Source organism: Acipenser ruthenus, chromosome 28 (assembly GCF_902713425.1).
Source record: "Acipenser ruthenus chromosome 28, fAciRut3.2 maternal haplotype, whole genome shotgun sequence".
NCBI lineage: Eukaryota > Metazoa > Chordata > Actinopteri > Acipenseriformes > Acipenseridae > Acipenser > Acipenser ruthenus.
The window spans coordinates 373,033-495,184 of record NC_081216.1 but is presented as its reverse complement, the minus strand read 5'-3'; the positions used below and the strand labels follow the sequence as shown (position 1 = coordinate 495,184).

Below are 122,152 nucleotides of genomic sequence, written 5' to 3'. Positions count from 1 at the left end.
GTATAACAGGAGCATGCCTAATCAATTACCGTCCTGGCAGGCAGGTTTTAAAACTGAAACAAAATTTTGGGATTGTAAACAAACGGAATACAATATGCTTTTCGATCAAGTAGGTATGGAGTAAAACAGACACCTTAGGAATTCTACTAAAACTGAAGGTGATTGTAGAATAATCTAGCTTAGTTCACGGTACAGTGTGCTGGGGTATTGTTAAAGGGAGAACAACAATCTATTCAAAGTGAAATCTAGTGCTGTTCATAGCCATTTGCTCCTCCTTGGGGGTGTTAATTATTCCGCCCGTCATTGGAACCATTCTTTGACCCGAATGCTTAACGTTTGGAGAGATAAGAGCACCGTGCCAAAGAGCAAACAGGAGAAAGCAGGAGAAACAGAGTGAACCAGCTAGCTACAGGATCCACAGTAAAGCAGGAATCGCGACATTGGGATAAGGCCTACATTAGAATTGCCTTGGACTTGTCTTCTTCAGTGGGCAGGTGTCTCAGGTAAGCAATTTCTAGCTTTTCAATACTCTACTAGAAACTGTGTGACTGTTTAGCCATACAATCCCACTTGTTCAGCAGTAAAGCTTGTGCCACAAGTGCAATCCAATGCAAATGGTTCATCAATTAATAGATGCTGTAATATGCTATAGTACTGTACTGTATAGTGATGGTGTAGAGCCATCACTATACAGTACAAACAGCTTAGAGGCTGGAGTACAGTCGGAGGATAGAGTTACATTATGAGGACTAGAGAGTTGCTTTTTTAATGCCATCTACACACGATGCTATAATATTCCATGTATCTCAGACCTATCTTATATTCTGAGATACTTGCTTGCTCACTGATGGTCAGCAGCAGTGTGGAGTAGTGGTTAGGGCTCTGGACTCTTAACCGGAGAGTCGTGGGTTCAATCCCAGGTGGGGGACACTGCTGTTGTACCCTTCAGCAAGGTACTTTATCTAGATTGCTCCAGCAAAAACCCAACTCTATAAATGGATAATTGTATGTAAAAATAATGTGATATCTTGTAACAATTGTAAGTCGCTCTGGATAAGGGAGTCGGCTAAGAAATAAATAATAGTTGAAAGTCTTTCAAATCAACTGCATGTGGAAACATAGGATAGTACACTAAAGCCAGACTGTATCACCCATAACTTCACATCTATAAATAATAAGTCCAGCAGACAGAAGTACCTTGACGAAGGTGGCACTAGCAGACTTGCAGTTTTTTTTTTTCTTATGGTACTATTGTAATTGTTTTCCCTCCACTTCCTTGTTAAGTGCTGACGAAAATGGACACCTACAGTATACGCTGTTTGGAGACTTCTGATATTCCAGTCGAAATGAAGTTTAAAGGCATTGCCTTGCTTTCTCACGGCAGGCTGCTAGTTGCTTGGCAAAGTGTCGATCCTGACGATGTCATTGTGTTTGAAGCAGGTGCCCCAGGAGTTTTGACTGCTGCACTACAATAATGGCAGACCAGACATTAGGAGTGCTTCAGTAAGTACAGACTATTCCCTTTATTACAGCTTGAGTTTATATATATATATATATATATATATATATATATATATATATATATATATATATATATATATATATATAATCAATACTATGACAATAAGCTGACATCACAATAATTAGAGTTACACCATTCTAAATTGTAAACTCTCATGAAATTCTATTCCATTTGATGTTAATCTTTATCATGAGATTCTATTCCACATGCTCCAGTAAGTCATGAGTGGAAGGAATTGAAAATTGCTGTGTTTTCCAGGATAATCGCCCCCCTGTTTTCTTTCGGTATCCTGCTGTTCTGCTGCTCTGCACTGTGGAGGACTTGTAGCAGAATGCGATCCATTCAAAGAGACAACGTCGACCCAGGGGCCCCCTACATCATCCATGTGCCATACCTGAACGTCAACACCAGCCCACAATTCCAGACAACACCAGACACTAGGAGCCCACCACCTTACAGTGAGGTGAGGAGATAGGACACTGTGGGCTTTATTGTACATGTGGAAGAAAACAAAAAAAAAAATCCACTGCAGTTCTATATCGCTAATCCACTGCAGTTCTATAGCAGTGCTAGTTATTCCAAATCCATTGTGTTGCCGTTGCTGGTAATGCTGTGGTCTGCGAAGCTTTCTCCAGGACAAAACACAGATAATGCCGATGGCAATTTCCAGTCCAACATCATCTAACTCATTTTTCTGCCTCCTATTATTTCTAGGTTACACTGAAGCCACATCTATTCCCTTTCCCAGAAGACACTCCACCACCTTACAGCACCATTGACCTTCCCCCCACCTTAAACGTGGAGCACTGAGCCTCAGTGCAGCAATAGCCAGGCACTTGAACTGTTACCTCAAGCCTCCTGCTTGGAATTGCGCATTATGATCATTCCTTATGGCTCTGTGGGCAAAACAGTGTGTACGGTAATGAAGCAGCATTGTCACAATTACAGCAATTACTTTTATTGATAAAAACCAAGACTTGAGGAACATGAATCAACTCTTTATGGGGTTAAGACCGACTGGAGAAGTTGGGACAATGTGGTTGAGTGACTTTCTATAGTGAGAATATTGTGTAAAAATCACAAATTTACTTGCAATGAAACTGCAAAGGCACAATGAAGTGATGTTAGAAACAATGATCAAGGGACCCATTTCCTCCTCCTGATCCGCAAGTGTCAAAATCAAGCAGGTTAAACAGAACACTAAGCAAATAATAGACGCTCATATTCTATTAATGTGAAGATTGCCATGTGCCAGTCGAAATTCAGAGTTTTACAATCATGTTGTATAGGTTATTTATGTGAATTTAGATGTATAACATTTTTCTTAAACAGTTGTATAACCAAAAGTAATCTTTATATTGCATTTGTTGCGTTGTGTTTTTACGTTTTCATGGATGTCAGTTTGAGTTTATCCAAACTTTTCTGAGGGAGTAAAACCAAACAAATCAAGTTATCTGCGGTGGACAGTAGGTGCGATATTTAATAAATATATTGCTTTGACATGGATAACTTGGGATGCAATCAAAGGTCAAATAAATGGTGCTTTTCCTGTCTAAAATGAAGGGTGTTCTGTAACACTTTAATCTCTGTAAACTTTGTCCTCAGTGTTCATGGGCAGGGAAAGACGTCAGTCACAATGCAACCCATAAACAATAACTGATAAAACCTAAGGCGTGTTTTGACTCACAGATTAAAGTCCTTGACGTGAAGCACTATGATCAGTGGGATCGGGATTCATAAATAGGAGAACCACTCTCTCCCCTTGCCAGTTTATTACAGGATTTACAGCCTGTTCCTCTGGCTAATGATTCCAAGCGCACGATACAGACCTGGCTTCCCGCCTTGTGAAGGAAAAGCTGAACTGCATCTTAAAATAAACTCAGCAGTGAAAGGAGCTCAAGTCAAACGCACATCAGTTCAGGTTATTTGCAATAACAAGTTACTGCTTAATGGAACACGTAGTTACAAAATGAAATGCGTAGTTACAAAGTAACTGTTTTAGAGGCTGGCCTTTAAGTACTCTTGGCTGATGGTTTGACAAATGTACGTGATCATCATCTGGGCACAATTTGCTAGCATATAATAGCTCATTAGATAACAGATAATTCTACTGTGTTGAATTAACTGGTAAAATCCTAGAACACTACCTCCTGATCTTAGTGTGGTCCAGTGGTTAAAGAAAAGGGCTTGTAACCAGAAGGTCCCCGATTCAAATCCCGGCTCAGCCACTGACTTATTGTGTGACCCTGAGCAAGTCGCTTAACCTCCTCGTGCTCCGTCTTTCGGGTGAGACGTAATTGTAAGTGACTCTGCAGCTGATGCATAGTTCACACACCCGAGTCTCTGTAAGTCGCCTTGGATAAAGGCGTCGCTAAATAAACAAATAATAATAATAATAATAATCTTAACTGAGACATCAAAAAAACACCTCTTCAAATCTATGACACAAAGGCATCACTTGAGTTGCATGGTTTGTTCCAGATAAATTACACCCCTCAACACACACACACACCTGTTTTACACAATAAAAACAACATTTTTAAAAAGGAATTTGTACAAAATTTGTGAAAAGCAGCTGGGGGGGATTCAGTATCCAGCCACCAGGGGGCAGTGTTTTTTTATTCTAATGGTTACAGGTACTGCAATGGTTCCACAAGTCAAAGTGATAATGGCACATTTTTAACTCACAGAAACAGTCAAAGGCAGTTTTTTGGACAATAGATGCATTGGCCTAATACAATATTGTAGCCATAGTGGCTTTCAGCCTAAAATTATTTTAAATATTGTACTGCTGTCCTTTTTTTACACTGCCACACTGCCTTCCATAGTCAAGCTGCATAAGCTGTTTTCTATGTGCAGGACAAATGCATTCAAGTGAAGTGGCATTGAAGAGATAAAAGGCCATAACTGCTGTGCCGCTTGTGACATTGCTTCCAGTATTTACCGGAATGACGAGTTCAACAGACTAAAAGCAAAATGGAAACACGACCTCTCGTATTTACAGTAAATACAGTAGAAGGTAAAATATGGACACCGCCACTGTGATCTGAGCTATACAATATAAATGATCTTGTTCTATGAGAGAACGCTCGCTGTGGAAAGCAAAACCTGTAACAGTTCATCCACATCTTACGGTGGTGCGACATTCACAGCCACCGAACGCCTCTCCGTTTCTCAGTTAGAGCGTGGACGATCTTGAAGCCCCCTGCTGTCGACAAGGCCTCTGCTTGAACCAGCCCCCACCCAGGCTGCCTTAGAACACCCAGCTGACAGGGACCCACTGAGGCTCTGTGCTGAGCCGCTCCAGCGCCCCCTGCAGGCTGCGGAAGGAGCTCTCCAGGTTGTCGTTGACAATGGTCAGGTCGAAGTAGTGGCCGTAGGCCCGCTGGACTCTGCCGCTCTCGTCCACGGTCCCCTTCAGTTCGGCTTCCTGTCGGGGGACAAAACCTGAAGCTCAGTCCTGTCTCTGGACATTGTATTAAAACCATTGAAGTTTCAGATGAGCGGAGAGAGCTGAATGCTCAGTTTTAACAGGCTTCTTGTGATACCTTTCATGTGCAGTTTAAGGCTTCGGTTTACAATGAACAAGTCATTGTGACAGGAGGATGACCACCTTGGGTTATTTGAAGGTCATTTTTACAATGGTGTTGAACATTTCTTAAGCCTGGTGTTAGTGGCACTTTCGGAATCTCAGTAAAAAGAAACTGCAGACAGTGTCATGCTGTTCCTCGGGCGGGGCTTAGCCTATCACTATGTGCCTCGGGCGGGGCAGCCCATCACACGGTGCTTCGAGCGGGGCTTAGCCTATCACACTGTGCCTCGGGCGGGGCTTAGCCCATCACACTGTGCCTCGGGCGGGGCTTAGCCCATCACACTGTGCCTCGGGCGGGGCAGCCCATCACACGGTGCTTCGAGCGGGGCTTAGCCTATCACACTGTGCCTCGGGCGGGGATTAGCCCATCACACTGTGCCTCGGGCGGGGCTTAGCCCATCACACTGTGCCTCGGGCGGGGCTTAGCCCATCACACTGTGCCTCGGGCGGGGCTTAGCCCATCACACTGTGCCTCGGGCGGGGCTTAGCCTATCACACTGTGCCTCGGGCGGGGCTTAGCCCATCACACTGTGCCTCGGGCGGGGCTTAGCCCATCACACTGTGCCTCGGGCGGGGCTTAGCCCATCACACTGTGCCTCGGGCGGGGCTTAGCCCATCACACTGTGCCTCGGGCGGGGCTTAGCCCATCACACTGTGCCTCGGGCGGGGCTTAGCCTATCACACTGTGCCTCGGGCGGGGCTTAGCCCATCACACTGTGCCTCGGGCGGGGCTTAGCCCATCACACTGTGCCTCGGGCAGGGCTTAGCCTATCACACTGTGCCTCGGGCGGGGCTTAGCCTATCACACTGTGCCTCGGGCGGGGCTTACCGTCAGCTGCTTGGTCACCACGCCGGCCTTGATGGCTGCCTTGTTCATGGCACGGAGAACTTCAAAATCTGGAGCCTGAATGAAAACCACGTAGGGCAGGAATTCGGACGTTCGGAGCACTTTCAGAGCCTAGCGGAGAAGATTCAGGGCTTACAATTTGAACACGACCTGTGCTTAAAGCTTAACTTTAGCATTTTGGTTGACACCAAGGAAAAAATAAATTGAAAAGAAAAAATACCCACAGGGGGGCGCTGTTGAATCCTTTTATGCACCTATCACGTGATACTACTGAATGATAAAGAGATTGCTTTGCAGCTTCTTGTCAATTGACCATTAATTGGCTCATTGTGTTCCCCGTGGGTTTACCATGTGTGCTCTGCAAAGGGCTAGATAACAGGTACAATGCTAAGTATAAAGTATTAAGCCCACGTGTCTGGGACGGTGGCGCTCCTGACCTGGGGGTTGACGTCCAGGGTGCAGATCTTGCCTGCTTCGATCACCTCGTGGATGGAGTCAATCTTGGTGCCGTAGAGATTCCCGTCGTACTCTCCGTGCTCGAGGTAGCGACCACTCTTGATGTCCTGCTCCATCGCGCTGCGAGAGGCAAACAAGTACATCTGCCCGTCCGTCTCGTCATCCTTCACCCTCCGAGACGTGTCTGCAGGGCAATGAGAAACATGCTCAGCAAACCCCGAGACGAGCGGCATGTTATCAAAGCGGTTATGCTAGTCTAGCCTACTTTTTTATATTGTAAGAAAACAATAGCAGGTCTTTGTAGAAATACAGACTGGAGCTAACCACCCAGTCAAATGAGATGTTTCATTTGAAGCCTCCATAACACTTAATCATTTGAGGTACAACTGTAAGAAGCAAGACAAACCTGGCAGTTGTCTATATACTGCAGCGTGCAAATGTATTGCAAAACCCCATTGCTTCTGTTTTGACTTGCTGGGCACTGTGACATTGTCAATATAGGCAAATTAGTGATGATCTAATTTAACTGATGACTTTAATAGCCCACACATGCAATTCATTTAAAACAGTAGATAGCAAGTGGCATGTACTGTAAACCTTGTCAATGGTGTGCTATTGTATCTCTCTTACACGTATTAAAAAAATCTTCCTTGCTCAAACTTTAAATCTATATATAGCGGCAAACTCATTCTACTCGGCACAAAGCCCAATATCAATGTAGTAATCGTTGCAATCTGTAACCCGCTCAGTGTTACTCACAGGGGACGGTGGTACCGTATCGCCCCGGGTTCGACACCAAAAGCTTATTCTTCACGCTGCGCCGCCCCACCCCCTGCGCTCCGATCAGGACCACAGTCTTCCTCTGGAACGGAGGCATCTTGGCCACCTCTTCATAGATCAGCAGCTCATGGCGGTCGAACTCTGAGACGAGAGGAGGGGGGAGGGGGAAGGGGTGGGGAGACAGAGTATAGAATAGCACAGCTTTATCAAAACGCGGTTCTGAAGATCGAACATTTTTTTACAACAAATGTTAGTGCGCAGTTTTATTAAACTGGATCCGTGTTAATGGTTTTAGATTTCATAGTTAAAAGACAGGGGCTTGTTTGTTACCAGGAGGTTCCAGGTTAAATCCTGACTCGCTGTGTGTGACCCTGAGCAAGTCACTTCACCTCCTTGCGTTCCGTCCTTCAGACGAGACGTAAAACAAACGAGGTCCTATTGGAAGTGACTGCAGCAGCAGTTGTGATGCATAGTTCACGTCCTAGTCTCTATAAGTCACTTTGGATAAAAGTGTCTGCTAAATGACTAATTATTATTATTATTATTATTATTATTATTATTATTATTATTATTAATAATAATAATAATAATAATAATAATAATAATAACAACATAGCCTAAAGTAGCCCAAATCTACAGAACTGAAGTTAGGCCACCCTGACCTTGTTTAAAAACCTGGTACAAGAATGTGAGCTAAAGAATGACCGTACCAAGTTCCATCACATTCGGATGACAGGTTCTCAAGGTACAGACAAGATTCAAAGGTGTGCCCCGCATACTCTGTGTGTGTGTGTGTGTGTGTACATGCAACTGTGCATCCCAGGGGTGGGTAAACCATACTCTACCTGCATTCTTTGTCGTGAGGTACATCATCTTTTTCCTCTTTTTGCCGCTTATTCCTCCACACAGCGCACCTGACGAAACAAACAAAACACACTTTGAAACAACCCCATCACAAATAAAAAAAATTAAAAAAAATCAATTGCAGTACTAATCAAGTGCACTAGATGGTGCTATTACTTCATAGCAACTTTGTTGAGAAGGCAAATAATCCAGTACGAGAGGAGAATGACGAAATGTTCTGCAGTTAAATTAGCATTACGACAGCCGGACACATTCTCTAACCCCTGTACCCTGTAGAACTAACGGTGCATACAAAAGTGATTGAGTGTCAGCCCAATTTAATCAATTCTGAGGTCCATGGTAAACCTGAACTGCTCCCCCTGGGGAGGCTGTATTCCTGGTTGGATAAGGAAGAGGATCTGTGATTACTACCTGCTGTAGCTGCCAGCTCGAAGTCTCTCTTCACAAATGCTTTTCTCTTTTCTTCCAGTAGCTGGCTGGGGATGAGGCCGGCACTCCCTCCTTCAACATGGCACGCCTTTACAGGAAGAAAACAGACCAGGTTTACTGACAAGAGAACAGGCTTCACAAATGCATGACCCAGAAGATGTAGTGCAGTCAAGTCCTACTTCATTTGATATGTCTAATAGGACATTTTGCTGTCACAAAATAGACTGTAGTTCCCACCTGCCACCAGTTGGGGTCCTCCTGGTTGACAATCTGCAGGATATCGCCGCTGTTGAACTTCAGTCCCGCCTCCTTACAGGGGATCAGGTTGTCTAGGGCGGGGTCATAGTCGAAGTGGCACTTCACAAACACCTGGGGGGCGGGCAGAAAGACTCTCATAGCAAAGGAGATGCTTCTTCTCCATGTTCTACATCCCGTTACTGTTCTTATAGAAATCCACCATTGTAAAATTACATAGTATACCATGGATTAGCAGGTAATATAATATTAAAATAAAATATTGGTTGAAAATGCCATTTACTATTAATAAGGATACTTGTTTCACACAGGTTGCCCAAAGACTGGAGGGACAAGGGGACTGAACCAAAACTGCTTAGAGCAGGCTTGAAGCTGCGTACATGCTTGTATATGAAGGTAGGTTTGTGTGTGTGTGTAAGCTCCTGCTGACTATGTCTGCTACTGACAAACACACTGAGAATGCCAGTAGCCATGACAACCAGCTCTGCGCATCACACACCGATTAAAACAAAGCATGGGCAGTCCATGCTCACCATCTCAACAACAGAAGGGCCTCTGGGCTCAGCTCATTTTAATTAATTCATTTCTTCATTTACTTCAGTGGCAAGGGGAGCTGGTGATTTGAAGGACTTCCTTACTAGATAAGGACCCGGCTCTTCCCCGTATACCAACTTCAGTCTGGGTTTAGAACATCAGAATGTAGGTGGTAAAGCTGTCTGCAAGATACATTCCTCTGTGTTGCAAGAAGCCAGTACATTCCCTTACTGCCGGAGGCTCCCTCTCCTCTGAGCAACAGTACCGTTGCAGTAGTCATTTTTTTGTTTTACCTAAACACATTTAGAGAATAATGCTAAAATTGGGGGTCTGTGAAAGCTCAGGTGTACGTTTTAAGAATTTGAAGTTGTACGCATTTAAACTACTTTTCCTGACCAGACCAGGCTATGGCCAAACGTTTTGCATCCCCTTATGGAAAGGTGCTGTCAGCCTTGTGAGTGGGTACCTGGCGTGGGGGGTGAGGTTCCTGGTAGCTGGGCAGCACCTTGAGCACCACGCTACCACTGGCCTCCTTCAGCATCTCCTGCAGCACCTTCGGGTCGTCGCTCACCTCCTTCCCGTTCACCTCCTTGATGATGTCACCCACGTGGAGCAGGGCCTGCTGGTCGACCATTCCTCCGTGCAGGATCCGGGCGATCACCAGCTCGCTGCTCTCCACGCGGAACGTCACCCCCTGGAAGCACAGACAGGGGGCGCTGTTACAACCTGGATATGACTTGACTGCGTCTGCAATTCTATGGAAATATTCAAGAGCAATCTAGAACACAAAAAAATACTGAAGGGACTAAACATTCCAAGAATGGGCTGGACTGTGGTTTAACAGTTCACAACTGGCAGAGAATGTCCTTACCAGGTGCTCCCCGGCGACTTTGCGAATGCCCACCATGCGCACCGCGTCGGGGGAGGCGGGCTGGTTGTTGAGGGCTGCGTCCATGAAGGCACAGGGGCTGGCGGGCGGGGTCTCGAAGCTTTTAGAGGCCACAGAGTCGTGCGTTTCCAAGAGCGACTGTCAATTAAAGAATATGGACCAGAGGCATAACAATACACTGAGATTACCACATGATAGGAGACCAAACAGACCTTACATCAACCCTAAACTGATTTATTGTAGGCTATCTATCAATCAATCGCATGTATGCACCATTTAAGAACCATTAGCTTGACTACCAGTACCGACACAGTGATTTTTGATCATGTAAATAAATAAATAAAAGCAAAGGTTTCTGCTGGTGCCCTCGTCAGTGTAATTGCTAAGGCACTAGCAGTTTGTCAGCCTGTACCGCTCTGTGATGAGCCACAGCTGGATATTAAAAGGAGTGATGGCTGCAGTAAGCAGAGCTATGGCCAAACGTTTTGCATCACTTAGAATCGAAGGACTCATTTAACATCATGTAATCAAAGAAACTACAAAATGATATTGCAAAAAAATTCTACTGGAAGCCGTACTAGTAGTACAGTATTATTTCATGTTAGATTTAGAAATGTCACATTTTTTCATTTTTGTCAGTTTTTCGTTACAGTACTGTATATGGGAAAACTACAAAGCGGTGTGCAATTCAATACGTTCACGTAACATTATTCCGCAGGTTCCATTCGACTGAATGAAGCAAAACTGTGTTCGTTCTATTGGGTGATGCCGAGCTTGTAGTGTAAATGAATGGGTGGTTTGGAGCAGCCGTACCTGGAAGTGCGGTTCCTTCAGGATGTGTGCCAGCTCCCGGGCGGAGGTGTTCCTCTCCAGCAGTGGGGAGATGTCCTGCAGGATCTCCTGGACCAGCTCCAGATTGTTCTCTCGCACCGCTGCTTCCAGCTTCTTCTCCTCCAGCTTCTCATGGGCCTGAGGGCCAGGAAAACAAAAACTCAACAAATCCAACAAAGAGACGCTGTAAATGAAACATCAAGAGGCATGCAAGTCTTCCGTTTGTACACCAAGCTTAAACACGGTTACCAGCATCCTTACTGCCACAGCCAGGGTGCAAACATGCCCAAGAGTATACATACTATGCATTTATCATAGTTTACCCTGGTTTGCCAGTTTATTAATATGCTTTACCATATCTATTCTAGACAGTGCTTCAGTATGCTTTCTTATACTTTGCTATGCTATTGCTGTGGTAAATGTTTCTGAGAGTATTTAGGCATTGCTAGCAGTATCAATTATACAAATCATTCAATTCTATTTTAAGGAAAGTTACATATTACATACAGTATGTTATTAGCATCAATGATTCACAATTTTATTTCTGGAGGCCAGCTTTTAAACCTCTCAGCCGAGTCCAAAATATTACTATGTATTAATAATAAGGAATTCCAGGGCAAATGCTTTATATATATACTTAGAAAGGTACTGGGGGTCACATCGGACCAAAGTGATATGAGTTTATATGAGCCTGGTGGTTAAAACTGTAATCACAAAACCATTACACTCAAGAGTAGCCCACGACTGATCTTTCAAAGAACAGACTTACAGCACGATTTTCAAAAGAACGAGGTTGCAAAGAGGTTTATTCACTTCTTGACCCTTTCAAAATATAAATCAAGTGATGCGGTTACATTAATCAGGCTGTAAAAATCATTTTGTTACCTCGTTTTTGCTCCTCTTGAAAATCATATTTGTGTCATCTTTGACAACTGATTTCTATAGCGTCTGTTATGAACAAAGCATACGCAAGACATTGTGCAATAATCCCGGAGTCTGAAGCTCCTTCAAATAACAAGCTGCATGCACACAAACTGAATACAGCTGTCTCTCTCTATCCTCTCGCCCCAGGTTTGCTAATGTGTTTGAGCTCAGGTCCCTACGTTACACGCGTCTGACAGAAATGCTGCCCTTTCGAACGCGCTCTGGTCTGAACTCAAACCCAGTCCGACCCGCTGCGAAGTGTACCTGCGTCGGAGATCTTACTGTTGGGCTCTCCATGATCCCCTTGAGGAAGATGAGGTCCAGGTCATTGGCTCCCAGGGTGTCGCTCAGGGTGTCCATAGCTGGGGAGGCAAAAGAACAACAGCCAGCTTTACTGGCGGATCTCAAAACAGGCTAATGTTCACACTGCACCAGCATTGCTACTGTTGGCCATTACTGTACATCCATGGCTAAGGAATATACAGACATGTGTATATTAAGTATAGGCACTGACACACTATTTTCCAATATGCATGATCAATGCCTGTATTAGTGTCCATTGTGATCAGACACTATATTATATGTATGAAAGGTGGACAACAAGGACACTGCATTCACTGCAATGTCGGATATCTGCAGTGTGCAATCACTTGACACTTCACCCGATGCCTGCATAGCATTAGGGTGAGGGGGTTAGGCACCATTTCAATATCTCTGAAAATCCCTTAAATGTTCCGAGCTGTGTGATATGAGCGCTGCCTACCAGAATCTGAACGTGCAGATGCGACAGGCATCTCTGAATCCGACCACAGCTGAAAATCCTTGAGTTTCACCCACAGCGCCTGACTGTGGACAAAAGGGACAGGTTATCAGGAACAATGCTTTTCCATTCGTTTGTATTTTCCGCTGGAGACTTCAAGTTCCCTGAACGCTTCCGTCTGCCGCTAGATCTGTCCGGACCCCCCGAAGCCTCACACTGCCCTCCTCTATTAGTTATGCTTCTTGTGCTTTATTTAAGGTGGCTATCTGATGCTAAGAATATTCACACAAGCATGTAAAACGATGGTGTGGCCTTTGGGCAGGATGACATAAACAAATGTATTAATTTTATCAAAAGCTCCATCTGGCCAAGAAAATTTTAGTTAATGAATTGGTTAATCTGTGCTTGTTAAGGGTAACTAGAGACCAGGAATTTTCCCACAGTCCCCAATTTGATTTAACCTTTAATGCTGTAATTACAACAGGTAACCACCAGTGGCGCTGTTTGCTTAAAATCTACATCTGTTGTACTTGTAAGGAGTGTACCCTTATAATTATGATTTTTTTTTATTTTATTGAATTTATTTTTATTTTTTTTAAACAGTGACTCAGTTTGGAAGCGTCACTGCTGTGCGGGCAACACTGAAGGAGGAAAAAGACAGGAGAAGGGAGGGATGAGAACGAGAAAGAAAACTGAATCACGTAACGCTGTGAAAGCATAATCAGCCGTAATCATTTCAAACTCATTTTCAAAGGCTGGTGATCAGAAGAGATCGGAAACCTTAACAAGATGGGGTATTAGTCTGAAAGGGGTGGAGCCAGGATAATTATTCACAACCCTGGCAAGACAGAGCTCCTTCTACTGCCAGAGGGATGATGCACGCGGATTCTCCTTTGAGCAATGCCGTCTGCTCCAGATGCACTGTATCAAGGGGGCCCAGTAAAGTGGTGTCGACAGAGAGCTGCTGTCTGAACTACAGGTGCTATGACTAGTCAGGCACAGGCAACAAGCTCTGATAAAACCTTCAAACACATAATAGAGTACAGATGACCTCTAAGGGCTTATACACTACGCAGTCAATAACGTGACTCGGTGGCCCTACACTGTATCTCACAATGCATAACTGGTGTATCGAGTATACAGGACGAACGTTCCATATGGGTCCATGACTGTATGTGTTTGCTAGTTAGAGGTTGGGCAGTTAAATAAGAAAAGGGATTACTGTACCTTTAAATGCAGTACAAAGCCCCCCCCCCCTCCGCAAAAAACTACAAGCCTGAATTATTATTCCAACCAAGTTTGCGGTAAAGGTCAAAAAGCCCCTGATTAATTACCCCCCTTCCTCTCGTTCCTGAAGAGAAAATAATTACAGCATCAAAAGGTAAAGGGGATTTGGATTCATTTATTCTTCCTTAAATCTGGTGCTGCCTTGCCCTTTTAAAATCATCACCTTTCATTTTCCAGAGTGTGATTAAATAAGAATGGTTTGAATTGCCTTGATCTGCAACGGTTATGTAAAACAAAGTGCATTGGTTATACAGCCATAACGATATCAGATCATGAACTTTAGAACAAATACTTTGACAAATTAAGTCAACGGGAGCCCTCGAGGCCCCCCCCCCCCCACCAAAAAAAATAAAATAAAATACAATTCTTAGAATCCTAGATGTTCTGTTCATTTTGTATCCATAGAAACCAGCTTTGAGTTCCAAGGCAATTCCTTATAATTATGGACCTCTACAACTGGGTTCCTGTATTGACCTGTTCAATGTTACATACATACATACATACATACATACATACATACATACAATAATAGATGGGCTTCAGTTAGTTTTTTTTTCCGAATAGCTCAGGATGCAAATATAGCCTCCATCCATATATAATATACTTCTTGTCCTAGATGAAATAACTAGAATTTCTCAACTATAGATTCTCATGACAAACAAACAGGTATTAATCCCCAGCCACTCCAGGAGGCACGGTAACCTAGGCAACCTGTACAATAGTTTTCTGAACAATATCACTATGGTGATTTGCAAACTAAATGTAGCCCTGTGAATTCATTATCTGTGACCTTGTAGGCGGTGCAGTGGATTCGGTTTAGCTTGGCTTTAAGAAGACAATCCACAAATCTGCACAAAAATGCACAAAACTCTAATCCCAACCCTAACCCTAACCCCATCTGCATTACCCGAGTCACACACACACACAAAACCCATTCCTAACCCTAACCCCATCTGCATTATCTGAGTCTCACACACACACACACAAAACCCATCCCATCCCATCCCCATTGCCTGAGTCAGTCACACACACACACAAAACCCTAATCCCATCCCTGACCCTAACCCCATCTGCATTATCTGAGTCACACCCTAACCCTAATCCCATCCCTAACCCTAACCCCATCTGCATTATCTGAGTCACACCCTAACCCTAATCCCATCCCTAACCCTAACCCCCCACACACACATACACCCACACTCACACCCACACACTCACACCCACACAAGCCACTGTTCTTGTTTGTAAAAAGACCCAGGCATTACAGTCCATCACAGTCATAGGAAACACTACTAAAGCAATCCTCCCTACTTGCTGTATCTAATAAACACAGAAGAGATTCTTGCAATTACATTTATGCACCATGCAGTGTGTAATTTTAAATAGTTAACATTACTCATATTGTCAGGTATTGTGCGCACCAACTATCGCCCTAACATAGGAGAAGTGGTTGCTTTTTACAGTACCTTACCGACAAAACCCCAAAGTCGTAGCGTAATAATTAGTCTCCCTCAATCAGCAAGCTTCTGTTTACATCACACACAGCCTGTAGCGTATCTGTTGCAAATAAAAATGATACCGTGACACACTGCGGCTTAAACCAAAAGTCTAATTAAAATACAGCTTGTAATATAAAGCATAAGCCTGATATTTGGAATATAAATGAAACCGATATTTATTCATTTTATTTTTGCTGAAATTAATCCCAATATTGAACGCAGTATGTATTGCTGTAGCCTATGTATTTTATCACAAATCAGTACAGTGAAATTTAAAATGAAACCGCTTCCAATGAACCACACATCCTTTCTTCTGCTGTGCTGTGGAAATACAATTTGAATTTAAGTGTACACTAACCTGATTTAGATGAAGTCTTCTCTGTGGTAGCTGTTTTTTTTTTTGGTTTGATTTTTTTGTAAAACGGGTTTTATGTCCAGTTGTTATATGCTAGCTAGTATTCTAGAATTGGTTTTACCGCAGCCGTAATGTCAATGTATTATTACTGCTCTTAAAAGGGAAACAAACTACCTCCCTACCACAATCACAGTGGACCCCACTGACGATGAGAATAACACGTGTTTGTGTGCTTAGTCGTGGGTTGCGCTTTAAGGGATATTAACTTGCGTTGAATACAAAAAAATGTGTCCGTCCCGTGCCAATATGTCAATCAGACAGAATTAAAAAAAAAAGTTGTTCTTTACAGAAGAAAAAATAAAAGTATTTAAATTGTATTAAATCCATTATAGTGAATATAAAATTTTAAAAAGCATGGCCTTCTGGCGGTTTAATGCGAGATGGATTTAAACAGAGAGTATATGAACGATTGATTACAAGACAAACCCCAGACTTCGGTATTTGGTATTCCTATTCGGACTGCTCTAGGTCTTGTATATTGCTCTGGGGCTATTGCTACGAAGCAGGAAGCCACTAGCTTGAAATCCGTTTATACTGACTGTAATCTAAGTTGTGCCTTCCATGCAGTGTCCTTATGATGTCGAAATATTACTGCGCTCCCCTCACCTCCCATACCCTTGTAAACGCAATGGACCATCTCAAAAGGGGATTTTGAATTGGGCGATTGGATTTAAAGCCTTTGCTGCCCTCTTGTGGTGAAAAAAGGAACATCATCAATAGGAACAAACATTATTTTTGCATCGTGGTTCAGCGTTAGTCATACAGTGTATATCGATTAACCGTTAAAAGGCTACTTGATTTATTCTCTACAGTTTGATATTATTATTATTATTATTATTATTATTTGTTTATTTCGCAGACGCCTTTATCCAAGGCGACTTACAGAGACTAGGGTGTGTGAACTATGCATCAGCTGCAGAGTCACTTACAATTACGTCTCACCCGAAAGACGGAGCACAAGGAGGTTAAGTGACTTGCTCAGGGTCACACAATGAGTCAGTGGCTGAGGTGGGATTTGAACCGGGGACCTCCTGGTTACAAGCCCCTTTCTTTAACCACTAGACCACACAGCCTCCTTCTTACTGACATTCCTATCAAATGGCTTGTATTAGATCGACATTCAGATATGCTATACAGTTTAATTATTCTTATTTATGTAAAAGAAACGTCTTCTCATTAAAGGTGTACAATGTTTTCCAGCATTGCTACATGGCTGCAGTTTTCGTGTCAATTATTCTCTTTGTAATGGGATTCTAATGAAATACCAGCACACCGCTTCTGCTGTGAGTCAGGCACAAGAGCATGAGTGATGGGCTAGTTCCATTGTTCTGTGGGACAGGTGGTCAAAATTAATGACCCGCTTCAGTTCAATGACTCACTCGGTCTGATGTTACAGTGATTTTAATGCACACGCAATCTTCAATCGACAATCCGTGGGAAAAAACAGCGTTCATAGAGCACCCAGCTATGTGCCATAGAGCTACGCGCAGTTCAAATAGGAAGAAGTGGAAAATGAATGTTAGTGTGCCAGTCTAGTAAGAGAACAGTGATATTTTGCAACAGATTAAATGTGTTAGTATCTAACATATCTTATTGTTATTTGTTTATTTAGCAGACGCCTTTATCCAAGGCGACTTACAGAGACTAGGGTGTGTGAACTATGCATCAGCTGCAGAGTCACTTACAATTACGTCTCACCCGAAAGACGGAGCACAAGGAGGTGAAGTGACTTGCTCAGGGTCACACAATGAGTCAGTGGCTGAGGTGGGATTTGAACCGGGGACCTCTTGGTTACAAGCCCGTTTCTTTAACCACTGGACCACACAGCCTCCATCTCTTCATCCCAGTTGTCTCCCAACTGTCTTGATTCATACTTTTATTTCGTTTTTTTTTTTTGCTCTGAATGTGTGTATGTTTTTTTCAGGTCACTAGCTTTACCTCCTAATTTTTGCTTGACTGTTTTTGAAGTTATTGATGTTTCTTGGTAAAGCAACCAAATGCAATGCCTGTATATTTATGAAGAATCGGGTGAGATAGTGTGCTCCTGGAATCAACTACCCACTTTTGGTTAAGTTATGCCTTACAAAGGTTTAGCACAGTATTTCTGCAGTTTTTCCCATGCTTTCCCCATGGTTATACTATGTATTTATCATAGTTTACCCTGGTTTGCCATGTTTATTAATATGCTTCACCATACCGCTTTATAATGCTTACCTGTGCTTTATTACACTTTGCTGTGCCAAAATACAAACATGCTATTGTTGTTTTGTCATTATAATTCAGTTTTGTTGATACCATTGCTATGTTAGAATATGGAAATGCTATCATTGGTATATGGCTCATCCAATTATAGCTGTCCATCATCCGTTACATTTTAATCTCATTTAAGCATTTTTACAATACATACAAAAAGAATACACTTTCAGATATAGTGCGTTAGTTTGACATTTGTTTTTATTGTTTTTTTAATTTTTTTAAATGTCTTATTCATTAATAAATTATATACAATTTGTCTTTGTGTAGGTAGAAGCATGGTCGAAGAGGGACAGAGAGTGAGGGAGAGAAGGAGAGGAGAGGGAGAGATGGCATTCAGCCAATGGTTGGGCAGGAGGAGCTGGCGTTAACGCCACTTCCAGTATCAGCCATGACAACGCGACGGGCACAAAGATGGGGTGGGGGCGGCGTTAGCAGCAGGGTAGGGAGACGGGATCGTCACCACACATAGGAGTCATCATATCTGAAAGTGAAGAGATATATACATTCCAGAAGTTCACCATAATGCTGCAGTGTCATATACCAGATTATTTTCTCATGCATTTCTCATACTTGTGTTTTGTCATATTTCTTTCCACTTTGTTTTTACCATACTGATGTTCACCGCGCTCTCCCTGTAAACAGGATGGTATACCGCAGTGTAGAAATTCATTAATGATAGATGAGCCGTCTCACCTTGATCGGGCGTTGGTCTCTGAGTTGTCACCAAAGAGCAGCTCTGCGGTCAGGGAGTCTGGCTTGGAGCGCTTGCCATACCTGCGGGTACAGCAGAAGGGGTAAACTCACCAGACCATGCAAGAGAAATACACGACCTTAAGTCAGATACAAAATACAGCGTGATTACCTCCTCTGTTCCATAAACCTTTCCTAGCAACACACAATCCCGGGGTCTCTAAGAAACTATATCGACCAATTCTCCGTGCTTTCACATGAGCGATCAATGAAGTGCGCCATTCTCAAAATGGCCATTGAGTAAGATAATCTCTCACTGTGGTCATAAAAGGGAAGAGAAGACAGCAGGGAGGTATTAATGCACTTTTAGGTTTGGATTCATTCTCGGTTCCTGCTGTGGATGTTCATTAATCAAGCCCAAATGCACCCGGATCTCTTCCTGATATGTTGATTTTTGTTGCTATAAAACACATCTACCCTCCGGGAAAGTGCGAAATCTCCACGTGTGGTCTTTACGCACTGAAGTCTGAAAAGTAACATCCGCTAACAAGGTTCTTTATTGAGAAATTGGCTCGAACTGTCGCTAAGCTATATCACTTTGGCTTGGTTATCACCTCAGTGCGTTGTGTTAGCTCTGCACGCTTGTCGTTGTGTTTGTAAGCGCGGGTTTATAGACGGGTATATTAAATGCCAGTAATGCAGCCCGGTGGCCGAGAGCTTCAATAACAATCAGATTACAATTAAGCACAGCGCAGGGTTTAGTTGTGACCGCGTAGAGGCTTTAAGACAATGTAGTCCTATTGCTATTGTGTTTGAATGCACAGCTGCGTAACAGGGAGCATCGATGCTAGTGCAGGGCTGCAGTGCGATGGGGTTTGCTAACATCAGACGCGTTTAGTGAACTCGTGGGCTTGGGTTCTGCAAGGGTTGCTTATGCGCTTGATCTTTTCTAACGTTTGCCATGTTCCAGTGGCATCTGAGTGATTGTTTCATTTCCATATCCAGTGTCCTGTAATCGATGACCGGCAAATTATAGCTTGAGCGCCATCGGCTGTTTGCGAGGCGGGGAGCTCGCGGTTCCTATTAATAATATTTCCTGCGGAAGATGAAAAAGGCAATAAAAATGCAAAGTGCTATTTGTGCCAGTTATTATTATTATTATTATTATTTCTTTCTTTCTTAGCAGACGCCCTTATCCAGGGCGACTTACAGTCGTAAACAAAAATACATTTCAGTTTGTTCGCAAGAACTCAGAAACGATGCTAGGAAACTATAATAATAATAATAATAATAATAATAATAATAATAATAATAATAATAATAATAATAATAATAATAATAATGAAGAGCCCGAGCTTGTTCCATCGTGTTTTTTTTTTTAGTCTTCCATGTGTCTGAGGAAGAAGAAGATTGTGGGTTTAAATGTGATCTCATATTCCTAGTGATACAGGACACGCCCCTTCAGCGCCTTGTCCTTTCCATTTCTGTTTGGCAAACAGGCACATCCTTGCAGCACATCGTTTCAATTCCCAAGCTTCCCAGAAATAGCCGCACGAGAGCCATAATGTTTGCTCTCACCAACATCTGCTTGCTCTGCACGAGTCAAGTGACTAGCTTTCGTTTTTAGACCTATTCTTTCTTTATTTTTTTTAACACGGGCACATAAATAGCCCACATCAAACTGTATTTAAAACTTACGCGGCGGGAGACGTTTAAGGTAAATGAGTAGCCCGATTTTACAGAATACAGAAACGTACAGCAGGAGCAGGTGGCCGCGCTTTGCATGGTTTCCTTTTCGGCACGCTGCGCTCACCTCTGCCTCGTGATGAGGTTGATGTAGTGTCTGAGCGCGGTGTAATATTTGGCCACGTCCTCCGCCGGGGCGTCATCCCCGGGGTGTTCTGGCTTCGGAGGGGCGGCATCGACAAAGGTTCCCAAGCACACCAACACGCACAGGATCAGCGCCAGCATTGCAGTCCAGGGCCGCAGGCAGGATGCCATCTGAGAAAGGGGACGCGAAAAACCGTTCATTGGGTTAGGCAGGTCGAACTTTACCGTCACTGCAGAATATTATTATTATTATTGCTTTAGTATCTATCTCTAACACTATATATATATATATATATATATATATATATATATATATATATATATATATATATATATATATATATATGTGTGTGTGTGTGTGTGTGTGTGTGTGTGTGTGGTGTGTGTGCGCGCGTGTTTTCCTGGCTGAGCGTGACATTTAAATGTCAAAAATAAATTGCATTTTTAAGTTTGCAGTCGGCATCAATATCACATTCTACAATAAGAAAGACAAAAACAATGTATAAATGAGGCATTTTCTGAGCAGACTAAATCTTATTGAGAACCGGGTTAGTATCAACACTATACAAATAAATAAACGCATTAAGCGCCCTAAAAGTTTAAATGTGCTTTATATATATATATATATATAAACATTTGGTAGTAAAAAAAAGAACTGTTCTTGTATTTTGGGGAAATATGTTTTTAAGGGTTCAATATAAAACTTTTGTTTAAAAATAAATAGAAGTTGGATTTTTCTTTGTATCAGTCCTTCACTTGATCGTCTCAAGGGGTTATTCTAAATAGAACACGAATACAAAGAAATACAGTTACATAACTGCACGATTCTCATTTATATAACCATAAAACGAATGTTGTATTGTTTAATTGATTTAAGATGGAAAGTAGAAAGATGATATTGCTCGAAATGAGTAAGTTGTTTGAAGAAATATTTGTGTTTGACGTAAGTGAAGATATATAGTCTGAAGAATATTTGGTTAGTTGGTTTTAAAGAGAGGCTCTTGTTAGAGTTTTACTTATAATCCAAATACGGAACACCCTACGTGGTTAATAAACAAGAACACACACGAGCACACACGCACGTTTCACAGCTCGGCTGATTCTTCAGTTTATCTGACTAGACTCCAGGCATTGCAAGCTTCAGACGACGCTTTGAAGTAATTTTTTTATTTTTTTTAAATATAGCCTATATAAACTTTCCCTTTCTATGAATGTAAAGACAATTAAACAAAAAACAAAAATGTTATTCATCAGTATAAACTCAGCCAAAGGAAAGACAAGATAAAGTTATCGTTTTTGGAAAAACTAAACCTAAACTTTTAATACATTATAAAGTCCAAATTAAAAAGGTATCGTCGGTTTCAGGTATTATATATATATATATATATATATATAATATATATATATATATATATATATATATATATATATATATATATATATATATATATGAACCATTTCGAGGAAGATTAGATAATGCAAATTAACCCAACGTAAATTAGCCTAGACCCGTTTAGTATTGCACAGTTCTCAACTATGATTAGGCACATGCTACCTGTCTTTGATGGGTATTGTGTGTAACACCACGTCGTGTCACGCAGTCAATACCATTACATTACAATGTGATTATTGCTACTCATTTACCATTTTGATGCCACTCTGTCGTTTACTATCCTATTCTGTACGCGACATAGATGGTGGTCTTTTTCTATAACTTATAAAATGTCATTGTTTTATTTCGGCATCTTGCATATACTGCAGCTGTAAAAGCAACACACATTTGGAGAACAATTTAATGATGCACCTGAGACTGTAGCATGCTGTTGACATTCTTGTTGTGTAAAGCTTTCAAAAGTTTTATAAAATGAGATTTTTGTTTATTATCCACGTTTTTGTATGCTCCGTGATTTTTGGGAAATATATACATATGTAATAATAAATAAATAAATAAATAAATAAATAAAACACCTGTCAGATTACGTTAGAAATGAACCTCTGAAAACGGCAGTGTGATAGTAGACTATATGAAACAACAGCAACAACAGAAGATTTAAAACTGCTTTGTAAAAACACGTATTTGAAGCATCGTTGTCTAATTTCTGTGTCAATGTATACATCAGTAGGTTATTAGAATTTACGAAAATACTTATCTTACATTTACCAAGTGGTTCTCCGGACGCTACACAGGCTATGTCGGAGGGTAGGTTGGGGCTGCTGTTGCGAAGCGTGTGCTGAAGTCCCTTGTCGATAAACAGGTACGCTGCGGAGTCTGTGCCGGACTATGTGCTACCCAGGCGGTTATATACCTGCCTGCTGTCTCAAGAAAACTGCAGCCGGGCGAGGGGAGGGCGAGACAGGACCCCTCCCCTCTCGTGAATCATTCAACTCAACTCATCGCCTGGTCATGAGAATATTATACTGAACTAACAAGCGCTGTCCTCGCTGTACAAACATCCCATGGGGGAATATGGGAGGGGGGTCGGGTTAATAGGATTCCTACAAGCTAGTGACAACCCCCCCCCCCCCCCCACACACAACCACTGTGGCACTTCTGACGTGTATTGTATTCATCGGATACTTCATGTATGCACGTAATGTACAGGTCTAGTCTATTTGTATTTCCCAATTGCTTTCCTGCGTATTTCCACGCAATTGCGATAATGCCTCGCAAGTTCTTCTACAGTAATGGTCACAAAAAGTTTCTTTGAAAAATCGGTAAAATGTGATTACCTCTACAGTTGATTTGTTTTTTTTAATGATTGCAAGTGATGATTGCACAGATAACTCGCTCCTGCACTTACCTCCTGGGACGCCCGATCTGACCAGAAAATAGTCGATTCAATGGGACGTTATCAAGGAAAAATCATCCCATAGGAATGGACCGGTAGGGACCTACTAGCTTCCCAACAGGCAGAGTGACGGTCCGGATCAAGCGCTTTAATGGACGTCGGATACAGTAGCCGCTAGAGGGCGCTAAACAAACTGTGTTTAAATAACAGTAACAGTTTAATAGTAACACGGTTAGGTTTAGGGGTAGAGATTAGGTTTAGGGGTAAGAGGCTACTTGGTACCCACTGGCCCATTCCTATGGGATGATTTTCCTTGATAACGTCCCATTGAATCGACTGATTCTAATCAGATCGGGTGCCTGGACGTCTTTATAAAGGATCTGTTTGAAGCTTCTATGGTAAATAAATACACACCGTGCTGATTGTGAAATATGATAATCCATTTGCCTCCAACAACTAATGGTCTGAAATAAGAAGTTATGAGAAATACATGCTGCACGTATTAACCTGATTACTCTGTAAAAGTAAGAGGATGGATTTTAATACTGTGCTATACATGGGTCTAGATCCAGTACACAAAAACTACACTGTACGATTTATCTTATAATTGAACATGCCAAGTTATATAAATACATCTCACATAATAATAATAATAATAATAATAATAATAATAATAATAATAATAATAATAATAATAATATAAAAAGGAAATGGAATTGTAAGAAAAAAAGAAAAATGAAAAAAGGTCAACATTCAGAAGAAAATGCCCATTACATTTTTCCATTTCCCAAATCGTAATTAAAAAAACCGAGGCCCATTTATTTATTTCTTAGCAGACGCCCTTATCCAGGGCGACTTACAATTGTTAAAAGATATCATATTATTTTTTATATACAATTACCCATTTATACAGTTGAGTTTTTACTGGAGCAATCTAGGTAAAGTACCTTACTCAAGGGTAGAGCAGCTGCGTTCCCCACCTGGGATTGAACCCACGACCCTCCGGTCAAGAGTCCAGAGCCCTAACCACTACTCCACACTGCTGCTATTCAGAAGTATATTGAGCGTACTCGACTTGACAATTACATAATCATTAAACCCTGAATTAATCTTGTCTGTTTTACAGCGATCATTGGGGTATGCATGCTCACATTGTATTTTTTTTTCAATCTTTACAGCCGCATTCTTTTTTATTAACAGTACATCAAGTACTGTGTTTTATTGATGTAATACGCGAGATCGGCGCTTGTCAACATGGGATTGTGGATGCTGATCGGAAGTTTAATCCTAGTCTTGTAAAACTCCATTGTCAATTTTTTTCCTGCCGAATTTCTAGTTGATTAATTTTTTTTTTTTGCAATTTATAGCGTATACAGTTACTGCTATAGCTCCATTAAAATATAGAAACAGGGAAATTAAAATGGTTCCATTCAATTGTAGTCGATCAAAGAAATAAAAAGGTTTTTAAAAAGGAAAGAAAGGGCATACCATTATTTTAGCTAAACACGTGCAATATATATATTTTTTGTAAATGTTATCTGTGATATAATATACATTTAAAAACGTTTTTTTTTTTTTTTTTTTTAAACATTTTGTTTCACCGCTTTTCTTGGGAACTGTTTATTTTTTTAATTTGGGGGTTGAATTTAAATATTTTTTTCTGGTAGTTTTAACGAGTCCAGTGTGCTTTTACTAAATACTGGTGCACATTTTCTCTTTTACATTTCCATTTCTATAACAAAATAAACTACAGGCGCTACTGTTACCATGTGCTGCAATTCCCCATGGATTCCACTAGTGGGCGCACCGTTAGCATTTTATCAGCATCAGGTCCAAACATCTTTATCGATAAAAATTCTGTAGCCAGATAAGTCCAGATAGGAAAGATTTTTGACATATATTCCCTATTTTAATTACAAACCATATCATGTTTTTCAAATACACTAGTCAATGCTAATGATAAGCATATATGTCAATTTAATGCAACAATATGCATTATCATAGGATACTGGAATGCATTTAATTACGTTTATTTTCTTACATTAATTAATTAATGGGTCCGAACCCAGCCAACTGAATATCTGTGTTATTAAATCAATAACTGATTGAATGATTGAAACTTACCTTGAAGGAAGCAGATCAAGCAATGCATTTCTAAGAAGCATGCAATAACTCGCTCCCCAATAAACAGATCCCTCTTATTTTCCAACAGGCGTTGATGGTCCTTCTTGACAAGCACAATCAAATCAAACAGGGCGATGTGGGAGAAGTGTAATATGCATAGTTCATGTTCGGGTCACACTCTCATAAGCATCTCTTGACCCATATGGTCTGTACAGGATAATGCTTATGCGTGCTGACTAGATATAAAACTCATATGCTTGTGTATGGTTATATAAACTGTGAACATTTTCTCTTACGGAAATAAGTCAATTTTGTTCTTCTATTCATGTGATTTTATTTATTTTTTCTTCTAAATAGCTTTAAATGTAAAAACAGACCATTCTGAAACTGGAGTCTTTGTCCAAACTTACACTAACAGGCTAGCTGTTCTAGCAGCGCCTGTTCTTGACAGTGAGAGATCCTCTTTAGGACAACTAAAGGCTCTAAAGACTGCTGCACCATACAAATACCAAGGGATTCCTTGGTACAAAAAGGATATTGCTGCTCTAGAAAGAGTGCTAAGAAGAGCGACCAGAATTATTCCGGGTTTTAAAGGCATGTCATATGCAGACAGGCTCAAAGAATTGAATCTGTCTTGAGTCTTGAACAAAGAAGACTATGCAGCGATCTGATTCAAGCATTCAGAATTCTAAAAGGTGTTGACAATGTCGACCCAAGGGACTTTTTTGACCTGAAAAAAAGAAACAAGGACCAGGGGTCACAAATGGAGATTAGATAAAGGGGCATTCACAACAGAAAATAGGAGGCACTTTTATTTACACAGAGAATTGTGAGGGTCTGGAACCAACTCCAACGAGCAAGATGGGCTGAATGGCCTCCTCTCGTTTGTAAACTTTCTTATGTTCTAAGCAATGATCAGCACTTTTAAACCCCCCCCTCCACTCCCCCCCCCATATCAATGAAATGAAATGATCAGCAGTTATAATAGAGCTGTCAACCACACAGATGGTCTGTCTTGTAAATGGGGGTAAAGAAATGATAATTCATATATACAGTCAATAACTCAATGGAATGGATATTGGAGCCCACACTTGCCTTGCTATCTGTTTTCGACAGCTTTGTGTGGAAATTGACTGAAGGCAATCTTAACTGTGGTATTTTTTTACACTGCAGTCAATCGGTTTGGTTTATCTTCCTGAATATTGGTCAAATGGTTTTGTATGAAAAACAAAGGGAAGTGTTTATACAAATTAAAGCTAAAACATTAGAATACTGAAACTATACCTCTCCCTGTATCGCACATTTTTCAAGACCATTGATTTCTTGGAGAATGCTGTCATCCACCACGAAGGTACTAACTCAGCATTCTCGGTTCCTTCCTCCCCGTGGAGTACTTCAGGTAATGCCTGCGCTGGGGTATTGACAGAATGACGTCAGTTTCGTCCTTGACCCCAGCTGTATTGTAAATGAGAAAGAACAGGAAAACCCCCAGACTGGTTAGCTGACAATCATAATGGGGTGTTGACAGAGAACGTGGCAGATGTCAATGGACAGGAGTCTGATACGTCACGGATACCCGCGGGCGACTCGACACCTGCTGCCTGCCCCTCCTCGCCAGCCCACCAGTGAGCACAAAACAAAAAACCTCGAGCACAAAGACCTCTTTCTATATGCCATAACCTTGCTTTATTAAGCTCTCTCTCTCATTTCACTACCTGTGCTTTCTCACACTATAAGCTACTGCGTTATTATAATGCAGCAGGTTTTCATACTGGTAATCTTCTGAGAGTAAAATGTACTGGGAATTTGACTTTGGCTAAAGCAGAGTTGCTATAGGTTTAAAATGATCGGAGAGATAAGGCACGTGCAGACATGTATGGAATGAAACAATTAACCAGGGTAACCTTGTAAAAGAGGGTGGTTAGCGGTTGGTTGCACTTGGATGGGGTAACAGTGGAATAGCAACTTTCTGTTACTAAATTAGAATGATAATAAAAACAGACTAGTCACGCATGTCCTGAGCTCAGGCTACACGGCTTGCAATCCTTGTTCGGTACAGTTTTCCAATACAGGGTGTGTTTGACAAGTGATAAGATGTGCCACTGTATTAATTATGCACCTTTGTGTACAGTCAACACCTGCAACCATTGAATTATCTTCACTAGCCAGGAGAGTTCCTTATTGTTACTTTTTGGGACCTTCTGCAAACTAAAAGTTAATATCAGGATTTTTACATGTGGGGATGACATTTGTTATAGGCAAGGGAAGAGGTGAATAGAGCAATGCTGATCATGTGAACTCAAAGCAAGACTTGTAGGGGCTCACGTAATATATTGGCATGGAATTGCATCAGTGTGGATTGATGGGTACATTGATAGGAAAAATAGCAGGGCCGTGAGGTACTGTGTGCTTATTATCTACAGCTGTTTGGTATCACCCTCTGCATAGAATTAACTAATTTTGCTTCATAAAGTCGAATTAAAACCTGCTGAATAATGTTACGTTAGCATATTGAATTCCATACCGCAATGGGATGTTTCTATATATATATATATATATATATATATATATATATATATATATATATATATATATATATATATATATATATAATGTGTGTGTGTCTCAATCCTAAAATTCGAGGTGATGCAAAACTTTTGGCCAGAGCTGTAGATGCGAAGGTCACACGTATACATTTGTTTTATTCGGAGTCCTCATATCACATAAAGGAAGCTCCCATTAAGCATCTACATGCCCGCAGTATTGATTCTCACAGGAGCAAAGGAAGAGAGCAAACATCAGTGCCCATCATCCGTGTCCGATGTATTGACAAAGAGAGCTCTAATGGCTCCAAACGTTTACCTACGTAGCGCCATGGAGCGCCGGCCGCCATATCCTGCAAAACTAGGTCGCTAAAAAGCCAGGAAGAAAAAAGGTTAGCAAAACACCTGGCTGTCATTTCTATTGCTGCTGCCGGAAATAGAGAAGGGGAGCGATTGAAGATTGTGCAGACCAAGAGGAGCCAGACTGGCAGGATTTTGACAAAGAAATAAATATCCAAGGAAAGAGAATAATAGCGTGCTTTAGTTTAAGCGACACTGCTTTTATTAACTGCTAATATAAGATAGTTCAAATTGTGTTTCTAGTTATAGCATTCGATCAGTTACAAACGTGCCTCTAAATCAGATTTGAAAGACTGGACCGACTTGGATTTCCAATGGAACCGTTTAATTTCCTTTTTTTAAATTAGTTTTTAAGCAAACCATTAATAGAAAGTGCACACGACTTGCAAAGCGGCACTAAAAACAGTCATTTTAGAAATACAATCGCAGATTTCTTAAATGTCTTTGAAGAATCACATTATACATCATACATGCATTTTCTTTCCCTACTCCCTTTTTGTGCCTATAATAAAGTAGGTTTTTCTGAGCATTAGAAATGTCAGGGTCCCCAGTGCAGCGGCTCCCTGTGTTGCTCAACCTTTTCATCTGCCTACACCTGACACTTTGGTGGTTATTAGCCACTCAACCCTGATAGGGTCACGCTTTAAACATGAGAGTAAATTGCCCTCTCTGCTTTTTTTCTGTAATATCAGTGACAGCATTGTTAAGATCCTATTTTAAATAAAAAAGGAGCAGCAGATAGAAGTAAAGGAATAAGGATGTCGTCTCGCCTCCAATTATAGAAGGAGCAACTATGAAAGGCTACACTGGCAGTGACTTCTTAATCTTCTGAATTACAAACCAAAACGCCTAGAGTCTTTTTTTTCCCTTTAAGCTAAATAATTGTACAGAATTATCCATTATATTTAATAAATAAATAAATAAATAAAGTATGTGTCAAGTTCATAACAAGCCATCCTCAAATGAGACTTCTGCTAGTCTAAGTCAACATTGCTTAAAAAATCCAATACACCTTTGTTATTGAATTCCAAATTAATACTCTTTTTAAAGCTTTTTAACCTCACTGTTTTTCCCTCAAGGGAGAAAATTAGACATAAACAGCTCATAAATTTAACTTACAACTTTTAAGTTTTTTTTAAACTAATTTGGTAAAATGAGGATATGTTCTAAACGCAAAAACAATGGATCAAATTACACTTTCTTAAATATTAGTCCCCTTTGTACGAGAGTAGCCTTTTTATTACCCTTTTTACACCCCACCCTTACACCTCACTAAATATCTTTGTATCTCTAATTGTCAGCCCACTTTAAATACGAGCAAAACCTTGGAATGAGTAGTTCATCACTCGAGAATGCTCCAAACACACTGTCACCCATTCACTATTGATGACTGGGTGACCCACATGCTTTATTCTATCCCCACATAATGCATTTCTGTTAAGTTGCTCGCCCTTATAACAAACAGAGTGTTCTACGGAAATACCTTTTATGATGCACTTCGATTCCAGTTATAAAACCGCTATATATATATAGATAGATATATATATATATATATATATATATATATATATATATATATATATATATATATATATATATATATATATATATATATATATATATATATATATATATATATATATACTTTTTTGGAAATGTTCAGCATATAACATACTGTAGGTAGCATCAAAAGCATAAACGACACAATCTGGTCAATATTAGTTTAGTTTACAATAAATGTAATAGTTTACAATAACGTTATCTGCTGTACAACGCTGAATGAAGAACAGGCGCCGCCCAAACCAGACCTCGCTTGAGCCAGCGTCTTTAGTTAAAAAAAAAAAACCCCATTCACGGCTCTTTAGTTTTTATTGACTCCCCTTTGGTTTCCTGCTGATCGTGGCGCGTTGTGCATTATGATGTGGAAATAATCCAATGCCATCACGGTTATCTCAATGACATGTCCACGGCTCATGTTCTCAATAGGTTTTCCAGCTATCTTTATTTGTTCGGCTTGCAGTGTTTGGCTTTGACATCTGATAAAGGGATTAGTGCAAGACTGCCTATTGCCATAAAAAAGTACATCAAATCCCTCAACAACCGCATCACACACACACAGTCGAGTTCAACAGTTTGGAAACAGCCAATGACTTCCAGCAAGACTAGGGCTGAGGATTCTATTGCCCGTGTTTCCTCACTCAGACCCCGTTACTTGCTAAATACCCCGGTACCTCTGAATAGATAATCGTCTGCTCTTTAAAAATATGCTCAATATTTTAAATGAGCAAGACATCTCACAAGTAGAATAGTCCCCTGAAACGTTCTCCCTTTTCCAGGAAAGGAGCACAGCTGGGGATGGGGAGTTTGTTGCCATATCACAGACTGGGATCTGAAGAACATTTATGCAATCCTTGGGGCTTGCTATCTGGTATTTAAGTCATACTCACTCAAAGCTCAGTGTGACTGATGCTCAAATCAATCGCAATTTAAAAGACCAGTAGTCTGCAAGCACCTTTCACACCTGAGCAATAAGATAGACAAACTCGTTTACTCAGGGTCAGACAGACATCGATTTAGCTGGCTGTTCAAACAAAATATCTCTTGTTAGAAGATCGTTTCAGAAGCCAATAGAGCCATTGCATGACCAAAAACAGCCCTAAAAGGATGCGGCCGACCAATTTTCAAATTCCATTTTAATTTGAATTACAGTATTAATAAATATTCGGTTTATGACTCATTATAACAGCGAGGAACGCAATAAAGTTAATTAAAAAAAAAATCTATAAAGCTAGTCTGCCCGTCTTCACGCCACATAAACTTCATAACAATCGAGACAATGGTTTTTCATTCTCCAACCTCAATTCCTGTTCAAGAAAAGCAATCAATGTTTCATTTTTCCAAATGTGGCCGCAAATTTGTGTATTCTGAAGCAAAGGCACATTTTTTCAGCAAGTAATAAAATAATTCTCAAAACTAGCAAGAAACGACTTAGATCAACCCAATAACGCTTGTCTGGTTATGTCATTATTTTGTTGGCAATAACCCTATTTCTGCATTATAATACTCTCTCTCTCTCTCTCTCTCTCTCTCTCTCTCTCTCTCTCTCTCTCTCTCTCTCTCTCTCTCTCTCTCTCTCTCTCTCTCTCTCTCTCTCTCTCTCTCTCTCTATGTTCCTATGAGATAAAATCTGATTTATTAGTAAGAGTCGGGTCTATTCTTTTTTTATGACCCACAAAGCACCGTATATGTCATTTCAATAGTCTCCTGGGCTGCCAGACAACAGCTACAGCCAAGTGGGCAGGAAAATTTTAGAGATTTTAGCTTAACAACTTTAAAAAAAACCAAAAATCTCAAAAGCTGTGACATCGCAAAGCTGGAAGCATGACGCTTCCAAACTAATAAAGTTTTGTCCCCGGGATGCAATTACAGCTATTTGTCTCTGGAACAAACCAGATGTGCTATTCGATGAACCCCCCCGTGGGCAGAAGGGTCAGTCAACGCTGCCCAGATGAGCTCTCGGTACAGCAATCTCTCATTGTCACTTTGGGTCTGTTCACTCACTAGCAAAGGATTGCCCTGCTTCAGTGGTGCTGACACCTTCAGCTGTTCACTTCTGTCTGTCAGATCTTTGCGTTGTGTGCTTCTGTATGAATACAATCAGTAAACTTACCCCGATCACTCCTGTGAGCTCAATGCAATACAATACCGTACACATAGGCCTAGATCTACACATTGCTTTCCATCATCTCAAAGTGTTCACAGATGCAGCAACCTCTACCTATATTTTCAGCAAGCCTAAATCTGTAAACGAGTGTTGCTATAGCCCGTCACGGAAGCACAATTACCACATGTTTGCAAAGCAGCCCTATTTTATTATTTATTATTATTTATGTCTTTCTTAGCAGATGTCCTTATCCAGGGCGACTTACAATTGTTACAAGATATCACATTATTTTTACATACAATTTTTTTTACACATTATTTTTTACATACAATTACCCATTTATACAGTTGGGTTTTTACTGGAGCAATCTAGGTAAAGTACCTCACTCAAGGGTACAGCAGCAGTGTCCCTCACCTGGGATTGAACCCACGACCCTCCGGTCAAGAGTCAAGTGTCCAGAGCCCTAACCACAACTCCACACTGCTGCCCTATTTTCCCCACAGTAGGTATATCTGCCAGTGCACCAGCAGAGCACAGTAAATAAACCAGGGAAGAATTCTATCACCCGTAGCCTGTATTTTATTATTCAATATCCATTTTCCCTTTCAATGAACAAAATAAATGCATGGTAAATTTCATCAAACCCCTCTGCCTTTCTTCTACTGCCTGCCATTTATTAGCGACAGATTTCATCTTTATTACCAAAAGCTCTTTGCCTTGCTAATTGAGTTTTTCTTTTTTCATGGCTTTCCGCTGCAATCTTATGGCTTTCCATTGTATCTTAAAAAATGGACTGGAGATTCCCTTTAACCTGAAAAATACATAGATATGCTTATATATATATATATATATATATATATATATATATATATATATATATATATATATATATATATATATATATAATGTTTTATGTTTAAATATATATGTTTTAATAATAATAATAATAATAATAATAATAATAATAATAATAATAATAATAATAATAATAATAATAATAATAATAATAATAATAAAAACTATTGCTTGGGGCTTTGGACTTCATTGAAACAGGAGTTGCTGTCTTAATTTCTCCTTCGATGGGATTTCTCACTAGAGGAGACTATATAAAAGAATGCAATGGCATCACTACTGCAACAATTTATCCTGTCCGGGGAAATCTAACGACAGACTGCATAATTTTAACAAGATTAGACAGAAACACACACACTCACAGCTGCCCGGCCAAGCCTGCAGGCTGTGAATGATATAGGAGCTGCAGTACATTTCACACACTAGGCTTGCCTCCTGTCACCTGCGGTGGTTTTTCAGGCAGTTCGAAATTGTCACAATGAAGGATCCATCTCATTCTTGACAAGAGCTGGAATACCCTTTACAACGGCATGGAGTTTGCCTGCTAAATTACAAAGTTGGTGCTCCCTGTTTGGCATACAAAGCACTTGATAGCCGTACTCCCCCGGTTAGGCAAGTTGGATTGCTGGACTCATTTCCAGGACTGTGACATTGCAGGTCTAGGGTTTCAGCCTACTGAGTTACATTGATGTTTTTGCATTGAACTACTTGTGCGGTATTGGCATTTCCTATTGCCTACCCTTGAACAAGACCTCACTGTAGTTCCTCACAAGCACAGACATTAGGTACTCAAGTATAGAAAAGCACATCCATACAGAAACAGCACAACATTGCGATGAAAAATACCAAGACGACAAGAAAATGGTTTGTTACAAGCAGAATGCATGACTGCAGGACCACCTTATATTCAAAAATACAACTCTGTGCATACTTCCAGTCACGGGTTCAAATATATTTTATCTAACAGTTAGAAAAATAGTTCCATATCTAGGCTTCACGTTTCTCAGCTCGACGCTGCGTAGGCTAGCAGTGATTGTTTCAACGTTACAGTTAAATTAAAATAAATGGACAGTTAAATTAGGATGTCACAAATTGCTTCCAGGCAGAGAGGTTCAGCCTCTACCGGGCTTACTGCTCATCAGTCAAAACCTATTGAAGATGAAACGATTCCATAATGTATTCATTGAATCATAATGACTTCATCAAACAATATGTGCCAGTAAGATAGGAATATATGCATGACCCATACATAACCAACAACAGCGTGATTGTACAGGGCTTGAAGGCGCTTCTCATTAGTCCACGCCAGGGAAATGCAGTACGGGGTTCCAGTGGGTCTGTTTCAAAACGAATAGTTGAAAATAGCAAGAAGAGCCTTTGGAGAGTCCGTCAGACGGGCGTCTCGTGAGAACCTTGCTCTGTACATCACAACAGTGATGAAAATAAGACTCCCGTTGCATAGATACTGGACTTGAGCTTTGGATAAACACATTTGTCTCATAAAGGTAAAAGTAAATATTGGGCGTCTTACATCCCATCCCCTCACGTGGTTCCTGAAACACCACAATATTAGTCTAAACCCTTGTTTGAATTCAAGTCCAGTGTTCAGTCCTGGGCTCTAACCAGCAGGCTGCATGGCACTCAGCGTCTGACTCTGACTGCAGTCTCCAAGAACTTCTCCGTCATCCTCGGCAGAAATGACTCCAGGAAATGGAAGAAATCCTGGAGCAAATTGCTGCCGTCAACGACTTCAGCGTGGAGCGTGAACTCCAGGGCTGCCCCCCGACACCTTGGCCTCTTTCTCCTGCTCCGCAATGGCCCCTGTGACTTTGGACTCCAGCTCAATGTTGCCACCATCAGGCCTGGAGGAATCCTCCTCCATCTCAAGAAAGCTATCCTCACTCTCCTCTCTTCCCAGCCCACACCTTATACTAAAGGGTGCATTGCCAGCCAACAGCTTCCTGCGGGTGGGCAGGGTCCAGCCTCTGTTTCTTCAAGCTGAAATTTAATTTGGGCACATAGTGCTTACCAGACAGTATTGTGTACTGTGGTGGAGACATATATATATACACATATTGATTAAATGCATCATCATATATATTAATTAGATTGATTAAATGCATCATCAGTGAATCACTTATCCGTTTAATATTAATTTTAACTATTACTAATTAAAATAAAATAGTCTTTTCACAGGCCTATTACAGAAACAAGCAGAAGTGGAAGGGTTTGGCTCCACCTGCTGGCAATTGTGAATATCTACCTGGAAAGACAGAACCTACCTTTACTAATAAACTGAGGTGTTGGACAAGCAAAACACAGAAGCAGGTTACATTTACCACACGCTTGTATGCTAATTTTAACTGGCAACTACATTCTATCTGACTTGGATAGAGGTGGCCTACGTCAAACTATGTCAAAGATGCTGCGTACAGATCTTCCGATGCCCTCTGTCGCTGTAATTGTCTCAGCCTCTGTCTTACATACACAGCACAAATTAGAGCAGCCATGTTTCTCAAAGTTCAAAGAGGTAAATGTCTGTGGTCCTTCTGTCCTAAGCTAAATTAAATCTCCCTCCTTTCTTCATGTGTTCATCTGTTCTTTGCACTCGACTAGAAACGCGGCTTCAGTTCCGAGACCATGAGGAGAAAATAGGGCCTGACCCTCTGGTTATGCAGCACCAGAGGGCGCTAGAGCTTTAAAAATTATTATTTTTTAAATTGTTATTATTTTATTTTAAAAAAAGCTGTATGTGTACAATCTGCCATGAAACGAGACATAAACACGTAGTTTGACAGTAATCAGCGCGGCAAACATATAAATAAATAAATAAATAAATAAATAAATAAATAATAATAATAATAATAATAATAATAATAATAATAATAATAATAATAATAATAATAATAATAATAAATCTACCCATTGTAGCTGCTCTTGCAATAACTAATCAAATAACCTTATTGCATTGCCATTATAGTGGCACTGCCTGTCGATTATTTGGTGAAGCTGCGCCGTGTTTGACACACGTCAGGGCGGTGAAACTCAAGGCTTGGCAGGGGAAGAAGCGTTTTAATTGGTCCCCTGGCGAGCCTGAGTGAAGGAGAGCGCTAATTGACAACAACTTAAACCACACTGTAGCGCACATGTAAAAACACTCCTCTGTAGCTTGTTACTACCAGGATCAAATTCCTTGCAGATCGATTCCAAAGCTATTTGACCAACTAACAGATTAACTGAAGCGAAGTGGGCTTGCTTGAACAGCTACGCCTCAAATGGATCGTGCGCCCAGTAAAGTATTCCACTATGGATCGTGCGCCCAATGTTTTCCGCTATGAAACTGAGCTTGGAGCTTGACGGAGACGTTTTTCATTCACTTACAACCATGCTAAAATGGAAAGAATACATAATAGTTAAAAAGATTTAAAGAAAAGACATCTATAGATAGACAGAGAGATGACAGTCCAACCAATGACAGTCAAACGAGACGAGTGGAGCACAATCTTCAAACAAACAAACAAAAAATGAAGTTGGCTTTTTTATATTTTCTTTCTTTATTTATTTATTTTAGTAACAAAAAAAAAAAATATTTTAAATAAATAAATAAATAAATAAATAAATAAAAGCAAGCGCACTGCTATCAATGTAAAGAAGAGACGTCGCGTTATCTGTTTCCCGAGCAGGGCGTTGTTCACTCTGGCATAAAAACAGCACCGAGTTGCCATGGAAACTGTCTCTCGTTCCCTGCGCTGCTCCCTGATGTTAAGAGTCCGTGTGTGGCGGGGCAGCCTCGCACGCAGTCTCTTATTTTTGGGCGTTACAGCATTACCCTCAGGTCTGCAAAGAGAATAACAAGACATTTATTGACACGGATACTTTTACCGAAAAGTAAGTCAATGATTGTTTGTTAGTTACTTAGTGTGTCCCACTGTCCACTATAGTTCAACCTGGTAAAAATAATGAAAGGTCAAATCAGAATTACTAAGAAGTACAATCAGCGAACTCACGCTTCGATTTTATTTACAGCGGCGTAATCAAACAACGAGAAACACCTGCCATAGCACTATCAATCCAAGGTGTTTAAATTGTTGCAGAGGGATACATGAATAAATTATCTCGACCTAAAAAAAGAGCCACCTGCAACACATGTGGCACTGAGGTCTACCCAGAGAGAAGTTTGGAAGCTGTGTACACCACCATAAAAATAAATAAATAAATAAATAAATAAATAAATAAATAAATAAAACCTGCCTGCCTTCCGTGGCTTCAACTTCATTCTCTTTCAAACAATTTGCAATGACGTGCGCTGATCCCCTCTATGTTTGACGAGACCCTTTAAAAAGCTGCGTGCTGCTGGAAGCACGTGTACCACGTCTCACGTCTCACGTTTCGTTCTGCACAGGCAAAGGGATCTGCACGGAGGTACTTGGTATGCCAGCCGACCGGGGAAACCATGGCAACAAGCAAGCACAGACTGCGAAGCCGTTTATACATTCCATCTTCACACATCCAGCTTCAACATTTTCACTTCTTTCGTCTTCTATTTAAAGCACAGGCGCTGCATTAGCGAGGCTAACAGATTCACTAATAAACGGCAGCTGTTTTAATTCAATACTGTACTGTAATTCCATAAATCTTGAGTCCTTTGACGATGCGCAAGAGTTGAATAAATGAAACCCATTATACCACCATATTAGAATATATTTGACGGATCTATGGATAAGAAACGACTACAGATGATTAGATGAACAATTTGGCTGAAGGATGGTCAAAATGTAATTTTTTGGGGGGTTTAACATTATTGTTCGTATAGCGTGGATCCTTAAATCTACTGAGCTAATGTTACAGCTGACAGTAACAAATGCAGTAAAGAGGTTACTGGGAAATGCCTTGATAAAAGTGTATCGCATTATGCAGCAGTAAAAGCATGGTAAAGTGAAGTTCGGCACTGTAAAGCTAGTCAATCTAATTAGTAAGGAATTATTTCACCTGCTATTCAGTGTGTGTTACGACCAGTGAATTATTAAAGAACCACTCCAAAGCACACGAACATTAAAAAAAAAGAGTAACCTCAAATAGTTTTATTTTACTAAAACAAAAAAAATGAGTACAGTCATTAAAACAAACAAACAAACAAACAAACAAACGATATATATATATATATATATATATATATATATATATATATATATATATATATATATATATATATATATATATATGAAGACTAAACCATAACACTGCAAATATTAACGCAAAATCAATGCTGTTGCATTTGACGGTCTCTAAATAAGGAGATTTTAGCATGTAAACATAGCTTTGTATTTTTTAAATATTATTATTATGTATTTTAATGCATACAATGATTTGCAAAATCTTGGGTGTGTGTGTGTGTGTCACTCATTGTGGCAAGTTGCTGGTTTTTCATACTAAGGAAGCACAGAAGTGCCAAACGTGGCTCTTAGTTAAAAAGGGACAAAGGCTTTGAAATAGTTTCCGGCACCGAAAAAACTGTGCAGGAAGGCGGCCAGACCTTTAATCGCCACCCGGGGAGCTCGCATCTCAAGGTGTGGATTATAGTTCCCCCTTAGGTTATTCAATGGTTGGGTGTTCTATTTTTAGCATGTGGCCGGGGTCACGTGACGGGGGGGGAATGGCGTCACGAATGTTGTTGTTGGTGGAGGAGCTACAAAGATGGAGGAGAGAGAACTGTGACGGTAAAATAATAATAGAAAAATAATTATATATATATACACTATATGTATATATACTAGAACTTATTAAAAAAAAAACTGTTACACAATCGGTTATCGACCACGGTGAGCGAGAGGACTGACTGCGTGTATCAGGTAAGTAGCAGGTTTAATTTGCTTTTTTCTTGTGTTTGTTTAAATCGGTAGACTGTAGGCTTTGCTGTATATATATATATATATATATATATATATATATATATATATATATATATATATATGAACAGTAGTGGGAAGCGCTGTGATTAAATATCAGGGGGTTGTCTACGTCAGTCACTCGGTTATACGGTTGCCAGTTGATATCATTGTAACATCATTTGCTTTTGTATCGGTAAGTGTAAGAAGTAGGCGGTGGTGTACAGTCATCCGTCACATCGTTTTTGCTAAATTCTAGCAAAATATTTCATCAGTACAGTAAGAAACATTTCATGAATGCAGCAGAGTAGAAATCGAAAGGATATCTGCTTTCAAGGTAATTGCAAGACATGTACTTTCGTTAACTGAGAGTAACTGTTTTTCGTGTGCCGGTAGGTGACACATTACTATAGAAGTAGCAGGGTTTTGAGTCATTATATATATTATTTGGTACTATTTGTAGATTTCCTTTTTTTTTTTTTGCTTTGTGTAAACTGGACCCGGCTAACCAGCATACCGTGTGTGTACTAAAGAGAAAATGGGATTTATAAATACACCGTACGCTATCTACACTAGTTAAGTATAAGGGCGTCTGCTAAGAAATACAAAAATAATTAGCTATTTCGTTTCGTACGTTTTGGATAATAGGTAAACCACCTTAACCGAAGATGTAAATTCAATTCCATGTGTTTATTTGATACTGTAGTTTGAGCTTTGTTTTGCGGAAGCTGTTGTTTATATGTTAGTGTTATTTACTTGGAGTTTGTTAGTGTGCACTGTTTGATGCTAGTGGAGACGTCCAAGCAGAGAAGCATTATCTGTGTGCAGAATATTCCAGTAGGGTGATAATTAATTAATGTACAGCTAAACACATCACTAACCAAAAAGTGGGATTCATTGTGCCTGACTTGTAATGTCTAGTGCTTTTCTTTGCAGTAGTTTGGTTTTCCGTTTACTTTAAGGACATAACGTTTCTTTAAAATGGCAATCTTCTGACACTAAGCATAGTATACCAAAAAAAAAAGAAAAAAAATTCACAGAACATACACAGAAAGTCTTAATTTTTAAAGTGTGTGTGTTTTGGATTAAACAAAAGCAAATGCATTGTCCTGAGTGGAATTTGAACCCCTGACTCCAGAGGTGACAAACATGAGAAGCTATTGAATCAGAAATGCTGTAGCCTGCTGTGGGGATCCCTCTGCAACTTGAGGCAACGCTGAGTTGTTACAGGTACTGCCAATCAGAGGATTGCTGCTTATCTCTGTGGAGTCCACACAAATCCAGGAAGCTGTTTCTTCAGTTGTTTCACTTTTGAATAGCTTTTGGTGAAGTGACTTTTACACTTTGTGTGTTCTCAATGGGTGCTATATCAATTGTAACAGGGTTTCGGTCAGTGTTGAGCTGTGGTCCAAATGGGTAAAGTTTCAGGTGTGTCTTGTTAAAGTTTTGCACAGTAGTGCTATATGTGTTCAGTGGGGACTGATTATCACTTGCCAGGATGCCATATGACAGGCTGTAAGCTATTTGTTGTAGTATTTTAATAATTGTCAACATGCATGAATGCAGTAGGCAGGATTGGATAGAAAAAAAAAATTCTGATTGTCCCAAGAAATCACTGCTTGGAGGGAAATAAGACCCTCATCCACTGCATAGCAATTTGATACATTCCTGGTTTTACTAAGAGTTTAATCAGACACACCTCAGCTTGTTATGTATACCCTGGGGCTGATCAAGCTCATATCAAAACCTGGAATAAGGGACTCTGCTGTGCAATAGAGCTGTGTTTCCATCCCTGCACGGCTGTCCGCAAACAGAAAGTGTCTAATTACTTCCATGGTGTGCTAGAACCAAAGGATTAAATTTTTGCATGGGAATTTATACTTTGCAAAATGTAGACTGACCACCAGAAGCTTCCACAAGTTCTCATACCTGGCAAAACAATGCTATCTTTTTTTCCCCACAGTGAATCAATGGCTAGATTGTTTGGTGTCTATTTATTATATTTAAAATGCTATTCTTTCATGTCCATTTAAAGTTCATTGCTGATGACTATTTTTACCAAGAACTATCTCGTGTTTTAACTTTTGTCTTTGTCATGCTGCTATAAAATGACTTTGAACATTGGGAGCCCTGGATCACTTGCAACAAGGTCTCGGTCAATGGTTGCAGCAAGCTTCTTAACCCATTTATAACCTCTTTCCTATACAGGGAAGGGTTTGAGCATTTTGAATCTGCCCTTGCATGTCCTTGGGATAATGCACCCAAAGTCCTGTCCTGAATATAGAAAACCTTTTTAAATACCCTGGTACGCTAAACTCCAAAGTGTAGTTGTGATCCCTCTCTACTGTAGTTCCTTGATCAAGACTTTGTCTGTGTTGCTTCCTTTGTGCTACTGATGTGCAGTGATATTGACAATCAATTTATTCCAGGAAATGGGATAACTCTAATTTGACAGGTTGATGTAATGCAGGAATCGCACCCTGAGTCACACCCAGACCCATAGTAAAAAATACCCGGATTTAGATTGGTTGCAAGTTCCCTGCTTTTGGTCCCATGGGGTTCCCATTCCCCAGAGGGGAGGAAATCCCGCCTCAGAAATTGTTCTTGCACAGGACATATCTAAACAGAAGGAATCACTGACGTGCAGTTGTTTCTCATTAAAAGAAAACAGTATACAACAGGCCCCAATTCAACAGCATTTTTAATTGGTGCATTAGGCAAAGTCTGGTTAACACTGGAAACTGAAGACCTCCTTATTTATCCACTGAGCAAGGATGGAAAAAGCAAACTTGCTTCTCCAGCTCTGGAGGGGACCCTCCTTTCATCAGGTCAGTCTCCTGAAACCTGCCGTCTGTGTGTTTGCAATTTTTACAAACCTAACTCGTTTCACTTAGGCCTCCAGAGGTTAAAGGCTAGTGCATTAATCCACTGTGCTGCCTAGACCACATGAGAGGACTTATGAATTCAGTCCGACAACATGCTGCTTAACATTGAGACTTATGAAGGAGCTTCTGTATACAGTAGGCACACTGTGCGGCAGTATCAAATAGGATGTTGGAGTCATAATGTGTGTGTGTTTTTTTTAGCTTCTGTAGGTCATTTTTCATCCTAAACGCCTCCTTGTTTTTGATTTTACTTCAGTTTTTAAACTTGATTTATACAGGTGGTGATATAGGCTGTTGAAGGCACCTCCTAAGAAGCCTGATTTACTGTACAAGGACTCCTGTTGCATGCTGTAGCAGTTTCACTCATTCCAGATTTTCATACAAGCTGGATTAGCCACGGTGTACAGGTAACAAGCTCAGGTGTGTCTTATTAAACTCATAGATAAACCAGGAATAGATAAAACTGCTGTGCTATGAGGGTCTTATTTCAGTCTCTGAAATACATCCCCCAAATGGTGTTATCTACCTAGACTAGGACTCACCTGGATTTTAGTATAGGTTAAATTCTTCCAGGTAAAAGAAGCATAATGCCTATAGCAAGGATTGTCCCCAGTACTTTGTAATTAATGCCTTGTGTTCGTTTCAAAATACACAATCATATTATTTAAAGAAAATAACACAAACACGTGCCCAGGTTCATGAATAAAAATAAGAATTGTCCGAGTTTAATTCAATTTTCCGTTTTACTTAACAGAACGCCGGGTTCCCTGTGAATGTATCTTTGAAGGCATGGGGCAATATGGAGAGGAGCTCTAGCCTTTGCTTTAGGTACCCCGAAATGAGCATTGAGCACTGTAGCAGACACTGGCTATATTACTGTTGGGTGTTGTTAGAAATTGGGGAAACAGCTTTCACAGTATGCTTTAGGATCAGCGGGGACTCATGTGAAAGGGCTGGTAGGCTAAGAATAGACTTTCCTCATGCTGCACAGTAGGACCCTGGTGACAATGCTGCAATTTAACTCCAGCCTTGGAGAGCTTTGCAGCAGATTTCTTGACCGGTTTTATTTTTTATTTTTTATTTTTTTTAAGTGCCATAAAGGAACCCTTGAGTGTTCCATGCTTGTTGTTGTGCATCATGAGAACTCTATTAGGAAACACACAAGGGATCCAACGGTCAATACCCTTTTAGCTGGATTAGAGGCAAGAGCATGAAATATTCATTGTGATTACAGGGCCCCAGTTCTGTTACTAAAAGCACAGCATTGGGTGAGAACCAGACAAACTCCTTTAGCTACAACCAGTAAGCAGGTACTACAGTGTGTGCTTGGGTGAGGTTTCTATGTTTGCGGAAAATTTGACGAGGCAAGCAAAAGTATATATTACCCCTGGACTATTGCGGTTACAGTATCAGTCATAATAGTGGAGGCACATAGAAACTCTGTTGCACAGATACTTCTCCTGTGCCGATGCTTCTAGTCCTTAATCACTGTGGCAGGGAGGCATGCACAGGATGCTGTGACATGCTTGTTTTCTTCTTGTTGCAGTGAGACTTGCCTGCGCTCGCGCAGGAAGGAATGTCTGAGGTGGTAGACCCCCTATAGTGTCCCACTCGTCAGCACGATTGACTGAATCTCGCACGCTCACACCTCGCCACCCTGTCAAGGTCTGCCATAACTTTTTGGGATCTACAACTGCTCGCCGCTTCATCCATGAGCTCCCAAAATCATCCAGGTAAGGATCAAAGGGGTTTTAGTTGATGCACAAATGTAGTGTAACAGATTATGAGTATGTACAAAAAAAAAAGCAGAATCCTTATTGAGAAAGGGCATAGAAGACACATTTATGGAATAATGCTGTAAACAAACACTAAGGATCAAAGATTATAAATTAAATGCATAATTCAACACTGCATCTTTAAATCTGAGCTGTCCTGCCCATTGTCATCACTGCCTCGTACCTAGGCTTTGGTGTTTGCCCATTTCCTCCCAACAAGTAGCATTGAAGAAAACTGATTTCTAAAATAATCTTATCCGTCCTCATTAGCAGATGTTTGATAGCGGAAGGCGGCACTTTGTTTTGTTTAAGGTGAGTGAAGGGAAAAGGCAGCCTTTTTCTTTTTTATCACAGAAATAGACCAAACACGTAGCTTCTTTAAAGTGTGGCTTCATCACACACCAGAAGAGCTCTGTGCACAGGGAGTAGAATAACAGTGATTAATATGGTGAGGAAGTAAAACCCAGTTGTTACATTGAGCCTGGGCCATCTCTCTCTCTCTCTCGCTCTCTCTCTCTCTCTCTCTCTCTCGCTCGCTCGCTCTCTTGCTCGCTCTCCACACACAATTGAATGTGTTTATTATTAGGTTTGGCGATGACCACAAAGACCTTTCTCCTTTGCTGACGTCTTTTAATGTCACTGGGTACCGTGGCAACCCTGAGATTCAGTCAACGCTTGCGTCATCAGACAGTTGTCATAGAAAAAATTGTTTACATCAGTGTTTAATTTTAGGGGCAGGGGTGGGGGGCTGGGCACATGAGGTTTTTCTGAGAGATTATCTTCCCATGTGTCTCAGTTGCAGTGTGATATGGAATCACCTACCATAATTCTTGCTGTACTTGAATTGTTTTTTAATTATAATTTGAGGTAGTGTTGTGAGAGAGGCTTCTACCCCCCTACCGCATTTTCTTGTAGCATACCTGTTACTTGCTGCATACTAATATTTCCATGCCTGCACATCTCCAGGATTGAAAGTCAGCTTTGTGCTTTAACTTGGTATCCTTACTGGCTCGTATACACAGGTCAGTATGGCCAGCGTTATTGTGGGAACAGAAATAACAGCCTGACTTAATGGCATCTCATACCGTCCCTCTTTCTGCTGCTATACTTTGTCTCCCCGTCTAGTTTCAATGCTCAACAGCTCTTAACCCTACAAGACTATTGTCCCCCGTCCCCCTTTTCAGCACTTCTGTCATTTAAATCGTCTGATGCTGAAAGGATTATTTTTTTTTACGTGATTCTGTAGAATATACCTGCTTGCAGAAACTGCGACACCTGCTCGCAGAGGCTCTCTGTCCCAATGATTGTGCTGCAGAGGAGAGATGGGTGCTGCTGCAGAAACAGTGCAAGCACCTTGAGACTCACACTGCATGCAGAACACTGCTGTTCCCCCCCCACCCCCGCGCAACCGGAGAGAGACTTGATAGAACTGGAATCCGCACAGGCAAACACAGCAAGCTAGATGACTTGTAAAAATTGACCCAAGCAGATGCAACAACATACACTATGCAGTGAATCTACCATGATTTTGTGCAGCCAGCCGCTGTATGTATAGGTTAGTTAATTTAGATTTCAGACGCCGTACCTGTGTGGTTGGATTAACCTCCCCTCCACGCCTCCAGAAGTAAAAGTATTGGTGCATTAGCCCAGTTCACAACCCATTTAACTTGCAGGAGGGTTGATGGGTCAGTGTGTTTCTCTATACAATGCATATGCATTCACAGCTGTAGCATGGTCAGGAACAAACTGTACAAGTTGATTTAAGTGAATGTGATTGCGGCGACACAACAGCCATAAATGGTATATTCAATTGATCAGCCTTTCAATTTGCCACTGCTTGGATCAATAAAATAGACACCGAGTTCTGTATGTACAGCAAAATTAATTAGTTCTATAAGGGTAATGCAAAACTTTTGGACATAGCTGTACAGTGAAAATTAGGCAGGGGGAGCCAGAGAACTTGACTGGACACAAGGGAGACCAGCATAGAATGGCTTTGTGATCTGTGCCTGTGAACAGCAATCTTACTATGCAATTTGTGTATTTGGCAGCGCAGTGTAATTCCCAGAGCTAATTGTTACAGCAGTCAGCTCCAACCTTTAACCCTTCAATGACGGCACCAAGATTGCTTTTTGTTATGGATTTTTTTTCTTTTTTTTTTTTTATCCAACCCTCTTTACTTTAAGATGCAGCTTTGTAGTATTCACTGTTTTAGACCTACTATATACTCGGTTCAAGAAACTCATTTTTAACAATCACAAACAAACAGTACATTTCACAATTACCAGCAACAGCCATTTAATGTCTGTGCTGTGTGGAGTGGTGAGGAGAAAAAAATATAATTGGACATTTCAAATTGGGGGGAAAATAAATAAAAATAATTGGTCACTCTAAATTAAAAATAAGTGATATAAATTTGGCTGGTGGTGACATTATTTAATTCAGGCATAAATAACTAAAGACAACCTGGACATTGTTATTCTTATGTTTGTTTGTTTGTTTCTTTTAATCAGCTACACATCAAAAACAAAACATTCAAAATAATACCGAAACGTTTTATCAATGGGCAATCATCTTGGTGAACTGCGTTCGATGTTATTCGCATCACGCAGGCAGCGGATACCACTCGTTGTTATTAATACACCCCAACGCTGTGAGAAACCCTAAAAGGAATGACGTTGTTCAAACTCAGGAGAGTTCAGGTAGTAGAATGTTTAGCAAGCAAGAAAGAAATGCTCAAAGTACAGCTGTGCTGTGGGGTATTAAAACAGAAAGTGCTGCACATGGAGAGTGTGTGTTACAGCAGTACATCCATTAAGTCTAATGCATGTGCCACCTACTGTAGAACTGGGAACTGACGTCTGGGAGGTTGCTCAGTACTGTGTTGGGGTTAGTCCAGAATGACCTGGGCTGGCAATGGCCTTTAATTAAGAGAAATGGCATCCTTTTATATCCATAGGTGATGGATGAGAGCCTGGATTATTTATAAAAATAAAAATAAATCACTTGTTATCAGTCAGGGCATAAAATTGCTATTGGGGTTGAGCTGAGCATGAGTCACTTCTGCGTTCTATTTCTGGAAAGTGAAATTGTATGTGCCCTGCTTGCTTGCGTGTCTGTGTGTTTGTGTGTGGGTGGACCTAGTCTAGTGCTCAAGCTGAAATTCTTGAAGGTCTCTCTTTGATAGGGAAGAATGTAAACACTTGCCAATGCAAAAATCTATTTCAGGAGCGGTGCACAGTGTGTCTGTTTTGTCCCCTAGAAGTATAATAAAATTCTGAAATAAAATTATATTCAGGCATAAAATTCATTTTCCTTACTGCGTTATCTTTATTGTATGGTATATGGAAAACCTGCCAAACCGTTTATAATGAATTGCAGTTCATTTCAAGGAACCAACAGCGTTGCGTAAGTGTACATTCACTAAAGGGGGAATGAAGTTTCGGGAATAAGGGTAGTGAAGATAATGCATGGCTTGCACACAAGCGACAATTCGTAGGTATTTAAGAAAACTCTTCACACATACTTGAACAGAACCCATTCTGAGGTGAGGATAGAACATGGACGAAGCTGTTACTGTAAACAGTAGCTTGCTGTACTAGCTGTTGTTGCTAGGTGTGGGCAGGAGTGAACGTTTCCACCTTTGAGTTAAATCCGCGGCGCGTAAGCCTTCTCTCTGTCTCTCACTCCTGTTCGCTCTCCTGAAGCAGTGCTGGTATTTATAGAACGTGATCATCTGTTGTTGTTACAGTAGGTTCCCTAGAAGAGCAGGCAAAGTTACTGTCTCAGAAACCATAAAAAAAGTATTTTATAGGACAACCCATCCCCATTTTTTAGACTACACTAGGTACAGGTGTCTGTTTTTAGCTAGTGAAAAGTGTATTGACTCCACGACATGCTGAACTATTCTAGATATTCCCTGACACTATTTTTTTATTCCTGGGTAATTCCATAGTTTCTTTCTGAGAACCTTTGTTGGCTTACTGGTTTGTCTGCGTTTCCTGTTGATACTGTAGTCGCTGTCCCTGGCATGCTACTGTGTTTAAGATGCACTGGGAAAACTTGTAGAGTTGATATCTTCAACACACATTTAGAAGGGGACCGCTTTCTAAAATGTGTAGAAGCTATTTCTGAAACCTTAGAGTGCTGCAACAAAAATCGTCTCAAAACGGGCAAGATGTGGCAGCGGCTGGCTCGATTTCCTGGCGTGGAACAGACAGTTCCAAAGGGACTTGTATTCCTTCTTGTGGCCGAGTCCTTGACATTAGCTGGAAGAGTTCAGCCAGGCAAAACAAGCCCTGGCCTCTCACCCGATCTCCTGGGGCTATAAATACATCCACCCCACGTCAACAACAAAACTACATCCACCTATAAATAACTATAAGTAACGGATATGAAAGAGAACCTCCTCAGAAACAAAGGTAGAAAAGTAACAAATAAGTTGCGATTTACCTTTTTTTTTTTTTTTTTTTTTTGCACTCTGAGTGTTCCATAGTTGCACAGAATGTACTGACTTTAACCAGCATTCCTACATAGTGCTTCATTGTAGGAAACTAAAGAGCTTGACAACCTCAGTACTGTATTGCACTATTTTTATGCTATGCTTTCACAAGAGATGCTTGAAGGCGCTATCCTAAGAATCGTACATCTAGGTTCTTCCAAAACATTTTTAAGCTGTTCATGTTAGTAATACAAAACCCTAAATCCTGGTTGTAACGCAACCAGTTGAACATTCGTGAAAGGTTTAGTCCCTAAGCCTTTAAAATCCATGCACCTTTAATTAGCTTCAGCACAGTTTTCACGAGCCCTCTTAACTTAGCTGCAAACCAACATGGAGATGTTTCTGAGCCCCATGATGCTCTTTGTGATTAAACCCTGTCCCTCTCCCTGGCAAGGAAAGCAGGATGGCACAGCATGTTTTAGTTGGATTTTGAACTGAAAAAAGAGACTTTAGGGACAGTAAAGAGTGCCGCTTTTCAGAAACAACGGCCAAACTAAACTACAGTATTGAGGTTCTCCCTCCGGTCCATGTAGGAAAACTCCCAGCTCTCTGTGAAAAAAAAAAATATGGATGACGTCTGTCTCCTGGGCTGTTATCCAGAACCTTTTCAAAGGTTTAAAAACTTTTTTGAAAAGGTGCTGAAGCAAATACTGCACTTTATCTCCTTTCCCTTTTTCTTTCGTGGAGCAGATCTCTCTGTTAAGCAGGGACCTAAGACTGGTGCCATTATAATATCACTGGCCCCCCAATTATCAGATTATGCTGACAGGCTCCTAATGCCCCGGATAAGATTTCCTCTCCTTTTGTCTCACTAACTTCAATGTTATTTGTAGTATTGCTCATACAGATTAACGTCTGCCTCAATTACATCACACTGGTCACTCTGAATAGCACTGGGGTAATGAATGCTGATCCAAAGCTTTGCAGGCATGCATACCAATGTATTATTTTGGGGATGTCTTCGCTAACCCTTGTCAGACACTTAATTGATTTGGGGAAGTAATTCCCTTTTTAGCAATGGGGATAGGTGAAAACAATGCAGGAAATAAATTAGCATGGACAGTCTGTGACTATTAAAGGGGTGCTGTGGAGTTCCTTCATTCAATTTCCATATAAATAGTGTTGGATCGTTCTACCTCGGTTCCTATTAGCCCATCTCTTGATCAGTAACACCTGTCTGAAAAATCTGCAGTGTAACTCTTTGACGATCCATCTTCTGTCACACTATGGGGGGCTGCTGGGATGGGAGTGGAGAAGGGGGGGGGGGGGGGGGTGGTGGGAACAGTGCAGTATTACAAGTGCCGTCCTTGAAGAATTGCTTACACTAAACCCACATTAAAGAAATTGAATGGAATGAATTTTGTTTCATCTTTTCTTATTCACAAGGGAAATATTTTAAGTAAAGGTCAAGGGTGGTTTTTTTTCTTTCTGTTTTTAGATCTCTAAAACGCAGCTATACTGAGTTTTTCATTGATAACTGAGCCTCAACTGCTGGTTCCCAGTGGATGACAGACTCACAGAGTTACCTTTTTAATTTGGCATCTGTACCCAACATCTCCCGGCACCCAGTCCTTCACTTTTAACTGCTAATGATCTTGTTTTTTTGTGATCACATTGTAAAGTATCACATTTCAGAATATCTCATTACAGATAAGAGCAGTTATAAAGGACAATAAAATCAGTAGCAAAAATATCAAATTCAAATAAGAGCAAAAGATAGAGACTACAGTAAATAAATACATGTAAGAGTGGGTTCGACTAAGAGCAGTTAACTTTTATATTTAAAATATTTACTTTTACGAGTCCAGTATGAGCACATAGTAAGTACTATGGATGGATGAGATACAAGTGGCAAACCTTGATATGATGGCGTAATGCACACAGATCTTGTCCTTTATTTTCTTAAATATGGAAAGTACTAATAATTATAAATGATTTATTATATAATATTTTCTTACCTGCCAGTGCAAACATGATCTCATTTATTTTGTATGCTACACTGTACTCAAACATTCAGAAGTCTGCCTTTTACGTGATCCAGTTCAATATATATACATAGACAAGTGATATAGAGAGAGAAGGGTGAGGGAGACTTGTATGAACCCCTTGTATTGTAAGAGCTTGTCTTTTCTTGAGCTCTGCTGGGGGGAAAAGCAACAGCCTTTTCAGTGCATTTGAGTGCCTCTTGCTCCTCTCTGGCTCACAGACGGTTAAACCACTGTAGCGGCTGTGGGAATGGCTCTGTTGATTGGTCCCTGGTGCTTGCATGAGCAATACCCCCCCCCAGCGTGTAGTGCACTATTTATAGCTGGCCCCTCCTCTCTTGCAATTGCAATGCTATTTCCAGCTGCTTAGACTTGCAGAGCCCCAGTCTGTTTGTAAACTCACCAGCCTCTGTGCCCTACAGTACAGCAGATACACGGTGTACAAAACAGGGGGGGGGGAGGGGGGAGTCAGCTTCCTGTTGGTTTTCGTTTTCCTTTTTTATTTAGTTTTTCTTTTTCCTCTGTTTGGATTATGTTGGTGCTGCTAATAACCAGCTGTTGCTCTGAATTTTAAAACACCTCAGCAATGCCTAAACCTTGAGTGGTTCCTTCTACAAGCAACTACCAGTCCCTGTACCGAGTGACTCGTTGCATGGATGCAGGCTCAACTCTCCCATTTCCTTTGCTGGTTTTACCTTTTTAAATTTATTTTTTTGTTGTTGTTGTTGTTGAAATAAGCAGGTGAAGGAAGTTGGTAGTGCTGACAATATATTATGGCATTAAGAATAGTTTTGGTGTGGATATCCAAACTTTTTCCATCTGACAATGAACTTGTCTTTGAATGTAAACCTCTGGAAGCAACTTTGTCTTCAGATTAGTTCAGTGGACAAATAGTATTGTGTTTCTTTGCCAATTTTAGGGGGGGATGCTGCTTTTAAAGTTACAAGACTGTTTGTAATACTGCCCCTCTCCACCCTCCTTTCCTGCCGTCAACAAACTACAGCAACACTTGTGTTTTAAAGGACTTTGTCACATGCTTTCTTTCTGTTGTAATGATACTTTGGATTAGTTGTAGTTAAACATCAACAAAGCAGTTTCATTTTCCTTTTTTTTTTTTTTTTTTTTGTTAAAAAATTCATATACTGCGCTGGAGCCCGGTTTGTGCTCTCATCCAGAAAAAAAGGCCAGCTCTTAGCTGAGCTTGCTGATCTATTTTTATTTATTTATTTATTTTTAAATCTCTCCTGAACCTTGGATCAATTTGGCATGCTTTTGAACCCCAAAGTGCCGGGGCTGTCCGCAATGCTGCAGACTATATACGAGACCGAATCCTGTTTTTCTTCAGACAGCGTGAGCAGACGAGAGCAGCTGGCCAGAAACCGGATTCACGCCATCCCCACTTCTGGTGAGTAGCGGTAGCTCTTCTGATCAGGGGCCCTGCCTTGCCTTGGTGCTGCAGAACTTTATTTACCAGAGATCCATCAGGCCACAATACTAGAGGCAATTGAGCAGACTGTTGTTTTATTTATTTATTTATTTTAACTGTAACGAGACAGATTGCTGTCCCCAGGACTGCCGTTCACTCAGGTGCCACCTGAGCTTTTAGTGGCCATTAGGTCATTTCCCCGTAGCTAGTGTTGCTAGATCAGCATCATTTATCTGACTTTTACTTTGTATGCACTTTTAGGTATGTACTATGCGTAGCATCGCTGCTTGCAGATTTCAACATTTACAACAAGGTTCCATAGAGCATTGTGTCTGTCGAGTATACAGGATTCTCTTTTGTAGAATGGTATCTGGTATGAAATTCACAATTCTGTCTCTTTAGGGTCATAGCATCTTCATTTGCCAGGTAAAGAATGCAGTGGAGTGTGCTTCGTAAAGGCTCGTTTCTGAAGCTAATTTGTTAAGGCAGGTCAAGCGTGTGTGCTGTTCTTAAAGGAGTTAGGGTGAGAGGCGGGGGACTTTTTGCTGGGGCCCTAGACCACCACAAAGAACATCATGAACCTCAGCTGGAAAATTATGAAAGTGTCTCTGCTATTTCCCTCCCCACGTTATCTTACTGTGCGGATTCAGAAAAGAGCAGAATCTGCATAATTCAAAGACTTTAAAATAGAGCATTAAAAATGTATTTGTTATTTTTGGAAGTCCTTGGCACTAAAGTCCTACTTTTTTGTTTTTTCTTAAGTGTAGGGAAAGCAGGAACACTGGCAGTGTGATCTTCCCTGCTAGCAAGCATTATTTCCCTTCATACCTTTGTTGTGGTTGCAGAAAGACCTTGGACCATGTTCTGTGCAATTTTCTTCATTGACACAATTCAGGCTGTATTTAAAAAAAAAAAAAAAAAAAAAAAAAAAGTGAGAAGCCCAGAATTTATTTGATATGGTCTCAGTAAACGGTCTATAATGACGTCAAAGAAAAAAACATCACCCAGTGTTTTGGAAAGGCTTTTGTTACTTAACAGAAGAAACCAAAAAAGTAACCCTATAAGCCCTCCACTTTCTTTTTCTAGTTTGTCTGATATGGCTCGGGTGCAACTTAGTTCAAAGTACAACCTAAAATGGTTCAAGCTGTAACACTGAACCCAGTACCTACAGTTTATTTTTAACTTCTGTCCTTACCTAAGCAAAGTACAACACACGGTATGCTGTGCGTTTCTGATGCCTGTTTGATGTTCTACTTCAGAAAGTAGCTTTTGAGAATGGCAGTCCAGTCCTCATGTTCATCATCAACAGGAATTGCAGGAATGGTAATTCTTGTGGGCCTTTGGGGGTGGGTGGGGGTGCAGGCATAACAAAAACAAACAGAAAAGCACGCAGGCATATTTTTTGTTTGGGGGGGATGTAGCTATCAGCCTCGGGCCTTGACAAAATGTACCAAAATGATCACGGGCAGGGAACATTCATGGGGTTTATTTATCTGACAGGTTGTTTTTTTTTAGAAAACATTCTGCCCTGAAAATAGACTTCTCTCCTCCTGCCTGCTAGTACTGCGTCTCTATCTGTTTCTGAGTTCATGCAATCTGTGTGGCTCCTGTTTATTTCACTCTTGGAGACCCTCCTGTGAGGGGACAAAAATGATCAGATGCTGTATTGATATATGGCGGGTGTACATTAGGGCAGGTTTGACAATTGGGAATACCTTAAACTGTAAGGTCAGAACATTAAGGAGAACACTGTATAAAAGAATCTCTACAGGCGGTGGACAAAACATTGGTTACACTGATCTGTGCTGTAGAACACACTGTTCTGTGTCTGGGGGTGTTGCTGTCAAGACTGACTTGGTATGCAGATCAAATCCTTGGCATGTTTTCTGTAACCTGTGAATTGCGGTTGCCATATATCGTGAATGGACCTGGCTACAGATTTCCACCCACTGCTGTTTTGATGCCCGTCTTCTCACTTTGCATGTCCCTTTTTCTATGTTGCAATCCACTGTGTAACTAGGACAGAAATACATGGTATCATTGATGTTACATATGTGGTTCATTGACGTACTAGTTTAAGCTGTTGAATCAGCGTCACTAAAGCCAGCAGTGTGGAGTAGCGGTTAGGGCTCTGGACTCTTGACCGGAAGGTTGTGGGTTCAATCCCAGGTGGGGGGACACTGCTGCTCTACCCTTGAGCAAGGTACTTTGCCTAGATTGCTCCAGTAAAAACCCAACTGTATAAATGGGTAATTGTGTGTAAAAAATAATGTGATATCTTGTAACAATTGTAAGTCGCCCTGGATAAGGGCGTCTGCTAAGAAATAAATAATAAAGGTTTACGACCACATTTAAGTTAAACTTGGAAGACACATGCAGTTCATGTCTGATATGGCATGGCAGCTTCCTCTATGGGGATTGTTATTCTTATGTATTTGTCAAGTAAAATAAATAAATGAAACTATTTAAATGATGTGTCAGATACAGTCTGCAGAAAGTGTTTTTCTTTTTTTATTCCTGTAAAATATTCTTGTTGTCCGTAGCCAATGTCCCTTTTAAATTTCTTAAATATATTTTTTGAAAGCTTCCAAAAAAAATGATGTTACTGTTTATTAGAAAAATTACGTGTTTAAAAAAAAATAAATTACAAATGCTAAATACGTGTTTAACAGTAAATGCAGAAGCATCGATATTAAGAAAACAAACAAACAAACAAAAAAATCCTTGTTAAAAATGATGGGCTGCATAGGAGGCCTGCCATGCGATTTGAGAGTGAAGATTCTGGTATTTACAAAGCGTGTTGAGGGTTTGTCAATCCAATGTTTCCCGTGCAAAGACTTTTTAAAATGAATAGATATTTTGAATCATCCAGTGCTGGCAATGTAGCCTGTTGATGCCTTTTTATTAAGATATTCGGATTAAGTAAGATATTAATTAAGGTCTTCGTTTGGAAAAGAGATGTTTGCAAGATCTCTGTTCGTGCAAACAGAGCCTGCACCCTTCATGCATGAGGAAATGAGATCGTATCAGTGCTAGAAAGCCAATGGTTGGTTACATGCGATATGTAAATAGTTATTACCTGGACCACCATTTACTATTATTAGCAACATCAGAGGTTGTGTAGTGGTGGCTGATGAGTGTTTTCCATTACATCTCTTCATTTATGTTTAGAAAACAAATAGTTGATACCGTGTAGGCGGTCATGCGTTCATACATCCCACTTAGCATTTTTTCCATTTATCTGAAAAACCTTATTTAGGTTTTATATATTTAAAAAACAAAAAAAACATTATTTAAAGTATTAGTTATTGAGAATATGAAATTCTGCTGGATCGGGGGGGGGGGGGGTCTGTACTTTTGTCCACCTGTTTGTCACACTTATATTTGTGGAGGTCTCTGTCTGTCTGATCTTGGGCCCCCAGTGGAAATGCATACTAATACTGTAAATAAATATCTGTTCTGTTTGTTATCTGAATAACTGTTCTGTTATTCAGATAACAAACTACTGCTCTAAAAGAATTTCCTGAGCTACTCAAGGGAGGATAACTACCGCAGTGCACAGACAGATGGAGAGTGGAAAGCCAAGGTGGGATACCTCTGGGGCAGTTTCCAAGCTGGAGGGGAGTATCCCATTCATTTTCCTTGACAGTGCAAAAGCGAAGCCATGGTGTTTTTCATCCCTAGGTTCTCATTAAAAACAGGGGAAGCCTCAATCTCGGAGCGACGGCTGTGTGTTGTCACAACGTTTGGCACCTTTGTGGGAACGTGGCAAGATGAAAACATGTCATCTCCCAGGAGAAGGCAGGGAATGAAATACAAAAACCACAGATGACTTTCTTAATGTTTTCTTTCTTCTCTGGAAGCCTGTTTGTACACCCAAGGAAAGAAAGGGTGGGAGGGACAGAAAACTAGAATTTGAGAATGTTTTAAGTGCAAAGGGCAACTTAGAGACCTAGTAATCCACGTACATCTCATGGCATTTTAATTCTGTTTGCCTTTCCAAGGATAAGGTTATTGTGATGATGATAAAAAAAAAAATTAAAAAAAATCTGTGTATAAATTTACAGTATTCTTTTTTATTATTTTGTACCATCTTGGCTTCATAGTTGAGTCTAATTTCATATGTAAATTCAATTTTGTTTTCGTTACTTACAATATGACAATGTGCCTTCATAAAATAAAAATGTGTGCATGCCAAATCAATATCTATATACTGGGAACAAACTCTCTCGGGGTTCATTTTTCAGCCTCCCTCTGTCGAAGATGCTTGTTTAGTTTTTAGAACTTTTGAACGCAACCCCAAAGGAGTTATGTCTGTCAAAGCATAGAAATGCCTGCAACTCCTAAATCATTCTGCTGTCTCCAGCATCTCTTTTATTAAGCCAGCAAAACTTGAACTCCTTTAGAAAGTGTTCCAGATCTCATAAGCAATCACCATTGCAGTGTTATTGCAGTCATGGTGGTCAACTTCTATATACTGGATATTTTACTGTTTTTAAATAGAAGTAGTAACAACTGTTGTTCTGGGTCAGTGATTTAGCAATCAACCGCACTGTGAAATACCTGCTGAGGATTGTGGATAATTTTGAGGATTTCTTTTCCTTTCTTCCTTCCTTCCATGAGTATGCCATGATAGCCCAGGCTTCACAATCAAATGTTTCTGCTTCTTACAAGCAACCCTCTGTCTGCCTCCTACCTACTTTTCATTGTTCTTGCACAGGAAGAGATCAGGTACCAGGAAGTAGCAGCAACTTCTAAATCTATAGGCTTTGTCTTTTGAAATATCCAGAAATCAATCTTCAACATCAGCTTTTTTACTATTGAGATCCAGCTGAATTAACCTATTGACTATATAAGCATCATTTTGTCCATGGCATCCCATGAGTTATACTTTCCGGCTTATCTGATGACCAACTTGGAAACAGTAAAATATCTTTTTAACACAAGCTTTTTTATTGTCCCGGCCACACTATCGTACTTTGTGCTACTTGGTGAAGGACAGCACAAATTCTTTCACAGATCCAGATAATGAGGAATCTAGTGACTTGGTATAACATGCCGTCCTTGCTGATACCACTCTGTTCGTTCTGGGAAGGTCAGCCACATCTTTTTAATTACATTTTCTTGTGTTTTCATTTCTCCTTGTTGTCGCGTTTTGTCTCTAATAGTAAAAGGCGGAGGAGGTAGCTATGTGAGCTCAGATACGGATCTCCTGATTTTGCGATTCACGTGCCAGAACCGAAACAAAACTAGACTGAGCTAGCTGCTGCAACTTGATCGGGGTTGTCTTTTGAAATATCTGCGTATTTCATATTGAAGTACAAAATACAAGAAAACCACAAAAAGATCTTCCAACAGAAGAGAATTGTGAGCTGCTGTATTGCAAATAAAGGGTAAGAGAATTGATTTAAAAACTTTTCTTTTTGCGCTCATTAAATATACTTTCAGGCTAATAACTATTATTGGCCTGTCCTGTCGTTGGCATAGCATGCCTTAGGGGTCTTTTTGCATCAACGTCACAAACGCAGAGAGTCCTGCATGCAAAGAAGGATGGCAACGAATTCCACTTCTGACCATGTGGGTGTGTCGGAGTCTGTCTTATGCTTGTCCCACTAGTGTATCATTGATGACAGCATGGGAGACTGGGAGAATGCTGATGTTGTTAAACTGGAAGTAGTGATGTGTGTGTTTGTGTGTTTGTGTGAACTGCAGCCTTGATACTGCACTTCACTTCAAAAGTCCCTTCATTTCAAAAGCACTTCATTTCAAAAGTCCCTATTGATAGTAATGCTGGAAATGTACATTGAATGTAAGGTATGCTGGCCTGCAGGTTTGAATACATGGGTCTGTAGTGTTGAAACAGTTGCTATGCCCAATATTAATTTTACACCTGATCTCGCAAACATTGATATTTTTGCTGGCCTGCAGGATGCGGCATTGTCGCTGGGAACACCCTCTGAACATCTTAATGGCTGGTTAGTAAAGTGTATTTGTTTGCCACAGCAGCGGTGCAAATGTAATTCATTATAGTCACACATTGTGGATCAGTCAGGTGGAGTATTGCCTGGCACATCATTCCCCAATGCCAGTGCTTGCAGTCCTGCTTGGGAGGATGCTTTTAATGGCACCTGTCCTGATCTGTGAGGTGCTGCAGCTGCCTTGTGAGGGGAATCCCAAGGCAGAAATCCAGCTTTGCACGCAACCGCTGTCTCATCAAACTGACAAGGCATCCACCCACTGCTGCGTTGTGTTTTTTTTTTTAATCAAACTCTCGCCAGCTTGCAGTACTCTTCCTCACACATACATACATACATACATACATACATACATACATACATACGGAGAAACTAATAAACTGTGTGCGTGACAGAAGTAGCATGAATTACCTTTCCATTGAAACCGCTGTGGATAGTATAGCAGGCATCATATGCAATACATGAAAAAAAAAAAATTGTACAAACTCCTAATACAGTCTTTTTGCTTCAGTATCGCTGATCCCCTTTTTCTTATTCTGCAAATGATATGATCTTTTTGACAAAAACCGCTAAATACAGCGCTCCAGATGAAAAGTTACTGCCAATTCCTGAAACCCAATCACTTCTTTTGCTGTATTTCCAATTCATGGATCTTTTTGCAATCAGACCATGTGACCCAGCCACAGCACGTAAAAACACATTTATTTTATTCTCTCTATACTGCTGTGTTTGAAATATTTGCATACCCCTAATTTTAAAGTTATATAAAATGAGGAGAGAAAACAGAAAGCTTTGTTTTTCCAATGATGTAATATTGTGCCAGGGCAAAAAAAAGAACATTTCCTTTAATGCAAATTGATAATCTATACACTTTCCTTTTAAACGTATCCGTGGGTTAATATATCCAAATGCAGTAGCTTAATTGCCTAATTTTCACTTTCCAAAATATAATAATGCAGTGATGCAAAGAAAGATTCCACTGTTGCACTGTTTCCACACTTTATTTGTAACCCAGGGTTATTTATAACTCAACTATACTAGAGGATATTGTGTTATGTTATTGCTCGGCTTCTCCTCTGAAACAAGAAAAGGAAACCTTATTAAAGTTCAATTAACCAGCTTTGCCCAGAGCGGGCAGTTGATTTGACTGCCGACAGCAGGAGCACAAAAGAGAAGCCTCAAGAGCCACCCACACTGGTCTCAGAGCTGCTGGGGAGATGGGGTTTGGATTATAGAGGCCAATTATCCAAGCAAAGGGTTGTTTGTGTTATTCTATAGCATGTTCTCCTCTGCTCGCGTTCCAACGCCAACGTTGGTTTCCATGACAATTTAGGGGGCAAAGAGAGACCCAGAAAGAACTGTGTTTTAAATCCTTTATCACTCAATGAACCATCAATATAGTGTTAACAGTATGGTATAATATTGCTATTTACATCGTCATTGCATGTTGGTTTTGTACAGGTGTGTCTGTCAATACCTGTAGCAGTGTACATGAATATCTTTTGAGAAAAAAGAAATGAACAGTGCTAAGGTGCATACAGTGAGAAAGAAGCATTTGTTACTTAAACAATATTTTGCATTTTGTGGCCACGTCTAACTGCAGAGCAGCAATGAAATGCATGGGGTCTAGTCTGTTGATCTCAACAGAGGTTGATTGAAATCCTGCTGTCATTTAAATCAGTAAATGTGAACCTGTGTGCAGGCAGAAACAAACTATAGACATTAATATTGGGTCCCTAAAATGGGGAAAACATTTATCATAATTCTCATTAGTAATTCAAGTGATTTTTAGCAAATTAAGTTCAAATAAAAGCAAATTCAATTATTAAAAGATATGTTCTTGGATTTTTGTTTATGCAAATGTAAAAAAAGAAAAAAAAAGTCAATTTTTCTAAAGGTTGTTCTTTTTCTGCCTTCCCCTGATGCAAAGGCTTATTTCAGTGGAGAGAACTCCCTCTCTTCCCTTTTTGTCAGCAGCTGCTGCTGAAGGCAGGATGTTTAAAGCTCTACTTCCGTAGCCGATTACAGTAATACTGTAGAGAGTAAGAGGTAATCTGGTGTGTAAACTCGCGTCTTGTAACATTTCCAGACTGCTTTCACCACCCATCGTTTACCCCGCCACCTGACCGTCCATTTTACCATTATCAGAACGGGTGTGCAGAGTTAGGAAAAACCTGTAGATAATGTCGCCTAGCGGGGTAACGTTTAACATTTTAAATGAACTCTTATTGGATACACATGGCATGAATAAACTTTTATAATACATAATTAAGAACAGTCAGTTAGAGCATTTTTATTTTGGGCAGGAATTGAATCGGTGTGTGTGTGTCTCATTGCCAGCAACAAGGTCAGGCAGTAGCATAATTTAAGTGACTTCCACTCTGTTCTCAAAGGGGTCAGAGCCATACGCAAACAACTGGAGTCCAGTTTAGAAACTGTCAAAATTGAGTGTTTTCCTAGCATGGCAGACCACAGCAGTGTATGCTGGCAAACGATCAGTACTTCAGATCCAAAGGGGTTTAGCTGTGAGGTTCAGCTTGTGGCAGCTCATTACAGCTTATGGCATCACCCTGGCTGTCTTGATTAGTTCCATATTAATATTGTATACAGTGAGAAGTTGAAGGCATCGTTACCAGTTGAGACACCTATTGATTTTATTAATGGGTGATGTTTCCAGGAGAGTAATGTAGGGGGGTTGTAAAGTTACACAATCACTACCAATATTGCAGATACTCCAGTAAGTCAGCAAAATACTGCTTGTCAAAACATGCGTCTACTTGACTTGTTCAGCATGCGTAAGTGTTGCCGTGGTGACCGTGCAAGACTGTCTGATAGAAGGTGCGGTAGTGGGTTTGCATTGAGGAAGGCAGTGGCTTTGTGGTGGTGGTGGTGGGGGGGGGGGGGGGCATTTTGCACATCTCAGTGCTGCTCTACCAAGCGGAAGGAAGTGGGGTGACAGTACATTGTGCAAAGTGGTGGATTTGCTTTGCACGCCCATGATTTACAGTGGAGAGACTGAAATAAGCAAACAGAAATAGAAGGCTGCTCACATAACAAGGTGTTGCTTGACTGCCAGGTGGAGGTGGGGATGCATTTCTTTTATCAATCAATCAATCAATCAATTTTATTTTTGCATAGCGCCTTTTGCAACAGGTCGTCGCAAAGCGCTTTACAAAGGCAAAAACAATACATATTGCTGAACAACAGTAAGCATTTAAAAAAATAACAGAATAAAAACAAAACAGAATATATAAGCTGTATTATAAAAATATGATTTTAATCTAGATAAAAAAAATAATAATAATAAAATAAATAAACAGTGGGAACAATATGGGTTCAATCCCAGCCACAGTGAGTCAGTGGCTGGGATTGAACCCGGAATCTCCTGGTAACAAGACCCTCTCTTTAACCACCGGACCACAAAGCCTGCTGTACATAGATATCCAGTGATGGCAGAATGGCATGCTAAACCTGCGGCTCTTCTGTGATTCCAGGGGTGGAGTCGGTGAAATCAGCAGGCATGCAGAGCGGTGGGGGTCCGGTAGACCTACGCACCGACGCTCGGACCCCCCTGCCCCCCACGGACCCCATGCGCCGGGAGCAGCAGCTTCAGAGTGAACTCCTTCTTCTCAAGCAGCAGCAGGAGCTGCAGAAACAGCTGCTCTTTGCAGAGTTCCAGAAGCAGCACGAGAACCTCACCCGCCAACATGAGGTACAGCTGCAGGAACACCTCAAGGTAGGGCCTGCACCTCCACCTCCACACACACTCTCTCTGTTAGGGTTTTCAATCTTGTTAGCACTATAGGACCGTGATTGGCCACCTCTGCATTAGATGATGGACACTGGTAGACAGATACTTGTTTGGGGAACTGAAGCCTAGTCTTATCCATAGTTTTATACATTTTGAATCCCTTACACTGGAGTTAATGCCCCCTGCTCGTTTTTGGGGGGGAAAAAAAAATCAGTGGGTTCTTTTAATGTCCAGAGTAGACTTTGGGGTTTAATGTCTTATCTGAAGGATGACGTCTCCTGCAGCGCAGTGCCAGCTAATCTGGGACCGTACTGGTGGAATTGCTTGAGAGTGTCCCCCTGAGCCACCAGCTCCCCTCCCTGTAGCCATGGATTTTCCATGGAGGTCCCCTGTGGAACGCACCTGCTCCGACATGGAGACTAGGGGGACCCCTCTGTGACCCAGTGTGTGTCTGTGTGCTCTCAGCAACAGCAGGAGATCCTGGCAGTGAAGAGGCAGCAGGAGCTGGAGCAGCAGAGGAAGCTGGAGCAGCAGAGACACGAGGAGATGGAGAAACAGAGGCTGGAGCAGCAGCTAATCATGCTGCGGAACAAGGAAAAGGGCAAAGAGAGTAAGCGACCAGCGTGTAGCAGCTTCATTACTTTTGATGCAGCTTTCTGGGGCTTTCACTTGTTCTGTTTGGATAGTAAGAACTCTCTTTTCAGGGATGCCCTGTACTTTTTTGCAAGGAATATTATTATTATTATTATTATTATTATTATTATTATTATTATTATTATTAAATAACTGAATTACACTTGTATGGTTCTCTTTCTTTTTATGTTCTTTGCAATAGTTCTCAGTGTTTGTTTTCTTAGTTCATTAAAGGCATATCTTGTTGAAGCTAAGGCAGGTTTTCTGCGAAAAATAAAATAAACAAGTCATTTAACTGCTTCTTCCTGCAACAAAAGATTTTTTTGTAACACATTTCACAAACATTTGGGCCTATTGAAACTGTGTTTCATGGTTTTTCATTTTCATCATTCCTCAAACTCGTGAGGTTGTGAACTTCCCATCTGCTATTGCATGTTTTGCTCCCCCCCCCCTATCCCCCCATGGTGGTGGTGATGATGATGTTACTTTCTTCCTGTGCGTACAGGTGCCATAGCCAGCACTGAGGTGAAACTAAAACTGCAGGAGTTTCTCCGGAGCAAATCCAAAGAACCCACGTCAGGCGGACTGAACCATTCCTTTCCCCAGAATTGCTGGTGCGTACCACTGTAAACGAGGAGGGTGATGGGGAGTTAGAAATAATACCAGAGGATGGGTTAGGGTTAGGGTTAGGGTTTTCACAGTGTGCGGTTGACCAGTAATGTGCCGTGACTTTGGACACACTTTGGGATCTGAACAACTTTTATTTTTTTTATTTGGTGAACAAAAGCAACCAACACGAGTCCTTTTAAAAGTGACATGAAATTTCTAAACGTTGGTGGAGCAGCATTTTGCTTTGTTAGCTGCGATCTCATTAAGAGTCTGGCTTGACAGCTGATTTCTGGCAGCTGACCGCCTAGTTCCTTTTGACTCCCGCTGCGCTGTTCGTATACATCGGATCTTTATTTACTTTACTTTTTTTTTTTTTTTTTTTTTTTTAATGGTATTCAAACTAACCAGCTTTTTCCGACACTCTCCGCAGGGGACCCCATCATACCTCGCTGGACCAAAGTTCCCCCCCACAGAGCAGCACCCCCGGGACGCCCCCCTCTTACAAACTACACTCCCTGCTGGGATCCTGCGATGGCAAGAATGACTTCCCGCTGCGGAAGACAGGTAAGCACAGATCACTGCAACTCTCCCATACGGGATACAAAAGAAATGAATTGAGGGATTCATCAAGTACCAGTGTTTCCAGCAGAGACCACCAGGTGTACCAGTAACTGCAATCTTAAAGGCTGTCTCAAATCAGAGACCTACCCCATTACAACTAGCTGTCTTTGGTTTGTTTTTTTTGTGTCTGCAAGCTATCACAGAAAATTTGAAGGCATCATCTAATTATTTGACAAGAGTTCACCACAATCAACAACACAGAGTGTGTCTGTTTTGGTTCCCCCATCACAGCATGTAATGTTCTAATTTCTCTGTGACTTCAGCGGTACAAACGATACGTTATGATGCGATACGTTAAGTGCGACTGAGGGAGTATTGTGGTTGAGGAATCATGTCCTCATAAAGATGCAAGCCTGTCACATACCAGCACTGGTCCATGTGCCTGATCTAAACGATTTGAGGATCTTCCGTTCTTCATTTTACTAAGTGCGACAAATTAATACGTCACATTTATCCGCTGTTTTAGATTATTTATTTAATATCATATCTATATTTTTATGGCTATTGCTGTTGAAGCCAAAATGGTGTGCACAGTTCTGCATAGTGGCAGCATTTAGATACCCTTCCATTTTTAGATCACTAGAATAAGCTAACACTGATCTGCCATCCCTTCAGAAAAATCCACGACCCAATCTCGACCTCTTCAGTTTCTGTCCCCGAACTTCAGTTCCCTTTCCCTGATTTAGTGGGATTAACCAGTGCAGTATATCACCGGTTTAATGTTTTATTTCAAAGCTGCTGATGCACAGCAGAAGCTGCACTACCCCCCACATAATGATGACATAGTGTAGGTGTCTGAGCATTCTTTAAATAGCTGTGGTGCTTCGGGGTATATACAAACACACACACACGCACAAGAAATCGGCCCCTTAAAATAACAGCTCCTTACAGTAGCATAACTGCACATATTTAAATTCCCTTGGAAATGCGTGGGAAATGTTTTAAATTAATTTTAAGGCACTTCTGATGCAGTGATGCTCCGATATTCACCCCACCTTAGCACTGTGAAACAGGGTTAGGTATGTTGGTGTGGTGTTCTCTGTTTGCGTCGCATAATTTTGGAAGTCCTCTCTCAGAGTCTGAAGTGCCAGGGTTTCAAACTGGCGTAGGGTACGAGAGAGGCTAGTGAATGAACCTGCTGTGCCACCTAGCCACACTGAAGAAGGAAAAGGTGTGTGTGTGTGTGTGTGTGTGTGTGTGTGTTTCAGTGTGGTATCTAGTTAAAGTGAGTTGTGTCGGTGGTATTTTAGCATTTTCCACAACGCTGTACACCTGAAGAAGGCACTATCTGAAACATTTGTTGACTCGACTTAGGTTCTGATAGTGTTCTGTTATAGCATTTTTATGCATGATTGATGTGTTCATTGAGGAGAGCAAATCCGCACAATGGTAAAAAGCAGTTTTCTCATTACAGCCTCCCATGCATGGCACTGTCAAGGGTTAAGCTGGGAGCATAGTCTCATCCAGCAGCACTCAAATGGAAGGTTCATATATTCGGCAGCGAGCACGTCTGCAGGTGTGAGTCAGTGTGAATCAGTGCATCAGGGACTGGGGAAGGACAGAGAGGTGCAGCAGAGCTGCCTTTTAATTGAAGGGCTGCAGCAGGGAGCCTTTGCCAAACCAGGAGCAATTTGATTTCCACATGAAGATGGGCTTTCAGGAAATGGGCATGATCTCAATGTTTTCTTTTATATTTTGTAGGGGTATTGACACAATCTCGCCCGTACAGTATGGGCTCCTGTTCTCTTGGACAAGTTATGAACAGGCAGCAAAGAAGGAAATAGAACTCCCATTGAATAGCAGTTTGAGCCTTACCAGTTTTTCTTATGCGCCCCAATGACAGTCCTCTGTGATTTGTCTCAAGCTAAAGTGTGACTTAATTGTAATAGTCCCTATAGCCTTCATTTCTGCAAATCCTATGGCATATGTGAAGGACAGCAGTACTGCTGAAGTTATCCCTGAATTATAGTAGTTAGATTATGACCAGAAAGTGTTACCTAGTGCAATGGCCTTCCAGTTTGTTGCATGTTCTCGCAGTTCCTCTGTAGGTCCTGTCACACATGGTATTGGCAGTGAGTGTGAAGTCCTCCACTTTGCACTGTGGCAGAGTGTGAAGGAGGGGAGTGTGCAGAGGCAGGCGGTCTTTTTCTCTGCCAAAGCGTGACGAGAGACGAGATAATGGAGAGACTGACCAGTATTTATTTACGCTGGATGGGACGATTTTAGGATAACTGCTTTTTTCTGTGAAACATTGATTGCCAAGAAAAAGTACACAGAAAGTCTGATCGATTTGTTTGTCATATTTTAGTGTTTTGAAAGCTTCTGACGAATTTGAATGTAGCAAAAATAAAATCGCCACTAGCATTTTTTTTTTTTTTTTTTTTTTTTTTCTGGCTCCAGACATTTTATTTCAAGCTGACCAGGCTGTGCTGGCCTAAAATCTAACCACAGTGATCTACATTCTAGATCCGGGGAAACGCTAAAACCAATGTCTATAGACTTTTGATTTCTGACCTTGCCGTAGGACACAGTGCTTGTTACAATCCATATAGTATGTTAAAAATGCATTTGATGCACGCAGAATATGCAAGCCGCAGATGATGTAAAGGTACTAAACAATAAAATAGATTTTAGGGAAAACATTTCTGATGCTCTGCGTCCTCTACCATTGTAAGCACCTCAGGTTTTAGTCCAAGCAACTTACTTCAATAGAATTTGCATTGCATTTCAGAATGCATATTCCGATGCATCAGAGAGTGGATTTCAGTACAATTCATTGTTGTGTGTGTGTGTGTGTGGTTTAAGTAGCAGCTGTTTTAGTATGTAGTGTAGGTGTATGGAGTTTTACTAGAATGCATTTGAATTAACATGCCGTCAAAAGAACTTAATACGCTGGTCCTTTTTCAATATGCTAATTGTGTTGTGCATGTCACTTACTCTTAATTTTCTATCTCTTTATTTGGTCAGACCAGTTATGCATACTCTCCTTCCCAGATCTCAGACAACACCCTTAATCTGTTTTCTTGGTAGCTTCTGAGCCCAACCTGAAAGTGCGCTCCAGGTTAAAACAGAAGGTTGCGGAGAGGAGAAGCAGCCCCTTGTTACGACGGAAGGATGGCACCGTCATCAGTACCTTCAAGAAGAGAGCCATCGAAATCTCAGGTACGCCCCCAGCTTGTCTTTGAGCTACTGGATATATGCCATGCCAATTTATAAGTAACCAAGGAGTTGCATGTTTTACCAACATGTGGATCAGGCTCATTCTTCTATCTGCAAATTGGGAGTGTGTTGTGTGTTTTTTTTTTTTTTAACCAGCACAGGTGCAATACTCATTAGTTTCTCATAGATCCACCTGCCATATGTAGCACACACCCATGTTGTGCCCCTCACATGAATGATTACTATACAGTTGATTCTGTAATGTATATTAATACATTCTGGAGTGCTTACTTTTCTGCAGATTTGCACCTACCAAAATCCCTTAATCAGATGCAGAAAACTCCTTGACAGTCTTGTAAAATCAATGTAGTCCTGGCTGCCCACAATGAAAAATTGAAATCGACAGTAGTTTAAAAAAAATAAATACAAAAAAAATAAAACAGTTTACAAATGTAATTGTGGGTTGCCCGAACTGTTTACAGTTTTCTCAAGCGGTCAAATTGGTTCAAACAAAAAATGAATTAAACATTATGGAAAACATGTTTGTTAAACAAACAAGGATAAAAAATATATATATATTCAAACTACTGCAGTGTAAAAGAGCCAAGTGCTGGTATGCTGATATGCTGAGTGGACAGTGTGGCCTAGTGGCTAAAAGGGGAGGGACTGGGAGGTAGCGTAGTGGTACTTTCTGGTTGGGGTGATTGGGAGGCAGCGTGGTCTTGTGGCTTGAGTTGAAGACTGGGAGGTTATGTGGTCTACTACAGTAGATAGAGATGAGGGAACGTGGCCTTATTAGTCATGTGTTTATTCCATGAGAAGACTTACTTTGCTTTATAGATGTCAAACATTTTATACTTACTACTTGGGTTATTTGGTGTAGTTTGGGTTATGTAGCACGGGTAAATCAGTATGGGGTACCCCATCCACATATGGGTATAACAAACACAAACTCTATCTTAAAGTCGACTCAAACTCATGGTACAGTAAACATGCAGATCGCAGACACCTTTTTTGTTTTGTGAAATTCCTTTCTCCTGCAACAGACTCCATGAGAGTGGCCCGTATCTGCCAGAGCAACAGTCACTTTGTAAAGAACAAAGGCATTGAAAGAACTGCGGATTGCTGTAATAGAGTTGAGAAGCAGATGAGTGGGGAGCAGCAGTGGTGGAGCATCATAACTGGAGATTTTAAGCGTTATCTGTTAACACAGTAACTAACACCGGACTGTGGAGTAATGTACTTGCATGCGGCCACTAGTACCATTACCTTCAGCTGGGTTGTGTATCCCCAGAGACCAGGATACAGTGGAGGCTGCTGTTCATCCATAGTCGCGTACATGGTTTTAACTGCATCTTGAGAATGGGTGTTAGTTTTAACAACTTCAAAATCTTGGTAAAATAATAATGTCTGTGTGTTCCAGTGTCCTCAATGTGTAACAGTGCTCCTGGCTCCGGACCCAGCTCTCCCAACAGTTCCAACAGCGCCATAGCAGAGAATGGATCTAGTGGCTCCGTACCCAACATCCATGCCGAGGTACACCAAGCCCTGTAAAGCACGCCTTTGAACTCTAGGATAGTTTTGGGTTAATCTTAAACTGTGATTTCTGTGTGTGTGTGTGTGTGTCTATATATATATATATATATATATATATATATATATATATATATATATATATATATATATATATATTATATGTGTATGTGTGCTGAGAACATTGCTTTAAAAGCTGCCAGTAAAATGTAAGGTGCACTCAATTCTCAGATTTTCTTGTTTTGAAAAGTTGAATAGGAGATACAAGCGCATGACGTTGTTTTTGAACCCCTGCACTGGGTGACTGTTGGTTTAAAACTAGTTATAACCTTGACAGTGTGGCTGTCGAAGTTAAGGAATGAAAGCGCTGCTCTGCAAATGCCAGCCGTGCGCTCTCCAGCATTCCCAAGCAGGCTGACTCACTCAGCCCCCTCATCCCTGAACCAAAGAGAGTGTGTCATCCTCTGTAGCGATATGAAGTGTTTATCAGTCTTTTTATTCCCTATTCCCTTGAGGAGGTAGGTGGTGGAGGATGAGTAGAGGCAGAAATTCTAGTCATTTTTTTTGTATTCTTAGTAACACAGGGAGCTGGTAGGTTTTCTATTTGTTCTGAAAGTTAAACAAACTGGAAATACCTTGCGGTTTTAAATTAGCCCTCTTGATAATATGGAATGCTATTGCGACAAACGCACCGAATCACCCCCTGTATTTACAGTATTTACATTGTGACGTCATGCAGCATGTCAGTACTAAGGGGATTAAAAGGGGGTTTGCTGGGTTTCAGGCAGTTACAAGTACTGTAGCATTGCTAGCGTATTGAATGTGTGTAAAGCGGTACAAGCCTTGAAAGGAATATTTTAAAGTATTTTGTTCCTAATAAATTAATTTTAGAAATAAACTCTGTGTGTTACAGCTATGGCCATAGGTTTTGCATCACCTAGAATTTTGGGATTGAGACATAACAAAAAAAAAAAAAAAAAATAATATATATATATATATATATATATATATATATATATATATATATATATATATATATATATATATAAACATAACTTAAATATTTTATTTAATCATGTAATCAAAGAAGCCATAACAGTAGTACAGTGTTTTATGTTAGATTTCAAAATGTCACATTAATTTGTCAGTATATGGGAAAACTACAAAGCAGCATGTAATTAAATATGTTAACATAACATTATTCAGCAGGTTTCATTTGACTTTATGAAGCAAAAATAGTTCATTCTATAGAGTGAAACAAAACTGTTGGCCACAGCTGTACTTGTCAGATGTGTGTTTGAAAGAACCACGGATTAAACCCTCTCCTGTGTAATGCCTTTGCAGTACATATAGATGCACCCTAAATATGCCTACTAACTAGTGTAATGTAATGTATTTCGCTATCCACAGCACATGCGTTCGCACCATCGTACAATGAATGCAGATGGGTGTGCCAGTCAGCTGAGTCTCTACACGTCCCCTTCTCTACCCAACATCTCCCTGGGGCTGCCAACCTCCGTCACTGCTGCCAACTCCCACATCAACGTGAGTGCACACGCTCGAACCAGCATTGGGTCTTGTTGGCATTGCAGGGCTTCACGAAAAAATCCTACAAATCGCAGAACATAGCAACTTCGGTAGTTGATTTATATTATTATTATTTATTTCTTAGCAGACGCCCTTATCCAGGGCGACTTACAATTGTTACAAGACATCACATTATTTTTACATACAATTCCCCATTTATACAGTTGGGTTTTTACTGGAGCAATCTAGGTAAAGTACCTTGCTCAAGGGTACAGCAGCAGTGTCCCCTACCAGGGATTGAACCCACGACCCTCCGGTCAAGAGTCCAGAGCCCTAACCACTACGCCACACTGCTGCCCGGTAGCCGGACATCGCTTGATAGGCTGTGTGGTATATAAGACCTGGAGCAGTCCACTGTAACAAAGGCAGACAAGCTTCAAGAGTCTGAAAGGGCTTGAGTCCTTGGAAACTACTGCATAAATCAAAGAACAGAAGTGTTTCCCATATTAAGAAACCATGGATGGAAAAAAGGACTTGGGGCTAATCAAGCTAGTAGTAAAACTGGGAATGGGTGACACTGCTATGCAAAAGGAGTCTTACTTCCACCCCTGAGAAACTATGATATAGGTGAATGACGAAAAATGTCTACAGAGGATTGAGACATCTGACATCAATATGAATAAATCGCCCTATGCACTGAGCACACATGGTTACCTAATAAAGTGGCCACCCTCTGCAGGTAATTCCACAGAACCATCCAGGAATGATAACAAACAGGATTACATGCAGTGCACTACCGATCCGACCGTGTGCATGGGGAACTGGTACTGCTCTCCAAAGCGCTATAAATAAATAGAAACCCCTGGCTCCACACTCTCTGGTTATTTTACTAAATGAAATGTTGCCTTTTCTGACACCAGCGGGGACCGATGTAGCCGATCAGGGGGCGACAGCAACAATCTGCATGCAAAGAATAGGAAGTTACTTATATGAAGTAATGGTGAGGGGGGAGGGGGGAGGGCATAATTTGTGATTCGAGACTAGCTGGAAAGTTAGTTCCTATACAGGGCTGTCTCTTTCCTAGTGGGTAGGGGAGGGGTTTGGCAAAGGCTGTAATATTAATATCAAGTCACAGTGAAGAATGATGATGTGTGTTAAACAGAACAGGTCTAGGCACATCAGAGCACTGAGTGATTATTGTTAAATAATTCTCGTTGTATAGCCAGATCGATCTCTTCATGCCTGACCTAACAGCATCATACATTATACAGGAACCTTTGTGTAGCTTTTTTTTTTTTAAGTCTTGAGGCAGCAGACAGTCTAGTTTTCCAGTAGACCTCAGTCTAACTCTACCTGTTCTGAAAGACCAGTTTAACTTGCATGTGTGTGTATTTTGTAATTGAGGGAAGAATCATATGGCCATGATTCAGCTTTTGACATTTAGTATACTACAATTATAAGAGCCAATAACGTCTCTCTTATGCCATGGCAACAGGTGGGGTCTAACCATTGCTCGGTGTAGTTATAATATCACTTAGGATATGTATCCAGTCGTTCTTGTAATGTAGCCTAGCTGAAAGATTGTCTAAGCCTGTTTTTGGATGAAGAAATACAATAAGTTGTCTTGTATCTTCATAGTGCTGTTTTCCTTTTTAGGAAGAATTTTTAACAAACCTGTATCTATAAAATTGCATAATATAATTACTGTTCAGAATTACATGTGTTGGTATGCGAGTGTGTCTCTAATCTCTAGTACTGATAACCATAACTTAATTATAAAATTAGACAAACATATCTTTGTGCTATAATTTTGTATATTCAGAGATATAGAATTTAAATTACTCTCTCCCATTACATAAAAAAAACGCCATGAGGATTGCCAAGGTGTGGCCTCCTAAGGCTCCTATTGTATGTGTGGATTGGGGTGAGTAACAGGATGATGATAATAATAAACTTGAATCTTCTGCGTCTGTGTGCCCCCAGGCGCCCCAGAAACTGTCTGCCCAGCAGGAGGCGGAGCGGCAGGCCATCCAGTCCATGCGACAGGGGGGAGCTCTGACCGGGAAGTTTGTCAGCACCACCTCGCTGCCCGCCTGCCTGTCCACAGCGGGGCCTCACGACGCTGACGCAGCCACAGGCACCGCCAACAGCCACAGCCACTCATCACTGCTGCAGCACGTACTGCGCCTGGAACAAGCCCGCCAGCAAAGCGCGCTACTCGCAGGTACACCGCCCTGCATTGCACTTCCTGTATGCATCCCTTCCTTACAGCTCATTGCCAGTGTGCAGCGGTTTGATGCTGTGCTCGTTCACTGTGCTTAGGCAAATTCGGTTTTACACACCTGGTATGGGAGCCTTCTGTTTCCCTTTTAAATGAAGCAGAGGTAGAACCTAGCAGTAGCAAATCTACAGCTGTGGCCAAAAGTTTTACATACCCCTGTAGAACGAACTAACTTTGTTTCATAAAGTCGAATGAAACCTGCTGAATAACGTTACGTTAACATACTGATTTATGCACCGCTTTGTAGTTTTCCCCATATACAATAAAATTGAAAAATGTGTCATTTCGGAATCTCACATGAAAGACTGTACTCCTAGAAATTGTGCTTTTGAGTCCTCTGTGTGTGTGTGTGTGTGTGTGTGTGTGTGTGTGTGTGTGTGTGTGTGTGTGTGTGTGTGTGTGTGTGGTAATGTCCTTTTGGTGCCTTCGCTCCCTCCAGTTCCCATCTACGGCCCGTCCCCTCTGGTGACGGGTGAGAGGATGTCGACAAGCATGCGCACGGTGAACAAGCTGCCTCGCCACCGGCCCCTGAGCCGCACCCAGTCCGCACCCCTGCCCCAGAGCCCCCAGGCCCTGCAGCAGCTCGTCATGCAGCAGCAGCACCAGCAGTTCCTGGAGAAGCAGAAGCAATACCAGCAGCAGATCCAGCTCAGCAAGGTAGGAAGCGCCATAGACACTGAGAGTACCAATAGCAGATTCAACAAGGTAGCTGTCATGATACACGGGGAAAACCTGAAGCATATCATTCTCCAAGTAGGGGTGCTATTGACACAAGGAATAGCAGATTCAACTCGACCAGGTAGGGGGTGCTATAGACACAGGAGAATACCAGTTGCCCGACCCCAGTTCAGTAAGATGCGGCCGCTATACAACAGTAGCACAACCAACTTCAGTATGTAGGGAGCACCAAAGACAGAGAGGCATGTAGGTTATTTTCCCTGCTAGGTGTGTGTGATGTGAGGTGACCAGTGTGATGCTTTCTCCCCACTAGATGCTGTCGAAGGTGTCCGAGCTTCCCTGCCAGCCACCCACTTACCCGGAGGAGACGGAGGAGGAGCTCACAGAGACAGCAGAGATGCAGGAGGAGCGGGGGGGACAGGCAGAGCCTGGGGAGGGGCTGCAAGGCGAAGGGGAGGGCCAGGGGGACAGAACCCCCTCAGACTGCCCGATCACACTGAGAGATGAGAACACTGAGAGCGAGGTGGAGGAAGAAGAGGAGGAGGAGGAGGAAGAGGAGGATGGTGTAGAACCAATTGAACTGAAGGAGTGCGACGGGCAGAGCCCCCCTTACAATCAGGTAGTCGTTTTTATTACATGTATCCCCCTACTTCCAACTGTAACCGAATCATACAGGCATTCACTTAGCAGAGAAGTGTTTTAGTTAACAGTGTTAAGGATGTAATTGACATTTATTTCACAGTGTGAAAGAGTTAATAAAAATATAATTTCACCCCCCAATCGTGGTGGGTATCAGTCGCAGTGAAAGCATGAATCGGCTTTTGTCTGACTCATCCTCTTGTTAGTGACTCATGCTTGCTCGCTCTCTCTCTCTCTCTCTCTCTCGCTCCCTGCCCACCTCTCTCCCAGCTCCTGCACTCCGAATTAATTTCCCTGTCCGCCTGGGAGCAAACTGCTTTTAGGCTGTGTGTTGTTTTTTTTTTAATACAAAAACCATTTCTATCGGAAATGTCATTTTAGTTAAGAAGGATGTAGACTATGTTCTTCTTTCAGTGATACATAATGAATACAAATTAGAATCAAGACGTCTGAATATATAGAATGAGAACGATGGAGAAAATAGTGGCATGTACAGCTATGGCTCAAAGTTTTGCATCATCTAAAATGTTAGGATTGAGACATAATTAAAAAACTATAGGAACATAATTTAGATCTATTTAATTCAGCATCATATAATCAAAGAAAATGCAAAAGGATATCGCAAAAGTCTACCAGAAGTCCATAGTAGTAGCACATTATTTCATGTGAGATACATTTTTCAATTTTTGTGCAGTGAAGTATATGGAAAACTACAAAGCAGTATATAATTCCATACATTAAAGTAACATTATTCAGCAGGTTTCATTCGACTTTATGAAGCAGAATTTGTTAATTCTATAGTGTGTTACAAAAGTTTTGGCCATGGCTGTAGCATGCATGTAGTTGTACAAATACAGCACTACAAGTCATGTGGCTGCTGTGAATAACTAAACCTAACATATGAGGCACCTGATAGTCTACATTGAGTACAGGAGAGTCCGACATTGCAGGTCCCAGAACTAGAAGACCTACTGTCCCTGTGTTTTGATTTTTTTAAATAAATATTAAATGAAGAGGGGGGATAGTAACGAAAGGTCTTCAGTTTACTTCCATCACCCCTGCTGTTGAAATCAATGTAGAACAGCAATATAATTTCTCTAATGTTTAGCTTTTTTTTTTTTTTATCTCCTGCAGTTTTTGGACCAGCATCAGCTCCATGTATACCAGGCCTCATTGTCCATCACAGGCGTGCCTCACCGGCCGCTGAGTCGTGCCCAGTCTTCACCAGCCAGTGCCAGCCTGAAGGGCAGCATCGCGGGGGAGAAACCAGTCAAGCACCTTTTCATTACAGGTAATGAGGCAGTGGAAATGTTAATGTAAAACCTTGGCGAAAGCTGTGCAGTATTGAAAGGGTTTAGCAAGCCGCTGTTTCCCTGTCCCCCTGTCCTGTAGGAGTTGTCTATGACACTTTCATGCTGAAACACCAGTGCACCTGCGGGAGCACCAACAACCACCCCGAGCATGCTGGGAGGATTCAGAGCATCTGGTCCAGGCTGCAGGAGACGGGTCTGCTCAGCAGGTGTGAGGTAAGGGCAGCTCTGGCAAAGAAAAGTTTTCAATTTTGGAGCGAACCTGAAATAGCAGAGCAATTTCAATTGGGCAGATAAGTGAGAGAGCAATCTCTGAGCAGACCAGGGGCCCCTAATGCAGAATGCAAACCTGTGGAAGTGTTTATGTATGTCTGCCTTCAATCCCAGAGCGGGGAAGAGCACTTTTTCCTTATCGGTACTACAATTAACAATGCAGTTTACCTTAATTGCTGGCTGGTTTTCAAGTTGTGGTGGCCAGCGAATCGATTTTGTATATAGTTTCCCCTGCAGCTCAGCAGTCTGTCTCTTATGAAGATGGCAGAGAAGAATCTGGACCGAAATCACTTGACCAGAACGTTTTTCTAATATAGAAGCATACACACACTTACTTACATGTAAAAGTAGTATAGCTGTACATTATCATATTAGTCTGAGGTTGTACAAATACAGTACTAGTTAGTACTAGTAGTGATTTGAAAACATTGAAAAAGCCTTTTCGTCAAAACGCTTGTCATTGAATCGTGGCCTCGATTTTGAGATTAACCTACAGCAGCACATTTGGGCGTTACACAGAGGCCAAATGACAAAATTGCATTTCTTATTAATAGAGAATGTTGCTGTTTTTCTCTTTTTAAGATGAAATGTCTACCAAGCTCTAACTGACACTGTGTGAAACAGAGGAACTGTGTAGCTCTGCTCATCTGGATTACGGCCCTTTGCGAATGAAATCTGTTTCCCTTTGTTTCAGCGCATCCGAGGGAGGAAAGCAACTATAGATGAAATCCAGACGGTGCATTCAGAGCACCACGCTCTCTTCTACGGCACCAGCCCCCTGAACAGACAGAAACTCGACACCAAGAAACTTTTAGGTACCGTGGTTTGAAATGCAAAGTATTTCAAGTGTACGGTTTGGAGTCTCACATCATTGCTAGTTTCATATTGTATTCTATTAGTATTATTTGCACTTACTGTAAATGACACTGTATTTAAATATCAATCTTGCACTGTAACCCTGTACTCACCTGTAACACCTGTAAGTGGCCTTGGATAAAGGCATCTGCCAAATAAATAAATAAATAAATAATGGGTCATTTAAACACTAATAAAATGCCTTGGTATGTTTGTGTAAATCGAAGAAGAAACAAAAGACTAGACGATGGTTTTCAAGCTAATGCCTTTGTTGATATGAAGCACACAAACTTGCATTATTATTATTATTATTATTATTTATTTCTTAGCAGACGCCCTTATCCAGGGCGACTTACAATCGTAAACAAAAATACATTTCAAGAATCACAGTACAAGTAATAATACAATTAAGAGCAAGATAAAAAATACAATGACTTTGGTTCTAGCAAGTACAAGTGTGACAAAATATGATTCAGTAACGGAGCAGATAACCGTGTCAGTTATAGTTACATCAGGATGTAATTAAATACAAAATACTACAGATTAAATAACACTTGTGACAGATTACAGTACTGTAAAGTACAGGTTTAAATAGTAAAATAGGGGGCAGCCATCCATTTGATTTAGCGCCGCCTTTTCCATTTCGATCTTGGTAAAGTGCGTTACATTTAGTAACACTGTTTCCAGTGCAGAGTGCAGAATTGTGTTTTTTCTTTTTGGTTTATTGCACAGGGGAAAGGCTGACTAACTGTGCTGTTGTATTGCTGTCCCTTTCACAACAGAGTGGGTGGAAGAGATCAGAAAGTCAGCCTGTCAAGAGACAACAGAGCAACAAAATGCACTGAATTATTCTAGTTGATGATTTTTTTCTTTTTTCCTCTTTTCTAATTTTGGTCTTTTCAGGTCCAATTAGTCAGAAGATGTACGCAGTTCTGCCCTGTGGAGGCATTGGGGTGAGTGAGTCATAGATCCATGTGAAAGAAACCATTCGACCCTTGTCTGTTCGTTCATTTCATTCATTCATTCATTCACTCACTGGGGGATATTTATATACATCTCGGCTTTGCATAAACACATGCCGCTCTCAAACTGGGGGATGGTGGGGAGGGTTAGCTGTAACCAGGGAAAAGAGTATGCTGGTAATATCTCATTATAATACAACGCCTAAGAGTTAGGAATCTGTGATAGCCATAAACATGAGAGGAACAGGTGGGGTGTAGAGGCAGGTGGAGGAGGAGGGTCATGCTATCTCTGGGTGGGGTTACGATATATATTGTTGAGATGCCAAATTTCCATGTTGGTTTTCCGGGAAGGTAAAGCTAATGAAATGCGAGAGGGGGTTGACCTGTCTTGGTTTGGCTGACAGGTGGACAGTGACACGGTGTGGAATGAGATGCACTCCTCCAGTGCAGTGCGGATGGCAGTGGGCTGTGTCATCGAGCTTGCCTTCAAAGTGGCGTCTGGGGAACTCAAGGTGAGCAAGTAGTGCCCTCTAGTGGTGGTGGTGGTGATTCAAGATACACTGCCTGGCCAGTGGAGGAAACCCCTGAATGAGTTTAAGCAATCCGTCAGGACCCAGTGTCCAACCTGTGAAGTTGTTCTCCATTGGTATGTGATTTGAACTGTGTATGAGCATTCCTGATCTTCGGGTTTTGAGGGCTGACCTACATGAGCGCAATTCTGATCTCTTCTGGACTGTTGGGCTAGTAAAGGCAGTATCTTCAGAAGCACTTGTTCAAAATCTGATTCAGCTGTGCACGGGGGGGCATTGGTTCTATCGTGAATTGTAACTATTCCTTCTCCTTGCCCCCCCGCTCAGAATGGGTTTGCTGTTGTTCGGCCCCCAGGACACCATGCAGAGGAGTCGACTGCAATGTAAGTACCCTTCAGACAGACCCTTTAAAGGGGGTGGGGATGCATCCAGCCTGTTTATTGTGTTGGAGGGTGTACAGGACAAAAACATGCATCGCTAAAGTATTCAAAGAGAAACATGTGGTATCCAGTGAACATAATTGAAGTCTTTTTATTTAGCTTCATGTAATCAAAGAAACTACGAAATGATATCTTAAGTGTCTATCTACCGGACACTATAAATAGTAGTAGAGATTTCATGTTCGGTTTTGAAATGTCAGAATTTGTCAGTATTTCGTTACGTATATCTGGGAAAACTACAAAGCAGCGGTGTGTAATTAAACATGTTAACGTAACATTAGTCAGCAGGTTTCATTCGACTTTATAAAGCAAAATTAGTTAATTCTATAGGGGTGGTGATGCAAAACCTTTGGTCTTAGCTGTATATTCAGTAATGCTTCGGAAGGCAAGAATCTACTTGCATTTTCTGTACCTCTGTAACAGATTTAGCAGATTTGTTAAATATATATTTTCTTTCACTTTCTGTTTACAGGGGATTCTGTTTCTTCAACTCTGTGGCCATCGCTGCCAAGCTACTCCAGCAGAAACTGAGTGTGGGGAAGATTCTGATTGTAGACTGGGTATGGGGTCCACTTTGTAACTGCTGACAGGCCATCCTTGTTAAAGTCTGAAGTAGATTGTAATGCACAGGGCAGAAAGACCGGCCCATGTAATTGCTAGCTTGTTCCTGATGGCGCGGTGATCTGGACACATTTGCTATGTACCTTACTGTGGATAGATTTTAGTTTTGAGTGAAAATATATCCACCTTTAGGGAGCCTAGCTGATGCTACTTGACTCTGAAAATGTTTTGGTATTAACTTTCCTAATGGGCAAATCCTTTTGGCGAGATGCTTGTGCCTTAAATTACCAGAAGTTTAAACTCTTCTGTGCAAAATGTGCATGCAGAGTAAAAGCAGATAGCAGCTTCTCAGCTGTGTGTGTGTTCTCTCTGCAGGATATCCACCATGGCAATGGGAGTCAGCAGGCGTTCTATAATGATCCCAACGTGCTGTACATCTCTCTGCACCGATACGACGATGGAAACTTCTTCCCAGGCAGCGGCGCTCCCGAGGAGGTGGGGTCATGGCAAAAGATTATTTTTATTTTTTTAATTTTTTTTTAATCTCTGTGCTGTAACATTTAATTTAAACAAACAGAATAATGGTTGTCGTACCGCTCCGTTGGAAACAGGTTTCCATGGGGACCCGCCCCATTGATTTGCACAACAAGTTTAGATTAGCAAAATTGTATATATTTTTTATTCAATTTTTTTTTTTTTATTATATGTGATTTTGAAAGATCTGTTCTAAAAAAAATAAATAAATAATAATAAAAAAAAAATAATCTGTGTCTATTAATGGAAAACTGACAATTAACTGATGCATTCAATATCATAACATGTTAACAAATTAAAAAAAAAAGATAACTAGAAATATTAGACAGCAATACTAAAGGCTTCTAACTACTGTACAGCGGTGAGATGCTCTCTTTATGCTGTATTTACACCTATTGTTGGTTTTTGCTTTAAATGAATACAGCGTCTGGACTTTGTGTTTGCAGGTAGGGTCTGGCCCAGGAGTTGGATATAACGTCAATATAGCGTGGACTGGAGGGGTGGAGCCACCAATGGGAGACGTGGAGTACCTCACTGCTTTCAGGTACCCAGAGATTCAGAACCGTTCTGCAGAGAGAGTGGTGTTATAGCGCAACGCAGTACAAATGTGTTTGTATACAGCGCCCTTCACACCCCAGAGTGCTGTACAAAAAGTTAAAAGCAAAACGGCTCAACTATACAATACACTCCAGTTATAACCGATTTATATAAAGGCACATTAAAAAAAAGTAGGCTTTCAATTTAGACTTTAAAGAATCCAATGTTTCAACCTGCCTAATGGTAACTGGAAGAGAGTTCCACAGCCGAGGCGCACAACAGCAACAAAGCTCCAGCCAATTCTAGCAATAATTCTAGAATTCAGTGACCTTTCACCTCGGCTTTAAAAACCTGTTCCGGAATCCAAGCTGAACGCAGGCAGATGCATGCTAGTAAGAGCTAGAAGCCAGTGGAATAACCGGCCTGTCTGTGTGTTCATGCAGGACGGTGGTGATGCCCATTGCAAACGAGTTCTCTCCAGATGTAGTTTTGGTTTCAGCCGGGTTCGACGCAGTGGAAGGACACCAGTCTCCGCTGGGCGGATACTCAGTGACAGCAAAGTGTAAGTAACCCCCCGTGACAATATACCAACCTTGCCACTAACTCTGTACCTTTCCCTGTCTATGATTCATGGCAAACTGTGAACTGTATGCTAAAGGTGTGGGCGTGGTGTTTTTATTTTTTTTCTCTAAAAGAACACTGCCCTCTGGTGGTTCATAGTGGAAGGATTTATTCTGTAAAACTTTCCATTAGTACCGGTAATTATAGTGTTGTGTATGCCACAGAGGAATTTAAATACGATAAAGATACTAACTTAAAATGAATCCCTATTCGTTCTGTATGCAGCACCTTTTAAAGAAAATGTTTTTTTTTTCTTTTGGAAAGGAGAAAGGAAAATTTAAGTTAGTAGCAAATGTAGTAGTAGTTTTTTTTTTTTTTTTTTTTTTCTTTTCTGCAGGTTTCGGTCACCTGACCAAGCAGCTGATAAAGCTGGCGGGGGGGCGAGTTGTCATGGCGTTGGAGGGGGGTCACGACCTTACAGCTATCTGCGATGCTTCCGAATCCTGCGTCTCCGCTCTCCTGGGCAACGAGGTCATCTCATTTGTTTTATTCACCGTGACTGCCTGTCTAGATTGCACAGCTAGTTACATAGCTTACTGTTGGGACATTCATCGATTTACTGTTATATTAACAGTCATCTTTTAGCATTGCTTTATCAATAATCAAATTGTCTGATAAATAAGTGTACCGAAAGCTTGAGGAGCCTTATAGGACTAAAAATAAATCCTGTTAAAGGACTGCCAGAAAACTTTAACATACTTGGAAAAACTTGTGATGCATCGTTCACACTAATGTGCTGGAGCAAAGATATCCAATAAAAGTGATTGTCTACAGTACCGTGGAGGATGCTGAGTGGAAGGTGGGGTTCTACAGTGTACATCAAACCTGCTTCCCTGTATCTCTTTCAGCTTGACGCTCTTCCACAGTCGCTCCTTCAGCAGAAGCCTTGCCCAAAGGCGGCCGCGTCACTGGAGAAAGTCATTGAGATTCAGAGTAAGTCTGCAACGGGTCTCAGCCCTCCAGACTGATCAATACAAGCCAAGTCCAAACTCCATGACCTGCAACTGAACTAAGATGTAGACCAAAAATACCTTGAGACTCGAGAGAATTTAAATTCTAAACGTCTTCCACTATTTAGATCATATAGACCTCTTCAGAATCCATGTGTAGTACCCACCCAGGCTTTAAATGTATTTATCAAGCCACAACACTGGGGAAAACTGTTGTTCATCAAAACAATGTGATTGGATTTTTCATGTGAACTGTGCACAGGGTCTTGCTCAGATTTTGACAGGACAGCTCTGTGTCTATGAATAGCCCGATGGCTGTGCAGTAATGTGTCTGCGGTGTTGCAGGTAAACACTGGAGCTCCGTGCAGCGCTATGCCTCCACGGTGTGCCAGTCTCTCTTGGAGGCTCAGAAGAGAGAGAGGGAGGAGGCTGAAGCTGTCACTGCCATGGCGTCGTTGTCTGTTGACACAGAGCTGGGAAACACAGAGGCAGAAAGCAGGTAGAGTACAGGCTGCACCAGAAGAGCAGGACACAGTGTGTGCAGTGAATTATCTCTCTCTGTATCTCTCTCTCTCTCTCTCTCTCTCTCTCTCCTCCCCCCTTCAATTGTGGAAGTATGTCAGCCTAATGAATTTCCTGGAGATCGTTTTTCTGTAAAAGACAAATGGGTTTTAGAACCATTTTACGTAAATGCAATGTAATTGGAATATCAAATGAGTTCAGAGTAGTTTTGCTTTACACCCAATTTAGAATTGATTCTTTTATTTAGCCTGCTGTGGTGTAGTTTTTTTTTATTTTTAATTTAAATCAATTTCATTGTGTTTACTTGTTTTGCTTGGATATAAAACCAACCAACCACTTTATATCATGAAAGTGTGTTTGCATTATTATTATTATTATTATTATTATTATTATTATTATTATTATTATTATTATTATATGTTCTCATAGCTGTAGCATGTTCTTCTTGCATGAGATAATTCAGAGTTTTCTGTTTGTAGACAAGCAGACGAGCCTATGGAGGAAGAGCCGGTGTTGTAGTGAGTGCAGATTTCCTATTGTGATTGTAAACCATCTTTATCACATTCTCGTGAGACCCCCTCGCCCCCCCACTTTCTCCCTCCGTTCCTCTGACGGTCATGTACTGCACTGCACCACACCTCGCCACACTGACCTGAGAGAGACGCAAGAGACAGGAGGAAACACGAAATTCATTTCTCAACTCATTTCAGCCAGTGGTTTGTATTTTTTTTTTTTTTTAATAAATAAAAAAAAAGCCAAGAGAATTTTCTCGAACTCTTTCCAAATCACATGAATTGAGCAAAGAGTTGTTTTTTTTTTTTCTTCGTCCTTGGAATATGCAGAAAAAGGAACACTGTATATCAGGAAAAAAAAAAGATGGATTATCTACTTTGTTAAACCCAGAAGGGTGAAGCACACATTTTCTTTTCTATTTTTTTTTTTTTTGTCTTCAAGGATGGGGTGAAAAAGGCAGCGTTGGAGAAACTTGCATAAGAAGCCCTCCCTATTTAACAAGAACCCAGCTGGATATTCCTATCGGGACACTTTTCTGTTTTGAAAGAGGGTGCTTGTTCTTGGGTGGTGTTTGGAGCCCCCTCTTGTGGAAAGTATGTATAGTTACAGGCATTGACTGAGTAAAACAAGGAAGCTCATCGCTCCTGCAATCCGAACCTTTCATGAGTTTGACAGCAATCGTCAAGCAAAGCTGAAAATGGGAAAAATATTATTATTGTTGTTGTTATTAGTGTTTTATTTTTTTTTTACCTTTTGTTTGAGCGGGGGAGGGAAGTTGCAGAAAGAACTTGGTGCCTTTTTTTTAAAAAAAGAGGAACCCCCCCCCCCCCCCACACTCATTACACTCATATTGGTTTAAAATGCCTTAATTTCCTCCAGTGATTGGATCATGAGAGATGTTTAATTGGTTTGATTCTCTCTCCCTCCCAGAAAGATTTTAAATGTTTTTTGTTTTTTCTTCTCTCTGTCTCACTCTACTGGAGTTCAGGGAGTAAATGAGGTAGGGGTTAAGGGTTAAAGGTCATCTTGGGGGTTTAAGTACCCCACTCCCCAGTATTTTGCCTCTGTTTGTTTGTTATTTTTATTTATTGTAACTAAAAATCAGATTGTGTATTTGTGATATAATGACCAATCATTTTTAATGTTCTTTGTTCTGTAAATACTAGATTATCTTCTTTGATCTCCTTTGTCACCAAAAAGAGATTTATTTTATTATAATTCCTTTTTTTTTGAACACTCACTTTTCTTCACAGAATAGACGGTTTAAATCCAACCAGATATACTTAATATAAAAGTATTATTTAATATTAAGAGCAGATCATTTGTATTTTATTTTTAAATTGATGGCTTGCTTGCACTAAATTGCTATTGGCGATCTATTTGTGGGCTACATTAACATTAGCAGAAGTGTTCCTTTCATATGGTTGGCATGCTACACTGTTGACTCCTCTGCATTGCTCATTTTATGGTCTGTGTTTTAAAATGTATTCTCTAATCTAAAACCTCAAATAAGTAAAGGTGCAGCTTGACAAGGCTTCCTCACTGAACTGTACAACTTGGTTCCGCTCTTAGATATGTTCCTGTAAATCCGTGTGGGGTGGGCGGGGGAAGCAATTTATAGCTGCACCCTACCTGTTTAACATCCTGCTAGGGTTTGGAATGTAAGATTACATTAAACACAGCCAGGGAAATGAGTGCCACAGAAAATGCAGCAACATTTCATGTAGAGTAAGAGACCCTGCCTGCTAATCCAGTGTACTATTCTTGTACCAGCACAGACCTCAGTGGGTACAGTCACTGTGTATAGGCTTCAGTGTGCTTTCAGACTTCCCTGGTGTTCAAAGCGCACTGTTCAAGAGAAAGTATTCAGAGAACTCCCCTCCAGTTTCCTCCCGCGCCTTCCTTTGCTGGACCTGTCTTGGCACTTTGCTGTCACCTTATGTTTGTTTGTATGTCTCGGTTGTTTTCCTGTCATCGTCAGTTTTTAAAATGTAATTTTTTTCACTCTCAACACTACAAGAAGCAACAGTGCTTCATTTCATGGGTTTTCTTGACATGGGGTAGATGGCATCCATGCTCAATGGACAGACTAATAGATAGTATAGCCAATACTCTACATATGTGCATATGCACCCTGCTAGCTTCACACGTCCATAGGGACGCTACAAAAATGTTGCAGCTATAAAAGAAAGCACAGTTTAAACGGCAGGATAGTTTTTGTTTTGTCATCAGACATTTTTTGAAAGTTTGAGCAACTTTTCCAATTGCTGTGTGTTTCCATGCATTTTCATTATTCATTGTCTTTATCTGTGATCGGAAATTGATATATGGGTTTAGTTTAGGAACTTCAGAACCACCCAATGTAAATAATAATAATAAAAAGAGTAATAAAATTATAAAAAAGTGTCCAGATGCTGTGCAGTATTGAAATGCATATCGTCTTCCCAGTAAATGGACTGTAGCGTGGGTCATACAGGCTCCTGACATTCAAATCCATCTCTGTCCAGTTACACACAGTGTGACCTCTTTCAGTCCACCTAAAGTCCTGGTGACTAGGATTCTCCAAGCAGCTTTGAAAGCCAGGTAGAGACTGCTACATTGAAGCAGCAACGTTTCAGAACCAGAATCAAAGGAAAGGACAAAATCAATGAAGTGGCATTTCAATTCATTTTCACAACAATAAAATGAGTTCTTGCATAGTGTCAGTGGTCGGTTTTAGGCAGCCTAAAAACACTCCACATTTCAGTCTCTTGTTATGAACATATTTTAGAATTGCAGGCTCTCTCGTGTGTCATTTTTGGATAGATTTTTTGCCATGACGCAGATTGCACAGGTTAAAGACTTGCAAGATAGGGATGCATGTTTGCGGTTTGGCCAGCAAGTTAGCTTGAAGTACTTTTATTCTTGGTCAACAACACCTCAACCTCATTTTTGCACAAAAATAAATCGCACCATTTCCATTAAACAGTGCTACAGTGCTACAATGCGCTGGAATATTTGATTTAAATGAGAAGTCAATTTGACTGCAGGCTGTGTGGTAAAGAGTGCTTCGGTATTTTTCCAAACTAATAATAATTTTATATTTTAATACCATCATGGGATGGAGGTCTCATCCAGTCCCTTGCTGCTCGACATGTCGATTTTTAATGTTAACTAATATTATAAAAATAGCTTGTCTTCTGTGGGCGTGCTTGTTCACAATAATACCGGAGGGGGCTAAGTGTATAGTCTCTCGCTGTTTTCAACGTGTGCGTGTTGTTTATTTGAAAGTGGTCCCGTCTCCCTTTGGTGTGAGTAAACAATAGCTAAGCTTGTCATTTTTAGTTTTGCCAAGGTAAGGGGAACGATCAGTGTGTTTGTTTGTTTTTTAAACGATTTTTTAATCGTTTCAACTTTAACCATAAATTGACAATTGCAGAAATGCTCATTCAGTGACCGAAGAAAATTATAATTTTGAATTCTAAGATGGATCCCATTCAGCAATATCACTGTCTTATGAGAAGCAATAGCACATCACCTTCACCTCGGAGAAAACGAGAGATTTAAAACGATGTACTGCAGACTAAATTGCTTTAGATGCCATATCCTTGTTGTTGCTCTTCTAGGTAGAGATTTGTGCACTTTCCCCTTCTAGCTGTTTTTCAGCTAAATTATACGTTGAACCCTATCCTCATTTCACTGGCATTTTAAAGCGATTTTGTTAACTGGTTGAACTGAAAAATGATCCACACGCCTTTCAAAGCATTACAATATTATTCACGCAGTGTTTAAACAACATTAATACGTATATATTTTATGTTCTGTTTTTATTTTTTTTATTTTATATATGCATAGCCATATTTACTTTGAGGGTTATATAAAATGTATATTTTCAGCTTCAAAAGAGATCTGATTCTGTACATACACTGTTTTCTACAGTTAAGTTGGGCTGGGGATAGATTTAGAATGTGACAGATTTTTTTTGTATGTAAAGTTTGATGCTGTTGTAAAAGGGAGACTGACAAGTTTGGACTTTGTTCAATCAAAACACATTCCTTGAAATGTCTTTATGAGGATGACTTTATTCACGTGACAATGCTATATAGATGCTATTTATATTTGTATGCACTGTATATAAAATACACGCAAATGATAATATTCTAAATTCAGTGCCCATTGGTATTTTAATCTCCATATTGGACGTACATGTGGTGCCATCTTGTGGTCGGCTGTGGTAATTACCGCATCAAATGTTAAAACCTTTTTTTTTTCCAGCACTGTAACAGGTGTTTCAATAAAGTCTAAAACCTTAATTTAAACAATCCCATCATCATCATCATCCACTATTCATACACATAAACCTGACAATTATTTTCTGCACAGTTAGATTGCCAGTCCTGTTTTAACTCCTTTGTGGGGGATCCAACTCCTGGCTTATTCTTTTTAATATGTTTTTAGTATTTGTTTTATTGTGTTTTGAATTATTATTGTCCGCTGGGTGGACATACTCTGGTACTCAGTGTGCATTTGAAATGACAATCGACAGATTTTTAGGCACAGTCTGATCCAGCGGTTCACTGTGGGGTCTCTTATTGGTATTAAAAACATAATTATTCATTAATAGTTTAAAATCCAGATCGTTTCCAATTACTCAATCAATTTATGTTTTTTTTTTTTATGTATTATTAATTGCAGACCCAAACCCATGCTGAACAATTTACTACCAATGACACTGCTAGCTTTACTAAATACACATGTGATGTGTGCTGTTCACCTTGTTCTGACCTGCTTGGTGGGTTATTAATATCTATAGACGCAATGGAGGATGTTCCTCTCCTCCTTATTATATGTCTGTATGTGCCAGTGTAACAGTATGTAATACAATGTCACTGTTTGACACTGCAGTACATTCAACAGTAGATGCTGGCTTCTCTGTCTGTGAGATGCTGTGATTTTGGTTCCAGTACGAATCTTTAAACCGTTTTTGAATGAATGTACATTTAAATAAACAAAAAAAAGTTGTATTTTGAATATGATACTGTCTTATTTTCAAGATTAACAGGGCAGAAGAGCAAAGGTGTATTATACAAGTATAGGATATTTTAATACAACAAATATATATTTTTAAACAAATATAACTGGACAGATAAATGGGATGTCAGGGTCTAGTCAATAGCTGTGTAGATCTTTACAGTTAAGTTAAAGTAGGATATATGCATCTAAGGGTTAGGATGGGATTCTGTTCCATTTTAGCTTTGGGGAAATGCTGATGTGCAATTAAGTAAACAATATTTGAGATAGGCTTGAGAATTTGAGAATACATATATGATATATTTATCAGATCACAAAAAAATTGCTCTACATTTGCTCTAGTAATTGTGTGAACTTATTCCCCAAAAACAGAAAAAATGCTTTTAAAAAAAAAAAAAACTAATTTAAGTAATCTTAGTATACATAGATTAATTTAGCAGAACTTTCAATTAGTCTTCAGTGCTGGAAAGAATTGAATTCTGTAAGTAAAGGGTATACAAACACTATCTCTGTAGTAAGAAAGAAAAACAAACAAGACCTCCACACTCTATCCCCCGTTGCATTGAAACCGAGTCACGTATTCCTGCTGCAAAACATATAATTTCTGTGATTTAAAATAAAATCCAATTTCAAATGCACATGACTGAAATGGCTAGGTGACCTAGATGTGTTGTATCAGGTATTGGGGCAGCTGGCAGGGAATTTATTTATTTTTTTTTTTTGCAGAGCGACCTTTAGTTAGATTACTGAAGTGCTCTTCTAGTGTTTTCTAGGTTAGCAAAGCAAGGAGTAAGCGTACATGGATCTGTGATTTGTGTTCGAGGCATTCAGACAGGGTCGTGACTCTTTCCAAAGCACTGTTTGCTTGCGTCTGTTTGCTGATCACAGACTGATCAGGAACAAAACTCATGCAAGTGGCTTGAGCTGATTTGGGCACTAATAATAAATGAGAAGGAATGCATATTACCTGCCTTATTGTAGCAGATTGTTCTTGCAATCCAGACATACTGTACATGTGACTCCTTTCATCGCAGCAATATGGTTTTATATAGACATTCAACTGTGGGTCTTTAATGCATATGCATTCCTTATTGTGTCCTGCGAACGCTATACAGAATGACCTCTTACAATTTCTGCCATAAAGTTTTGACAGCTCCTTGTTAATGGGCAGATTCCTGTGCTTCGATATTTGGTGGCACTGTCTGGTTGCCTGTCATTCACCCTTTTTGAACAAACGAGGCAATAACACATGCGGTTTGAATGGGGTTTCTGATTGCAGTACCAATGGGAGTCCCACACTCGGTTTCTTACAATTTAAACACAGTTGAAATGCCAGCCGTCTTTCAGTTGTAACAGCTTGGGTGAATTAAAATACATTTCCCTTCGGTGTTAGTAATCGCTGGAGGGGTGTGTAGGATTTCTTGTTCTGCCTGTGGGGAAGGTGGGTGCTTCGCGAGTCAGAATGTGCAGTTTTTACTGAGGTGTAAAATGTAAAACGCAGTCTGCAGGTATAGATTTGCCCGTCAGTGTCGGGTCTGTAGAATTACAATAGATTAAAAAAAAAAGGAAGTTAACATAGGAGTCTGTTTTTGTAGTTTTTTCTGGCCACAGAATAAGCAGCCACAAATGTTCAATTACTTTGAATTCAGATTTCACCCAATGAGTTTGATAAACTGAGAAGGGCAATGCGTTTTACTATACAAAAATAATAAAACCATGTTCTGTGACATTTTCAAATTGGTGGCCTATAACGGCGATCGCAGACAGCAGTCACGCCTCGTCGCTCGTGGGTGCTCTTGTAGAACAATTCTGAAGAGCTGAATGCTTTGGAAAAGCTCTATCGAGTTTCACTGCACAGCCCGTGGGTACTTAGACATGCATGGCTTAATCTTTGAGACAAGCATGTGCTACTAGAAACTGATTGATCCATGTCACAAAATGCTTGATCCATGTCCCCATCATGATCTTCCTTAGCTGTCGGAGACTTTACACATGGGACTTTTTTATACTTCTATATAGTCTGTATTTGTGCACATAGACACTTCTTTCCCCTTGTACAGAGTGGTGGTTTATAAAGTGGGTATCTGTCCCCAGCTGCCTGTGAAACCTGCACATTTCTATATATCCACACGGCTGTCTACACATCTGGTTAGGCGTGACCCAGGCCTTTTGAGTTCCAACGTGCCTGGGCAAGCTGTTGGGCTTGCAAGTTTAACTCCCAAAACTGAGCTGCAGATTAGAATTTTTTTTTCTTTGTTTGGGTGATATTATTTTTTTGATGATCACTTCTGCTTTAACACATTCCTCTGTATTCGCAAGTTTTTGTTTTTGACAATCTGGGAAATCCACATACAGTTAAACAAGCCACAAAGTTACTTTAAAAAAATAAAAATAAATAAATAAATGAAATAATTCGCACTTCACAAAGTCTAGAGCTGTAATGGTTGGGGAAGTGTTTTTTTTTTTTTAAATAAATATTGTAGGCTAGATTCACGGTGGGTATAAGACTTCCATTACATAGCAGTTTAAGCCATTATAGGTTTGACCTTATGACCTATATACATTAGTCAATTAGGCCTATAGGAAAACCTGGACCAGATCACACCAATATGGAATGGGGGAAGTCTTAATCCCATCCCTGATGTACCTCAGGGGTTAAGTGTTAGAGTAGGTAGCGTGGTTCAGAAAAATAGAGCGTTACCCGTCCCCACGTGTTGCTACAACTGTTTAAATAACGAACCTGTCATTTTTCTTTCCATTGTAACGTCCTGACAATTTTTTACACTTAGAACTTTAAAGTCTGTTTCAAAGTTATTTTCAAAATGTCCGCTCTAGTGCACTGGGGTTTGAGATCTGTCCTCTCAAAAAAACCAAAACCCTTAAAATGGCTTTTCCATTCCGTACTATGGATCGTTATTGCTGTGTTATCTGTTTGACAATGTGGGTAATAATCCATACACTATCAGTGCACTAGAGCGGACATTTTGAAAAGAGCTTTGAAACACTTAAAATTAGTGTAAAAAGTTGTCCGGGGGGGGGGGGGGGGGACGACCGACATAATTTGAGCTACAGGTTTCATAAATCAAGTAGGAACATACATTTTGTAGCTTTCCTGGTGGTCAGAGAGAGAGAAAGTCATTTTTTAAATGATTTCTGGTTAAAAAACGAAATAACGGAGGGATTCTATTTCTTTAAAAAAAAAATACAATAAAGAAAATGGATCGAATGCATTTTTAATGTGGGTTTTTTTTTTTTTTTTTTTTTTTTTTTTGTATCATAAAACACATCTGGTAGATCCTACAAACCGTGTCGATGCTAAATGTCCTATTCTGTAGAACTAGAGTCTGTGTCTTTAGTGGCTGACAAGCAATATTGTGTTGTATAAGATGTTAATTTTGTCAATATACATGTTATTATTTGATGACGAAATTGATGTAGACACTCACTTTAAAAAATACAAAAACACGTTGTCTTTCTTGTGTCTCTAACCTCTCTGTTCTTTCTCTTCGGTGTTTAAAGTCAAGTATTTTGTATCATCTTATGACATTTGTCTTTGTGTAAATAAATGAATTCGTTTCTGCCACACAGAGTCTGGGTCACTGTGTGTTTATTTAACAGACGTGTTTCTGCAAGTGGGAGATTTCTTACAATTTCTGGTTCTAGGTATTATGAAATAAAACATTTATAATTCTCAACTCCCACAAGTGTGCGTTTTAATATTTGCTATTCTCAACATCCCAACGCTGCAAAATATAAATAAAAAGATGTATAATTTAGTCTGTTAATGGTTCATAACTTCCTGATAAAATTAGCGGTGATTTGCTGCTGTACACAGTCCAGTTGTACATTCACAGACCCGATTACATTTTTAGATCCCTCCCCTGCCCGGCCGTTGCCACGTTTAGTTACTGGTTTTTCAACGTTTAAAATAACAGGGAGGCAAAAGGGACATACTTCCTTCTCAGACACAGACCGGGAGCTGTACAGGGGGCTTGGACCGTGCTTGCGCTGTGCATGTCGAACCAATACATCATACACACAGACAATGTATTTAATGTTGCAGTGAGACAATCTGAGGGCTGCTGTGTTCTGTACAGAAACTTAAAAAAGAAAGTTATATTTAATGATGGGACATGCATCCCGATCATGCATAAGTTTAGCGTCCATACTGCTACAGGCATCTTAACTTGTTAGGATTTAAATGTGGTTAATTACTACAATAAATATCATCAAACGCGCTTGACGCTTACACCTATTTTTCTGTTTCATCTGTTATTTAAATTATCAGCGGAGTTACTGCGAGTAGCATGCCCGGCTTACCCTGGTAGGTTGTGAATATATTCACAACTCGCCTGCTTCACATTAAACTTGGTGTACCCAGCATAGGGGATTATGTTTGCCAGTATGAAGGTTAATTCACCGTGTAAATTTTTTTTTTTTTTGGGTTCCTGGGTAGTAAGTGTTATTTCCTAGTTGCTTATGCCTCAAAAGTATAGAAAATGGGTATTATTCACCACAAACTTTGCTTTTGTGACCAGGACAGTGATATTTTGAAATTTACCTATTTCCAATAAGAAAACGGGCGAATTTGTGTCTTTTCTTCACATAAAGTCAGAAAAAACAACATATGAATCCAAATTAACATGTATTTATACTAAAGTAATACAAAAATGACTACAAAAGATTTAGAAGTGAGTAGTCTTTTTGGTTGGGGTAGTATGGGTTTCTCTCCTCAGCTCCACCTCTGAAATTGTCATCTGGATCTACAACGTCTTCCTCGCTCTCTGAGTTGCTGCTCTCTTCTAAAGACGGCTGCTCTCTCTCCGGAGGAGTGGGTACGGGGAGCTCATGGCAGTGTGGCACCGGGGCGATGGATGAAGGAAGGTCCGGATACGTGATAGCAGGTACATTCTTGCTAGTCCAACGTTTGGAAGGGTCCACCATGCAGAAGTAGCAGTTGCTTGAGTGGTCAGTGGGTTCCTGACAAATTCTTGGGATAGCGAACTTCATGGCTCTCTTTTCCCCTCTGTACCATCCTACAAAAATATATTTATTTCACCCATGACACATGTGTAAGAGATTCTCGCAACATTTTTCATATATGATATATTTTTTCAATAACATTGAAAATTGTAAAACATTTTAAAATTAAAAACTTTTACAATTTTAAAAATTTTAACAAATTTTATAACATAAAATTCCGACAGCAATTGTCCATCTTACCTTCCAGAGTTTTTTTGCAGTGCTCGCAGGTGAAATGAGGTGCCCAGGGTTTGTCTTGATCCCCGACAGGCATGCCGAAATATGCCTTGTAGGCCTCACACATCTTAGTAGATGCTTCCACTGAGTACTTTTTCGCTCTTGTCTTGATAAATTGGCCGCAGACATAGCAAAATGCGTCTGCCGGATGCTTGCAGCCTCCTGATGCCATCTCAGAAAAATGCAGATATGTATCCACTTAGGCAGCTGGAACTAAACTGAACTGGTGGGCTTAAGGCCCCTGTATTTATACTACTATTTATATTACTGGAAAGTTCTAGAAAGTTCTAGAAGTTACTCCGTTTACTCAGCACTGAATCTATCTGGAATGTTCTGGAAAATAGGTTAATTTCAAAATATCACTGTTCTGGTCACAAAAGCAAAGTTTGTGGGGAATAATAGCCATTTTCTATACTTTTGAGCCATAAGCAATTAGGAAATAACACTTACTACCCAGGAACAAAAAAAAAAAAAAATTGTTACATGGTGTTATCAAACTTCAAACCAACTTTACCACGGTACGCGAGTTCTGTTTGTTGCCGTAACTGGAAGATAGTTGAGGGAATGCGAAAGAGCTTTGTGTATGTGTGGACCGACTCATTTTGCGAATACATCACGTACACACAACAACAAACACGTTTTCAAGGTAATGGATATCATCGTAGCCAAGGTCAGAATGATGCTAGATTCGAGATCTGATTTTATTTAGTGAGAAAAACAAATACAGTTTTGTTTGTGGGGGCATTAGATATAGATATAGATATATAGATATAGATATAGATATAGATATAGATATAGATAGATAGATAGATAGTTGTTTAATCCACTAATAATAGCATTGCAATATTAAAATGTTTCATAGCTAATATATATTGTACATGAAACGGCATAGACTGTTTGTGCAATATAGTTACACAAACCACCCCATTAGAACAGATCGTTAAAAAAAATGCATCTCTGATTGCCGTTTATAAATAAATTAATAATAATAATAATAATAATAATAATAATAATCATCATCATCATCATTTCCCTGCGCGCCCCACTCTGGCTGCTGGTCTAAGCGCGCATTATTTATTTAGGAATCATCACGGGGTAATGCGTCTGTTGCCCCCCCCCCCCCCCCCATATGACGCATGGCGTAGGCTTACGTAAGGCTGGCGCTCCGGTTTCCTGGCTGACAAGATGGCGGCTCCTGGACCGGGGGAGTACTTCAGCGTCGGCAACCAGGTCTCCTGCCTCACCTGCTTGGGGCAGCGCCTCCAGGGGGAGGTCGTGGCCTTCGACTACCAGTCCAAGATGTTGACTTTGAGTATCCTTTTAGCGTCTCGGCGTGGCGGCGGCGGCTCGGTGTCCTCTCGTGGTACGAGGGGCCTGGGGGTAACCGGTTACCACTCTTACCAGATAGTGAGCCGACGGCCGCGCAGGCGTAGTTAGAGCGGCACCCCCACCAGGTAGATTGGGCTAATCTGAAACATTCAAACCCGGTACCGACAAGGGTCTCCTTATAGTGGACCGGGAGCTGGTTGTGGACGATGAACAGAGGTGGTTGCACGCGTGCGGTTCTCAATGGAATTGATGGAGGTTCGTTAGGGTTGCCTCTGGAGCACTATCTGGCAGCTCCAAAGGGACATCATGGCTGTTTTAATATAATATATATATAATGTGATTTAAACAGAGAATATTCGCTGATAAAGCGTAGGTTTCGTACTTGTTACAAACCCATTTGCCTGTGTTGAGTCGGATGGCCTTTTTTTGTTTTAACGCTACACGCTATTCATGCGATTTGTCGAAATGAAGACAGTGTGTGTAAATTAGTCAGTTGCCCCAGTCGTACAGAGATGTCCGCCCGTTTGATGTGACTTTTTTTATTGTTAATGTTTTATTCCGAGGTATATATTTATTTAACTCTATACATGGTTAGTTGGTTGTTTTTTCATAGTTTTTGTCGGTCATGACCGGGATGCAAATACAGTATTTCGATATTGTGGTTTGTTTGTTTCAATGGGAAGGCTGCATTCGGCCTGTAATAAAGCATTCAATCAGTCTATTCAGTTCAGTTCTAATCGTAATTTTCAGACAACCCTGTTTAGTGTCAGTTTTTAAACCTTTGCATGTACAGTAATTAATGTTTTATTTTTGCATATTTAAACAATGTTATGTTAGTTTCGGATTAAAACGTTTTAAACCAGGGCAGCGTGAGTTGCTCAGTTTTAGTAACTGGTGCAGAAACCAGCGAGGTTATAACCAGGATTAAATGCAGCTGTATATTACCGCTCTGCGAGAAATGATTTTAGTCCCGCACTGTTTTCAGAGGAGCACCGTTTGTTTTGCATGCTCGCTGTGTACTGTTGCTTCACGACCTTCTTGTTTATTTCAACATACTGTCACACGCAGTTAAACTTGTACAGTAAGTAGTTGTGTTTAGAAAACAGACCGTTTACAATAGGGGTTAACTTGTTTCATACAGTTGTGTTTATGTTAGCGACTTGTATCAACAGCCCTTAAACATATAAAATGCTTACTCCAATCGCTTGAAACCTACCTAGGAGTATACTGTAGGCAGTGCTTTGATTTCAGAAGGGGACAGTTTATTTGTGGTTGGACAGCTTGTCTGATTATCTCTCCATCCATTTCCGTGTTTTAATAGGCGTAGTAATTAAGGTCAACTTTATGGAAGCACCAGTTTATTGCAAGTAAACTGAAAGAAAAACAGTTTGGCAGCCATGTGGTGTGACTGGGTAATGAGTCACCCCTTCCTCAATGTACTGGAAACTCGGTGGTGGTGTTAAAACAAAGTCGCATATTCTGAGGATGTGGTATGTATGGCCTAACAGTTAGAGCTGAGGACTTGGAGCCAAGTAATGCCTCTGGGATTGAATGCCATCACACTCAGCAAACTGTATATTTGGGTCCAGACAACGATTGCCCAGTGCTTTGCAGAAACTTGAGTTATGGATGTCTTGTCACACAGGTGAACTCCATGACATACAAGGATAGGGAGAGAACTTTGAAGTCCAAGTCAAGGTGATAGAAAGCCAGAATAATAATTGATCTGGTATTTCTACGCATTTGTACACTTGCAGAGTTTGATACAAATTTGGTTCCTATTGCCTTTGAAGTTTAATCTGTGAATCAAAGTGGTGACGTTGACATGTGTTAAATTGGCCGATTTGGACATGATTTTGTACAAGTACACAGTTGGGTATTATCTTGGTTTCTATAAATTTTTGGCAAAATCCATTAAATGTAAGAGTCATGCCTGCCATCTTTCACAGTGGAGATGTTGTCTGTCTAAACTAAGTCATGACGACAATTATGTTATTTTCTGCTGGTCAGGTGTTTATGTGGTTGGCGTGTACTTTTTTTTGGATTTTCTAGGAAGTCTGAAACTTTTTGTAAAAGAACAAAGGTACAGTATATGGCTGCGATTAATTTTTAGAGAGCTTAAAGAGTATGAGGTGATTATCATGTATTAATGAATTTGATGCATTGATTGTGGGCAATGCTTTTCTACCTCATTGTGTTAATGCGATAACCTGCTCTCCATCTCTGGTATTTACTGTATGTTTATTGGACTTTACACTAAATTATATTATGTGCTGGAATCGACGTTGATTATTTACAGGGAGTTGTATAATTCATTTTACAGTAGTAACGGGAATAGATTTTATGAACACCCCCTCACTCTTCAGTCCCAGTTTTTTTAGAGTGGATATGACGACTACAGCTGCAATGCTTTTGATCTCTGTGCTACAATGTCATGTAAAGGGCATCGATGTACAGTACAGTGAATCGTTTTACCGCTGCTGGAAGTATGTCTTTGCTTTACAACGTAATGGAACCATGCAGCTTGAGCCTGCATATACTCCTGGTGTATTGGAATTTATTGTGGTATCCTTAGTCCTAGATTTAGAAACTCTTGTGCTTGCGCTCACTTTTGTTTAAAAAATGAGACATGTTTTGCTGAAAAGTCTTTCTCTTGTGTGTTCCAGCATTTGTTTTTTGCTCTGCATCTTAAAGGTGCCGTGAGTTTACACGGTGTATTGCAGCTAACTGCCTAATGGTTTCAGGTTTAAAAGTCGTGTGTGTTTTTCAGTTGATATTCCCTTGACTCCGCTCCCTTGCAGAATGCCCCTCCTCCAGTGGGAAGCTCAACCTCAGTGACGTTCTCCTGATTAATTTAGCGTACGTTTCGAATGTGGATATAATAAATGACCGCACTGAAACGCCGCCTCCTCTAGCATCCCTGAATGTTAACAAGGTAGGTGGTTCAGAACCTGGTGGTGATCGAAGTCTCACCCCTGCTCTGTAGGACGACTTTTGCCAAGGTAATAGGCTGCAATAGTAACAAGATGTTTCATCTGTTACCAGGGGGACGTAATGTCTAAATGTACTACCTTAACTCCTCTGGAATAAATCTAATTTACTCATTAAGTGCCACTCGGAGCCTCTAGATCAGGGGTCTCCAACCCTGGTCCTGGAGAGCTGCTGTGGCTGCTGGTTTGTTTCAACCAATCTCTGTTACTCAATTGAACCAATTATTGACTCAGTCAAGATTAACAGGTGTTCCAGATTTTTAGCCACTGCTGATGTAAAGACACGTATAAAACCTGCTGGATAGGGGCTCTCCAAGACCAAGGTTGGAGTCCCCTGCTCTACATGGTACTGCTTTTCCAGTAACCCTTGCATTCACTTCTTTGTTAATGTAGATGGTAAAGAGGCTCAGTCGGTACTCTGCTAGAATATGATTGTCCTACTCTGCCAGTCAGTATGGGTTTAGCCATACAGTAAGGTCATGAGTCTATGTACTGTATTTGCCATATATCCATGTTTCTGTTCTATATGCATTGAGAATGACAGTGTAGCTAATTAAAGCGCTTTCACCTGATAGTAGATTTTGATTGTGTTGGTACATTTCTTGCCTAATAAAACTGTTTTGTTAGTGAAACTCACAGGTTTGACCGGTCTGTGCTGAGTTTTAATGTGAAATGTCTCTCTCCCCAGCTTGCCATCCGAGCACGGGCGGAAAAGGAAGACAAGTTATCCCAAGCGTATGCAGTTAGTGCTGGAGTGTCTGTGGAGGGCCAGCAGCTTTTTCAGACTATACATAAAACGTAAGTGAATTGAACAAAGGTTGTAGCAAGTCAATGGTAAATGAAATCCAGTAGGTAAGCAAAGTTCTCTTGTTGCAATTTGAATTTTGGGCCAGACTGACCAACTAACTTGCTGTGTCATTTGGGGGGGTTCCCTTGATTACCTGGATCTGTGAGAAGACTGCCAAGATATTTAGCATTCAGTAAATCTGGTGCCTAGTGTGTCTTAAGTATGCATTAATGTACCTTTGGTAATAATTGCTTTGTACGTTGCAGCTGTCAAGCACATGTTTTTTAGGACGGTGGTTTTAAACCCCCCCCCCCCCCCTGTTTCTTGCATTCCAGCATCAAAGACTGTAAATGGCAGGAGAAGAATATCATTGTGATGGATGATGTTGTTATCACACCGCCTTACCAGGTCGACAACTGTAAAGGCAAAGAGGGGGGAAGCGCGTTAAGCCATGTACGCAAAATAGTAAGTATGGCCCAGCACACGGGAGCAGAAAGTAGAGAAATGCAACATCGGGGCGGCAATGCTCAGAGAAGTTAGAAACCACCTTCATGTCGGCTTTTGTTTGGATTGGCATACATGGCACATGTTGAATTTGGACAGTTTTTGTTACGACAGTCGAAAGGGGGTTTTGTACCAGCTGCAGCAGCTTCAACAAAATCATTATTATTAACTAGACATTTAGCAGACGCTTTTATCCAAAACGACTTACAGAGACTACGGGGTGAGCTATGCATCAACAGCAGCAGCTGCTGCAGAGTCACCTCGGTTTTAAGTCTCATCTTCTACAGTGGTTACAATCTATCCTTGCCCTATCCTTGCAGGGGCTTGTGGGCTGAGTTGTCGGAATCTCCCTCTATGGTGGCGGGCGGTCTCCTGTGCTCGACTCATCTTTCTGCTTTCTGTTTGCCTTGCAGGTTGAGAAACATTTTAAAGATGTGGAAACGCAGAAGGTAATGCAACGTTCAACGGCACAGCAAGTACAGAAGGACTCGGCTTTGTCGTCTTGAGCCAGTGAACCCTAGGGACGGGGTGTTACATTCTGTTGCCAGACAGACTGCGCCATGTCTCTTCCCCCTGCCTGCCAGTCTGTCCGGCAGGGGCAGGGGGAGGGGTTAATTCCATCAGTTCATTGTGTCTGGGAGACCTAAACAATTAAAGAAAGCTGACAGAATTCTCAAATTAGACTTTTTAAAGAGAAATAATTTTAAGAAAAAAACATACAGTTTATTAAACTAATTTTTTCCTACTTTCCTCTTTTGCCCCCCCCACCCCCCCCTCCACATAATGCTCTTGTTTTTTGTTTTTGTAATCTCCAAAAAATTCTGCGGTCAGAAAGTTTGTTAGTTTTATTTTTTGTGTTTTTTACTTGCTGTATCCATGTTCAACCAGTTTTATATATATATATTTTTTCCTCTGTATCATTTCATGAAAACATAATGTGACTTGAAACCCCACACTTTACAAAAAAAGACATTTTCTAAAAATAAAAGTAACAAAAAATTCTGACTAAATAGCTTTTGGAAGGAAATGTTTTTTTTTTATATATATAAATAATGTAGGAACATTACGGAAAGGGTACTGTCACTTGCGTGCAAGTGGCAAAAAAAAAAAATGAAATGAGAAATTACGTTGTAAAATTTGAACTTTTAAAAGGAATTTCTTGACTGAAGTGGTGATCTTACAGCTCTAAAACACCTCGGCCATTTTGCTTATTTTGAGCGTCATTTTATTACTTTTATTTATGGTATTTTTTATTTAATTTTTTTAATTTGAATTCTTGATACTTTTTGGGGGTTCTCCAGCCCTGCCAAAACGAGTTCTCTGGAACAGCCACTGCTATGCAGGGAGTCCTATACTTTCCTTGTGTGTGTGAAGCATCAGGTGCGATACTTCCAATGTTGTGTTAGGTTTTTATAAAGTAATGATAATACAAGGTCCTACCTCCTGGGATACGGGACCATTTTGTGCAGTGCATCCACCAGTAGGGACACCTTTCTTCCTCCGTAAACAATTTAGTTTAAAACCTGAATTGGATGTGAATAAGTTATTCCCCACATCCAAAGTCCTCTATGCATTCCTGCCTAGTTTTGCAAACCGATTCCTCTGAATATTGTTGTCGACTGGATGTCATTGCTCAGTGTATTGTACCGCGCAGCTCTCTGATTACAGTCATTGTCTTCCTGTATTTTCCAGCTGGAGTGCCTGTATTTATTTTTTTCAATTACAGTACAGGAGATTGCTTTGATCTGGGAGTGCTGTAATCTGAATGGGCATTAGGTGTTGCAGCTGCCTATTAATAAATATTACTCTCCAGCCTAGACCTGCTACTAAAACTAGGCTGGCATGAGAAAGGACAGCTGTATGTTCTTTTAATTCAACAGGAGTACTTTTCAATAGAACTATTGAGCAGCCCTAATGCCTATGTGAAATTAATAATAGATAGATAGATCTCCCTGCCTTCCCCTCTTTATTTTTGTTCTCCTTATATATTCTGCTTTTGATGTTTTACTTACACAGGTTTACCAATATACAGCAACTCTTGAAGTAAGCCACCTATCGCTGCTAATTCGCTTTGTTACTGCAGACAGCACCCCTGGTTCAAGGAGAATGCGTCATTTGGACCACCCTGTCTTGTAAATGTAAATTCAAGGATTGGCAAGACCGGGCAGTTTAACGAATCATTTTTCTGTGATGTAAGTTTTTTTTTTTTTTTTGATTATTTTTTAGATGTAGATTTATTTTAATATCATCTAACTTTTTTTTTTTTTTTTAAATCCAGACTGTTAACTCTTTTAAATAATTTTAAACTGTATGAAGTTCATCTGTCGTTTGTGCAAATCTGGAGTCTTGATGCTTAACGTGAGGTCTATGCCTACAGTAATACACGCGGTATGAAGAGGTTAAAGCATTTTAGACTTCAAAAATTGCAATCCAGCCAAATGGGTTTGTGCTGTTAATGTGATAAACACAGCAGATTATAAATCGTTTGACTAAATCCCAGATTTTAAAAGACGCTGAAATATCCAATTCATGGTCATGAAATGCTGATTTCATTTAAAGCAACTTTAAAGAAAGAAAAAGAAAAAAAAAAAACAATTTTCTATTTCTGTGGTGAAATTATTAGACTGAAACTAATTGATGGATATACAAATAAAGTTGTAAACTATGCCAACAAGATATTTGCCATTTGATGTCTGACTGTATTTGGGTGATGTGAAAAGGAGATGGCAATATTAGTATTTTTTAGGATATTGAATGGAGGTGAGGAATATGAATGACAATAAATAAGTTAATTTATGCAAATACACTTTAGGTATAGATCCAGTAAAGGCAATGGCGACTTTGTTTCAAACACATTAAATAACAGAAATAATAACCAACCTCATCTGATGTTTACCTCCCTAAATCCAGCCTATTGTTTTTAATTTACACCAAAGTGAATGCTTACACAGCTAGTGTCGCCACCTGTCCCTGTTTTCCCTGGAGCGTCCCGGTTTTGAGGAAGGTGTCCCGGGAATTCAACAATGCCTTCCCGGGACACTAAATGCCAGCACCATAAATTGAGCGCAAATTAGATAAATCAGTTTACGATATTAGTGCAGTAGACGCGCAATAATCCAGTGCCGTCTTAATAGTGTTTCGTATTGGATTGATCCAGGGTTTCTTTCCATTCGGAGTCCCGGTTTTTTTGTACCTCAGGTTGTGAGCCAATACAGTATTACTGGCGCCTTTAATTTTTGTATATGAAACATTTGGTATATTAAATCTGGGGTCTAATATATTATTGAAACATATTTCACCTACATCTATGATACATGCATGCTTATAATGCATTTAAATGTGATAGCATTAGAGAGAGAGAGAGATGGAATTTGGAAAGTTGCAATTGCGTGCGGTGAGACCAGAGAAGCTCTACCCTCATTACATGTTCTTATCCACGGGATTATATTATGTCCTCACGCTGCAGAGCAGTACAGGTTCAGCGTTAGCACACATCTGTTCGATTAAGAGAGATGAAAGAGACAACTCAAGACCTACACAGCCGTGGAGCAGCTGGCACAACCGGCTGCGGTAAATCGAGGATCAACGAAGCAGGTATGTTGCGTTTCTAACGCCTCGTATGCAGTAGCCATTAAAATATAACACGAATGTTGATTGTTAAGAGTACGATTTTGTCACGGAAATCGTGAAAATCTACAAAAGTCAGTGAAATCTCGGAAATGGATGTAAAAACCACATTTGGTTAGGCACTTATGCAGTGAAAATACAAATATGCGAGTATCTGTAAATTCTTTGTTGTGTACGCACGCGGCGTTTACGTGCAGCTCTGCAGGAATATAGGAGATTTGTATTTTGTAGCTGAACGAGAATGTAAATGAACACAGATCGTGTATTTCTGTAAACACTCGGTTTACATACATCGTTTGTTAATTTATTTTTTTCAGAAACAAAAAAGTGAGCTTGCATCTTCATTAAATATTAATTAATACTTAAATTTTTTTCTTGAAACTTTTTTTCATACAATGTAGTGCACCCAAGTAGTCTATTGAAAATAAATACCCACTTTCTCTAAAACTAAATATTGCTAAACAAAATACTTTAGACTGCCGTTGAACATGTTTTTTTTTCTCCTGCAAATTAGATAAAACGAGAGGTTTACCTGTGTTATAGTCTTGATTCGGCTCTTTGTGACGCCCCGCTTCTTGGACACGGTGTCTCCTGGATTTGACTTTTCAAATCTCTGTTTTTTTTGTTTGTTTTTATTTTGAAAGGGGCAGTGCTCTGTAGGCTACTCAGAAACAACCAATGTAAACGTCTCGTTCTTATTATTGAAGTATATATATATATACACACACACACACACACGGTAACAAAAACAATTATTTGACGTACTGATTTTGTATATACATTTACAGCCGATCTGATTGAGATCAGTCGATTGAATGGGACGTTATCAAGCAAAAATCATCCCATAGGAATGGGCCAGTAGGTACCTAGTAGCCTAACTCCCAAATCTACCCCCTACCCCTAAACCTGTGTTACTATTAAAGTATTTTTTACTATTATTTCAAAACAGCTTTTTAGCGCCCTCTAGCGGCTACAACATGTAACGTCCATTAAAGTGCTTGATCCGGAGCTACTCTGCCTGTTGGGATGATTTTTGCTTGATAATGTCCCATTAAATCGACTGATCTCAATCAGATCTGGTGTTTGTGCAGGAGCTCAAACAATAATACATACCACAATAATCTGGTAACCCCAGCTATTTAGTGTATCATAATCTGGGGGTTTTATGGAGGCTGGCTGTACACAAGTTTTTACATGTATCTAGAGCCCACCTATCCAGCTGTGCTAAAACTTGCTAAGGATGTGCTTTAGCACAAGTTTATTAAGTGTCAGATGTTGAAATAAATGACAAAGATGGAAAAAAAAAATCAAGGGGAAAAAAGTTATATTCTTGTGCAAAGTTTTAGCTGCAGAATGCATCACTGTGCAAACTATACTGACACACAATATAGTTTTTCAGTCAAGAAAAAGGCATGCAGGCCTATATGAATGACCAATATAAATGTATTATTGGCTCTACCCCTCAATCAAATCTGCAAGTGCACAGGAATATTGTAGTGATAGTTCAACTAATGTGACAATATTGCATTCAATACAGGTGAGCATGTAATGGTCAGTTGCCATACATACATACATACATACATGGGTAGTGCTCTGCGTTTTCAGTTTTTATTTTTGATCATGTGATGTCGTCCCCCTCCTGCCCTTTTTTTTTCTGAGCTGACTGCGTTTAATTAAACTCTTGGTAAAGTGTTGATTGTAAAACAAGTTCACGTTCGCTTTTTCCCCCCACCGTTCCTTGAATGAGACTGTGAAAGCAAGCCAGGCTCAGCCATCAGTGGCCAGGATGAGAACGGCCCCAAAGATGCCCACGTTCTGCCCCACCAGCTTCAGCTGGTTCCAGAACTCCACGCGGTGGCCCAGGTGCCAGTAGCCCAGGTTTCCGTCGATGAAGAGGATGACCAGGGGCATGAGGATGGCGAGGATCTGGGCGGCACTGCGGACGTAGTAGCCTGAGAAGAAGGAGAGAGCCAGCACCCCGTACAGCACGGAGAGCAGCTGCAGTGGGATCTCTCCCCCGGGAATGTGATTCAGGAATGCTAGCCGGTCCTCTGGGCTGTGCTGGAGGGAATATGCCTGCAAAAACAAAAACACACACACACGCACGCACACGCACACGCGCACACGCACACTCGTGTGTATAAGCAAACGGAACCGCCAGGTGTAGGAAAACATGTTGATGTTGAAGAGTAAGGAGCTCCACATTTTCATTTCAGATTTATTTTATTTTTAAAATTCTGTCCCTTTAACCTTTTTTTTTCTTTTATGATGTTTGAAATAATTGAGTGATTCATTTTTTTTTTGTTTTTTTGTTAAGGACCTAACTTATTACATTTTTAGTGTTCACAAACTGCTCTTCAATTCTAGCTGTCTGCATGACATAACTTGATCAGCAAGAGCCAGCTAGTGTAAAATATCCTTTAGCTTTGCTGGCAATGCACAGCAGTGTTAGATGGTACTAGCACCATTCGAACATAAAGAATAATTTAATCCTGTGTTACATTTATTTATAGCAGGCAACTACAACAGAATGACCAGCACCTGATTATAAACATCTCAAATTAAACATGACCTAACAACCCCCCCCCCCCCCCACTCCACCCCACTCCAGCTCCCCTGGCAAAACATTTTGAGACTTCTTGTAAATGTCAAATGTCATCAGATTAGTGCCCCTCGCGTACCTGCTCATAGCGTTAGGGATGTCATGCAGTTCCTTACATTTGAATAAATACAATTGCACATGGTATATGTCTTGGGAAAGAGGTAAATCTATTGCAAACTCTTGTTTTATAGCTGTGAGGTTAGCTCTTTCGACTCGACAACGCCGACACAAAGGTATCTCCTGATTTGGCTATACTAAAAAAAAATCACGTGTGCGATGAAACACTGCCCTCTTGTGGTGCCCGATTGTACAGCACAAGCCCAGCACCCTGTCCGATCTTGCAACCAATGCTTTACTTACCACGCAAATCAAATATATTCCCAGGACGACCTGTCCTGTGGACTGTAGCGATCTGGTTCGTGGTTTCTGTCTGTACATCTCCCCCGCCCCGCTCGCCAGAACCAGAAACGCGCCAGTAATGGCGAGGGCTCTAGAGTACATCCGTACCTGTCGGGGATATCATGTTGAGCTCCGTTGCTTGACCACCTCTATTATTATTATTATTATTATTATTATTATTATTATTATTATTATTAATTTCTTAGCCGACGCCCTTATCCAGGGCGACTTACAATTGTTACAAGATCTCACATTATGTTTACATACAATTACCCATTTATACAGTTGGGTTTTTACTGGAGCAATCTAGGTAAAGTACCTTGACTCAAGGGTACAGCAGCAGTGTCCCCAACCTGGGATTAAACCCACGACCCTCCGGTCAAGAGTCCAGAGCACTAACCACTACTCCACACTGCTGCCTCTACACTGTATAGTGTCAAAAGTCAACCAGACACAATACATTTTTTGTGAGTATTCCTGTCTTGCAAGCTGACGATTGTTTGAATATCTGCATAAACTGGGTTTCCAAATACATCACGTGTCTACGTGGATGTTCTCCTTTACTACTTTAATGCATCTGAAGGGATGATGCATACATTATGAGGACAAGCAGGCCAGACATGCGTCCTCCTCTTAATTCCTGCATTTTTACGGAGGTTTAACCAAATCTTACCTTTAGCCAGTCTCCGTAATGCACCTGCCTCCCTGCGTAAGAAGCGTAAGTGCCGATTGCCAATTGCAGCGCCGCAACCAAAGCAAACCATCTCCGCTTCACACCGAAGGACATGAAGCTCGCACACAGCACTGCAACCCCCATGTCGATGTACAGGTAAGGAGCTTGAATATCGGGCTTCCTACAACAAAACGGATTTGTTTTTCACTTTTGACCACAAAGTAATGGGTAAGCATCTGGTTTCAATGCAATTACAGCCCTACAACAGCATCTCATTAAGAGGGCGTTAGCAAAAGGACATCTGGAAATGATCTCAATATATATATATATATATATATATATATATATATATATATATATATATATATATATAATCTACTCCTTGTACATTTTCAGAAACTTACCCTTGTAATTTTAGTACCATATAATTCCGCAAGACTGATTCTAAAACTAGCCCAGAGTTCTTCTCAAACCACATCATTCATACAGTTAATTTCATCTGTCGCGGAACCCACGCCTTTTTTTTTTTTTTTTTTTTTACAAAGACGCTTTACTTTATATATATATATATATATATATATATATATATATATATATATATATATATATATATATATATATAAATTGCATTGGTACATGAAGACAAGCGTTACATTGTCAGCTTTAGATTCACAAATTACAATAAAGGATACAAATAAAAATCATAAACTAGTGCTGGCAGTGTTCTAAATAGTTTCTCAGGCCATTCAGTCAAGTATTTCAATTCGTTATAATATATTCATCAAGCAAATTCGGTGTTAGCATTATTTTTTCTGAAGGCTACACACGTCCACATAAGACGTAAAATGTATCAAGAACGCTTTGCTCATACACAGCATCTATAAAATAAACCATATGCGCGGTGACTTATTGCATTTTAACTTTCGTTTGTATTTTATTCCATTTAGAGAAAGTGTCGGAAACAGCGAATCCCCGGGAAACACTTGATGAATGAATACAGGCCAATGTTTCAAGTGAAGCGCGTACACTCTCAGGCAACCAAACTGATATCTTGTTTCAGGTCTGCCGATTGTAGCGACTTATTTCAATCACGGAAACAAAGCAAATACATTGTGTCAAATTCACACAAGTGTTAACTCATTTACAAGATACACGCACACAGCACTAGCAGGGAAAGGAAGGACAGAGGCACACACACAGATACATAAGTGGCAATCCTGTTGCTAATGCTATGCTGCTCTCCATACACTGAACATACATATTGTCACTTGTAATAACTGCCATGAAAATAAATGTTCATAATTCTTTATAGTAAAGTTGTATTGTGTATTGTTTTCACTCAGTGGCGTAACTGGTTCCAAAAGTGGGACGGGGACAGTTTCTGTAGCTGTTAAATGCATAAAGATTATTCTATCAGAAATAATGAAAAAGTGAGGGGGACATGTCCCCCATGTCACACATGTAAATCACGCCTGTTTCAGACAGCAAGCTGAAGTCAAGGTGCGAAAATATTTACCGGAGCGTCTGAATTTAAGCCCTGCCTGTCATTGTATCTCAAATTAGCACTTACCTTTTGATGTCGGCCCGCTCGGCGAACAGCATTAACATGCTGAAACAGTTCCAGAACCCGAAACGGGTCAGAATAATCGCCCCGAACCGGGACAACATCTTAAAAACGTGCTTCCTGCTATCTGCCGCCATGCTTGTGTGGGAAGGAAACTGCAACACAACCCTAGTGGCCCGACAGGAAGCCGCTCCACTTTTTTTCTCCGGTGGTTTGGTACCACGAAATGTTCCTGTCAGGACAACCTCCGGTGACTTTTTTTTTAAGTAACACAAACGCTTATTCACTGCCAAACATGAACTACTTTTGATGTGTAAACACTGCGATAGGCCTACTGACCTTAAATTTAGGGTTTCGGTGTAGGGAGAGGATTATTCACTGTTTTATTAACAATAATATGATAGCCAATCAGAGTGCAGTGTCCTGACAGCAGAATTTTGTGTTGCCTTTATAAGGACAGCTTCTTGGAACCGCGTATTGTGCCACCTAGTGGTTAATTTAAGAGTGTAAACAACAAACAGTTGACTTTAGAATTTTACATTGATTTACCAATAGGCGAATATACCTATTTTCATTGATATGGTGTTCATAGGTTGTTACTAATATTTTCACCTGTTGTTGTTGTTGTTGCATAGCAACCTAACAAACACACGCCGCTTACATTCTATTTATTTCGTCAGAGTAAAATTAAGGACCCGGATTAATGGATTTAAATCCACTGTTGTTCAGATTAAGCGATTTCCAGAAGGAGGCGCTGTGATAGTTTGCACCCGTTTTTTCTTCAGAGGACCGTTTTATTGAACAACAGTAGCATACACGCGTAACGATAATATCTTTCAAGTGAAATGTAGTGCTAGACTAGTTCCTCTTATTAATTTGAATGCCAAACTATCAAAGAACAAACAAACACAGTGAGGTGGGAGGTATAAATATACTTCTGCTATTAAAAATCATAAACTGCATGTACAGCCTAACTATAATGAACCTTGATTCCAGGGTTAAAAGCTTCCCATAGTAAAACATAGCAAAGTGTAATAAAGCATCGTGGAAGAATGGTAAAGATCAGCGAGGTATAGCAAAGAAAACTGTAAAAATACAGTGAAAAACTACGGCAGTAACCTTTTATAAAGGACTTGAGGTGCATGCAGCGCGCTGTCATTGCTGTGGTGGGTCACGGCATTGTAATGTAGTCCGAATGCTTCTGATATGACTCGTTGCACTGTTACGTGTCTGGTTTGATTAATTCTCAAACCGGATTCATCAGCTAATCTGGGAGTAACTGCGGGCTCACTCTTAAATCCCCGGTCCTCCGGGGGGATTAGGGACTGTGACGCATGTAGGTGCTTTCCTAGGAGAAGAAGGTCATTTGAATTGGTCAGAATTATCTGCTGCCAGTGACATTTTTTTAGACAGGTAAACGAAACCGTCAACTATTAAATAACTATATTACAAAAGATATACAAAACATATAACAATCTATATAAGTCTAACAATATAACAGCATAACAATCGTGAAAAAGTAGATCACCTTGTTACTATGCAGGCCACCATGGTGTACCATTTCACAGAACACTATGTGGCATTGCTATTTGAGTACTGGCTATTTACAACCTCATGTTTAACTCAACCCAAAACAATGAAGCACAGTTTCTCTGTCTGTTCCTGTTCCAGTAAATACAATATAACCTTTTGTTAATATTATACAGATTCTGGCAGGTTCAATAGTCGCATTATTGTTCTATTGTTTCTGGAAAAAAAAAAAAAACATGGAAAGAATTTGAAACCAGTCTCGTTTAAAGTTCCCTAATGATCTTCAATGGCAATGCATACGTTCGCGATGGCAATGCTATCACAAGGGCAGCTACAATAGTGTGAGGCTGCCATTGCTACAACAGTACTATGGAGATAACACATTTTGCCATACCAGTGGTACTGTATCACAATGGCATGTCCAAACAATACATGCAGCCCTTTGCTACCATATCGTTACCAGACAGTGTACCGGGACCGCTTGTTCTTTTGCTGGCAATACTGTTTGTAATAGGGATGTGTTTAGACGCGGATATTATAAAGGTATTCAATGGTATTTTTTTTATATAAGGAAACGTACAGTGACGTATGCTTTGTAGGTGCATTGAGAATATGCAGCAGTAACTTTGACCACTTGCGGGGGGGGGGGGTTTAACTACCGAAGTTGCAATCCCAGTAACCCCCCCATCACTTCCAGAGTAATATGCTTAAGAGCTGAGAGACGACAAGCTAATTAGCCTGATTGGTTCACGAGCTTAAGGGCTTTGTGACATCGGTGCCCCCTCCCCAGAGCATCTGGAGGGGTCCATGTAGTGGAGAGGCTGAGAGGGGAGCGGTCAGATTGGGGCTACCTGTCACCGAGCTCACATGAGGCTATAGAAGGGTCGCCACTTCATTACAGAGTCCTGGTCCCTCAACACAATAGGTAAGTGCATTCTGCAATTGGCTTCATAATACAGCAGTAAAGACACTGAAGTATTCTATATATCTACAATACATCTAGGTCAGTCCGGAAGTTTAGGTCCGGAAGTTTTATTTTATTTATTAATTTTTTTGCTAGCTTTGGAACATCACTGGTGTGTTTTTCAGAAGAAAAAAAAAAGAATTTATTTGAGTTTTTTCCAAAAAAAAAAGAAGAAGAAAAAAAAATCATTTTCTATATATAGAATTAAAAAGCACATTTTGGCTGTTAGGGTGTCCGGTTGAGGGAACACGAAGCCACTCTGTGGCTTGAATCTTGGTTTCGGGAGACTAGGTTTCAGGCCGCTTCGTGGCACACCAGGGCAGGCGGGGTCTGATACAACAAATATGCCTCAAACTAGGTCTCCCGGTGGTCTTCTGGAACCAGGTTTCAAGCCACTGTTCCTGAAAAAGGGGCTTAGTGTTGTCTCAGTTTAACAGAACAGTCTACCAAAGCACCTTATTCGATGTCGGATTAATTTGAAGACTATAGCTTTATTCAGTGCAGCTACATGTACGAAGTGGGACTGCAGTTTGGGGCCCCTGTAAACCGCTATAAACTAAAACCCATAAAAGTAAGCCCCCGATAGCTCTTTATTGACAAAGTAACTGCTAACAGAAAACTACAGTTGACCTGGAAGCGCTAAAGCTACCTGGCATAACGACAGGCAAACCTTTGGACTTCCCCAATAAGGAAGACGTTACCCCAGGTGTGCTGCAGCGTCAGACCAGGTAGACTGAGTTCAGCAGTGAAGATGAGTGCACAGGTGTACCGGAGCCTCTAAAGCGACCTTTTCAAGTAACTCAACACATTTCTGTGGAACTTGTTAAAATCCACCTGTGGTTCCCTGTTTGTTTCAATATACGGTTGATGCCGCTTTGTATCATAACTGTCGTGCAGGCATAAGCGGGTCGTATAAACCAGGTTTCACGTTTGCCTATGACAGCACATCACGAGTTCGAGGGGAAGAAAACCAAAAGAAAACTAACTTTAAAGAGCAGTGTTTTAATATTAATATTTAAACAATGCATATTTACTACAGGATAAATACAGATTGTATCATTAACTGGAAGGAAACAGTTATTATCTAAAGAAAAAGCATGAATTGTCGACTGACGAGAGCTATCAATTAGGCGTTGTACTTGGTAGTTTTTTTTTTTTTTGCGACTAAGACTATGTTTAAAAAAAGAATAACATTTGGTGACGTTGGTGTTTGGTAAGGGAACTGTATCCTGTGAAGACCGCCCACGCAGCATTTGACAGGCTGCACAAAATGTCAGTTTTATCAGCCGAGGTGATTATTGGTTGTTAGTTGCGTTGGAAATCAATTCTATCCTGTGGTTACTCAGTAAAGCCCCGGCCACGCAGCATCTGACCGGCTGCACAAAACGTGACAGTAAGCGGGTTTGTGAGATCATATTAAGAGGTAATTTCTCAAAGAAATATGGTTCATGGCGAGCGGTTTCTGAAAAATCGCGATACTAAACGGGGCATGATATTAAGCAAGGTGATATAAAACGGTGGATCTTTTTTTTTTTTTTTTTTGGGGGGGGGGGGGGGGGGGGGGGGGCGTGGTAGTAGCAATGGAACCGAGAAGGTGAGTGCAACTAAATGGAAGGTTGTCTTTTTATACGGTATTGCGCTGATGAGGCCGCCAGTATCCTTAATGGACAACTGTATTTGCATTGAAGTTTGTTCATTACAAGTTTAAACTGGGCAGTCCATGTCAGTTTTCTGTATTGGATTTGCTGTATTTAAATCACATCTTTGAATTAATTTTTTTTAAAGTAGTATGCAACAGTTTTTTTTTTTTTAAGAAACAAATGCAAACTGTAAAGAACTGAAAGTAAATGCTCCATTAATGTGCTTGCTTTACTGGTAAACAACTGGCACACCAATAGTTTGGGTTACAACCTGTATTCAGGGTTTCAGCAGTGTACGATTAAATTAAATTAAAGTCGATTTGCAATAATGGTCTGTCTTAAGAGAAATGTCGGAATTTTATTTGTATTTATTCATTTATTATAAAATTACGTGCACGTGTGTGTGTCAGACCCCTGAACTAAACGAATACTCTGCTTAAAATATCACATTTAGGGATCTTTTGTTGACCTATCACTTACAGTACACCTGCACTTACACTTACTGCCACTAGATGTCACTTTATCCCAAGGAATGTTTATTATGGGCGCATATGAATTTACTTGATTTTACTGCAGATGAGTTACCTGCAACATGTAGCAAACACTTTTTTGGGGGAGGGGAGGGCTAATGGGATGTTCCTCACGTCTGATTGATTTGTTACAGGTCTGTTATCGGGTTTGTATCTTAACCTTTCGTTTTGATCATTTTCACCTTTCACCTTAGGGCAAAATGGCACGTGACCTTTCAGATAAAGAAATCATGGCGATGGAACTGGCGCAGCTACAGAAGGAAGTGAAGACTGAGAGGATTCCGGTGCGTACCGGAGTTCTGTATTTATTGCATGTAAAATGATATCTTAAATAGGGTCATATGCACTAAAAAAGGAGGCTGTGTGATCCGGTGGCTAATGAAAAGGGTTTGTAACCAGGACGTTCCCGGTTCAAATCCCGGCTCACTCACTGTGTGTGACCCTGAGCAAGTCACTTGACCTCCTTGTGCTCCGTCTTTGGGAAGAGACGTTGTTGTAAGAGACTCTGCAGCTGATGCATAGTTCACACACCCTAGTCTGTAAGTCGCCTTGGAAAAAGGCGTCTGCTAAATAATAATAACATTAACCTCCTGATTTTTATTTAGAGTTTGATTTATGATGGGTTCAGTATAATATAAGGGGTCAAAGGTCACCAAATTAAAAGTTTCCCGTAGTATATCTTCATTAGAATTTAGCATTTTAGCATTGTAACAATGCTTTACAATATGCTTACCTGTGCTTTAAGTGTTTGTTGCGTTTTATTGAGACTTTGCAAACGGATTGTGATCTCTTCCTTTGCATAAGGTTTCCACGACGGCGAAGGAGCTGGTGGCATGGATCGAATCGCAGGCCGCTGAGGACCACCTCCTCAAAGGCATCCCCGAAGACAAGAACCCCTTCAAAGAGAAAGGAGGGTGCTTAATTACCTGACACAGGGGGGGCGCCTCGGCAACAGACACGGGGAATTGTTCGGTTTCATTCTTTTTAACACGGATGTCGATAAATAAATAAATAAGTAATACAATCAGTTACAATTAATTTAGTTTATTCAGCCGGTATATGCTACAAGGGGAGCTGCAGTGAAACACAGAGAAGACAACGATCGGGACAGCAGACTGGAAGCTTAAAAAAAAGACCCCTCAGAACCTACTCTGATTTCATCAGCCATTGATTTGATAATGCCTAGCGTCAAGTTGTTTCCTTCGTGGTTCGTTGCATTCTGTGTGATTCGTATTAATAAAACTGAGTAGGTGCAAGAGTTGGGAAATTGATTTTTTTTCATATCAAATGGGAACAGAACGAAAGGGCGATAATGTTAGTCCCTGAAAAACGATCAAAATGATCCAAGAAACGGTAGAGGTGACGTAGAGGTGACGTAGCCTAGTACAGTATCATCTCTTCAGAGATTAAGTTTTCAGTCTGGCAGTTTTGTATGTAATACCCATTTTCTTTTAGCACTAGGAGGACCATTATCACGGATCCCCATTTTGACCGTTGTATTTATTTACTGAATTTACTATAAGAACGTGTTAGTGCTGTTTTTAAATATAAATACATAAATAAATAAATACAAGATTAAAAACACAATCGCGATAAAGAACCACTCAGAAAAGTGTTAGGAGGTAGTAAGAAAAAAAGAAAAGAAAACATAACATAACAGAAACTAGTCTCTCCAAGGTACTGGCGATAATTCCTCAACAATTTCGACTACTCTTAAGAAAGCAAACATTTTGACCGTTGCAACACGCGCTGAACATTTAACACCGCGGCGCAAGCCGCTTTCTCACGGTGCTGCTCTTATTTCTGCAGTCCAGAGAGAGAGACAGAGAGGTTTGACAGGTCGCTGAGCGGCTGAGATCACACTCAGCAGGAAACGTATGTTTTGGATGAGATCACGTCATTCACACAGTCTGCAGGCAACTCAGGTAGAGGTGTCCATTTGGTTCTCATTTACAAACCCTCTGCTCAAAAGAAAAGTTTGCTCCTTATACACCAACAGAAAATACACAGATTTAAAATGTACGTAGCTGTAGATGCGCCTTTTTAGCAATCGTGTCACAAACACAGAGCGGATCATAGGATTTCATCTGTTTCACTGATCCACACGAGAAAAAAAACCACTGCATCCGTGTTATTTCTATTTCGATGGAAACATGTACTTAAACTTTTAGCAGGGGTGCTATATGTTTTCAATAAATGTTTATCAAATGTTAACTTAAAGGGTAAGGCTGTATTTTGTTGGTTGAATCTCCCTCTAAAATGTGTTAATGACACAGTACTTCATCTTGTATAGATACGCTATAGGGTTGGTAATTCTAAAATAAGGCAAACGTCATCCTCAAAATGACCTTTACAGTCCAAGCTTCTTAAATAAATCTCCTGAAGTTCTCTCTCTCTCTCTCTCTCTCTCTCTCTCTCTCTCTCTCTCTCTCTCTCTCTCTCTCTCTCTCTCTCTCTCTCTCTCTCTCGCTCTCGCTCTCGCTCTCGCTCTCTCTCTCTCTCTCGCTCTCTCTCGCTCTCTCTCTCTCTCTCAATTCAATTCAATTCAAATTGGCTTTATTGGCATGACAATAAAAATAATTGTGTTGCCAAAGCACATACATGGCATAACCAACTCAAATATACAGACAAAGAATTTTTCTTAATACTAACAGTATCCCTCCTCCTTCTATATTAATACAGTAAACAGAATCCCTCCCTTCCCCTCTATATCAAACAGTACCCCCTTCCCCCCTCTATATTAAACAGAATCCCCCCTCCCATAATTATACAATACCCCCTCCCTCCCTCCCTCCCTCTTTCTATATTAAACAGAATCCCTCTCTCCCTCCCTCTCTCTTTTCCCTCTCTAGTGTGACGTGTTCACGGTCTGTCCCTCAGGCTATGACAGGTCTCCACGTATTGACCAGCCAGTCTGGCTGTGTGTTTGTCTTCCCCCAGCAGGATTGACAGCTTCTGGGTATCACACATTTTTGGGAATTCTGGGACTAAATCACAGAATTTGGGGAAGAAAATGTCCCTTATGTTTTTATATTTTTCACAGTGTGTCAGGAAGTGAATCTCTGTCTCAACCTCTCCTGTCTCACAGTGACCACAGTGCCTGTTCTCCCTGGCCAGCCAGGTTTGCCTCTGTCGGCCTTTTTCAATGGCCAGGTTGTGGTCACTGAGCCGGTATTTGGTCAGGATCTGCCTCTGCTTTGTGTTTCTGACAGTTACCAGGTATTCTGCCAGGGTGTAATTTCTATTTAGGGTCCGATAGCACTCTAGTTTGTTTTGTGTTTTAGTATTTGTATCCCAATGGTCCAGATAGGAGTGTTTCAGGTGTTTTATAATTTGGTTTACACTAATTGGAATTGTTTTTGCAGTGCTGTCCTGAAGCTGACTGATGTCAGTGTTGCTCAGCTGAGTGAGCTTCAGGACCAGCTGGCTGAGGGGACTCTTTTCTGGGCTGAGCTCTTGGTATTGCAGGGCTTTATGATGGAGTGAGTTTGGATCACTAGTTTTTAGATGAATCCAGTATTTTAATGCTCTTTTTTGGATGTTAATAATCAATGGATAAAGGCCTAATTCAGCCCTGCATGCATTGTTTGGTGTTTTTCTTTGTAATCTCATGATGTTTTTACAGAACTCTGCATGCAGGGTTTCTGTGGGGTGTTTGTCCCATTTTGTGTAGTCCTGGTTGGTGATTGGACCCCACACTTCACTGCCATAGAGAGCAATTGGCTGAATTACACTTTCAAAAATTTTGAGCCAAATTTTGACGGGGGGATTTATATTGTAGAGCCTCCTCTTTATGGCATAAAAAGCCCTGCGTGCTTTCTCCTTTAGTGCATTCACTGTCAGGTTAAAGCTCCCTGATGCACTGATGGTCAGACCCAGGTATGTGTAGCTGCTGGTGTGCTCTAGGGTGGTGTTACCTAGAGTGAAGTGGTACTTATTTCCCTGAGATCTGGCTTTCTTCTGGAATATCATGACTCTGGTCTTGTTCATGTTTACTGTCAGGGCCCAGGTCTGACAGTACTGCTCTAGCAGTGCCAGGCTCTGCTGCAGCCCCTGCTCTGTGGGTGACAGCAGGACCAGGTCATCTGCATAGAGCAGAAACTTGACTTCAGTGTCATGTAGAGTTAGGCCAGGGGCTGCAGACCGTTCCAACACTGTGGCCAGCTCATTGATATATATGTTGAACAGTGTTGGGCTCAGACTGCAGCCCTGTCTCACCCCACGCCCTTGTGTGAAGAATTCTGTTCTTTTGTTGCCAATTTTCACACCACACTTATTTTCTGAGTACATCGATTTTATGATGTCATAGACTTTACCCCCTACACCACTTTGAAGAAGTTTAAGAAATAGTCCTTTATGCCAAATTGAATCAAATGCCTTTTTAAAGTCTATAAAGCAAGCGAATATTTTTCCTTTATTAGTTTGATGGACGTGTTTATTGATTAGGGTGTGTAGGGTGTAAACATGATCAGAAGTGCGGTGTTTTGGTAGAAATCCAATCTGACTCTTACTCAGGACACTGTGTTCGGTAAGGAAGGCCAGTATCCGGGCGTTAATGATACTGCAGAACACCTTCCCCAGATTACTGCTCACACAGATGCCCCGGTAGTTATTGGGGTCGAATTTGTCTCCACTTTTATATATGGGTGTTATAAGCCCTTGGTTCCAGGTCTCAGGGAAATACCCAGCTCTCAGTACAAGATTGAGGAGTTTGAGCAGGGCCTCCTGCAGCTTGGGGCTGCTGTGTTTGAGCATCTCAGCGTTGATGCTGTCAGGTCCACTTGCTTTTTTTGATTTGAGGGCCTTGAGTTTATCATTCAGCTCCTCCACCGTGATTGGGGTGTCGAGGGGGTTCTGATTGTCCTTAATACAGGATTCTAAATTTTTTAGTTTTTCACAAATGGCATTTTGAGTTTTTTGTTCTTTGTTTTGTATTTCTTTGTAAAGGTTTTCAAAATGTTTTTTCCAAATGTTTCCATTTTGGATGGCCAATTCTTCTTTTTTTGTTGAATTTAGGTTGTTCCAGGTTTCCCAAAAATGATTTTGGTTTATTGACTCCTCAATTTCGCTGAGTTGTTTATTAATATGGTCTTGTTTTTTATTTCTTAGAGTGTGTTTGTATTGATTCAGTGCCTCACAGTATCTGAGGCGTAAATCTGGGCTGTCTGGATCTTTATGTTTTTGATTGGATAGCTGTCTTAGTTTTTCCCTTCTAGTTTTACATTCTTCATCAAACCACTTTTCTTTGAATTTATTCTTTTGGTTGTTTTTCCGATTTACTATTTTTAATTTAGATTTTTCTGCTGCTTTTCTAAATATGTTATTCAAATCTTTTACAGCCAGAGTTACTCCTGTTTTTGTGTGTTGATACTGTGTGTTTTGAAATGTGTGTATTAGGGTTTCTATTTCATTGGTGCCAATTGCTTCTTTGTATATTTCTGTGCTGTTTGGAGCCCATCTGTAGGAATGGTTTAGATTGTACAGCTTACAGGGCTGTGTCTGTGTGTTGTTGATCTGCTCTGTTCTTTTTATGAACACAGTGATTTGACTGTGATCTGACAGGGGGGTTTGTGGTCTGACAGTGAATGCATTAATAAAGGAGGGGTCCAGGTCAGTGATGGCATAGTCCACCACACTGTTACCAAGAGCTGAGCTGTATGTAAACCTACCTAAAGAGTCCCCTCTGATCCTGCCATTCATGATATATAGGCCTAGGCCTTGACAGAGATTCAATAATTGTCTCCCATTTTTATTTACCACACTGTCATGGCTATTCCTGTTTGTGGTCATGTGCGTGTGGTATAGAGGGGATTGTCCGAATATGTGGCTGTTCCCCTGTGTGTTCATGAAGTCAGGCAGAGTGCCTGTTCTGGCATTAAAGTCACCGCAGAGCAGCACACTTCCCTGGGCCTGGAAGTGGCAGATCTCTGTCTGGAGATCATGGAAGGTGTCTTCCTTGTAATAAGGGGAGTCCGATGGGGGGATGTAGGCTGCACACAGGTAGATATCTGTTTGGCAGGTGACAATGCTATTACTCATTTTTAGCCACAGGTGGGTCTCTCCTGTTCTTATTGGTCTAATAGAGTCGGTGAGCTCCTCTCTGTACCACACAATGATCCCCCCTGAGTCTCTGCCACGTTTTACGTGTGAGTGTTTCAGGGAGGGCACTATAATCTCCCTGTAGCCTGAGGGACAGTGAGTGGACACATCAGCACGGCACCACGTCTCGTGGAGAATAATTATATCTATGTTATTTATATTTCTGATGAATTCAGGGTCTGTGCTCTTCAGCCCAAACACTGACGAACACAAACCCTGAATATTCCAGGAGCTAATTGTAAGCGATCTCATATTTATAATTTAAGCTATTTATAATTATTATCTAGAATAAAATATAATGTGAGAAACATTGAACACAAATCAGTAACATGTTTTACACTATTAAGTATTTTGTTATTATTTGTATTATTTTCTTATTCTAATTATTATTATTAGTTGTACATTTCTTTTCTAATACATTTAGAGTGGGGTGTACTTAGCTCATGATTTTGAAAATTAAGTTCAGGAGCTGCCGTATCTCCCCCATCTCAGAGCTGGCTAGGGTCCTTGGTTTGGAAGCAGCTGCTGCATAGCTGTGTTGCTGCTGCTCTGTCTGACTGCTGTGCTGGAGCTGCTGCTGTTCCTGGATCCCTCTGGGCTGGGCTCTGTTGGGCTGGGTCCCTCTGGGCTGGGCTCTGCTGGGCTGGGTCCCTCTGGGCTGGGCTCTGCTGGGCTGGGTCCCTCTGGGCTGGGCTCTGCTGGGCTGGGCTCTTCTGGTCTGTTGTAGTGTGTGCTGCCGGTGTCCAGGCTGCAGAGGCTGGTGTTCTTGGGGGGGTCTCCTCGTAAGCACAGGGCTGCGCTGTCCTTGGTGGTGGTCCGGTGTGCTCCTGTTTCGGGGGTGGCTGGCGGGGTCTCGGCCCATGGCAGTGTCCTTTAGGTTTTTGGCGAAGATCCTAACGCCTTCCTGGTCGAGGTGTACATGGTCGTACAGGTGCAGCGTGCTCAGGGTGGGGTGGTGTGCCAAGTGGACATTAGGCAGAAGGGCACAGCCTCTGGAGATGTCACTGTTGATCCTCTGAATAGTGTGCTGGGGGACGTCCTCTCTGGGCAGCAGGGTGGAGATCACTATCTTCGCACCAGGGAACTCCTTTGTGGCCTTCTCCGCTACTCTCCTTACCGACTCGGCCACATCTTCCCCCTGAGAGCCCAGGTCGTTGGTGCCAGTGTGGATGATAATGTGCTCGGGGTCTCTCAGGGTCGACTGGCACAGCAGCTGGAGCGCCCTTTCTGTAGTTGGGCACCAGAATTTTGCTACCCGGCTGCTGGGGAAGAGTCTTCGCTGGTTCAAGTACTTCCCGTTGGAGTCGATAAGAATGGCTACCTTGGAGCTGTATATTTTATTAGCCTGTCTACTCGAGGGAGTCTGTGTCTCTGGGGCAGTGTGTGTGATGTGGGAGGGAGGGGCAGTGTGTGTGGTGGGGGAGTGGGGGGTAGTGTGTGTGGTGGGGGGAGGGAGTGTCTCACTGTCGGGGTGTGCTGGGGGAGTGGGGTGTGTGTTTGGATCAGTGTGTGTGGTGGGGGAGTGGGGGGTAGTGTGTGTGGTGGGGGAGTGGGGGGTAGTGTGTGTGGTGGGGGGGAGTGTCTCACTGTCGGGGTGTGCTGGGGGAGTGGGGTGTGTGTTTGGATCAGTGTGTGTGTGGGATGATGTGGTGTGTGTATCGGTGTCGGTGTCAGTCACACAGGCCCTGCTTGCTGTAGCTCCTGTGTTCTTGGGCTGGCTGTGGTGTTGCTGTTCTGGGTGGGGGGGAGGAGGTGTGACTCTGAGTAGCTGCTCTCTCAGGCTCTGTATGCTCCTCTCTTTGCGCTGCAGCTCCTCTCTCAGCTTGGCCAGCTCGTTTCTCAGGGCCTCGTTGTCCTGCCGCAGCTCTCCCATCTCAGCTCCCAGCTCCCTGATGGAAGCCCTGGCCTCGTTCCTCACCTGCCTCACCTCGTCTCTTATCTGCTGCACGAGGTCGTTCTCTGTCAGCGTGGTCAGGGTGAGCTCCTTGAATTCTGCAAACTCCACCTCCAGCAGTGAGAGGCATTCCTTCAAGTGCTGCACTGTGCTGGGCAGTCTGGGGGTGAGCGGGGGGGTGCGGGGGGCTGCAGTGGGGGAGCTGCAGGGGGCTGTGTCTGCAGTGTGGGGGCTGCAGGGGGCTGTGTCTGCGGTGTGGGGAGCTGGCTGCTGTTCTGGGTCTAGTACCTCTGGATTTTTTTTCTCCTTCTCAGCCAGTTCTTTTAGAGCCTGGAAATCTTTCTCGAATAGTTCTAGGCTGGCCTCAGTTCCCTGAATCATAATAGTGCCATTATAAAACACATTGATGCTGAGCCTTGTGCTGTCAGGGTCAGTTTCGTCTCTTATACGCAGTTGCCTTCCTTTGCAAATCCCTCCCAGCTTGATATTACTATGTGCTGTGCAGAGGGCTGTGTGCCAGGCAGTGGGGTGCTGTGTATAGAACAGCAGGTTGGTTTTGGTCCTCTTGCCCCCAGCCAGGCTGCAGTCTGTTATCAGTGTCTCTGGGGACTCCTTCATTAGCTTGTTCTTATACAGTTTCTTTGCCTTTGCACTGGTGACCTCATCAGGGTATCGGATTACACTGCTAGTCTGGCCCCTCCCACTATGCAGGTCTAAATTGATACATTTATCCATTCCGACCAACTGCCAAAAACCAACCGGTTTCAGCTGCTTTCAGTGACTGAGAGTTTTTAGCTATTAGGTTTTAGTTAATTTGTTATATTAAAAAGGCTTACCTTTTATTTTCCTCTTCAGTTCTTTTCTTTTTCTTTCTTTCTGTTTATTTCAATTTGTCTGTTTCTTTCTATTTCTTTCTATTTCTTTCTGTTTATTTCTCTTTCTTTCTGTTTCTTTCTCTTTCTTTCTGTTTCTTTCTGTTTCTTTCTTTCTTTCTCTTTCTTTCTTGTTTAATTTTCCTGGAGGTCTAATTTTTTTTCTTTTCCTCTTCAGTTCAGTTCTTTTCTTTTGCTTTCTTTCTATTTCTTTCTTTCTCTTTCTTTCTTTCTTTCTTTCTTTCTTTCTTTCTTGTTTAATTGTTTAATTTTTCCTGGATGTCTTATTTCTGTAGTAAAAGTTTTCCATTTGTTTTTTATTTGTTCTTACTGATTTATATTCTTAATTCTCACAATTAAATTTACTCTAGATTAACATTTTTTTTAGTTTAAATTAAGAGCTCATCTTGCTGCTGCTCTCTCTCTCTCTCTCTCTCTCTCTCATTTTCTAACAGTTTTCACCATATTTTGTGGACTTAACATCATCTGCAATATAGATATAAAAAATGAAAAGGTAATACCTCTGTAAATGATTTCTTTCATTTATGAATCCCTAATATTTGAGTTTTAGTTCTTTACCGCAAACCAATAAATAATCGCGGTTGGTACTTTTTACCTGTATCTAAAGGGGCAGTACCATACCTACTCCATATATTGGTGTGTATTTCTAAATCACCACTAGATGTCACTGTTTGACTGATTGTCTCTTTTGGGAGCTGGTTGATAGGACAGCCCCGTGTCTTTGGGGTGTGTGACTCATTGTTTAGAATGTTCAACTGCATTCTTAGGCACATGCGTTATGCTTCTAATAATCAGGGTTTTTACTTCATTTTCTGTCTTGAACACCTTCATATTTGTCGCCGAAACAAGTGGAGGTGTACACAGCCCCTAGTGGACACTGGTTTAGATGACAGAACAGTGTTTGAAAGGAGGTATAACTGCAACACACAACAAAGTTTAAACAATAAAAAATAATTTATTTCAGGATGTTTCTTTTATTCCTGACCTTTAATAAAAAAAAAAGAAAGGAAGAAATTATTTACATTTAAAAATGAAAAATCATAAAAAAGAGGGAAAGAGAGCAATAGGAGATGTGACTGTTGGTTCGGTTTGCATTTCACATGCATTGAAACATAATTCCAGCTCCCAGATGTGTCGACACAGGGATGAGACGTGTTCACAAAAGAATCCTGCGTCTCTTTCAAAAGCAGACAGCCTCCGGGTGCATTCTTAAACTCTCTGTGTGCTGGGCGTGCGAGAGGGAGATACAGGGACAGAGGTGCAGCAAGGGAGGGAGCTGAGAGATGATCACTGGACTGAACATCAGTTTCAGCTCAACTCTTTCTCAGGTTATCTGGAGTTTCCTAGCAGGATTTTTTTAAAAACAAAATGGCATCCTGCAAATGCACGTGCGTTACACAAAGAAAAAAAAAACAGCATTGTAAACGACATACTGCAGCCTTTGGACCTCATTTACTGTGTGTTTACCGGCATACGTAGTTCTGTTGCCGCCCTATTTACTATTCCCATTTCCTTGCGCAAAACAAGGATTTAGCGGATGCAAAATGAAAGGGCGCAATAGCTCCGCCGCTCATCTGCACTGAATGGATGATGTTTAAGTAGGCAAAGCAGCATATTAAACACAGATAATGAGCTATTCACAAGGATTCACAAAGATTTTGCGCTGATGTATCGGGATTTTTCCACATGGCTGATAGTTTTTATTGTCCCACGTAGTTCAATAATTAATTACTAAACAAACATAAATCAATTAAAAACATACACATACATATATAGTACTTTAATTAATGTCGAAATAAATCTATATACAAATATATGAATAACGAACTAACTACCCAATTTAATAGGCCACACATGCAATTCATACAATCACTGAAATCCCAACCCAGGAAACCTTCGAATCACTGCAACATGCTAACGCCCACCAGTAAAGAACTATTCCGGACTGACTAATTGTGCCTTATGTTGCCAACTGCCATAATTACTATTTTCTCCTTTTTCATCTTTTTTTTTTTGGTAAAAAAAGCAATGCAGGCAATTATCCATACTGTTTTGCCCAGTCTAACAATGCAAAGCAAAAATACTCTCGGGTTTAAACAAGTCTATAAGTTAGATGAGGTAGAAAAATGCAGAAGCTAGTGCCATTATACATCTTTTTTAAGAGCCCATTGTCTGGGTCTTTTTGATATAGAATTGCTTGACTGTTTGTTAAAATCTCTTGCATATTTTTAAAGAGGAGACGATTATCTATTCAGAGATACCAGGGTATTCCTTAAGCAAATAGCTACCATACGCATAGGTGTAAGCAATAAGAACATATCAAAATAGATACAAAAATGTTGGCATCTATAGTAAAAGATCTATGCAAAATAAAGGGATTTGTCTATTGGAAAAA

At 40.8% G+C, this 122,152-nt stretch overlaps 7 protein-coding genes across 19 annotated transcripts; 4 read left to right on the top strand and 3 right to left on the bottom strand.

The window, feature by feature from the left end:
* The first annotated feature begins 1,403 nt into the window (after positions 1-1,403).
* si:dkey-283b1.6 (transmembrane protein 92) lies at positions 1,404-3,281 on the top strand. The gene is made up of 3 exons (XM_059003276.1): positions 1,404-1,503; positions 1,781-1,985; positions 2,237-3,281. Exons 1-3 carry the CDS (start codon positions 1,475-1,477, stop codon positions 2,330-2,332), a joined length of 330 nt encoding a protein of 109 aa, XP_058859259.1. The 5' UTR covers positions 1,404-1,474; the 3' UTR covers positions 2,333-3,281.
* A 7-nt stretch (positions 3,282-3,288) lies between these two features.
* On the bottom strand, positions 3,289-16,407 carry LOC117434775 (MAGUK p55 subfamily member 2-like). 3 transcript variants are annotated; one of them, XM_034057420.3, is made up of 14 exons: positions 15,828-16,407; positions 15,442-15,527; positions 12,687-12,769; positions 12,188-12,285; positions 10,982-11,137; positions 10,151-10,306; positions 9,746-9,973; positions 8,728-8,859; positions 8,473-8,578; positions 8,043-8,111; positions 7,177-7,338; positions 6,399-6,601; positions 5,944-6,072; positions 3,289-4,952 (listed from the first exon to the last, which is right to left on the bottom strand). In XM_034057420.3, exons 3-14 carry the CDS (start codon positions 12,715-12,717, stop codon positions 4,776-4,778), a joined length of 1,647 nt encoding a protein of 548 aa, XP_033913311.1. In that variant the 5' UTR covers positions 12,718-12,769; positions 15,442-15,527; positions 15,828-16,407; the 3' UTR covers positions 3,289-4,775. The 3 variants fall into 3 exon arrangements, with proteins under 3 accessions (XP_033913311.1, XP_033913310.1, XP_033913315.1); XM_034057419.3 differs by lacking the exon at positions 15,442-15,527; XM_034057424.3 differs by lacking the exons at positions 12,687-12,769; positions 15,442-15,527.
* Positions 16,408-18,320: 1,913 nt separating this feature from the next.
* LOC117435122 (peptide YY-like) lies at positions 18,321-22,957 on the bottom strand. Its single transcript, XM_034058075.3, has 4 exons — positions 22,816-22,957; positions 20,644-20,831; positions 18,834-18,914; positions 18,321-18,621 (listed from the first exon to the last, which is right to left on the bottom strand). The coding sequence occupies exons 2-4, from the start codon at positions 20,829-20,831 to the stop codon at positions 18,597-18,599; spliced, it is 294 nt and encodes a 97-aa protein (XP_033913966.1). The 5' UTR covers positions 22,816-22,957; the 3' UTR covers positions 18,321-18,596.
* A 15,547-nt stretch (positions 22,958-38,504) lies between these two features.
* Positions 38,505-90,062, top strand: LOC117434694 (histone deacetylase 5-like). Of its 10 annotated transcripts, none has more exons than XM_059003381.1 (28): positions 38,505-38,841; positions 42,041-42,169; positions 43,309-43,495; positions 51,369-51,428; positions 60,919-61,160; positions 61,641-61,785; positions 62,314-62,422; positions 62,848-62,981; positions 66,069-66,200; positions 67,621-67,733; positions 69,141-69,275; positions 71,241-71,481; positions 71,978-72,195; positions 72,530-72,838; positions 73,990-74,146; positions 74,248-74,381; positions 75,133-75,253; positions 76,197-76,246; positions 76,660-76,767; positions 77,113-77,168; positions 77,698-77,785; positions 78,162-78,281; positions 78,767-78,864; positions 79,301-79,419; positions 79,816-79,949; positions 80,327-80,411; positions 80,774-80,927; positions 81,430-90,062. In XM_059003381.1, exons 3-28 carry the CDS (start codon positions 43,474-43,476, stop codon positions 81,467-81,469), a joined length of 3,324 nt encoding a protein of 1,107 aa, XP_058859364.1. In that variant the 5' UTR covers positions 38,505-38,841; positions 42,041-42,169; positions 43,309-43,473; the 3' UTR covers positions 81,470-90,062. The 10 variants fall into 10 exon arrangements, 9 of the variants coding, with proteins under 9 accessions (XP_058859364.1, XP_058859363.1, XP_058859362.1 ...); XM_059003380.1 differs by having other exon boundaries at positions 42,041-42,182; XM_059003379.1 differs by lacking the exon at positions 42,041-42,169.
* A 2,807-nt stretch (positions 90,063-92,869) lies between these two features.
* On the top strand, positions 92,870-98,840 carry LOC117434608 (protein LSM12 homolog A-like). Of its 2 annotated transcripts, none has more exons than XM_034057193.3 (5): positions 92,870-93,044; positions 95,863-95,996; positions 96,740-96,849; positions 97,174-97,303; positions 97,756-98,840. In XM_034057193.3, the coding sequence occupies exons 1-5, from the start codon at positions 92,918-92,920 to the stop codon at positions 97,846-97,848; spliced, it is 594 nt and encodes a 197-aa protein (XP_033913084.2). In that variant the 5' UTR covers positions 92,870-92,917; the 3' UTR covers positions 97,849-98,840. The 2 variants fall into 2 exon arrangements, with proteins under 2 accessions (XP_033913084.2, XP_058859084.1); XM_059003101.1 differs by lacking the exon at positions 92,870-93,044 and adding an exon at positions 93,176-93,316.
* Positions 98,841-99,574: 734 nt separating this feature from the next.
* Positions 99,575-106,565, bottom strand: LOC117434432 (transmembrane protein 101-like). Its single transcript, XM_034056976.3, has 4 exons — positions 106,214-106,565; positions 104,644-104,824; positions 103,932-104,078; positions 99,575-103,045 (listed from the first exon to the last, which is right to left on the bottom strand). The coding sequence occupies exons 1-4, from the start codon at positions 106,342-106,344 to the stop codon at positions 102,737-102,739; spliced, it is 768 nt and encodes a 255-aa protein (XP_033912867.3). The 5' UTR covers positions 106,345-106,565; the 3' UTR covers positions 99,575-102,736.
* A 1,940-nt stretch (positions 106,566-108,505) lies between these two features.
* LOC117435160 (guanine nucleotide-binding protein G(I)/G(S)/G(O) subunit gamma-T2-like) lies at positions 108,506-113,085 on the top strand. The gene is made up of 3 exons (XM_034058157.2): positions 108,506-108,662; positions 111,066-111,155; positions 111,676-113,085. Exons 2-3 carry the CDS (start codon positions 111,072-111,074, stop codon positions 111,799-111,801), a joined length of 210 nt encoding a protein of 69 aa, XP_033914048.1. The 5' UTR covers positions 108,506-108,662; positions 111,066-111,071; the 3' UTR covers positions 111,802-113,085.
* Positions 113,086-122,152: the final 9,067 nt, after the last annotated feature.

Coding starts and splice junctions, on each gene's coding strand:
- LOC117434608 (XM_034057193.3), top strand. CDS start 92,918: ATGGCGGCTCCTGGACCGGGGGAGTACTTCAGCGTCGGCAACCAGGTC. Junction 95,997..96,739: donor CATCCCTGAATGTTAACAAG/GTAGGTGGTTCA, acceptor CTCTCTCCCCAG/CTTGCCATCCGAGCACGGGC. Junction 96,850..97,173: donor TTTCAGACTATACATAAAAC/GTAAGTGAATTG, acceptor CTTGCATTCCAG/CATCAAAGACTGTAAATGGC.
- LOC117435160 (XM_034058157.2), top strand. CDS start 111,072: ATGGCACGTGACCTTTCAGATAAAGAAATCATGGCGATGGAACTGGCG. Junction 111,156..111,675: donor TGAAGACTGAGAGGATTCCG/GTGCGTACCGGA, acceptor CCTTTGCATAAG/GTTTCCACGACGGCGAAGGA.
- si:dkey-283b1.6 (XM_059003276.1), top strand. CDS start 1,475: ATGGCAGACCAGACATTAGGAGTGCTTCA. Junction 1,504..1,780: donor CAGACATTAGGAGTGCTTCA/GTAAGTACAGAC, acceptor TGTGTTTTCCAG/GATAATCGCCCCCCTGTTTT. Junction 1,986..2,236: donor GCCCACCACCTTACAGTGAG/GTGAGGAGATAG, acceptor TATTATTTCTAG/GTTACACTGAAGCCACATCT.
- LOC117435122 (XM_034058075.3), bottom strand. CDS start 20,831: ATGGCATCCTGCCTGCGGCCCTGGACTGCAATGCTGGCGCTGATCCTG. Junction 18,915..20,643: donor AACCTCATCACGAGGCAGAG/GTGAGCGCAGCG, acceptor CTGTACCCGCAG/GTATGGCAAGCGCTCCAAGC. Junction 18,622..18,833: donor GAGACCAACGCCCGATCAAG/GTGAGACGGCTC, acceptor CTTCACTTTCAG/ATATGATGACTCCTATGTGT.
- LOC117434775 (XM_034057420.3), bottom strand. CDS start 12,717: ATGCCTGTCGCATCTGCACGTTCAGATTCTG. Junction 9,974..10,150: donor AAGTCGCCGGGGAGCACCTG/GTAAGGACATTC, acceptor CTGTGCTTCCAG/GGGGTGACGTTCCGCGTGGA. Junction 7,339..8,042: donor CCTCACGACAAAGAATGCAG/GTAGAGTATGGT, acceptor CTCTCGTCTCAG/AGTTCGACCGCCATGAGCTG.
- LOC117434694 (XM_059003377.1), top strand. CDS start 51,290: ATGCTTTTGAACCCCAAAGTGCCGGGGCTGTCCGCAATGCTGCAGACT. Junction 66,201..67,620: donor GAGAGCCATCGAAATCTCAG/GTACGCCCCCAG, acceptor TGTGTGTTCCAG/TGTCCTCAATGTGTAACAGT. Junction 75,254..76,196: donor CGACACCAAGAAACTTTTAG/GTACCGTGGTTT, acceptor TGGTCTTTTCAG/GTCCAATTAGTCAGAAGATG.
- LOC117434432 (XM_034056976.3), bottom strand. CDS start 106,344: ATGGCGGCAGATAGCAGGAAGCACGTTTTTAAGATGTTGTCCCGGTTC. Junction 104,825..106,213: donor GAGCGGGCCGACATCAAAAG/GTAAGTGCTAAT, acceptor GTTTTGTTGTAG/GAAGCCCGATATTCAAGCTC. Junction 104,079..104,643: donor ATTACGGAGACTGGCTAAAG/GTAAGATTTGGT, acceptor TATCCCCGACAG/GTACGGATGTACTCTAGAGC.